The sequence below is a fragment of the Conger conger genome, chromosome 12 (assembly GCF_963514075.1).
Source record: "Conger conger chromosome 12, fConCon1.1, whole genome shotgun sequence".
Classification (NCBI taxonomy): domain Eukaryota; kingdom Metazoa; phylum Chordata; class Actinopteri; order Anguilliformes; family Congridae; genus Conger; species Conger conger.
This window is the reverse complement of record NC_083771.1, coordinates 28,612,106-28,756,284: the sequence shown is the minus strand read 5'-3', so window position 1 is coordinate 28,756,284 and position 144,179 is coordinate 28,612,106. Positions and strand designations below refer to the sequence as shown.

Below are 144,179 nucleotides of genomic sequence, written 5' to 3'. Positions count from 1 at the left end.
TATGGATGATTGCCATACAGTAAATGGAAATTCATTCATCCAATATATAGAACGTAGCATTTGAAAGATATGTTGCAAGATAGAACACATGCAGCAGTTGAATTGAAGAACTCAAACAAAAATGAGTCAAACCACTGAAAGTGTAATTCCTCAAATTTGGGCAGTTGTATTTCTGGAGAAGTCAAATTATACAATTTTGCTTTGGTGTATTTCTGTCACTACCATCTGCTACCGTATTGTATCATCTCGTTTTGCATGATGCTAATTTGTTTATATGAAAGTTATAACAGTATTACAAGAGGAAACAAGCACATTTTCCATTCAGAAAAAAAAAAAAAAAAAAAGTAACAATACAGGTCAGACAATAACCAGTCGAAAACAAAGAAAATTCATTACATTAGAATATGCTGCCATCTTCAATTCCTGTTTGTTTGATTGTTGATTGTTGTACATCAGTATTGTCTTATGCATGTTGACTTAGGAAGTCGAGAACATTCCACTTTCTGGCCCTGAAAAACGTCTTGGTTACTTTAGCAATGTGTTTGGGTTCATTGTCCTGCTGGTCAAGAGCATCTCCCTTCTTTCACCACGCTTCTCTCTTTTCCTCACTTTGGTGACAGTTAATACTCATCTGTCCAAAGGAGGTTGTTCTAGTCTTTTTATGTATTTTTTTAAGCTACTTTAACCTGGCTGAGCTGTTCTTGAGTCTTACAATGAACCCTTTGAGGTTATGCTGGTGCAGTCTCGCTATATTAGTCTAATCCACGCCTACATCCTAGAGAGTGCCTAATCCAGTTGAGAGTTTAAAAGGGATTTTTTCTTCACAATTGAGAGAATTATTTGGCCATCCACTACAGTGGTCTACCAGCTTGTTTGCTATTGCTGAGCTCAGTGGTGCAATGTACCAGAATAGTTTATTTTGACAAACCAGGTGATCTGGCTATGTCTCTGATGGATTTATTCAGATTTTTCCTCCCAGTGATGGACAGCTGTACTGCCATTGATACTTTACTGGCCCTCCTGTGAGGGACAACAGCAACAGACTCCAAATGCAAATTCCACACCTTTCTGAACCTTCTTGTGCATGAACTAATGATGCACCGACACACAGCTGGCCAAGAAACAGCTGAAATTCTGCAATTCCTACATGGTTCATCCTATATCAATCTAAACACCTAGAAATTAAAGCTAACAGTCTGGACTTTAACCTCATATTCAGTGTTTTATTTCAAATCCAATGTACTGGAGCACAGAGCCAAAACAACAAAAAATGTGCTAGTGTCCAGACAGTGCATAAAGAATCCACACAAATCCAAAAAATACTTATATAGCCAGGTACATATAAATAGTCACAAGCACAAGACAGTATAAAGAAACAAGAATGGACTCACAGACATTTACATACACACAAACATACACGCGCCCACGTACACACATAGACACACCACACACACACACACACACACACACACAAACAAGGACACACGCACACACATGCCTCCCCCCCACACACACACATGCACAGACACACACACACACATGCACAGACACACACACACACATGCACAGACACACGCACACACATGCCTCCCCCACACACACACATGCACATGCACAGACACACACACACAGCAGCGAGGCAAGCCCAAGTGAAGGAGTCTGTACCTCTCTTCTCTGCTCTTATTAGCGTTTCATCTTCCCTAGCTGCAGTTTCAGCTCAGAGGCGTGCAGTGTGCTGCTTTCAGCCTGCATACACTACTGCTCTCAGCCTGCATACACTACTGCTCTCAGCCTACATACACTACTGCTCTCAGCCTACATACACTACTGCTCTCAGCCTACATACACTACTGCTCTCAGCCTACATACACTACTGCTCTCAGCCTACATACACTACTGCTCTCAGCCTGCATACACTACTGCTCTCAGCCTGCATACACTACTGCTCTCAGCCTACATACACTACTGCTCTCAGCCTGCATACACTACTGCTCTCAGCCTGCATACACTACTGCTCTCAGCCTGCATACACTACTGCTCTCAGCCTACATACACTACTGCTCTCAGTCTGTATACACTACTGCTCTCAGCCTGCGCACACTGCTCTCTTTATGATCCTTATTATTCCTCAGCTGTCTTCAGTCTGTCACACGTCTTTCCCTGTGACAAGCAAGCAAACATTCTCCTGATGGAGATCTTAGCCAGTCGCTGCCTGCTCACAGTGCTAAAAGATACAGGTGTGTGTGTGTGTGGGATGTGTGTGTGTGTGTGTGTATGTACGTATATGCTGCAATGAATGTGTCTATGTGTGTGTGAGAAATTGTGTGTGTGTGCATGTGAGTGTACGTACCTGCTGCAGTGAATGTGTCTATGCGTGTGTGATTGTGTGTGTGTGTGTGATTGTGTACATACAGACATGCTGGAGTGAATGCGTCTATGTCTGTGTGTGTATGTGTGGTACATATACAGTATGTTCCTTTTCCTTACTATGTGTTTGAGTATGCATGCCTGATGGTGTATTACTACCTACTAAGCCAATTAGTGTGCATAGTATGTGTGTGTATGTGTGTGTGCACATATGCGTGCTTGCAAACCTTTTGTTTATCAAACTATACCGACAGCATGCGGTCTGGCTCGACCTTCACATAAAGGTGAGGTAGAGTACAGACAGACTATTCTCCCATTGCTGTTTTAACTGAACTTGTTATTCTCCCACAACATGCACTTTAACACCTTCAGGGGTGTGGTATCATGAAAGTTTAGACTCAGTTTGATATGAAGTAGCAGATCCACAGCTTCCAGTACCCTCGAAGGAGCTGCATATGATTGGGTCAGCATTGGTCATCATTGGGATTCAAATGTAATCATCTCACATTTGAATCGCATTAAGGATTATGCCACACATGCAACTGCTGCTTTCTTCTTCTGTGGTCACGTGAGCTCAGCTCGGTGCAGCAGGCAAAAGGGGCAGGCTAGCAGCATCTAGTGAGAGAAAAAGACAAGGACACACACTCTGCATGGACCCCCCTGGTGTAGCACACACCAGCAGCCCCCACTGTGTGGGGGGACCACAGAGGGCCTTAGTCTGGCAAAAAAAATACCATGGCTATTTTTTTATTAGGCAAGATTTGATTGTAGATAAATAGACAGGGAGGGAGCCCCTATTGGTTATAAGGTGAATAGTCTCGAATGCCACAATCTGTCTGAGCATGGTCCAGATTCAATAAGACATAAAATTCCTGCACATAAATTCCTGTATGTAGCTTACAAAAAGCATAACTTTTTAACACATTAGATTGAAAAGGATCTTCTGGAAACCAAGTAATTTAGAAACAATGATTGTGTTCTCCTGCTTTCAAATAAATATCAAACACACATACAGCACAGATAGTGAGCGATACAGGGAGAGGAAGAAGGAGAGAGAGAGAGAGAGAGAGAGAGAGAGAGAGAGAGAGAGAGAGAGAGAGAACAGTTCTGAAATACCACACACAAACCATTCCATCCTATACAACTGATAATTTATCTCCATTTACTCATGTAATATTTGATCAGCAATGCTTTAATTACATCCTATTTTTTAAAACTTTCATGGTTAAAAGTTGCAGCTGAATCGTTCATATTGTCAAGTCCCAGAGTGTGAATGCACCCTTTGGTCTGGGACATTTCTTGAATAATTAGTCGTAGTATTGCCCAGGGTGGAGGGGTTATAGTCAGTGTGATAGTTCTCACTCATGTGACAATGCCTGCATCCACAGGACAGGAGCAGAAGCCCAGTGGTTTGAGGCATACTACACCAACACTAAGCATTCGGTTCTGAACCAGCATTTATGGGATATTCTCGATTGATGCCCAAGACAACATTTTCCATGCATGAGGTTTCTTGTGAAAGATGCTACTTTATTTATTTATTTATTTATGTGATTTTCCTGCTGTCTGTCTGTCTGTCTGTCTGTCGGAAAAAAATATTTTAAAAAAATCGATATTATTTGTTGGCCAGTTATGGTGCCCAGTCAAATAAATAAGACAATAGCCTCATGATAATCATATTTTCTTGTCCCTGGGCAGGTAAGAGTTGTGAGATGTACCTCCTGCAGAAGTCCAGATGCTGGTGGACTGTGCCATCATGCATATAGGCTGTACTGGCCAAATATGGGGTCATACTAAACATACTAATGAATGACTGTTTAATCAAATCAAATACAGTAGTTTACTCTTAAACAGTTACATGTTCAGTGTTAAATCAACTCTTACAGACTCTTACAGATTCCGTTTACCAAATAGAATCTGTATGTGTTGATTTAGCTCTGAGTAGTTCCGGAAATATAGGCTACATACTAAAATAACTGTTTTTTTTGTCCCATTTTAAGATTTTAAAAAGACTATAATTCCACATTTGAAAATATGCCAAGGTACATTTTATGATGTATCCACAGTCCCTAACCGGGTCCTGTCTGTGCTCTGAAGGGCTGGGAACCGCTCTAGAGAGTATTCTACACTGAGGCAGTCCTTGTGCGCATATGTTCGCATGGTGCATAGTTCAGTACTCGGCTCAGCCACGCAGCAGTTTCTGACAATTAGTTATGCTGATGCGGGTTACGGGGAGCGCGGATCTGCCTGGAACTCGCAACGCAGCTAATCATTGTTCAACCAGCCTCGCTATTCTTTTTATTTGGAACTTCAGACAACTCGCTCGGCGTTTTTCGCAAGCTTTTGTACAAAACCGACTGATCATTAGCCGGAAAACCGTCCTGCCCGCACGCGTGTGTGTGTGTTAGCCTGCAGCAGAGTGCGTGTTTTTTTTAATGATTTAATAGATGGAGATAATGAGACAGCCTGTGTTTGCGTTTCATAACACGTCGTTGTAATGTTTATTAAACGGCTCTACCTATAGTGCCCGAAAACGTTAGATGAATGACATGACAGTTATCACAAATATGCAAATAAATAGGTTTAAAGAAACGCAGTTCTTAAAGGCCAAATTCGAGCTGTCAGGTTGTCGTTTTAAATGTAAACCACCATGTAACCATAAGGTGTATAGGTCCGCAAAACATCAGTGCTAATTTAGGTTTCCAGGTATTCACATAGGACCCAAAGCCGACGAGGTAAGCCTTGTGCATTTAGAGTTCCGGCAAGTTAAGGGACCAGAAACGCGCAAGCTGCGGAGTTTGCGGGCGTGTCCCATCTTATGACAGATGCCCTTTCAAACGGATTTAAGTCATTTTCTTTCAGGCGCATTTTACTTGTCTATTGCACTCCACCAGGGAAAGTTGCGTAACTGCAAGTGCGTAAATGTTTTTAATTGTGTAATTCTGCTCTAATAATCCGGGATAAATCGAGCAGAGCAGCTGTTTAACCAATGTTTTGTTAAAATAACGGAAGGAAAATAGCAAATGTATAGTTGCAGGTATAGTTATTTCAAAGGAAAGTAATTGTTCTGCTAAATTAAGTCCCTGCATGTAAATATACTGTATATATAAATATATATATATACCTGGAAATACTCACTGTGACCACCAAGACAGCACACTTTACATTATTTTTGTTTTCAGAGCTGTCTCATGGAGTTATTTTATTATTTTATTTTGTATTTACAATAATGTCAGCTATTGGGAACATGTCATGTTAAAATTGAGTTCATATCATATCACAATGAAAATATGCTATTCTGGCTATATTTCTAGCTAAATGATCTGTCTACAATATCCATAACATCCACAAGCAGCTAAATTATCTTGCTATCTTCCATTAGCTACCTAACGCCATCAACATTAGATGTAATTAGTTAGCTAGCTACCATTAACAGCTAATGCATTATCCATTTTATGGTCCCGTTAATTTTCCTAATGCTCACAAACAGGCTCCGCCCAAGTCTTCACTTCAGATCAGAATCACAGCAAATCACCTGTCACCTGCTGTGGTATTATGGCCTTCTGCAAAGCAGCCATTTTACAGCTGATGGTGTTCCTAGAGGGTTAATTGTATGTAAATCATGTAAATCACAGTTCGAAAACCATTACTTTTGACAGATTCTAATTATGATCAAATTTCCAAATTTCAAAAGTGCAGGTGACAGAGATATTAAGAAAGTAATTTTCGCAAGGAGTTGCATTAACTTGTGTACTCCTTAGTTAAACAGATAAGGTCAAAGTTACAGAATAACTCTTTTTTATTCCCAAATCATAATTGATTAATAATTTTGGATTGTAAGATAAATGTACATTAATAATTAGAAATTAATATCACTCATAAAGTACTCTGTGTGAAATAAATAGCTTTCTATTAAAGGCACTGGAAGTTACGCAATGCAGCTACAATCCATTCCCTTTCCCAGCTGTGAGTAAAATGTGTATGGATAAATGTGCAATCAGAGTCAGAATGCAATGATCTTGGTCTAACATAGCACATGCCCCTTCCATTGTGTACCATATAAGCACTTAACTTTAACTTTGACTTCCCCTGCCCCCCTTTCTGATATCCCTACCCCTCTTGTCTAACCCCAAAAAAAAAAGAAAAATGCACTTATGATGATGTTTAGAACAACACTTTATGTATTTTACTAGTTATGGATGTGATGCTTTAACTTGTGGAAGAACCTATGCACTTGTAAATCACTTTGGATTAAAAGCGTCCACCAAATGACTAAAATGTGAAAAAATGTAAATGTAACTTAAATTGTACAGGCCACTTGTAATACAAGTTAAAGGTATACAGTTGACGGCCCGACACTCTGTACCAAGACATTGTATAGCTGTACAATAATTCAAGCCCATTGGTTGAAAATTGCTTCTAATTGCCACAGGCAATGGCGTTTCAACATCAGCGCATTTACAGAGAAAGGGGGGAGATAAATAATGTTGTGGTTTGAAGGTGTTTATTGCTGCTATTCCCCTCTTTACCATTAGAAGTCCGAAATTACCTATTGTACCTTTAACCTGAATGTGTACATTCATCTCAAATATAAATCAGCCCCATACAGTGGACGTATCCTTTCTCTGTCAGCCTTCCCATGTCACTTCTTGTTTTAGTGGAGATGGCAACATTCCAGGATATAGTCCAATTTCCCCACTCTTCCTTCCCCAGCAGATCAATATGCATCATCTTCACATTACATTACATTACAAAGCATTTAGCAGACGCTCTTATCCAGAGCAATGTATAACGAAGTGCAGAACGAACACAGGAACAAGTGTGAAGAGGACCCTAGAGGACAGTATGGTTCCTAGTCCTAGCGTGACCATACAGAAACAATTGAAATCCTCGAAATATACATCAACTTACGAACTAGCACACCACGGCTGGCAGCTAGAACACCCCGAGTACAACAATACAATATATAATACAATACAACAATATCTATATATTGTTGTAATGTAATGTAATCTTCACATGCACCAATCACCAATGAGCAACTATGCTACAGCACATTGCCACCTGCATTTTCCAGACACATCCCTAGTTTCACTGATCAATGTCCCCAAGTCATTATAATCTGAGCTTCGTTATTGCAGTGTGACTGGTTGACTATGCCTTGAAGCCTGATGGGGCTCTCACCAGATCTACAATCCTTCATCCTGGGATTCTGGTTTTTGGTAAGCCGATCCCAGATCTTTAATTAAGCGCAGAAAATACTGCGGATTAAACAGCTCAACCTAGGCACCATAGTCAGAGGCCAATTAAATCAATTCGTGCTCAAAATGTGAGCGCTTCGAATTTTTAATTGGCGTCCGACCCTTGGTAGGTTTTGTATGCATACTCAGCATGCCGTCGGCCGATAACAGACTGCTGTTCTGCGCAACAGTCATAAATTGTGGAAGAGGAAACTACCAAAGTGAGAACCTAAATTTTAAGGAAGAACACCCCTGCCCACACCTATAGGGCATGTTCACCTTTAGTGTGTGAGGACTGCACTGATGGCATCTGCAATATCTGATCTGCCATAGTGACAATATAATCTAACATATAATATAGTCTAACATTTCAAGGTAGGTTAAACATGTTGGTGAAAAAACTTTGTCATCATTATTTTTGAGATATTGCAAACCACTGTAATACAGCTAGCTATCTCAAATAGTTCATGTTAACAGCTAACAGCTACTGTAATGTTGGCTCACAATACTACAGCAGTCGATAACATCTATCAATAAAACTGTGGTATCATATGCTAATTGATAATGAGTTTATCAGTAGGTTATTGACAAGTTTAATAGCAGGAGACTGCCTAGCTTGTGTGGTAATGTTCATGGTTGCAGGGTTAACCAATCACAAAAACTCACCTCACAAGGCAACATGTTAGCTCCTTCAGGGAAAAGAGTTGTATTTCAGTAATGTACACACCCTGGAAAGTTCTTATTTTTAAAACTGACTTTTACTTCAGTATTTTAAAATAAGCTACTGTTTCATCTTAATAAAGTAGTTCCATTCAGTGCATTTTACTTCTAATCAAAACAAATTCTCAACTAAGTAGCAATAGCCTACTTTAGCCCAAGTAAGATGTTGCAGTAACGTTACTCTTTCCGGCATTGTCCCGTTATTTCTGCACTTATTGAGTGATGACTTGTGTGGTAAGAAGCAGGTAACATGCTAGCTCTGATGTCATATCCAGCTTCATGGTTTTACCCAGGAAAGTGGCACATTTTATGCCCTAAGCAAGAGTTTTTATGATTATAAGAAGTGATTGAACAGCTCATAAAGCATAGTGTGAAATATTATCTATGCTTTGCTTGGATATACACTTGGATATACACTTACTGAGCACTTTATTAGGAACATTTTTACTTCATGCAATTATCTAATCAGCCAATTGTGTGGCAGCAGTGCAATGCATACAATCATGTAGGTACGGGTCAGGAGCTTCAGTTAATGTTCACATCAACCCATCAGAATGGGGATCTATGTGATCTAAGTGACTTTGACCATGGAATGAGTGTTGGTGGCAGACAGGTGGTTTGAGTATCTCAGAAGCTGCTTATCTCCTGGGATTTTCACGCACCCTAATCTCTAGAGTTTCCTAAGAATAGTGCAAAAAACAAACAAAAAAATCAGACAGAAACGCCTTGTCAGAGATGTCAGAGGAGAATGGCCAGACTGGTCAAAGCTGACAGGAAGGTGACAGTAATGCAAATAACCATACATTACAACAGTGGTATGCAGAAGAGCATCTCTGGACACCCAACGCATGATAACTCTAGCAGTAGAAGCAGTAGAAGTCTAAAAAATAAGTCTAATGAATACCTAATAAAGTGCTTGGTGAATGTATGCCTGCTTTTGATTCCTAAGGTGTCGTATTATTTTTGGTAATTTAGTTTTAAGTGCTGGAATAAAATATAAAACTCACGTCAGTAAATATATTATGACTTCCTCATGTACTACCCTCAGTTTCTGATATTTAAGATATTATAGACTTATATATCCAGACTCTGTAGCTCGTCTTTACATGTTTTTAAAGTCGTGCGCCCTCCAAGCGCTCAGTAATATCATAAGCATTGGCTAAAGTTTATTTTAAAGTCGGTTTCACGTGAAAAGATGCACAACCGACGCGTCTCTCCAAATAGCCGTGCTGATGTGCTCCGGACATCAATGGTTCATTAATCACCGTGCGCAAATGATAAACTGAAAGTGCCTTTCCCAAAACAGCCAATCAACGTCAGGTTGCCAAGGAAACAACCTCTACCCTTCAGATAGGTATTCATATATATTTATATGCTGTTGTGGATGTTCCCTCTTGTTCCCGGTCAGGTTTGACGGTCGTTTTGAGACAGCGAAAGGGAATTTAAGAAATGCTAGCACCGAATATGGGCACAGAACATCTCTACGCAAACGAGGCACCAGTAGCTAGTCAGCTACGGTTTACATTAATTCGCTTTCATATCTAGAAAGTATTGTCATGAGCGAAGACGTTAGCTAGCCAAGTGGTCTCTGTGCAGCCGTCGGTGACTGCCGAGGGAGAAATACTTATTTAACCGTATGAATTTAAGTAGACAGTTTCAAGACAAGACATTGTATGGTAGGACAATCAACTGTGAGGTAGCTGGCCGGTTTTTACATACAGGAGAACAAAACGGGCACGTTTACTTTAGGCTATGTGAATTTTTAGCCCAAAAGTGCAGTCTAAATTGCTAGCTGGATAGCTAACGTCAGCGAGTGTGCGCTTAAATATATATTTGACGTATGATAAATCCTGCTACCACTCCCCCAGGTTTATGACGCCCACAGTTTGCAATTGCAGATATGAAATGAAAGCGCATTTATGATGCTGTATAACCTGGAGCCGAGGTCATTGGACAAGTTTAGGTGACTAACTTCTATGCTTATGTCCCTGTATAGTGGATTGCGTGGTGAATAATTTTTGCAATGCACCTGCAAGTGGTGATGAATCTCTCTCTCTCTCTCTCTCTCTCTCTCTCTCTCTCTCTCTCTCTCTCTCTCTCTCTCTCTCTCTCTCTCTCTCTCTCTCTCTCTCTCCTTCTCATGCCCTCGCTAAATAGGAATGTCTGTATTAGCAGAAAATGCATTTCTAGACACAAATCATACAGTATTAAAATGGAATATTAATGCAAATTAGTACTCTGCAAACAAATAACTGCAGTGATAATAATAGCAGGAATTATAGTAATGATTTACTCTGTTTTATTATAATAATTACTGCATTTACCAGCTTCTGGGAGCAGATGGGGCTGTAAGTTTTATATTGGGGTTTCAGTGAGTCTCAGTGACACTAAGGCAAATTGTGCTTCGCTCTATGGGACATTGGCATGGTCCGTATGCAATACTAGAAAGTACTTGATCCAGCTATGGTCCACAGGCCAATGTTTCTTGTGCACACAACACACAGCAGTTTATTCCATGAAATTGAAAATGTACTATGCCATCTAGGGATAAATTCATACAATTTATTCGTACAGTCTTCTTAAATGTCAACACTTGCATCTTAATAGATTTTTTAAATAGTTAAAAATTAAATATTATGAATGAATTACTTCACTCAGTTTCACAAGTAGATGGCCCACACGTTTTTGCCCCCACCAATCCAGATATTCTCACCGGAAAATTTATGATGAATATAACATTAATCTTTTAGATTAGAATGAGAATGAGAGCTTCTTCCCTGTGACTCCTCAATTTATCTCGCTATTTCTCTACATATATCTGCCTTGCTGAGATTATGTGTAATCTAATATACAGTGGTTTCAGAAAGCATTTAGACCCCTTCACAATATAATTTTGAATGGATAAAATTTTTTCCCATCAATCTACGCTCAATAACCCACGATGACAAAGTGAAAACATGCCTTTTACTCAAGAGAGGCTTCCGTCTCGACTCTCTACCATAAAGGCCTGATTGATGGAGCCTGCTGAGCTTCTAACAGGTTCCAATTTAATTGGTATAAAGTAAAGGTAAATAGTGTAAAAAGTAAAGGGGTCTGAATACTGTCTGAAGCCACTGTATGTAATATAACATCAATTACATACTTGCGTATCATTTTCATAGAATGAATGAAAATGTGTGTTCTGGCATTACAGGGTATCTGGTACTGACGGTTTACAGCTAAACCATTAGCCATTACTAGCTCAACAGTGTTGATTGATTAGAGGATTGGTGTCTACCGCATTGTTGGGTGGGGAAGGCCTGTGAATTGCAGAATTGTGCACAAGGAACCCGGACAGGGTCTACGGGTAGTTAATGTGTGCAACACATCAGAGTGTCATTCAACCCGTGCTGAGCTGCAGGCTCAAGAGCAAGATGCGGTTATGTTATTTTTATGGACAGTGACCCTAGTGATGACCAGTTCATACAATTTTCATGAAATTTGGGTTTAAGTGCTTAAACGGTGCATGTAAGCATGCACATAATGTAAATAACTGGCCTCATTTGTCAACTGCGAGCCAAACTTTGATCGTAAATCATTTGGAAATGCATTTACACAAACAATGTGAGATTTCTATATGTCAGTTTGTTAGTAAGATCCTAACGGATTTCACAAGTGCTCTAATCTGCGGGTATGCTATTGTGTGGGTAAATGAAAATAAAAAACACAAGTCAATTGAATATTCTAATTGTTCACATCATATCAAAATCACAAGTGGATTCAAATTAAAACGGGTGATGCTTCATTCAGGTAATCCTGGGACACGTTCAATCGGAAAACCGGATTCGGGATTCTTTTTCTCAATTTCAGTTTCTGTTTGCTGCCGAGCAAACTTCCACTGGGTTGATTGGAAGGTGATTTGATTCACCTGCAGCTCAGGGTGTAGGAACTGGCTCTTAATTGGTAATTGAGAGCAGCCTGGTGCATTCCCTTCTTGGCCAATCAGGGTGTGACAACGCCTTTTCTCTTGGGCTAAAGAGAGGCAATAACCCATGAATCTGGTTGATTTTCTGATCCTACCTTCTTGCAATGAGACCTCATGGCAGACACAAAAATCTAAAAACAATTAGAGCGAGAAATTCTGATGCTTTAGGGGGCCAGTTTTGGGAATTCTTTGCTTGCTCTAGTTGCTGTCGATTTTGAGGAATATTTTGCATTACAGTTTTGCCTACATCTGGGCTTTAGGGCCTATTTTCCAAAGCCTATTAGCTAGTCCTAATGATGGCCTTGCCCTGCAGATTGTAGTTTGTTTGAGTTCATTTATTGTTAAAGTATGAAAAACACAATATTCAGATATATATTTTGGGTGGGGAATCAAAGGGAGAAAGGGAAAATATTTCCTTTATTATGAGTGTAGTGTAGTGGTTAAGGTACGTGACTGGGAACCACAAGGTCCTTGGTTCGATCCCCGGTGTAGCCACAATAAGATCTGTGCAGCTGTTGGGCCCTTGAGCAAGGCCCTTAACCCTGCATTGCTCCAGGAGAGGATTGTGTCCTGCTTAGTCTAATCAAATGTATGTCGCTCAGGATAAGAGCATCTGCCAAATGCCATTAATGTAATGACATTTTCCTTCAAATATTTACTTTGCAATAATAAATATTTCATGAATTGACAGTAACAGGGCTGGCATGTTAAGTTTGTCTTCCATTGATCATAAAACAATTAGAGGTATCCCTCTTATTTTTTCCTATTTGCTCAGTCCACTTCCTGAAAGGAAGCTGTTATCATTTCTGGTGAATTATGTAATTCAAAGGAACTGTCCATTATTTGATAGGAAAGTTTTCAGTGAAGTAACAGGGTTGACATAGGAAATGGGAGCACGTCACAATCTTTTTTTATAATAGCAGGTTCGACTCCTAGAGAAGAAAGACACTATATTAGCTAGCAGTTTCTTGACGTTTGATAAGAATTGACAATATCTGGTCACACATCAAGAAGTAATGGGGATAACAAGGCTGGTGACTGGCTATGTATATACACTCTTAAAAAAAGAGAACGAAAGTTTTTTATTTCTTGGAATTTTATTTATTTTTATTTAGTTTCTGCAGTGTATAAGTAGGTATCTGATATTAATTACGTTGTGTGTTCACAGATGCTCTTCTGCATACCACTGTTGTAGTGTGTGGTTATTTGTGTTACTGTCACCTTCCTATCAGCTTTGAACAGTCTGGCCCTTTTTCTCTGACCTCTCTTACAAACAACGTGTTTTTAACTGCAGAACTGCTGCTCACTGGATGTTTTTTTTGGGACCTTTCTCTGCAAACTCTAGAAACTGTTGTGTGTGAAAATCCCAGGAGATCAGCAGTTTCTGAGAAACTCAAACCTCCCTGTCTGGCCCCAACAATCATTTACAGTCACATTTCTTCCCAATTTGACATTTGGCCTAAAAAACTGCTGAACCGCTTGACCATGTGTATGCATTATTTGCTGCAACATGATTGGCTGATTAGATATTTGCATTATCAAACTCATGTTCAGGTCTGTGTATATGCAGTACCAGTCAAAACTCAGTACATCTGCTTGAATCCTAGTCTTTTCATAATTATATTTTAAATTAAACTTATAAACATCTAATATATAATAATATAATATATAATATAATATATGTATATATATAATGCAGTATTATAACACTAGGCTAAATATAAAAGTGTCTTTGTTAGAGTTAACTCGCTTGTTACCCAATTAACCTTTTGTCCCCAGCAGGTGAGGGTCCATGCTTACTATAAATATAGGTAGCATAGGCATAGGTTTGTCATTTCTGAATGTCCAAGTGCTGGCCAAATACACTCTGTTAAGCAAAGATAGTCTGTAATTACATTACGAAATGTAGGTCAATATTTAAGAAAACTTGTAAGAACTTTTGCAAGTGTCTCTAACTACTGTGGCTAAGGTCAAATGTTTTTAAGAAAGTGGCCTTCAAAAGGATAGAATAAGGTCAGGCAGGCCACAGCTGACCTCAAAATCAGAGAACAAGTTCATTGGAGTCACAAGTTAGCAAAACCGTTGATTAAAGGACCCTGAAATACAAACTTAGTTAAACTCACTGCAAAGAAGCCATTGTTAAGACTGCAGAATAGAAGGAATAGACTTGCCTGGGCTGAAAACCACTCAAATAGTGGAAGCTGGTCTTATGGACCATGAGTCCAAACTTGGAGTATTTGGTCCAACCGCTGAGTAATTGTTTTTGACGGTTTTTGGCTTTCCAATACAAATTACATGAGAAGTAAACTGACATACTATGAGTTTTACTTTTTATTGGGAATATGAACACTGAACGATGCGAAATGTAGAATAGCTCTCAGAAATTGGACAGCAAAATTAAAAACCCTAAAGGGTAACCTGCTATATAACATATTGATTAATATTTTTAACTGCAATTGCCAGCTGTGTTAACACACAGGTACAGTCAAAGCCCAAAGTTTCTGGTGCTTTTTGATCCACCCTTACAGAAGTGGGATATACTGAGATATGCTGTGAATATGTAGGGTGATGAGGGTGTCACAGTATACGTATAGTTCCTGTGCGTGTGATTTGCAGAGCGGTATGGGCTCAGATACAGTCTGCCGAGGGTGCTGTTGGACCTGCGGGGCACAGCCACAGCAGGTTGTGGGGTTGATTCCCAGGCTCACCGCTGCTTTGTTCTCACACTGCGTGCGAGTGAACACCAGGCAGCAGGAACAGCTGAGGTCTTGCAGCCACCAGCTGAAGAACAAAACTGCACGTGGCGGGAGGCAGCTGGTCGACTGCCCCCCATCCCAATCCCACCCCCCAGCTCAGACGGCTGCGGTCCAGCTTTCAGCTACACTTGCATGGCCAAACAGGAGTAAAAAACCCTTGGTGTGGTTTTAAAAGCGCACATTTCACCTGCTAAATGACTAATGCTTGCCAGCTTGGGTGTTTTCATGGTATCGATGGGGGTTTGGGTTAAATGTTCACTTTTTTTTCAACCTTATTTCCATTTCTACCCAGTTTTCCCTGTGTGTGTGCATATATTGGTGCAAATGCAGTTTGATTTTGCTTAATTTAAAATAGAAAACCTAAAAATAAAACTCATGAACCACTAGAACCAAAAGTTTTAAATTGTACCTGTTATCGGTCAGCAGCAAATACAGTCTTTGTTTTGACATACCCCTGTCAGTAGCACTGTAAATCTCCATTATGGCTGTGTTGTTATTTTTAATGCCTTTGAGTTGGAGAGCTGCTTTTAGGCTCATAATGGCTAAGTTTAGGATATGGACCAAGATCAGCGATGAGATGTTTTATGAATACAAGCTCTCTATAAAGGGAAGCAGGCTCAGAAAATGGGGCAATGTGTAGTAATGTGTTACAGTTCTTCTTAATGGTGAGTGGCCCCATTCGTACTTTGGAAACTTTTGAATTTTAGTGGAATCTTTCCATTTCCGTATGTGCAACTGTTTTACCTGTTCACTTTTCCAGAATGTTCCATAATCCCTTCTTTGTTAGAGGGAAGCACAGTATGTGCTACAATCTGCCTCAGAAGCACATTTTCAGGGTCTGGAGAGTAGAGAGTATATGGCAGATGATTGTATTATTATAAAAAAATTTTATAAAGGCTGAAAAGGAATTTTGAAAAGTGCCACTTTGGTTCCGAATGTTTTTAAACAGGAATTATTGAAAACAGTAAGTTTTGGCTGTATTTTTAAGAATTTACTCAGATTATGATGGTGCAGTATTCTAAAACTCCAGAACAATTTTGAGCTTTGTTAAAAAAATACTCTACTTTGCATTTTATGCTTTTTGATGCTTTTATACTTGGGCTGGGAGTTTGAGAACAGAGTATACACAGTCTTGAGGACAAAGTACTTTGTAAACTAGTCTGTAAAATGGTGGAGGTCAATAAAGTTTGTGTCCTTTCTTAACCTTATCTATAGAGCATTGGCAGGTATAACAATATGGCACACCTCGCAGCCAGTCATTTCAGTCAATGAAGGTCAATGAAATGGCCATGAAAAGAGGGATGGCAGTAGCTTACATCAGAGCTTTTGGGATGTGGCTAAAGATTTCTACTCGTGTAGAGATGACCAGTTTACATTATGGTGTATGGGGTTGTCTGAAAGTTTTCTTCTGCGAACAGAAACGAGGCAAAGTGAAATAGTCTGGGTGGAAATATACAGTACTGTGCAGGAGTCTTAGGCACCCTAGACTTTATAATATATATATTTATTTTTTTTATTTTAAAAAAGTAACATATTTCTGTAAGCAATTGACTACTTTTTACATAAAAACTTGATCAAGGCTGTCTGAGCTATTGTATTGTTGTACTCGGAGTATTCTAGCTGCCAACCGTGGTATGCTAGTTTGGAAGTTGATGTGTTCTTCAAGGATTCTGATTATATCTGTATGGTCACGCTAGGACTCGGAACCGTACTGTCCTCTCGGGTCCTCTTCACACTTACCTCTGCCTTGTAATGTAATGTTATAATACAATGAGATCAGAAGCAAGGAGCCAACCAAAGAAGAACTGTGGCAAGCTCTATGCTTGGAACAACCTCCCTGCAGATTGTCTTATAGAACTGCAGGACTATCTCAGTGATGCAGTTTTAACGCCGAAGGGTGGTCACAAAAAATATTGATTTGATTCACTTTTGAACTATTCTGCCAAATTACTCAAATGTAATGTAAAATGTATAGTACGTTTATTTAGGACCTTTCATTGAATTATTTTTTAAAGAATCTGATCTGTACTGTGGACTCTCCCCTTGGTCAAAGGCACACAAATAGATGGCAAAAGAAGAAACAAAAGTTTCTTCAAGCTCTTTATTTTCACTTTTTAAAGCCTCTTTTTTGCTGTGTGTGAGCCTTGGTATGTTTGAAAGATTAAGAGTCATCACTTAATGGAATAACATTTTGGGGGTGACATAAACTTTCATACTTCTATTTATTTTAATAGGGAATTCTATTTTCCCATCTCACTCCAATTTGGTCATTGAGAGCCAGGTATAGCCTTTGTTGAGTAAGATGTAACTTTGTGATATCCAACTTTCAAGACCATGCCATATCATGTTTTGTGTTGCTGATATGCTGGTTCCAAGATGCTTTTAAGGGCTTTGAAGGGTGTTTTGTGTGTGCTACTTTAAGTTACATTTTCTTAAAAACAGCCGACATTCAAAATGTGAAACTCTTTTTTTCCACATTTCATTGGCAAGATACACTTGTGATGTGAAAAATTAGTTTCAGAGGTAATGTGAGAACTGATGGGTGATTGAGCACTTACACCTCTGAGCCCAGTCAAGATTTTGAATGTGTATGTGGATCATTGTGCATATATACTACTGTGTTAGTGTATGTATACGTAGCATTGTATGTGGATTTCTTTGTATACGTACTACTGAGCAATGTCTGTGTGCGTGTGTGCATGTGCATGCGTGTGTGTGTGTGTGTGTGTACACTTCACTAGCCCAGCCACTGGCAGCCTGGCAGCCTCTGGCTTGGACTCTGGGCGCTTTGAGCACAAACAGCCCTCATGCACACTGACTGCTGGAAGCCAGACAATTAAAGCAGGGGAGACAGCGCATTTGCATACATATTAAAGTGAGGCCGTTAAAGAGGGGGGGTGGGAGCGTGCACACGCAGCCCTCGCCCATAGATCTTTTTCATCACACATTACCCAAGCCTCCATCTCGCTGGCATAAATCTGCATCCTCTTAACAGTGCAGGGACCCCACAGCCCGTGACAGGCACACACACACACAGACGCATGCGCAAATATTCGCGCATGCGCAAATATTCACACACACACACACTCAGGCGCATGTGCAAATACACACACACAGGCGCATGCGCGAATATTTGTGAATATTTGTGTGAAAATACACAAGTATTTTCACACAAGCGCATGCTCAAATATTGACACATACACGTGCATGCCCCTTCCCACACACACAAAAACATACATACAGGTATATGTGAACAAATTAAGACAAATGCAGCAGAAATGTACCACCCATGTGGACAGATTCAAGCACACACAGAAGTAACAGAGAAACATACATGTACAAAGATGCAAAAATGTATGCATGAACTGTGCGACTATACTGGGCTCACACTGTTGGAGATATACAGTGGTAGTGACTATACTACCTCTCCTTCGTTATTTGAAAACAGTAAAATGTCATGCGATGAAACTGTTTTAATACGAGCGTTCATGAGAAGGGAACTGACACCACGCTTTTCAGAGAGAACAAAATGCAAGTTTCAACAGATAACCTGAAACAGACGGGAGAAATCAGAGCCAGGACACAGACAAACTGCTAAACAATTGGAGTTCTGAGTTTTAAAAAGTATAACAATGAGAACGCATACTGCGCTGCATAATATACTGTGTCCTGACACGATCCCTTGCTATCGTATAAGATTACACTCACAAGGGAGAAAAACCATACACACAGTCACGCATGCACACACACGGACACGCCCCTGGACACGCATACAGAAGAACACACGCACCTGTACACACGCACCTGTACGCACACACTTAAAACACACGCACCTGAACATACGCACGTACCTGGAAACACGCTAAAAACACACACACACACACAAGAACACACTCATGCACCTGGACACACATATACATGCACACAATATATTCTGGGGTTTATGTGACATAGAAAAGGCATAAAAGATGGGAATAATGATGAACTCAAAATATCATGTTCTTTATGAATGTTTATGCAATGATTGCTATACGCTGAGATTTCCAGAAGGTTTTTTTTTTTTTACTCTCCTGGTACCAGGAGCAACCAGGACAGTGCAGCAAGAGGGAGCGAGAGTGAAGGAGAGGCAGAGGAGGCAAGCTCTGCACCACAGAGGAGAGCTGGAGTGAGGGGGGGAGAAATGGATGCTTGCAGGGAGAGTGGTAGAAGAGAAGCCCAGAGAGAGGGAGGGAGAGATGCATCATACAAAACGAGGGGGGAATGCTGGCTTGCTGATCATGTTAAGGCATTGTGTCAGTGCATGGATGAGCCCCATGATACGTGATCAAATCCCTGCCGTGCCAGTCCCGACTGTGGCCAGACGCCCCGCTGGATGATGCGTAATCGCTTGGTTGGGAGGGTTCAGTCGGCCTGGATCCATGTCTCATCGTTCTCCAGCAGTCCCCACTGACTCGCTACAGCTGTGAATGAAGTACCTCTCCCACTCATGTCTGTGCGAGCTGGGCTTGCGGGCTGTGGTGTGATGCAGCTGGTGACATCACACGGTTCGGAGACGGGGCGTGTGCTTGCCTACACTCTCCCCCATTGACACAGGCTGCTGCCTGAACACAGCTGAGAAAATGGGGTGAAAGCGAGGGAGAGAAGGTGAGAGCGTCGCTGGTTTTGATTGTAGGAAATGCTCGACTGTCACAGCCGCCCCCTGACCCCTCCCTCACATCTCACACGGTCCAGCCTGACCTCAGAGAGACCCGGTGAGAGAGGAGAGAGGTGGATGGGAGAGAAGAGCGGGAGGGAGAGAGCTAGGGACTGAGAGAGAGGGATAGGACACCTGGACAGGCTGGCCTGTAGTGTAGTGGTTAAGGCACATGACTATCGGTGGTTCGAATCCCGGTGTAGCCATAATAAGATCCACACAGCCGTTGGGCCCTTGGGCAAGGCCCTTAACCCTGCATTGCTCCAGGGGAGATTGTCTCCTGCTTAGTCTAATCAACTGTACGTCGCTCTGGATAAGAGCGTCTGCCAAATGCCAATAATGTAATGTAATGTAATGGACAGAGAAAGAAGGTGGACAGTAGAGATGAAAGGAGCCTATGCTAGAAGCAGAGGGCATGTGTTTCTGGAATAAATGAGTTTCAGTGTCTCAGCAGAGCGGCACAGGGATGGTTGGAGGGAGAGAGCTCTGCCTGACACCTGCAGCCCACAGGCCTGCAAAGCTTTTAGCAGCAAACTAATCCTGTTCAACTCTCCGCCGGAGGACCTGGAGAGAAGCTCTCCAACGTGACGAGACTGGCAATACTGTGAGAAAAATCAGCACACATACATGCATGTACTCGCACGTATACAGCATACACATGTACACACGCACCTGTATATATACACATGCATGTATGTACACACACACCTGTATAGATACACACATATACAGTAAATGCACATTCATGCATGTACACACACACCTGTATATATGCACATATATGTATGTATACACACACCTGTATAGATACACACACATATACAGTAAATACACATACATGCATGTACACACACACACACACAGCTGTATAGATACACAGACATATACAGTGGGGCAACATGGCTCAGGCAGTAAGAGCAGTCGGAGGGTTGCCGGTTCGATGGGCTGTGTCGAAGTGTCCTTGAGCAAGACACCTAACTCCTAAATGCTCCTGACGAGCTGGTCGGTGCCTTGCATGGCAGCCAATCGCCGTTGGTGTGTGAGTGTGTGTATGAATGGGTGAATGAGAAGCATCAATTGTACAGCGCTTTGGATAAAGGCACTATATAAATGCCAACCACAACCAATTTACCATTTTCAGTAAATACACACACACACCTGTATGCATACCAGGGGACCAGGGATTGACATTCCCCTGAAGCTCACAAACCCCAGTGGTTACCGGAGGTATTTCAGTTTATTACGCTTCTAGCCAGGTGAAATTATACTATTTTGGACATTGCTTTTAAATTCTGAAATTTCTTCACACCGATCTAATCACCCCAGGGACCAATTTGTTTCTAATCTGCACAGAAGAAAATATGAGATTCACATTTGGGTATTCACATTTATAAACAAAATAAGTGTGTGGGTGTCTGTTAATTTCTGAAAGAAGAAATATCTTTAGAGCATCAACAATGGTTAGAAATTTCAATTTCATTTGGTGTTTTCACACAATCAGACTTTGTTTTCAAATATAAATCAAAAAAGGTGTTTCTAAAAGCATTCATCAATTCCACTGTGTTGGCCCAGTTCTGCACCCCATGTGTGCTTTGAGTGTAAATGAAAGGGCGGGTTCCAGCACGTATAAGCCAATCATGTCCTCCTGCCAGTAGAAACAGGCATGGCTGTGTCGGTCACCCAGAACCCACCCCCTGAGCTGGCCAAATGAGGATGGGCTCCCCCGGTTGAGTCTACATCCTCCTAAGGGTTCTTCCCATTTCCCCACTTTGTCAGTTTTTCCTTACCACAGTCAGCTTTTTTGGCAGTTATAGGCTGTGCTTTTTGCAATACTGTCTATTTTGATTTGATTGCATTTTGCTTGATCTACAGCTAGCCCTGACAGTGTGTAGGCTAGAGTATGCATCTGCAGGGAATACCTTTGTTGACCAAGCCCCTAAACCCCCGAGTACATTAATAAACTTAACTTATTTTAACCAATTCTAATCCAGATTCATTCTCTGATTGGAATATTCTCTCTGTAGGCCTTTCTCGTCACCGCTGTAGCCTCTGTCAGTTAATGTGTGGGCAGACTCTTGAATGACATAGTTTAAAAAACATATATTTGCACAACTGCAATTCATCTGCAATTTCAGTTAGTTAACTTGATCAAGTGTAAGATTCATAAACAAAAACAACAGTAAAACAACAATAACATTCAGAAAAAATGTTTTGTTTTCAGAAGACCGGTGAGGTTGTGCGAGAGCAGGGTAAACTGGGGCCGAGTAGGAGCAGTGGATTGTGGGAAGTGGTCTAGCAGGACTAGAAAACAGAGACACCATTCATTCAATTGAGGGGGCGGGGTCACCGCTGCAGGAAGTCTGGAGGCAGTTTCGGCCTGAGCCTCCTGACTACCTGAGGTCCTCCCGAGCACACACTATACACTCCACACGCATACACACACTATACACTCCACATGCATACACACACTATACACTCCACATGCATACACACACTATACACTCCACATGCATACACACACTATACACTTCACATGCATACACACACTATACACTCCACATGCATACACACTATACACTTCACATGCATACACACACTATACACTCCACATGCATACACACACTATACACTTCACATGCATACACACACTATACACTTCACATGCATACACACACTATACACTCCACTCGCATACACACACTATACACTCCACATGCATACACACACTATACACTTCACATGCATACACACACTATACACTTCACATGCATACACACACTATACACTCCACATGCATACACACACTATACACTCCACATGCATACACACACTATACACTTCACATGCATACATACTATACACTCCACATGCATACACACACTATACACTTCACATGCATACACACACTCCACATACACACACACATGCGTAGACTCATATCCTTATATACTCACACATGCATATACTGTACGTCCACATACACAAACTGATGGACACGCAGTACACACACACTGAACATACATAGACACTGCACACACACACATACTGTACACACACATCCATGTACAGTTTGCACATACACTAAAACACATGCATGCATACCTACTCACATGCATGATTACGCCCACACACATGCATACACAAACACACACACACACACACACTCATGTACAGACATGTAAAACATGCTTATGTACATTATAAAATAGAAGATATGAAAACCCAGTGGATGCCTCGACCCTCCAGGACTGGAGTCAGGCACTGCTGTTCTTGGCACCATCTGTGTGTATTGAGAGCCTTTTGCTCCTATTCCACTCAGCTCTCCCTCTCCTCCTTTTCTTACAATAAATACATGAATACGAATGCAATGACAATATCTGAATGCCAATATTGACACCTCATAACAGAGAGTTCAGGAAATAAGAAATGTCTCAGCTTTTGAGCATTTAAAGCCATACATATTCTGAGACCAGAGAATTTAAAAAATCTGCATTTTGCATCACCTCAGTCAAGCTTGTTTTTATTAATGGTATTTTTGGATCCGTAAGTGACTCATTACCAAGCCAAGGTGACAGCTAGCACTGTGGTGATGCGTTCTAGTGATGTCATCAATATTATTTTCATAAGCATGATGCCTACCTCATTACCAGAGCCTGGGAAGCAGCAGAGCTGGCGATGAAGATTGTGCTCCCCTGAGTCAATGCAAGATGCTAAATACTGAGAGCGGAACACAGGGATGCTTAATGGTTGGCATGTAATAAAATGTCAAATCAATTTGGTGTGTTTTTACTAAAGTGCTGGGAATATTGTCAGTACTTGGCTTTACGAGATGATGGAAAGGGTATTATTCATTCATCCTCTCCCCCCCACACCCCACATGACAGAGGCACCACAATCTTCCTCAATCAGTAATTAGCGTGTAACTCAACTGGCCCCTCCTTAGTAATGACCAGCGACATTTAGTGGCCACATGGGGTTATGGCATATGCATTAGCATTATGTGCTATAGGGTCAGACTTCTGTGTGTGTGTGTGCACGTGTGTATGTGTGTGTGTTTGGGAGGATGAAGGGGGGCAGGGGTGTAGGGGTTAGGGGAAAAACCAAATCCGGGTAAATTAAATTACAACTCTTGTCAAGCCAATCATCTCTGTTCAGGCCCAGGTCACCACGGAGACAGAGGAGCATTGTGGGAGAATGCGTCAGTTGGGGCTGGGCTCCAGGGGGGAACAGGGAGACCTTGTGCTGCCTCTGCACAAAGTCCAGGGTTAACAGTAGTTCATATCACCGTTTCGCCTGGAGCGACATTTACAACCACAAAAACAGCATCTGCAAAGACACTCGGCTCCGTGGGGAGTTTAGGAACCCTTCTTAAGACTGCGTCCGACACCTTCCATCGACTGGAAAACGTAGACATTCAGTCTGAATGCACAACAAATACAATATTTATATTACCTTAATGTACACTGTCATGGTGAATAGATGTTTACTGTACACTCTCATCGTGAATATTATTTTATGTTACACACCCGAATACTTCGCTAGTCTCTAGTGCACTCACCCATGGTGAATAGCTCTTTACTGTACTCTCCCATGGTGAATAGCTCCTTCCGGGACTCTCCCATGGTGAATAGTTCTTTACTGTACTCTCCCATGGTGAATAGCTCTTTACTGCACTCTCCCATGGTGAATTGCTCTTTACTGCACTCCCCCATGGTGAATAGCTCTTTACTGTACTCTCCCATGGTGAATATCTCTTTACTGTACTCTTCCATGGTGAATAGTTCTTTACTGTACACTCATATGGTGAATATCTCTTTACTGTTCTCTTCCATGGTGAATAGTTCTTTACTGTACACTCATTTGGTGAATATCTCTTTACTGTACACTCATATGGTAAATGGTAATTGTTTTATGGTACACCCCCATGATGAATACACACACACACACACACACACACTGCAGTCTCAGTGTTTGTCTTTCCTCTGTGTGATGGTGTCCTACTTGATAGTTAATCCTCAAATGATCAGGCCAGATATGGGGCAGTGGAGGGCACAGTAAACTGGCCGTGTGCTAACGCTGTTCCTCTGCCCGCCTCGTTGCTGTTCCTCTGCCCGTCTCGTTGCTGTTCCTCTGCCCGCCTCGTTGCTGTTCCTCTGCCCGTCTCGTTGCTGTTCCTCTGCCCGCCTCGTTGCTGTTCCTCTGCCCGCCTCATTGCTGTTCCTCTCCCCGCCTCATTGCTGTTCCTCTGCCTGCCTCATTGCTGTTCCTCTGCCCGCCTCGTTGCTGTTCCTCTGCTGTAACCGCTCCGGAGCTCCGCCGTTCCGACGCTCAGCGGATGTGGAGAGGAATATTGTGGAATGTTAGGAGTGCGGGCGGAAGGGACTGCAGGGGCGGTTTAACATGCCAGGGGAGGGAAACAGATTCTCACTGTCTGCTTCTCCTCACGGTCAGCGCTACGCCACGCGTGTGCATGTACGTCAGGCGCGTGCATGAACCCCACGCTTGTGCATGTACACCTCAAATGCTCCACTGTGCACACTGCCTCCTTTTCCATCCCCCTTCCTCCCTTTCTCTTTGTCTCTCTCTCTTTCGCTCTCCACTGCGCTCCCTCCCTCGCCCCATGTGCTTCCCATTAAAGGCATGTTTTCTGCATGTCCGGGGGTTCGGTTACACGCAAACATCTGTCTGACACATGCAGGGAGGCCAGGAGTGGGGGTGGGTGGGGGGCCTGTCGATTTAAGGAAGGTGAGGACTCTCCTTCAGACCACACCTGGATGGTGTTCTACAGAGCCCTGCAACCCCCACATTGAAACATTGGAAGTTGGATGCATCCTATGAATATTGATGAAAGAGTGTGATACTATTGGACAGTGCCAGCGGCAATAGACGCTCTGTAATCTTCCGAAAATTCCTGAATATGACTCGGCTATCACAAGCTGGCTAGAGAAAGGAAGTACCGAGGAGAGGAAACACAAGAGTTGACCATCTGGGTTGACTGTGGGGAATCTGCTGTAAGACCAGGCTGCAGTTGTTTACCACGCCTCAACGGCATCAGCGTGAGGCCTCTCCTGCTTTCTACGTATCCCTGACGACTGCCGCTGCTCGTGGCTGGCTCGCTATTGGCCATCGGTGCCACATGGAACCTGAAATAGTAGTTTTTTACTGGTCATTCACCAGAAAAGCCTGCTGCACCTGTCGAGTTCCTAAAATGTAAACTAACTAGAGCTAGCTACTCAGGTTAACAAAACCTGTCTCCAGTACTGTGGCCATATACGTACTGGGTTCATTCGCTGAAAAACACAATACATTAGGTTCTGCATACCCTGTTTAATATGATGCCATGTAGGAAATTCAAGCACGTAAAAAAGAAAAAATAATTTATAATGACCTGAAATCTTACACAACAATCTATATTGGTCTATAGGAAAATCATAATTTTTAAGTACCGTGTGGCTATTTTTCCAATTCAATTTGCCAAAAGGATTTTAAATAATATTTTCTTTTCTTATTCTAATTTCCTTTTTTTATTCTCTCCCTACCGCTTTCCGTTATAAATTTGCATGTTGAGTGTTTAAAGATTAATGCATCAGCCTTTCTCAGCCACGCTCTCCCTCCCTCCCTCCCTCCGTCTCTCTTTCCCTCTCCCTCTCCCTCTCCATTTCACCCATCCAGCCCCCTCACGTATAAATATGTAAATGTGAAGCCTGCTCTCGGTGGCGTACTGAAGTAATTGTATGCATTTTTAACTGGCCAATCGGCTGAGCGATAGGCATAGGTTGTGTCTGTTCCCTTTTTATTTTTAGCTCTGTGCTTCCCCCTCCAGATGCAGAGAAATCACTGGCTGTCGAGTGATTAGAAACAGACCGCTGTGCTCCTCGGAAACCGCACTGCCTCTCCGGTCCCTCTTCTCTCTCTTTTTTCTCTCCTTCTCTCCCTCGTTTTCTTCTTCATCCGTCCGTTCTTTGTTTCTCTCTCTCCTCTCCGGCATTCGTTAATTTTTAGTCCTGTCTGTCCATCTGTCCGTCTGTTTATCTTTTGGAGTCACTGGTTGCCAGTCCTATAGAGGCATTGGGTGGGACAAGGCAGGAAGGGGCGGGGTGGCATGAGAAGTAAATAAAACTAACGTAAAGAGAGGCGCTCATTAAAGGTGTAATTAAAACAATAATTTCACAGCTAACCAGCCATGACCTGACACTGACGGATATGGCCACAATTAGGCCTATTAATCGCAACCTCCATGATCTAGCACAGTTATTGACACCCCACAATGTTATTATGACAAGCCATTCATCTCTGACCACACCAGCTGTGTCCCCAAAAAAGAACTGCGTTCACTAGGGTGCTCTATCAGAGCACGTACTGCGCACTGTCTGTGACTCTCTGGCAAATAAGACTTTACAGCTCGCCCTCCAACCAATCACACACATCCGCTCTCATCCCCGATGAAGTGAAGACTAGATCTACCTCCAGATAAAGAGGAGATACTGTATGCCGTATGTGTTGGATGCACACACACACAAAAACAGGACTTTCTGAGCCAAGTTTTGACTAGCAAAGGTCTTTGTCAGGTACAGCTTTGCAAGTCTTTGCCTCACTGGCTTTTAGCATACACTTATCAGGAGCAGCGTACAATGTAAACACAGGTGTAGAGATCAGGGATCAAAGTGCAGCAGTTCCCCAGAGGGGGAAAGAAGAGTCCCAGGAGCAAGCAAGTGCAAGAACTGCAGACTCAACTGACAGCTTGTCAACCGCTCTGAACATTATGTTATAAACACACCAACAGAAATATCAGACTGAGCATTAAAGTACATCAAATGAAACCACAGGCTCTTAAAAAAAAAGAAGTTATACATAATCGGGTGGGGCAAGGTAAAAGGGTTGAGAAGGATTGAATGGAGAAGCTGTTGGGATTAAAATCTGGAGATGAATTGTGTGTGCGTGTGCGTGTGTGGACATACATTGTGTGTTAACTGATACCCCTTCTGCAGAATAATATTTGCAGAAATATGAGTATTTACAGTTCCTGCCTCGTACCCTTTCTATCGACTCTTGGAGTCATACTTATAGTCGTATGCAAAAATTTGGACACCCCTGTTCAAAAAGCCTTTTGAAATGAATATCTTGGTGAACAGAACATGAGACCCTTTTCCTCATTTTAAAACAAGACTGCTGCTGAGAAGGCTACAAAAATCTTTCAACATTTCAAACTATTTCCACTGTCAGAAACCTTGGAAGATAAATTAAGTCAAGGCAAGGTCTGGAAAACTAGATAGAATGACTGAGACCTGGTGAGAAATGCTCAGAAGAACCCACACATCACTCCAAAAGAGCTGCAAAGTAGCAGGCACATGCCTAGCTGTTCCCAGGACAACAATACAACATACTGTACTTTAAACTACAAAGACCTACATGGCCAGAGATAAGCCTTTCCTACGACCTCAACACAAAATGAAAACATTGGGAAGCCTGAAGCCTTTTGAAACAATGTGCATTGGACTGACGAAACCTTGAACTTGAACTTTTTGGCCACCACCAAGAGGGTCTTTTGGAAAAAAAGGCTGGAGCCTTTGTAGAGAAGAACGCCTGGCCAACTATTCAGCATGGAGGTGGATCCATTATGCCTTAGGGTTGTGTGGCAGCTGGGGGCGCAGGAAATATTGTGCGAATGGAGGCAAGAATGGATTCCAACCAATATTAAGAAATTCCAGAGGCTGATGTTTGAAAGTCTGTCTAGAAGTAGAAGAGAGGTTTGATAATTCTATCAAGACAATGATCCCAAGCATACCTCAAACTCACAGTCCCCAGATTTGAATATCATTGAAAATCTGTGGAGAAAACTCAAACATGCTGCGCGAACGTCATTAAATGTGCATTAACAAAGCCTACAGTTAAAAGAAAGGACAATGTTTAAAATTAAAATAAAAGATTTATCCCGGAAATATGCATTATTATAATCCAATTTTCACCTGTTTTTTTCTTTTTTAATATCATATTTTTATTCCGATTTTCACCAGTTTTCTGAAATGGAAAATAAAACCTGAAAAAATCCTGCATTTTTAAATAAAAAAATAAGCCTCATTCATAGTGGAGCATGAGCAGATTTACCTGACTGTGCAGGTAAGGGGCTCAGAGAGACAGCGACATGCCCTGTCATGCCTCCTCAGCTCAAATACATTCCCACAATGCTGGTCTTTAGTGAGTAGTACTGCAGCACTATCTGTGAGCTCATATTTTGAAAGATGAAATTATTTGGGATAGGGGAAGTGAACCTTTAACCAGTTTTCACATTGGTCAAGCAGACCTCACATACAAACCACCACCATGGTCAGATTCCCTAGAAAACTAGCTCTCTAGATCTGATCACCTAGTCATCCCCAACATCTTATTGGCTTCAGAACTCATTGCATTCTCTATCCTTTGCGATTCCCCATATTGCCACCGTAGAAACAGAATTCAACTGATTTCTTATTTGATATAGTTGCTTATGTAAATGTAAATATTACAATTAATCTATTACTCTGATTTCAGAGCACAACTCTCGACTGCTATTTGTTAGCTGTGGGGTGGAGTTTCTCCTGACCTGAATGGGAGAGCTGAGGACCCTGCTGAAGTAGCTCAAGCTGCTTCACAATATATTCCTCATTACATTTTTACAAAATTGTACATTAAAAGTGTTTTGTTCCACACGGAAGTCAGTGCCATGTCTCTATATCATTAGTATACTTTGTTAATTATTTAAAAAGTAGTATCATAACCATAGCCACAGAAAACGATGAATTTCAAATTACAGTGTGCTAGCTCTGCATACAAAGTCAAATATATTTGTCAGGGTTAATTTAATGTTTTGCCAAATCAAAATACAGTCCTTTTTCTCCATACCATAATTACCTCTATTGTGACTCTGCCCAGATGCATTGATCTCTCGCTTCTGTAGCAATGTAAGGTAACGTTTTTCTTAATGAGTAATCCACAGTCACTGTGTTAAAGCGGAGACAGGTGTGATGACTCCCAGAGAGGAATTTTACTTGGAGAGCGCCGGCTCTCATCTACAATTCTCACGTGCATTCATCGGCTTTGGAACCCTGTCCTCGACACTTTAGAACACCTGTTCACAGCCCACAAGGGTGTGGGATTTTCATTCACAGATTTGCAGCCTTTCCCGTGCTGACAATAGCAGTTTTGGTGGAGATAGATGAGAAAAGTCCCCTGTTCTTAAACCTGGGTAATGAACGTTTAATAAAAAAGGTAAGAGTAAAACAATTACTACTGACCTTTGTTAGACCCCCATCACACTTAATTGGCTCTCTGGGTTTGATTTGGCAGCCAATGATGATTGATGTGTGTGTCCAACCTAATAAAAAGAGTATGAACTTAACCTCAAGGTTTTGTTACTGCAGTACCGGATGACAATGACAATCGGCACGTTTCTGGCACTGAAATAAGAAAGCACAATTGTATGAATATAATTATGGAAAGATCAATATTAAATATGTATGTATCAGCGTGTGTACATGTATTTTGCATTTTTCTGATGCTTATAGAAGAGATAAATCTTTGCTGAAGCTGGCAGGATAGATGATCATTCTTAGGAAGTTTTTGGGAGAAGTGTGAAAGCACTATTCCCCAGGACTTTAATTGCAGAATGAAGTTTTTAATGAACAAGGTGGACACACTCACAGTAAGGTGCTACATTTTCTTAGTTTTGATCATGCCATTTCTGATAAGGATAACTGTAATCTGCATGCATTTCTTCATGCAAAACCAGATCATTTTCAGGATCCAAAATTATTATAGGTAGGTGAGGTGTTTCAATTAAATATTTGTATTATCTTGAAAATGGCTTACTATGGATAAGAAATAGGTTGTACAGTGATTTTATTTTTATTTTTATGATCCCCACATTATAGCAATCTTGAGGATTAGGCCTAATCATTCTTGGTTATCTTGATGCCGTAGATTGGGGGGATATTGTTTGCACATTTTTCCCTGTAGTGTTGAGATTTTGCGGAGACCAAAGGTGTCAACATGTTGATTCTATTACAAGAGATTTTTAGCCAGCTAGTATGATTAATTTGGTATGGTCTCGGCTGTAGCAATACTACCTAGCAATCCAACAGCAAACTCCTAGCCCAGTGATGAGTTGGGAAATCTGTAAATTAATAACATACACATTGTATAAATAGCCTAGTCCACTACAATGTGAGCCACCATGCCTCTGTTCTGTGCTTTTTGGTCACTTCGCTGTACGTGGCTCTGGATAAGAGCGTTTGCTAAATGCTCTGTAATGTAATCGAATGACATGTTGTGTCGTGTATGCCTTTTTAAGCTTCAGGCCTAGCTATTTGGGATTTTGTTCTGCCAGCCTGCAGCCGGGCACTGTCCAACTTTCCTAATAGCCTACCTCATACAACCCAACACATTGGGCTCATTCCAATCTCTTATTTTTCTACGCTTTTTCCTTTTCTTTACTCCTTTTCTTGCCTCTAGCTCCACCCATCAGGAGAGGCTAGAAAAAGATGAAAGAAAAAGAAGAGACAAGAAAATCAAGAAAACATAAATTAGGCAAATGGAATGCCCTTGCTCCTTCAAACGTCAGTTTGAAGCCACATCAGTTACAGACATGGCGAATGGAATGTATAACAACAGTATAACAAGCTTTAACGTATAACAGTATAACAAGCTTAACATATTACATTATAACAAGCTTTAACATTTAACAGTATAACAAGCTTTACCATATAACAGTATAACAAACTTTAACATATATGAAAGTATAACAAGCATAACAGTATAACAAGCTTTAACATATAACAGTATAACAAGCTTTAACGTATATAAAAGTATAACAAGCATAACATATAACAGTATAACAAGCTTTAACGTTTAACAGTATAACAAGCTTTACCATATAACAGTATAACAAGCTTTAACGTATAAGAGTGTAAGCTTTCACTTATTACAGTATAACAAGCTTAACGTATAACAGTATAACAAGCTTTTGCCACTGGGATGAAGAAAAGTATTTCAAATACATCAAGGCCGTTGTGCTCTAAATCTTGTTAAAGTTAAAGAATACACATTTGTGACAACAATTGTCCTTAACTTGGAAACTCAATGAAATTCAAAATATCAGTGTCAGTTTCACCATCCTTCAGAAATATGGACTGAGATTCGCATTCGTTGTCACTTTTTTAATGTGTAACACTTGAATTTACTCATAAGTCAAAGCGAAGGATGAATATTGATTGAATTAAGATACTTGTCAGGATCTAGAGCTCGAAAACTATAGGAAGAAAATGATTTGATATTCATGTGAAGAATTATGGCCTGGAAGAAGGAACCTTTATAGATTATTTTTCATTATAGCCATTCATAGTAAGAGATCTGATACGAGTAAGGCTGTGTGTGTTTGTGTGAACTTCACCATGACTGTGACCATCTGTGACCTTTCCAAATTTTAGGGGAAATCTGGAGGTCGTGTGAAGGGTTATGATGCAGGAACAGAAACCGGAAGAAAGAAATACTGAGAGACTGCAGGCTGTCAAGTCATTCTTTGGTTGAAAGGCCAACAAAGACTAACAGATATAGAAAGGCTTTATTTTTAAGACTCAGCACAGGAAATGATGACATGTATCTTGGCTCAGGAATGCATACAGATGATCACCACATTGGGGGACAAACAGACAACTCTGCAAAATATCCTGTTTGTCATGGGGATGATCGTGATTCATGATGGCTGAATTTAGTTTTATCTTTCCTGATATAGCTGTAATTTCTACATCATCTGTCTGTTGTTCATAGCAAACCAATGCTTAAATACTGGCATCATTCATTAATCAGAATTCCGGGATGTGATCTGCAGTAAAGCCAATCGAAGAAAAATAGCCCACAAAAATGAACACGAAAACAAAAGATGAGAATGAGAAAATATGAATGGTAATCTTTGCAATACCTTGCAATTTCATCATACTCTTCAAAATAAAATTAAAGTGTATATTTACCTAATAATTAATTGCAATATATAGGGTAAGTTACCTTACCTATTAAGAATATCTCATTATTGAGCCCATTTCCATTTCTAGATTTTAGTTAAGAAAAAAAAATGTTTAAGGTCAGGGGAATCATGAGCTCCCTCAAGGACTAATGGCCAAGGGCTCCCATAGAGCTCCCGCAAGGACCAATGGCTACCAGAGAGCTCCCACAGGACCAATGGCCACCAGAGAGCTCCCGCAAGGACCAACGGCTACCAGAGAGCTCCCACAGGACCAATGGCCACCAGAGAGCTCCCACAGGACCAATGGCCACCAGAGAGCTCCCGCAAGGACCAACGGCTACCAGAGAGCTCCCACAGGACCAATGGCCACCAGAGAGCTCCCACAGGACCAATGGCCACCAGAGAGCTCCCGCAAGGACCAACGGCTACCAGAGAGCTCCCACAGGACCAATGGCTACCAGAGAGCTCCCACAGGACCAATGGCTACCAGAGAGCTCCCACAGGACCAATGGCCACCAGAGAGCTCCCTCAAGGACCAATGGCTACCAGAGAGCTCCCACAGGACCAATGGCTACCAGAGAGCTCCCTCAAGGACCAATGGCTACCAGAGAGCTCCCTCAAGGACCAATGGCCACCAGAGAGCTCCCACAAGGATCAATGGCCACCAGAGAGCTCCCACAGGACCAATGGCCACCAGAGAGCTCCCGCAAGGACCAATGGCCAAGAGCCACAAACCTAGTATCTTACTATGCTCAAGTTTGACCACGAAACAATCTTTCCAAAAGACGATGATTCCAAGCACACCACAAAAATCAACCAAGAAAATAGACAAAACATTTTTACAATGGCCATCTCAATCTTGAAAGGATCATTTAAAAATAAAATTGCATAGAGGAATGGTGACTCCCCAAATATGTTCACCAATCTTATATTACATTATAGAGGACCATTCAGTAGTTATTCTTGTGATGGGAGAATGAATATATCTGGGAATAAATGCTTGTGTTTTTCTTAATTTAATGAGGCTCTGTCTCTAGTATTGTTGATTTAAGGCATGAGGAAAGGGTTAGTAAGCAGTTTAACCCTTTGAAGCCTAACACCATTTGTATCAAAAGTACTCCTTTTATTCTCCATTGAATAACTCTTATTCCTAATTGTTGGATTATTTTCTATACTTTTATGCAGGGGAGACTTTCGACTCTCAATCAACTCTCAAATATGTTGAATTGACTGACGGTAAAAGCAGTATCATCAAAAAAGAAAAGTTTTATTTGACCCTTTTTTTGTTCCCTGAGCATATGTTTTTTTATACCAGGGACTGCTGGTATTGGCATGTCCTATGAGCATTGCTATATGATGTGGCTAATCCATGCAACCTATTCTTATTTATTGCAATGAAAGATGATATACCTGAACTGGCACTCTTGATTTTGAAGTGTACATATTCTTTTAGTAAGTGAAAATGATTTATTTCTCATACTGTATAATGGAGCTCACCAACCAAGCCATATACATTGCATTACATTATTTGGCATTTGGCTCACACTCTTATCCAGAGCGACGTACAGTTGATTAGACTAAGCAGGAGACAATCCTCCCCTGGAGCAGTGCAGGGTTAAGGGCCTTGCTCAAGGGTCCAACGGCTGTGTGGATCTTATTGTGGCTAGACCGGGATTAGAACCACCGACCTTGTGTGTCCCAGTCATGTACCTTAACCACTACGCTTACAGGCCTCTCTCAGTACCATCTACCTCTCTCCAGCTGAGCCTCCCCTCATACACACACCCACATCACCCAATGTCAGGGGGCCCTTTGTGCAAATACCAATAAGCAACATGTCTGGATCTGTTGATCTCTTCCTTCTCCTCCACCATCCCTGATCCTCCCTTCCCTTTATCTTTCCCAGCAGCGCGATTCCTCCCTGTTCTCCGTCTGGCCTGTGAAAGTGTCCTCCAGCCCCCAGTTAAGGTACATGACTGGGACCCGCAAGGTCGGTGGTTCGATCCCCGGTGTAGCCACAGTAAGATCCGCACAGCCGTTGGGCCCTTGAGCAAGGCCCTGCATTGCTCCAGGGGAGGATTGTCTTCTGCTTAGTCTAATCATTACATTACAATACATTACATTACATTAATGGCAGATGCTCTTATCCAGAGCGATATACAGTTGATTAGACTAAGCAGGAGACAATCCTTCCCTGGAGCAGTGCAGGGTTAAGGGGACAATCCTCCCCTGGAGCAACTGTAAGTTGCTTTGATAAAAGTCTCAGCCAAATGGGTAATAACATACCCAGGCCTTCCAGAGGGCACCTGAGCACAGCTTACATCCACTACAGTTTCAGCCATGATACATCTTTTAGCACAAATCCCAAGAATCATCCTTCACAGTTTTCTGAAAAGCTACTCTGGATATGATTGCAAGTGAGCTAACATGCTACCCAGCACTGCTTGCAAAAGGTGTGTTTGTTGTGTCTTTAGAAGCTGGGCCTTTAATTCAGTGAGCCAATCATATCTCTAGTCTGGCTGTGTTGTGGCTGGGAATGTGATTGGTGCTGAATCAAAAGTTAAGTCCAGTCCTGAAAGACTAGCACCGCAGGTGTTTGTTTCTGTAATCAGCAGAAAGTGTATTCTTTACACTTGTGACAGTCTGTAAAAGTAGCTATGCTAATAAAATGTTATTTATTAATAACAATGCTGCAGAAACATCCTACATTTTTTGCACAACAGTGCCCACTCATACAGAAACAATTAAATAAGCCCAACACATACGAGATCCAACCACAGCATGTAGGTGGCGTAGGTTGCCTTGGCATGTTGCAGAAAGCCGATCCTTGGACCAGCACTTAGACAGCCATTATCAACAAGACGTGTAGTAATGACACTTTAAAGCTAGATGGAGACACCATTTACGAGAGACACGGGGGCAGTTTCTAACGCCCTTCTATATGACGGAACGCACTCTCTCTCATTTTCAGCACGGGCAGCGGGGGGCCAGTGCGCCGGGAGGCAGCCAAATTTACAGGCGGCGTCAGGTTTTTCTGCTGTCGCATTCACTCACGGCTGCTGACATGTGGAAGGAATACTGCGCCGTCTCATGTGGGCGCCTGTACGCTGGTGTTCTGCGCCAACACGCCAAACAGGTCGCGCCTGGACAGACCTGTTATCGCCTCTCTGGCTCGCTCTCCCTCCCTCTCTCTACACACCTCAGACATACAAGTGCGCTCACCGACACGCACACATTCACACAAGCTCTGTCACTCTGCTTCTCATGAACGCACACAACCACATGTCGTCATATGCACACACATACATACTCCACTTTTTGTTTTTGGAAATTTCCTTTACAATTTTTGATTTTCAAATATTGAACAGCTGACAGGCTCTCTCCATAAGAACACAATAACAGGCTGCATGGGCTAACCCAGCAACTGAAACCCTCCGTCCATGGATGATGCTGTAGCCGATCTTTCTCTTTCTAGAGCAGCAGCCAACCATGCATTGCTTTTTGCTCCGTCCTCTGAAATGGCCAATCATGGGGTGCTAAATTTTAAATAATAGTGCCGCACTTTCAGGTATAACAAGTCAATCATGCCACTCTTTCTGGCCAAACAGCAAACCACACACCTTTCTTACTGGGGAAAAATCACCAGCTACCTCTTCTCTTCTCCACGGGGTGAAAGAGGCCGCTTGTGGGGTGTGGAGCTAATGAGGGAACTGGTGCCTCAGTGGCGATGTGTGGTGGGCCTGGCATTGAGGGCACAAGCAGGGTACGCTGAGACACAGCCAGGGGGCAATTAATCCAACCACCCCTGCTCTTCTCTGAGCCACAGTCAGACCCCCTGCCTGGCTGATCACACAGTCAGAACAAAGGAGCATGGGACATGTCTGGAGAGAGATATGTGGGACACAAAACACAAAAGGGGGCCCCCATGGGGTTCTACTGTAGATTTGATAATTAGTCTCTGCCATGTGGGTGCGTTGGTCTGGGTGCCGGGCAGGGCGAATAGATACTGAGGATAGGTGGGGCGGGGGAGGGGGGGGGGGGTTGCGGGGGTTAGAAATTCAGGAACATGGAAGTTTTTCATCTTCTCTTTCTTTGTTTAATTGAATGTGAAACCCCAGAGTCTCCATGTAGATCAGGGTGCCTACATGGGAGCGCAGCATCAGCGATACTGAGGACCACAGGGACAGGGGAGAGGGAACTTTGAAATGAAGAGATAGGCAGGGAAAAAGTAGAGAGAAGGATAGAGGAAGAGAGAGGGAGAGATAAGGGTATAAGCAGGAGAGAGTGAGAAAGGGAGGGGGAGAGAAGGAAGGAGCGGGACAGATGAGAGGACAGAGAGATGGGGGAGAGAGAGAGAGAGAGAGAGAGAGAGAGAGAGAGAGAGAGAGAGAGAGAGAACAGAGTTGAACAGAAGGATCCAGGGAGGCAGTAATCCTCTGGAGGGCCATGGCACTGCACGGGATGACTCAGCCTGGGTAGAGCTGGGACAGCTTGTGCTGGTCCTTTCAACTCCTTCAGCAAAAACATAACTTTCCTATCTGTACCCCCAGCAACTCAACACCTCCACATCACCTTGCTGCTATCACTGTGGTAGTACAATCCATGACCACTCTATTAGGTAGACCTGTACACCGGCTAGTAAATGCTCATATTTAATCAGCCAATCAGTGTGGCTGCAACAAAATGCATGCAAGCATGCAGACATGGTCAATAGGTTCATCTGTTTTTCAGACCAAATGTCAGAATGGGGAAGAAATGTAATCTTAGTGACTTTGACCGTGGAATGATTGTTGGTGCCAGCCAGGGTGGTTTGAGTCTCTCAGAAATCCTGATATTTTAGAACATTTCTGAACATGCAATGTACCTAACAGACCTAAGTGCTCACTGAGTGTATATGTGATTGCAGTAGAGTAGGGAGAGGAGTCTGGTGTTATATCTATCAAATTCAAAGATTTATCAATAAAACTTGCATTTACTTGTAGAGCCCATGTCCAGCTGTGCACATGTCAAGCAAGGTTTATAGTGCTTCAAAATTACATTTGGTTGCTTCATATTTTTTATTTTGCCCCATAAATTCTTACACATGATGTTGGATATTCGTGTATCTTTTGTTATATTAATTTAATGTAATGTCAGTGGTTCTCAAGATTTATCCTGGGGAACCTGTTGGTTTTTCGTTCCAACCACAATTGCCATCCCAGAATTTTAACAAGCTATCCATTTTTCATATTTCTGCTCTTCATGTTTTGAGGGATTATTTACAATACCTGCTGAAGGCACATTATGTTAGAAAAGCTGTACATGTCAAAAAGTCCCATATTCACATTCTGCTATTTTGCAAAGGATTACATAAAGGGAATGTGAATCAACAGGCTTCTTATTGATGAAAGTATGGAAACATGGCCAAAAACTAAAACTAACCATTTGGTAGAATTCAAAGACAAAGCAAATGATTTTGAGCCAAACCCGCATTGTATAATCAAGTTTATGGTAATATTATAAACAAACTTAACACGTGTTCAACCACTTTAATTAATCAATAATCAGTTGGAACTAAAACTAGCATCCATGGGGTTCCCCTAGGACTGATTTAAAAACCTAAAATTAGCTAAAAATTTCATTTTTATCTTTGTTTAAAACATTGTAATTGTGATTCTTGGACATGTCACAAAATTAGCAGAAATACAGTAGCTTTGGTTAGATATCTGTAATGTTTTCAAGATTACAGATTTCTAGATGACAGCTGTTATAGGGTTATTCATGGAGACAGACATTGCAGATTGCCATTTTTTCTCAATGACCCCTTTCCATTATCCTAGAAACAAAGCACAACTTCTAGAAACAACAGTAGATTCCTCTTTGAACAGTAACATCTAAAGGAGACATCATTTCTCAAATCCCCTTCCCTGGTGTCCTGCTGGTCTCCTATTCTATAGTCTTCTTCTGAAGTCTTGCTTTCCATCTCTTCCCTCTCACTCCCCACTTCAGCTCTTCGGATATCCTTTTCCTTTCCTTTCTTCCTATTTACTCTATTCCTTTAATATTTCCCCACCCATTCCTTCACTCTCCTCCATGCATTCCCCCTCTCCACATCTCACGCTCTCTTTCACTTTCTCCGTGTCTCCTCTCAGCCCCCTCCTCTCTCCCTTGCTCCCTCGCCCCCTCGCTCCCTCTCTCTGCATCTCACGCTCTCTTTCACTTTCTCTGTGTCTCCTCTCAGCCCCCTCCTCTCTCCCTTGCTCCCTCGCCCCCTCGCTCCCTCTCTCTGCGTCTCACGCTCTCTTTCACTTTCTCCGTGTCTCCTCTCAGCCCCCTCCTCGCTCCCTCGTTCCCTCCCTCCCTCCCTCGTTCCCTCCCTCCCTCCCTCTCTCCCTCCCTCGTTCCCTCTCTCTTCACTCTCCTCCGTGCGTTCCTTCTCTCTGCGTCTCAAGCTCTCCTCTCAGCCCTCTCTTCTCTCCCTCCCTCTCTCCCTCGCTCCCTCTCTCCAGGCTCCTTGGCTTGCAGCTGAAGTTGTGGCTGTGCCTGAGCTCCGTGTCTGGGCGTCTGCTCATCAGGCTCTGGGCGGCTCTGAGGGGATGTGAACCCACGGCACGCCGGCGCTGCCGGTGGAGCTCTGCAGCTGCTGCTTCACCGGGCCGCCGAGAGCTGCCGTCGCCATGGAAACGCAGGCCAATCAGAGCGCCAGGGCCGGCGGGGCGGGGATAACCCGGAACATTCTCTCCCCCGCACACCCCCCTTCCTCTCTCCCTCTCCCTCTCTCTCATTCTCTCTCTCTCTCCCTCTCCCTCCCCCTCCCTCTCTCTCTCTCTCACACACACACACATACATGCACGGCATACACATTCGGTGTGAGTGGGGTAATCTCACGCTCACATACTCACGCTTGTTTTTATTATTATTCTGCAAACGCACGCAGGCACGCACGGTGAGGGAGCTGACACGTAAAGCGCACTTAAACTCTCCGTGCCCTCTGATCGCTCACACGCACGTAGGATTCCAACTTCAGACGCAAAAAAGACTACAAGGTCAGTCTTGAAGGCTTGAAGGGTTATCTTCCGAAAAATTTCAATGTTCCAATTACTTGAGGCAAATGAAGGGTAGAACAAGCTATCCAAAAAAAAGCTATTTACTTTGCTGTGACCACAAAGAATAAAATTTATTTAATTGAATATGATTGATATTTCTAATTATTTTTCGGTCTGTGTGGGAAATAGAAACACCTTCCCCCAGGAAACATTTATTTTAAAAAACCACAATGTTCAAAAACTGTTGCCTGACAAATTCATTCATGTTCAGATTTTCAAAAACAAAAATAAGGAGCCCTGTATGATGAACAAGGGCATAGTTAGGAATTCTGGGCCCCCTGAAATACTGCTCTGGGCCCCCCTATCCCCCAGTAAATCCTACTGGAATTTTTGTGGGCCCTCTCCAGCTGTGTGTGGGCCCCTAGAATCGTCACCACCTTTGACTCCTCTAGCGACAGTCCTTATGATCAGTAAACAGGCTACATCTGAAACACCTAGGTTCCCAAGTGGCAGGGAAGACAATGCTCTCAGACACATGATTGTGTGATCAGTCGGATTGAAATAGGGCTACTACATAAGTAGTTTTAGTGCATGTTTTAAGACTGTAAAAAGAGTAGATTTATCACTAAATGAAGTAATTGATCTATAAAAGACTTGTATACTATGGCTCAGGTTGGTGAGCGGAGCTCTTATTGCATGCTACTTCTGGTAAACAAAAATCCTACCCACATAGTGCTGGAGCACTGAACATAAATATTAAACGTTTTTTTTTATAACATAACAAGCGGAACGCTCTTTCCCTTTCTTCTTTTGAGCAGCTAGATTGAGATGAGTTGACCATTCACCATTCCATGGCCGTTATAATGAATGATATAATTATGATTATAATGAATAAATCTATATCTTTGATTACATTTTCTTATTTTCCAAAAGAGGCTCGATGTCACCATCCACCTATAGTCTGAGTGTGGAAGTCCCTATATTATCCTGGGACTGCTGGTGGTGTTGCGCCCACGTATTTCTGTGGGGTCGCATTGTACAGCCTAGTCCTGACGCCTACCTCCGTACCTTGCATGCAAAAGAGCTATGGTTTGGCGAAATGGCTACTACTGTAGCTTCTGTGTTTCTGTTGCTGAATGCATAGATGTTTGGATGTACGGAGCGAGACCTGTCAACATCTCGTAGCACAATAAAAACAGCGCTCCACGCGTTGACAAATAAAGAAACTTTGGGAATATAGCGAACGATTTCAGGTCTCTACTTTTGCGTATCCTCATCCTCAGCTGTTTCAGGGAAGGGGGGTCGGTGCTTTAAATCTAAAGCCTGGTTTCTTGCACTGATTCTTATTTTTGTCGTGAACCGATCCAAGCCGAGGATCCAAGCATATACGGTAGTGAAAGGGTGCTGTGAGCGAGATAGGGAGAGAGAGAACCCTATTTGAACAATGTAGAGATTGTAGAAGAACGAGAGAAACTTGACTGGCAAGAAGCCAACGAAAGTTCACCCACTGACGGTTGAGAAGTATTGCAATGCTGAAAAAATATTTTTTGTTGTCGTGTCCAGCTGCAGAGGAAATGTGGCAAATTACATCTTCATTTACATGGGGAGGATATATTTATGGATTGTAGCAGGCCTAGCGACTGTTTTTATTACATAATGTAAAAAATTTAGTTTTGTATCAACTTTACGAATGTTCTCAGTATCACACAGATTAATTTTAGTCATAAGATAACAAATGTATTATTATCCCTATTATTACAGCATCAATGACAACACCACATTTTTATTGTGTATTTTTCACTGCTAATCTGTGATTTGCCAAAACAGGTAAAATGATTCATCAATGGAGCCTGGCTAATCATCAGGAAGAATGAAATATTTGCAATTTATACCATGGCACTGAAAAATAACCAACCACCTAGGGCAAATATGGCATTGTGATTGGTTGAGACGTGTCACATTATGTTCACATATCTCTGCTAACGAGAACAGATATATTTATTTAAATTATAGTCGGAATTATTAAGAAACTGCGAGGATGAAGACTGCTGGATGACTAACACCGCAGGTAACCATGATAACCAAAAAATGCTAAATCAGGTCACCAGAAAGATTCAAAACTGAATAAGGTCTGGGCCATGTTTCATATAAATTGCTAACTGTGTTAATCGGATTAGTTTGTTGAGAGAAACACAGGATTCTCGGTTTCACAAAGTGAGTTTTCCAAGCCACCAGCTGCCACTGATCTATTGTATATAGACGGGTAACAAATTAAAAGAAAAACCAACAAAGTGTCTTAGTAAGTTGTTTGGCCACCAAAAGCTGCCAGAACAGCTTCAATGCTCCTCGGCATAGATTCTACAAGTCTCTGGAACTCTACTGGAAGAATGGAACACAATTTGTCCAAAAATGTGTTTTGATGATGATGGTGGAGTGCTGTATAGCAATTTGTGTTATTTTGGCCTTGCACTTCAGCACATTCGATCTTAAATAAGACAGTGAATATGAAGTCCCATTTTTGGAGACCAAAAGTAATTGGACAGTTGGCTTCTCAGCTGTTAGGCAGATGTATTCAATCACTTCCATAGTGCAGGTATAAGAACACTTTCAGTATCTAGTCTTGATTCTAGGCTGTTATTGGCGTTTGTCAACATGAGGACCAGAGTTGTCCCAATGACAGTCAAGGAAGTGGTTATGAGGCTCAGAAATAAGGAAAAAACAGTCTAAGACATAAGCCAAACAACATGCTTAACGAAATAAACAGTTTGTAACATCATCAGTCTGCACGTTAACCTCATATCGACTGTTTAATTTCAAATCCAATGTGCTGGAGTACAGAGCCAAAGGAAATTGCACCACTGTCCAAATACTTACAGACCACACTGTAGACCCATTGGCCCATTGGCGTACAATTGGGTTGAGCTCTGGTGAAGGCCATAGTACACTGTATGTTTCATATCATTTTCATACTCATCAAACCATTCATCGACCCCTCGTGCCCTGTGGATGGCAGCATTGTCGTCCTGGTCAAGACCACTGCCATCAGGATATAAACTTTTCATCACAAGATAAAGGTGATCACTCAGAATAACTTTGTATTGATTTGCAGTGACCCTTCCCTCATATGGGACAAGTAGACCCAAACCACACCAGAAGAATGCCCCCCACAGCATAACAAACAAAATCTTTGAGGGGTTTGCAGCCCTACAGTATACGTTTGTAGTTGTCAATGAAGTGTTCTTGCTGACATTCAAGAGTTGCTCTTCTGTTTTTCCTTACATATCACATGAATGCACAAGCACCACGGTCATCAAACGTGTGCTTTCAACTATAATTTCCAACACTATTTACTGATGTCTTTCCCTTGGATCTAAATGCAGATGTCACTTTAGTCACTGTTTAAACATTAGCCAGTTGAGCAGTCTTTGTGACTGTAGCGCATACCTTCTGTGCCCTAGTAATGAACCCTCTTTCAAAGTCACTTAGATCTATTATATCTGTATCCTGTATGTACACACCTTTATTAGGTACACCTTTCTAGTACTGGGCAGGTACTGAAGCTTAGCTGAAGCTGTTATCCAAAGCATCATACAGTCGGCAAGGGCCTGTCCCTCCTGGAGCAATGTGGGGTTAAGGACCTTGCCCAACAGCTGATCATATTGTATCTACATTGGGGCTTGAACCACCAACCTTCCTGGTCCCAGTCAAGCACCTTAGCTACGAGGGTATAGGCTGCCCCCTGACATGATAGTATCATGGTGCAGATTTGTTGGCTGGACATTTGTTGGCTATGAATCTCCTGTTCCCCACATCCCAAAGGTGCGCAATTGGATTGAGATCTAGTGACTGCGGAGGCCATTGGAATACACTGTTATGTTGTTGGAACCAGCTTGAGATGACCAGCAGCCTGAAACATTGATATGAGATGCAGGGGGAATGCATGGATTCATGTTTTTTACACCAAATTCTGAACCTATCATCTACATTTCGCAGCAGAAATTCAGATTTGTCAGACCAGGTGACGATCACTTAGTCACATTTCAGTTTCACAGTTACTGTTGCCTTTCTGTCAGCTTGAACAAGTCTGGCCATTCTCCTTTGACTTCTCTCCTTAACAAGGTGTTTCTGCCCACATAACTGCTGTTCACTGGATGTCTTTTGTTTGCCAATGTCTATCTCTTAAACCACTTTGTCTGGCACCAACAATCATTCCATGGTCACAATCACTTAGATCACGTTTCTCTCCCAATGTGATGTTTGGTCTGAACAACATCTGGACCTTTTGACCATGTCTGCATGCTGTTCTGCATTGAGTTCCTGCCACATGATTGGCTGACTAGATATTACTATTATTATTATTTTGTTATTATTTGTATAGCACTCCCTTGCACTCAAAGCATTTTTACAGAAAGGTCATCCAAAAATATCATCATGCTATAGCAATGGTTGCAACGAGTAGGGGTTTCAAACTATTGATATAATCGTCTGTTGCCATGTCACACTGTCTCGTGGGACCATTAACAGGCATCGTTCTGGGAGGGACTCCCTGCCCCTTTCCCAACCCTTGCAAAGTCAGATGATTACATAATATTTGACACAAGGCGAGAGACCGTTCTGCCAGACACCGCTCCGTTTGCCTGATTCCTACATTCACATTCCACAAGTTTCTTCCCCTCCTCATTGCTTATTCCTCCCGTGTCTGGGCGAACTCGGCAGGGAGATCCCGGGGGAGCGGTGCCGGGCTCTGTGTGATTAGACAGACCTGCTCCTTCACAATGCCAGCGGAATCGCAGCGCTGTAAAGTGAGGGAGGAAAACAGCCAGTCGCGGTAATTTACTTTCTCAGTGCGTGTGTATCGGTGACGATCTCGGGCGCGTAGAGAGCACGTTGCTATAGTCACTGCGTCTTACAGTTTGTGGAATGGCGGAGAGCGAGTTTAGTGTCGTCCACCCTCAAACACATGAATGAGTCTCCCCTTTAGAAATGGACTCTCTTTGTAATCTGCAGTCTGCGATCGTTTCCGCAGGCCTGAGGCTTGGGGAACCCTGGAGTGGGTGGAGCTTCTCTTTGACTGACTGGTTCGGACCAATCATATAAGGTTTTGCTGTGTGTTTTTTTTTTTTTTTTCATGGGAGTTGAGCACGTTGGCAATTCAATAAAGTACATTTCCCTCATATCTATCCTCCGAGGTTCATGAAGCCTGGAACCCATCAGCATGGAGGACATGACAACAGGTTGCTTTCTCTGGTTTCAGAGATTGTATGACATTAGAAGTGACATTATTAATCCCCTTAAAAGAATATATCAAACTCCATTTTGAAGGATATTGGACCTTAAAGGTCGGCTTTGACAGAAAACTGTCACTTCTGAAGTTTAACGGTCGGCCTATTTTCTAAAGCTGCTTGCATGCCCTTCTTGTCAATAGGCTGATGCCTGACCATGGTATTGACGCAAGGGGACATGGCAGGTTTGACAGCTTATGTGTTTTGGAGGGTCCTGTAGAAAGGAAGCCAGAAGCTGTGTTTACCAGACCTTTGAACCTTGTTTTATAGATATATAGAACAGCTGAACAAACTAATAGAAATTAATGAGTGGGTTCTGCTGGGAACACTGTTCCTTCTGTGATGTGACAGCAATTTTGAAATCGCAAGTCCCGGGATCGATAGATTGATCGTTTGGTCATATTCTTCAATTTAAAGAAATTTGATTAAAAACAGATTGATGGAAAGGGCTAGGCATCTGCTAGATGGAAAGTGTGAACATTTTATCTTTAAAGCAATCATATGAAAAATGGATAAATGTGAGTATCTTTGTTTAATACGTGAAAACAAAATGAGATGTTCAACATTGATCATAACTACAGGTGCAAGGTAAAGCCAGAGGAAACAATGAGAAGGAACAGTACCTGCAAACTGCTACTGTGCCAAATTTTGATATTTTATTGTGAAATCACAAATACATTTTTATGACATAGGTCTTCAAAATATGTAATCTGGAATATGAGCAAAATATTTAATGCATGTAAACACATGCAGAATTAATTACTAAATATGATATTTTTTCACATTCTGGTATGCAACATCTGCCAATTAGCAAAAAAAATCAAATGTGCTACGAGCAAAGATGGCAATGATTGGTATACATATGTTATATTAAGTATTGTTATTGTGTACTACAAAAATATTTCTTACATACATTTTTACAATTTTTTAAGTTTTGCCAATGTCTCTTTTCCATCCCATGTAAAATACATGTGTGTAAGTCACTTTGGTTAAAAGCGCCCAAATGACTTAACTGCATCTTATAATTTGTCTGTTGTTTTATGCAGTCATACTGGCACTCTAATTCAAAACCACACTGTCTAATTTAAATAGCAAACAGATGTAAATGTTTGTCTTGTTTATTTAATTAGGAGAATTACATTTTTAAGAAACTCATTTACAAGAAAAACTAAAAGACAGTGCAGCCTTATAGGGGGCAGAAAAGTCAATAAAAAAATCATTAGAACACAAAACAGTTTTGTGTTTCTTGTTTTTTTTTTTGCTTGATCCATTTTAGGCACCCTGAGTAAATACGCAGAATGTTTGCACATCTATAAATAAGCAAGCAAATAAATATAAAGACCAACAAGACTGTGTAAAGGTTTAATTGTAACCCTTTGCATATACATGCAACAGATTTGTTATGGATTTTAAAAGCAAACATTACCAAACAAATATACACAGTGTAGTGTCGCGGCAAAGGTTATGTGTGCTTTATGTCGCACATTTCCCTCTCTTTTCTGTTGCTCAGAACGCCCTGTGAGGCTGCTGAAAAGCCTGAAGAATTGCAGAGTAAATTTACACTGAGCCTAAAACACACACAGCGGGGGCAGCTGGACCTGTTGCGTCAAACAGGTTTCTGTCTATCTGGATGTCTGCGAGATATCAGAGAGATTTCTAATGCCTTATCACCCGAGGCTGCCGTACCAAGATTATGGGTAACGCTTCACAATATGGTTCCATGAACTGGCATGAACTAATGTAGTTGTTAACTAAGTACTGCTGAGAAGTGAATCTGTACTGCTCTGTTAATGTACTTGTACATCATTAATTCCTGTGAACAACTACACTAGTTATTACCAATTCATATTGGAGGGAAAAAGTCAGTTAATGTACTTGTTAATGGCTAACAAATTATAAGTTCACATGGTTTGCTAATGTATAAATATCACTTAACAAATATGTTAGTTGTTAACAAATGCATTAACTAATGAAAAGTCAGATTACCACCAGCTTTTTTCATTGTTTTAGCACTTATTTTATTATCTGTCAATTTGGAACACCAAATCACAGTAGTAGACTTGTGCCAATGTGTGCCTAACGGTCTGTTATGCCTTTTCATGCTTACCCATTTTCTACAATAACCTCAGGCATCAGAAATGTTAGTACCACGTCAGCTGCTGTGCTGAGGTAGGTCTAGGGCTTCAAACCATGTGGCAATCAATGGGCCAAAAATGTAAATCCAAAAACTCAACAGCAACAGTCCCTTCCCAAATATAATGCTACAGTTACCTGCAAACATCAACAGAGCTCAAAAATGCAAATATTAATCAAAAACTATTTCTTCTACTGCCAGAAATTGCCGATTTCCGCTGAAAAACAATTGACACAAAAGAGGCAGATGTTTTCTAGCCATCTAATGCCAGCTTCACAGATCTTCTTTAAGTAAATGGTAAAATGGTAAATGGTTGGCATTTACAGTGCATCCGGAAAGTATTCACAGCGCTTCACATTTTGTTATGTTACAGCCTTTTTCCAAAATGGAATAAATTCATTTTTTTCCTCAAAATTCTACACACAACACCCCATAATGACAACATGAAAGACGTTTTTTTGAAATGTTTGCAAATTGATTAAAAATAAAAAACGAAGAAATCACATGTACATAAGTATTCACAGCCTTTGCTCAATACTTTGTTGATGCACCTTTGGCAGCAATTACAGCCTCATGTCTTTTTGAATATGATGCCACAAGCTTGGTACACCTATCTTTGGGCAGTTTCACCCATTCCTCTTTGCAGCACCTCTCAAGCTCCATCAGGTTGGATAGGGAGCGTCGGTGCACAGCCATTTCCAGATCTCTCCAGAGATGTTCAATCAGATTCAAGTCTGAGCTCTGGCTGGGCCACTCAAGGACATTCACAGAGTTGTCCTGAAGCCACTCCTTTCACACCAAAGAGTTCAATCTTTGTCTCATCAGACCAGAGAATTTTGTTTCTCATGGTCTGAGAGTCCTTCAGGTACCTTTTGGCAAACTCCAGGTAGGCTGCCATGTGCCTTTTACGAAGGAGTGGCTTCCGTCTGGCCACTCTACCATACAGGCCTGATTGGTGGATTGCTGCAGAGATGGTTGTCCTTCTGGAAGGTTCTCCTCTCTCCACAGAGGAACGCTGGAGCTCTGACCGAGTGACCATCGGGTTCTTGGTCACCTCCCTGACTAAGGCCCTTCTCCCCCGATTGCTCAGTTTAGATGGGCGGCCAGAAGAGTCCTGGTGGTTCCAAACTTCTTCCATTTACGGATGATGGAGGCCACTGTGCTCATTGGGACCTTCAAAGCAGCAGAAATTTTTCTGTACCCTTCCCCAGATTTGTGCATCGAGACAATCCTGTCTCAGAGGTCTACAGACAATTCATTTGACTTCTTGCTTGGTTTGTGCTCCGACATGCACTGTCAACTGTGGGACCTTATATAGACAGGTGTGTGCCTTTCCAAATCATGTCCAATCAACTGAATTCACCACAGGTGGACTCCAATTAAGCTGTAGAAACATCTCAAGGTTGATCAGTGGAAACAGGATGCACCTGAGCTCAATTTTGAGTTTCATGGCAAAGGCTGTGAATACTTATGTACATGTGATTTCTTAGTTTTTTATTTTTAATAAATTTGCTAAAATCTCAAAAAAACTTTTCACATCGTCATTATGGGGTATTGTGTGTAGAATTTGGAGGAAAAAAATGAATTTAATCAATTTTGGAATAAGGCTATAACATAACAAAATGTGAAGCGCTGTGAATACTTTCTGGATGCACTGTATATAGCGGCTTTATCCAAAGCATACAATTGATGCTTCTTGTTCACCTATTCACACACACACCAACGGCGATTGGCTGCCATGCAAAGTACCAACTAGCTTGTCAGGAGCATTTAGGGGTTAAGTGTCTTGCTCAGGGACACTTCAACACAGCCTGGGCAGGGGATCAAACCGGCAACCCTCCGACTGCCAGAGAACTGCTCTTACTGCATGAGCCAATGTCACCCCCAATGTTGTGTCCCCAATTGTGTGGGCCAGTCCTGGCTGAGGGGCCAGAGGGCTGGATGTGTGGGCCAGCCCTGGCTTAGAGGGCCGGAGCCTGGACTCTGCCCCTGGTCCCTACGCAGGTGGAATGGCTGTTGCACTCCTGATAGAGCTAATTTCCTAGTTTAGTTGTTCTTCTTTAATCTCACGCTTGTAAGAGGAACTAATGAAAACTGAACTCTTCCTTAGTGCATGGCAGAAACGAAATGGCAATTAATGCCAATTCATATCATCAGCGCACATGTTTATTTTCGGATAAAATAAAACATGGCGTGCAAAAAGGTAATTTGGATGCCTGCTGTCATAGAGTAAATTCTCTTCTGATGAGAGAAACTGCACAAGCTGCTATTATCGTTTGATCCGACAGATTCTTGTGGTGATCCACATGCATGGCATTAACCTTTTAGCTGATGGGTTACCTTAATGAATATGGCACTGATGCTTAAATATTGTCAAGTATATTATACCTGTGATTTCACTGTAAAGAACTACATGCACTGATTTCTGACAAGCACTATAGTAATTAATACCTCCTTGGAATATTTAATTATACCCCTTTCCAACCATTGAGCTGGAACCAGACTTGGTCATTACACTCCTTTCCCCACTGTAGAGCTGAACCAGGCTGGCTCATTATGCCCCTTTCCCACTGTAGAGCTGAACCAGGCTGGCTCATTATACCCCTTTCCCACTGTAGAGCTGAACCAGGCTGGCTCATTATACCCCTTTCCCACTGTAGAGCTGAACCAGGCTGGCTCATTATACCCCTTTCCCGCTGTTGAGCTGGGACCAGGCTGGCTCATTGCATCCCTTCCCCAGTTGTGTACAAAATTTGGGCACCCCTGGTCAAAAGGTTTTTTACAATTAATATCTAAGGGTACAGAAAATGGCCCTGTGGAAAGGTTTAGGAACCCTGTCAGTTAATACTTTGTAACTCCTCCTCAGGCAACTATAACAGCTTGTAAACACTTCCTGTAGCCAGCTAAGTCTTTCAATTCTCGCTTTTGGAATTTTTATTCATTCTTCCTGGCTGAACACCTCTAGTTCAGAAATATTCTTCAGCCTCCTTGCATGTACAACATATTTGAGATCTCTCCACAGATTTTCAATAATATTCAAGTCTGGGGACTGTGGTGGCCATTCCAAAACCTTTCTCCGTCTTTCCTGGAGGTACTTCATTGTTGAGTTCGAGGTATGCTTTGGATCATTGTCTTGCTGGAATACCCAACCTCTCTTCAACTTCAATGTCTGGACTGACCTTTGAACATTAGCCTCTAGAATTTCTTGATATTTGGTGGAATCCATTCATCCTTCCACTCGCACAATATTTCCTGTGCCCCCAGCTGCCACACAACCCCAAAGCATAATGGATCCACCTCTGTGCTTAACAGTTGGCAAGGTGTTCTTTTCTATAAAGGCTTCACCCTTTATTCTCCAAACATACCTTCAGGGTTCAGGCTTCTCAACGTTTTCTTTTGCATACTTCATACGCTTAATTTTGTGTTGTTCTTTCTGGCAACTCTGCCATGTATGTCTTTGTTGTATGAAGTATGTTGCATTGTTGTCCCTTGAATAGCTAGACTTTTGCCTGCTACTTTTTTTTGCAGCTCTTTTGCAGTGATGTGTGGGTTCTTCTGAGAATTTCTCACCAGATCTCAGACCATTCTATCTGAAATCTTTCTTGGTCTTCCAGACCTTGCCTTGACTTCAACAGTTCCATTTATCTTAAAAATATTTCTAACAGTGGAAATAGGTAGTTATAGAGAGTCTTTTGTAGTCTTCTCCTTCTTGGTGGAAATGAACCATCTGAAATCCTTGGATAACTGTTTAGAGGAACCCATTGTTGTTAACTCCAGACATAACAGCCACTACAGTGGGATACTTCAGAAGGCATGGAGTTACTTCAGAATAAAAGGTTCAGCCATGGAATTACACTCACCTGACTCATTGAAGACCTAACGAGTAAATCACCTGGGTCTGGGCCTTAGTAATCATCTTTTTTAAAAGTAACAAAGAATAATCTAACAGGTTCCCAAACTTTTGCACAGGGCCTTTTTCCTTTATTTATAATTTAGAAACAGAATTTTTTTTTTAAATTTGCAGAAAGTTCTCATGTACCATTTAGAGTTCAGGTTTCAATCACAAACAGATTAATTGTAACAGATGTTTAAACCAGGGGTGCCCAAATCCCCAATGCTTGTGCAATGGCTCTGATCGATTTCCCTACTTGAAAATGGTTTGCTTTTCTCCAAAAGACAACTCTCTGGTCTTTATGTTGGTTCATCTTTTCTAACACAAATGCAGTCTTCACAGATAAAACCCAAGGCTAAAACCAAGAGTAGACATTCAGAACTATGCATTGTTTAACCAATCAATCTAACAGGACACATCTGGGCAACAAGAAACACCTGTCACTTGTTCCAATACTTTTTCTCACCTAAAAACTGGGTGGTCTGATACAAAAGGTGATATGTTCTAAGTTGTTTAACCAATCTAGACACAAAATACCAGGAAAATAAAGCTGAAATTTGGATCTGTCATCTCATTCACATCTTTTGACCTCAAACTCAATTGTCAAAAAACAGAGGAATTGACCTTCCTGTTCCAATACTTTTGAAGGGAGCTGTACCGGAAAAGGTAACACAGATTATTTTCCTCCTGGCATAGGTGAATCCTACTGACAAATGCTGTGAAGTCTGGCAGTGTTATACATAGCACACACAGACATGTAGACAATGATAGACACACATACACATACACATACACACACACACACACAATTATTTGCTTTTATGTTTTCACTTTTGCACGATACATGCACACCCTCCCTGTCTCGTGTTGTGCTACAATCTCCACGTTGTTCAAAGAGATAGGATGCTGTACCATACTGTGGGTCTCTCTGGTTTCATTTTTCTCAGTGGTCTGTCAGTCCCAGTTTCTCTGAGTAAATGTCAGTCTTATCTTAATGCTCCAAAGCTGAATTTTATCCTGGGTTCCTCTTCTTTTCTTCATCCATGGAGAAAGCCAGGAAATTTCAAGCCATATCCACCAGGATGAATGACAGTTTCCCATTATATTTTTTCGCTACATCGTTTTAAATGTTTGTACCTATTCTTGAGATAGATAATGTATGTTTTCACCTTTTCTAAAAGATGGGTTTAATAGAATGTGGAAATGTAGTAAATAGAAATAATCCACTGTAAGTTCATATATAATACCCATATACCTATTTATATACTGCTCTTCAAAAACTTTATCAGAGTTTTCTGATTCTTGGGAAGGTTTAGTCCAGTATGCATGTGTAAACATCCCATTTCACATACAATGTAAGTTCCCCCCAGGCCTTTAAGCAATAATTTCATTTTATTCCATAATGTAAATTCTTAATGATATCCAATCTGCCCACATGCAAGTCTATTTATACCAGTTTAATGACATGAAAAATTCCAGAGTTCATGTTCTCCAGAGAATTCATTTTCTACTAACTGTATGTGGCATTTAAAGATAAAAGCCCTTTTCATAAAAAAACAACTTTTAATATCAATGTTTGCTTGTTCACATTGTATGATGCCAGAGAATGTTAAGCTTGCCTAGCATGTGCTTTGAGAAGTTTCTTGGGAGACTTGCAGGCCAAAATGTTTAAATGCTGGGTCATTTATTTTATGCATAACAAAAATCTGTGTCATGTAAGGCACAGGTCTGACAATGCACATCTGCTGGCACAGGTCTGGTGGTGTAGGTCTGGGGGCACAAGTCTGGTGGTGTAGGTCTGGTGGTGTAGGTCTGGTGGTGCAGGTCTGGTGGTGTAGGTCTGGGGGCACAGGTCTGGTGGTGTAGGTCTGGGGTCACAGGTCTGGTGGTGTAGGTCAGGGCCACAGGTCTGGTGGTGTAGGTCTGGTGGTGCAGGTCTGGTGGTGCAGGTCTGGTGGTACAGGTCTGGTGGTGCAGGTCTGGTGGTACAGGTCTGGTGGTGCAGGTCTGGGGGCACAGGTCTGGTGGTGTAGGTCTGGGGGCACAGGTCTGGTGGTGCAGGTCTGGTGGTGTAGGTCTGGGGGCACAGGTATTTATTGTAAAAATATGTTGCAGTAACATTTTCAAAATATGTATTTTATTTTAATTGAATGTCCTTTATATTCATACAAATACTGTATAGAGATCAGGGAAGCAAACATTTAATGTCCTTAAAGAATGCAGGGTCTCAGGAGGTTATATGAGTCACAGAGCATTGTCTTCTCTCTTTATACAGAAGAATACTATCATCACAAACCATTAAAACAGCTGCATGCTCATGACTTGGACCCATTATCAGGGGTAGACTGTTTTTTTTATTTGCACTAGAGCACTGGGTTACCAAGGCGTTGAATGTTTATTTCAAGCGGACAAATTTCTAGAACAACTTTGAAAAAAATTATACTATTCATTGTATTTAGAATTGTCCTGGGTGTGCTTTTCCACAAAAAACATGTAGGCATATGAGTTGCTTTAAAAATGAAATGTATTTGTTAATCATATGAAAACTCTCAAACATTAGATTCAAGTGCTTTTATATAAATACTCATTATAGCATTAAATGCAAAAATATACAATTAATTTTAGGATACGTATAAATGCTTGTTTGTATGTTTTATTTTGTGTTGTGTATTTTGTGCAGGTCTGATGCAATAGGAGTGGTCATTCCAAAGTATGTAAATAAAATACAAGAAATATATAAATATATACAGCTTTAGCATAGATGCCTGCAAGTTATTCTCTGTGCCCTCCTAAATGATGTGGCCTGAATTATTCACTCTTATTTCCTAAAAATAGATTTTTTAAACCTGGTAAAATTCATTTTTAAAAAAGATGCATCTATCAATCACCTCTTCCCGTAGGTGGCAACAGCTTGTGAATCAAAAGAATGAGAAACTAACAGTCTCTCAGCCTTAGTCCATGTGTGGGCCGAGGTTCTGAGCCGAATGTATTCCGTTAGGAAAGGCCTGACACCTTGCCAAACTGCACGTGGCTGACCTGCATTGAAACAGCAGTTCCCGGAGATCAGGGAGAAACAGTGCTGTTACTCTCTTGTGTGAGCCTGAGCATGAGCACAGAAGAAGTTCTCTTAGACAACCCTGGGGGGTGTGAATGAGCCATCTGTGTGGCCCTGCACTCCCCCAGTCCCCCCCCCCTCCCCAAACTGCCAGACGGCGTCTAATGGATACTTACAAAGACATAAATCAACCACTGGAGGCACTAAAGCTGCAGATTCAGTGTGTCAATGTGTACCTGAAACTGTAACTACATGTCTACTGCACACGCACACTGACACAATTGTACACACATACACACATTACATAAACACTAGGTACACATGCATACACACAAATGCACACTTATGTATACACATGACAAGCATGTCCATACACATTACATATACACACATGCACACATTCACAGAACCGTACACATACAGTGGGCTCCAGAATTGGCACCCTTGCAGAAAAAATGCTGTATTTAGTCAACAACACAGATAGCAATTAGACTTCTTTTTTTTACTTATTGGTCTTCTGCTGCTGTAGCCTATCCACTTTGAGGTTTGACACGCTATATGTTCAGAGAAGCTCTTCTGCATTCCACTGTTATAATGTCTGGTCATTTGCATTACTGTCACCTTCCTGTCAGCTTTGACTAGTCTGGCTCTTCCGCTCTGACCCTGCTTATTTGCCCGCAGGACTGCCACTCACGGGATGTTTTTTGTTTTTCACACCATTCTTAGCAAACTCTAGAGACTGTTGTGCATCAAAATCCAAGGAGATCAGCAGTTTCTGAGATACTCAAACCACCCTGTCTGGCACCAACAATCATTCCATGGTCAAAGTCACTTAGATGACATTTCTTCCCCATTCTGACATTTGGTTTGAACAACAGCTGACCCTCCTGACCATGTCTGCATGCTTTCATGCATTTAGTGCTGCCACATGATTGGCTGATTAAATATGTGCATTAATGAGCAGGTGTACCAGCCTACCTAATAAAGTGCTCACTGAGTGTATTTGTGCATATTATTTGTATGTCTTTGTGTTATGTGTAGATTTATGTGTATGATATGTACATTGCATTTGTGTTTTTATATTGTGTATTTGTGAATGTATATACAGTGTTTTTGTAGTGTGTGCATGTATGTGTATATATGTTTGCTTTTGTATAAGTGTGCATATTTATGTGTGTGTATATATTTGTGCCTTTTGTTTGCATGTTGGTGTATTGCATGCGCATGTATGCCTACATGTTTGTATAGACAGACAGAAAGTGATACAGGTCCAGGACCTCTGCAGAGCTTCCTACATGGGTTTCATTTGAAAATACAGAACAAGAATAAGAACTTATTTTAGTTTTTCCCATGAAATTCAAATGAGGCAACATTCTGTTGAATATGTGACTTGTGGAATATTGAAAATATTTCATAGGGATGAATGTGTTCCAGTAACAGGTTTGAGTGAATATTATAGGCCGCAACTAAAATTGCCCATAACCTATAATGAATTACTCGTGAAAAAATAGATTTCAAGCATGAGATATGAAATGGACTCACACAATAATGCAAGAATACGAAGAATTTTAATGGATTTGGTGTATCATGGTAAAGGTTAGATATAGTAGGTAGGTTTAATTAATATTTTAAGCTGTTTATCTAAAACTTACAGGTAGGTTGTTGTATATAGGACACTTAAGTGTAAAAAGTATTTTTCCTTTACATTACATACATATTTGTACATTTAGTATCAGAGGGACACAAAACCCATATACTGTACAGTGTGACAAAGTTTAAAAAGAGAGTAACCATGAAGCTGATATGTTTGTTGAGCTGACAGTTTATAAAGTGCACATGCCATATTCAAATTGCATATAGAGTTATTAGCATTTCTTGCTTTATATGCATTTGGTTGTGGAGAATACCGGCAGATTCATAATTTATTGGTAGTGCTCTCTGTGTGCAATGTCTTGCAATGTACATTCTCAGAAATCCAGTGTGTAAATGTGTTGTTGATTTGAAAAGAACCCAAAAATACATTTTAGGTGTACAGAAGATGTATTAACACCAGTGCTAATTCTTTTCTTTTTTTGGATAATCAGATTGTGACTTTGTTTTGGTACTTCATAAAGCAAAAAAGGCTTTTTTTAAAATTTATTACAAGAGTGGGTAGAAATGAGAGCCATAAGTTCTCTTTTCCTCGAAATTGTTTTTTTCAAGGCACTTCAAAGTTTGTTCTGTTTTGCCCTTCCTGTCGCACTGACCCCACCCCCCCCAGTGGGTGGAGGAAGCCTCCCATGTCAAATGAACACTTCAAAGTACACTCCAGGCACAGGCTGCTGTGCTGAGTCCACCCCGGCAACTGCAGCCTCAGTACAGCCTCTCCTATGTGTCTGTGCTGCTGGACCAGTCAGTACAGCCTCTCCTATGTGTCTGTGCTGCTGGACCAGTCAGTACAGCCTCTCCTATGTGTCTGTGCTGCTGGACCAGTCAGTACAGCCTCTCCTATGTGTCTGTGCTGCTGGACCAGTCAGTACAGCCTCTCCTATGTGTCTGTGCTGCTGGACCAGTCAGTACAGCCTCTCGTATGTGTCTGTGCTGCTGGACCAGTCAGTACAGCCTCTCGTATGTGTCTGTGCTGCTGGACCAGTCAGTACAGCCTCTCCTATGTGTCTGTGCTGCTGGACCAGTCAGTGCAGCCTCTCCTATGTGTCTGTGCTGGAGGGGTCCGACCCCTCCTCTTCTCCATTTACACCAGATACCTTGGCCCCGTCATCTCTGCTCATGGCATCTCATATCATTGTTATGCCGATGACGCCCAACTCTTTCTCTCCTTCCCCCCATCAGACACACAGGTCTCTACCCGTATCTCCGCCTGCCTGAGAGACATCCAGAGCTGGATGGGCAACCACCATCTAAAGCTCAACCCAGGTAAGACGGAGGTAATCTTCATCCCTGCTCTAACCTCTCCCTTCTCCGATTTTTCCATCTCACTAGGGGATACCACAGTGACCTCATCCACTAGTGCAAGAAACCTTGGAGTGGTGATGGACAACAGGCTGTCCTTCTCCGAGAACATAGCTACGGTGACCCGGGCGTGCAGGTTCTTCCTGTACAACATCCGGAGAATCCGACCCTTTCTCACTACCTACTCCTCAGCTCCTTGTTCAAGCAATGGTCCTGTCCCGCCTGGACTATTGCAATTCTCTGCTGGCTGGTCTTCCAGCATCTGCCATCAGACCGCTACAACTGATCCAGAATGCTGCAGCCCGTCTGGTATTCAATATTCCCAGACATTCACATGTCACCCCCCTGCTCAGCAACCTCCACTGGCTGCCTGTTATGGCTTGCATCAAATTTAAAACTTTGGTGCTCGCATACCAGGCAGTTAAGGGATCAGCCCCTGTATATATTCAATCCCTTATCAAGACCCCTCCGTTCATGCCGTCTGGCGCCTCCTCCTCGCCACACCAGCACTTCACGCTCACGACTGCTGTCTGTCCTGGCCCCACGGTGGTGGAATGACCTCCCGGTGGATGTCAGAACAGCAGAGTCTCTGACCTCCATCAAGCGCAGACTGAAGACTCATCTCTTCAGGCTACACCTTTCCCTCCCCAACTCACCACCATGATTAGCCTTAGGCTGTAATGGCACTTATGTATAGATTGTATCGATATTGTTACTTGTATATATTGTTGTTTTTTATTGGCTGTTGTATTGTTGTACTCAGGCTATTCTAGCTGCCAACTGTGGTATGCTAGTTTGGAAGTTGATTGTACTCTTCAAGGGATCTGATTATCTGTATGTTTACACTAGGACACTAGAACTGTACTGTCCTCTCAGGTCCTCTTCGCACTTGTACTTGTGTTTGATTTGCACTTCGTTGTACGTCGCTCTGGATAAGAGCGTTTGCTAAATGCCATGTAATGTAATGTAATGTAATGTAATGGACCAGTCAGTACAGCCTCTTGTATGTGTCTGTGCTGCTGGACCAGTCCTGCAGTGATCCACTCAGTGCTGCACTTTCAGTCAGCAATAGCCATTCACTCATCAACAATGACCAATATCATCAGTCAAATTCAGAACTGAACCCGACTGAATTCACCAATATGTCATCCATAAATTGTGTTAAAATTAAATGTGTAAATGTGCTCAGTCACTTTTTCCAGAAACAGTTAATCAGTTTATTAGCACATGCTAATGTGTATAAGTGTGTCTATTATTATTATTGTTATTATGATTGGGCATGCTGTATGTGTGTCTGTGTATATCTGTGTATAGGTGTGGTGTGTGTGTGTGTGTGTGTGTGAGTGAGAGAGAGAGAGAGAGAGAGAGAGGCGTGTGAGTGTGAGAGTGCATCTGGAGGTGTCGCACACTGCAAGTGACCACTCACCAGCTGGACTGTTTTCTTTAGACAGCTTTTTGCTTTTGTTTCTGAGCCCAAAAATAGAAGGAGGAGAAAGAGAAGTAGGCAGGGGTTTGTGTGTGTGTGTGTGTGTGTGTATACCAGGGGGTCAGTAAAAACCAAAATAAAACTAAAAAAAGAGTAATATTATTATATAAACATGAGGAGTGCACTGAGAGAGGAGTTCTGGGTATGAGGCAGGGGCTAAAAGTAGTCGTGTTGTTCCATTAACCTACATGTTTTAAAAGTAGAGGGGAACCAAAAACCTTACAGTGAATAATAAGCAAAAATAAAATGTAACCAACAATCATGTCTGGTACTGTCCATACTAAGACTAAGTATTAAAATGCCAAACCTTCTGAAAACTAGAGAGGGAGAGGAAGAATGTTGAGGGGAGAGAGGGAGGAAAAACACAGAAATGGCACACCCACACACACATACACGCACACACATACACACACACCAGCACAGACACGCACACACATACACACACCCGCACACATATACACACACACGCACGCACAGACACACAGACACACGCACGCATGCACGCACACAAACACACACATGCACGCGCGCACACACACACTTATACACACATACACACACGCACACAGACACACACACGCACGCGCACACACACAGACACACTTATACACACACACACACATGCATACACACAACCGCACACACACACACACACACACACGCACACAAGCACACACACGCACGCGCACACACACAGACACACTTATACACACACACACATGCATACACACAACCGCACACACACACACACACACACACTGAGCTCTGCTGATGGTCAGGCAGCAGAGACTGCAGTATGCTGCTTCTGATCCAAGCCAGCTGGGGGCACCCAGCCCTCCAGTAACTTTTTTACTTATTTTCTTTCATTTTTAGATTACTATAACTATTAATTATTGTGTATCATTTTCAATAAGACTTACAGCATTTTATTTCTCTGCTCTTTTGCAATATTGTGGATGTCATTGTTACGATTAATGCCTGTGGCCAGTTTGTAACCATAATTTTTTAAAATATATTTTGACACCTATTTATTACATCCATTAAATCCCAAGATGTTTGCTCACTTAAAGAGAGGGCAGAGGAGAAGGGGGAAGAGGAGAGGAGAGGAGGGAGGAGGAGGAGGGTCAGAGAAGAAAGGGGAGAGGAGAAAGGAGGAGAAAGGGAGGAGAGGAGGGGGATAGGGGAAAGGAGGAGGGAGGGGGGAGAGGAGAAAGGGAGGAGGAATAAGGAAGGATGAGAAAGGGACAGGAGAAAGGGGGAGAAGGGGAGGAGGAGAAAGGGGGAGAAAGGGAGGAGAGGAAGGCAAACAGAAAGGGAGGAGAGGAGGGGGAGAGGAGAAAGAGAGGAGAGGAGAAAGGGAGGGGAGGAGAAAAAAGGGAGAACAGAAAGGGAGGAGAGGAGAAAGGCAGAGGAGAAAGGTACAGAAGGGGAGGGGAGGAGAAAGGAGGGAGAACAGAAAGGGAGGAGAGGAGAAAGGCAGAGGAGAAAGGTGGAGAAGGGGAGGGGAGGAGAAAGGAGGGAGAACAGAAAGGGAGGAGAGGAGAAAGGCAGAGGAGAAAGGGGGTGGCTGATGCAGAGAGTGTGAGGCTCCTCTGCGCTATCCTCACAGGCTGAGCCCATGTGGGTCCCATTAGCCTTCATTCCACAGTCTGTTTGTAGGGAAATCTCTCTCTCTTTCTCCAAAGCCCACAGTGTCTCCCCTGATCCGGAAACATCGTTCTGGATTTCTCAGACTTCCGTCTTTACATTCGAGCTTTGCGGAGAAAGAATGCGTTCCATCCCCACGCTGTGTTTTTTCAGACAGGCAAAGTGAAAAGTGCTCAGTGAAATTCAAAAACAGCACTGCAGCAAACACCACATGTAAAACAGTTACTTTTAAAGGGGAATATACACTGGTACACCGAGCAGTAGCTGATGACCAGTTGCACTGAACACACGCGTTGTTGGAATCCAGAACAGCGCTCGGTCGGTTAACATTAATCGGGAGCACGCTATTTTACAGATTCAGTACGCAAGAGTAGCAGCTGGTAACCAGTGCGAACACTATTGCAATCATATGATTTGCAAAAGCAAAGCACTTAAGAATAAACAATATGTCACAAGCAAGAGGCAGAGACATGACTGTTACATAGTCAGATATTTAGTAAACTTGAATCTCTCTAATATTATCAATCTGCCGGGGCAAAAGTCACAGTCTAAGCCACGGATCTGCAATGTCAGATGGGGGGGACCGCAGTGTATGCTGTGTATGCTGGTTTTCCCTATGACAATTCCAATCCCTGAATTTTAACAATCAGTTTTCTTTTCTGCTAATTTTTCTTAATTAGGTGTGTTTCATGTTCATTCAGGGATTATTTACCCTCTCGAGCCACATGCAATTCTGAAATGGCTATGAAGGGCATGAAGAAAAAAAGGCCTATGTTCACACAGATCACACTGAATCAGTATTTGCAGTACCAGCAGTTCTATCTTATCCACCACTACTGATAAAAAAGAAATAATAATAATCATAATAATAATCATAATAATAATAATAATGTGTGCGTGTGCGTGTATGTGTGTGTGTGCGTGTGTGTGTTCTGAAGGAGAAGAAAGACTGTTGGGGAAGGTGTGTTCTGCCGTTTGTGAAATGCTGTGTAACCGGTTGAAGTGACAGCAGCAGGAGGCAGGACGCAGGGCTGGGTGACACCTCCACTGGCTCGGGGAACTCCACTGAGCTCGGCACAGGCCAGAGGGACTTTTACTGAGCAATGTCTCTGAAAGAAGAACTGAGATACGGTTAAACGGCAACAGAAAGAATGAAAACACGCCTCACAAAGGCCAAGTCAGTTTCACAAAACTCATGCGAGCGTACATTGTGGGCACTTTCAAATCAGGGCTAAAGCTGTAATGTATATTTTATTGCGTTCTTGTAAATTGTTAAAGCATGTTTTAAAAAATGCACCAGTTTAAAACATATGATGAGCAGTTCGGTACATTGTTCCAGGTCAAGTGATATCATATCTGTGATGCCTTGCCAATCTCTGTCTTTGCACACATTTGTGAAATCCATGCTCCTCTACCAGCATCTACCAGCTCCTCTACCTGTGTGGTAGAACTGGGTTTCAGCAGAGCAGTTTGCAGCTAGCTGCTGCAATGGCCGAGATGAAGAACCACAAGCACAGGGAAGCGAAACGAGCAGCCAACAGGGCTTGTTCAAGAACCAGTCAACCTTGGAATTGCTTTTCCTCAATGGCGACAGCTAAAGTACACCAAGGGGATGAAGAGCCACGCTGATTGGTGTGTCTTCTGTAGGACCTGTAAATAACTTTACTGCTAGCCTATAGCATAGTGGCTAAGGTATTTGGTCGGGACATGGAAGGTTGATGGTTGAAGCCCCAGAGAAGCTGTAATAAGACCAGAGCAAGGCCCTTAACCCCACATTCCTCCAGGGGGGAGGAGGCCCCTGCTTAGTCAACCATAAGTCTCTTTGGTTAAAAGTGTCAGCTAAAATAATAACTGTAATGTAAGGTAGCTATCCAGCGAGCTATGCTTGCTGTGCTCAGAGATGTGTCTTACCCTCAACAGAGGGGTTGAGGGTGGAGAAGAAGACTTCTCTCACTGTAAACACAGGACCACGGCCAGGCTAAAAATCCTGCATAGTATGCCTTTAAGGGGGAAAGGTTAACAAGTCTTCTGGGATCCAGTTAACAGTCTCTGAGTTATTGCAGCATCTTTGTAGTGATGGTGGCACAAGTAACGGTGTGGAAATTGTCGCTCATCCTCCCCTAAATCAAGTGCAGTAATCTCCAAACTGGCCTTGTGGTCTCCCCAGATACGACGTGTCACCACTGAAACCACTGAAACCTGGGAGAAGAATGTTGTGTTCTCTGGAAGTACGCCTCTCTTCACCGAGGTAAAGGTCAATACCTTGCACGGAGAAGAGAGATCATTTCAGTAATACAGACTGGCACTGGAGACAGGCTTAATTACATAAATCACCTTAATTAAAAAGATTTAATACCTCTAAACATGGTACATTTCCCCATTTGGACAGCTAAGGACACAATCCAAACTTGGGAGTCCATAGTAATCTGTGGTTGAACTGGGTTGGGAGAACAGTCTGATCACCAAGCTGAACACATCTTTCTGTGTCAGAGAACATTCACGTTTTCAATGCTCCCAGGACAACATTCTGCTATTGCAGTTATTTTCAGCCTTTTCATGCCTACTCCCATTTCCATGCTGGAGAAGAGCAGGCAAGCCGTTTGACCTGGGCTCACTCAGTACACGTTGTTCTTACTTCACCTTCTGTGGAATTCAAAATAATAATACAGTTAATTATTCATCCGTTTAGCAGGCACCACTAACACAGTTTAAATGTTGTATATATCATACATTTATTCAGCGAGACATTTCATATTGAAGCTGGGTAAGTCTCTTGATAGAGAATACAGCTGAGATTGGAAACTCTAAGAATCAAGCTCAGTTCCTAAACCCAATCTTCCCATTGCCAATTTCAGTGACTGCCAAAGAAATTACATATAGTATCAATGATAAAAAAAGGATTGAAAACAATTGGCTAATGTCATTACTTGTGTGGTCAGGGCGTATTTTCTATGCGGCAGCTAGACAGGGGGCTCATTCTCCATTCTTTTCCTTGCCTTGCTCCTGACCCGGAAATCAATTGTGGTCCGCCATCTTTAAGGCCATTCCAATCCCTTAAATGTTCCTTCTAGGAGCTAGAAGTTAAGAACTCCCAATCTTTCCATTGAGCGAGGAAACATCAGTGACGTATAAAAGTCTGACGTATAAATGATCGACCTGTGGAGCCATCCATCTGCCACATCTGTAACTGACATGGGTGGCTTTCCATTGAAGCCCAATTTATGTTTTCTTGGTTTCCCCATCTTTACTTATTTTTCTTTCATCTTTTCCTAGCCTCTCCTGATGGGTGGAGCTAGAGGCAATAAAAGGAGAAAAGAAAAGGAAAAAGAGGAGAAAAATAAGGGATTGGAATGAGCCCTAAATCTGTCCTTCAAATCTGCTTAGAAAAGTTAGGGAATAAATATGATTGCAAATAGAGACTTTGTGAATGATTTTCTCTCAGTCTAATAAGCATCATGACAGAATGTGTCAGAGGGGCATGATGGGTAAGTCTGCAGTGTCACAAAGCAATAAGGGAGCAGGCCATTTAACCAGGGGGTTGCAGGTTTATTTCTCTTGCTAGGCACTGCTGTTGCACCCTTGGGAATTTGTACTTTTCCTGACATACAGCCACATAACTGGATAAAGTAGGCTGTGTAAGTCACATTGGATAAGGCGGTATGCAAAGCTAAAACAGGGTGTAAAAATACACACAGCGATGCAGAACACAGGATGGGGAGACTGGCTATATTCTCTGTCACAATTCCACATTGGGGACTTACATACATACCCGCACATGCATACCACACACACAAATGTATGCACACACATACACACATCCGCACACACATACACACATCCACCCACACGCAGACATGCATGCACACCAATCACAGATGTACACCAATCACTCACACACACACATTATTGCTACACACCTATAAGAAAGAATGCCCTATTTTGATGTATGCTTTTTCCATGCCAGAACTGCAATGATAATAATTACTATATTGCATACTATTATTTGTATTGCTGTCTTACTCTACAGCCAGAGGGACATAGGGGGGCGTTGAGAGATTTCACATTCTTGAGTCAAAAAACAAAAACAACATGAAACGCACTAATCGTTGGCATATTTTTAAACTGCAGTCACATACATTATGTTTACAACTTACAACCGTCATTGATGATCACACAGCACAAGACTTAAAATCAGTTCGTCTGGACAGAAAACTCTAGTACAAGCAGTGTGTAATGTCATTTTGAATGGTTATACACAATGCAAATGCAGTGTTCAGAGTGAGAGTGACAGGAGATAGCTGCAGTGTTCTGGGCAAAAGGACCCAAAACACAAGCAGCCATCCGCAAGTCTTCCCCAGCAAATAAAGTGCTCTTTCAGTGAGTGTGGTACCAGTTATTTTTCCTATGTGTGTGCGCATGCGTGTGGTATCTGTATTTTCAGGAGAAAATGTGAATGTGTGTCTGTTACAAGCTGCTACTTTACCACTGGTTTGGTCCCATTAAGAATATGTCTGAACCCATGCTAACCCTGTTTTAATAACTCAGTGTCCAACCACATTCACGTATGTTATATCAATCCTCAATTCATTCCAGGAATTCCACAATCACAGCTGTCTTTCTCAATTAGTGAATGTGTTTGTTCCCAGAGCATTCCCAGAAAATTAATATAAACATTCCAAGTGCCTGAACCAGTTTCCTGGATATCCAGTGAACATTGCAGGAATAGCCTTTAGAATCATTCAGTTCCTGTTTTTCCAGGTTTAGAATACAATTAGAATTATGCACTGTCATTGACATGGTCATTTGATCATAGGTTAGCAATATTAAACTAATCTAGTATTTCAATACTTGCATGTGGAACATACATACAATATTATGGGTATGCACCTTTCGAAATGATAAACATTAGGGCGTGTTATTAATATGTTTGTATGCACAATTGTGAAGTTCTGTGGCTTTGACAGACATTGTTTTGGAAACTGTGTGTGTACGTGTGTGTGCGTATGTGTGCGTGTCCCTCTGGCTAGCAAAGCTGAGAAGCACGATGTGGCATGGTGCAGTTTAAGAAATTGGAATATACTGTAAATATATTACCCTTTTGGAAAATATATATTTCATAACAATGCATTTTGGGGAAAAAAACAACAATCATGTTCTATATTCCCATATACAGTAAGTTTCAGTACATATTATTAGCATAAAATAATTTTTCAATATAGTGCCATATACTGCATTTCTGTAAGGGCGGTGGGGAGAATGTCCAGGCTTGTGGTTGGGCAGTGAGAGAGATGCTGCTGACGGACGGCCGAGATACCAGGGAATAGCTGCATCTTCTCTCTCCATATCCTCCCTCCCTGCCTCCCCTTTTCTCTAACTCTCTCTCTCCCTCTATCTTTTCCTCAATAGATATCTCTCTCCGTCAATGTCTCCCCTTCTCCTCTCTCCCTCTCTGTCTCCTTTTCCACAAATTGTGATTTCAGGTTCAGTTTTGAGCTTCGGTACTGGCATGACATAGGAGGGCTGCCGTACATGTGACAAGAAACGACAAACGGCATGTAATCAGAAAGCTCAACTCTGACAGCTTCCGAATGTGACCTGAAGAAAATACAGCTGTTTGTGGGGATATAGTCAATAGCAGCAATCATGATAACAAGACCAAGACAATTGCTAACAATTGCACTTGGCGTACAAACACACACATGGTTGGGTGTGCTGTACTGTAACTCTTGTAGCTAAAGGCTGGTGTAATATGGGGCTAGATCTGAAAGTGCGAGAAGACATTTTTATTTGTTTAAAAACAGTTGCAGTCGGTTTTCATCCCTTATCTTCAGTGATCACATGACCTGTTTGTATAATCACATGCCTGTATGCTCATGTCATCCAATTGCAATGATGACCCGTCAGTCAGGGTCAAAAATCTTTCTCTCTCCATCTGCCCCTCCCCTTCCTCCATTGGTGTTACTGCTCCTTTAAGAGGCCAGCATGTGCCTTTGTGATAAACACACCTGCACTCTCAGGCATGCAGATACGTCTCAACAGGTCACAGGAAGAGAATGCTCCAGTAGGGCTGGGCTAGAACAAACGCATAACACACAAGCATGCACATCCATATGACATACATACAGTAAGCCTGCACTTACACACACACACACACATACACACACACACACCCGCACTCACACACACACACACTGACACACACACACCCGCACTCACACACACACACTCACACATGCACACACACTCAGTCACAGACACACACACACAGACACACACACACACAAACACTCAAGCACACACTCACACACATACACTCACGTACACACACACCCGCACTCACACATACAGACACACACACACCCACGCACACACACAAACACTCACGCACACACACACACCCACACACATACACACACTCTCATGCACAGACACACACACACTCACGTACATACACACACACACACACACACACAGCACATCTAGACAGCTTGTGCACCCAGCTCTGCTGTGGCAGATTCATGATGTCATATGCACTGCACCATAAACAGGCCTGATGGAGGGCTGGTATTTGTCTAGAAGTAGGAAGTGTCATTTATCCCAGTATTTAAGCTTTTCATCCTCACAAACACTGACCATCACTTCTAAGCCCCTGCGGTGTTGCACCTGGGTTAAGCTATGACTGCCCCTGCTGCACACAAACAATACGCTGCCATTTTGTCATGGGGAAACTATCAGTAAAACTATCAAACACACCTCTGCAAAAGCAGAAATAGGCTCATCGTCTGTCTTACACAACTTCCTGGAGTAAATAATAGCTTTCAAGGTTGTGACATCGCATGAAAAAACTTGTTGTTGGAAAAATTGTTTTACTGTCTCTAATGAAGACGCACTACAGAGTTGCAGAAGTTGCACCAGACCTGAATCCCCAAAATAGCAAGCTACAAAAATTTATCTCAAATCTTAATCATCTGTGTTAGGGCATTATAAAATATGGTTATCGTGGGATTCTGTTTTTGTCCACTTTTGGATTTCCCAGATTTACAGTTTCACTTTTACTAATAATTTAGCTTTTTATAGGTCTGTTTACAAATACAGTATATACAATAAAATGCCAGACAGATAGGTATCTACTGTATATAGCCTACAGAGTATTTACTTTTCTTGGCCAATCTTGCAACTATTTTGAATGCAAATATTAGCTAGAATGTGAGGAGGTGACGTTTTGTTCAGCACGCAATGACATCATTGCATTATTTGATGTCTGGATAAAGGAGGCTGTATGGAGATCCTGAATCAGGGGACCAGACATTGACATTCCCCCAGAAGCTTGCAAACTCCAGTGGTTACCGGAGGTACTGCAGTTTATTAAGTCTCTGGTGCCAAAAAAACAAATTTCTCCATTGAAGTGCTTTCAAAACTATTAATTTACCTTAGTGAAGTTACACTACGTTCTAAAATGTATTCACACTGAACTAATTACGCTGCAGGGACTCTTTTTTTCTGAAAATAAACCTTTTCAGTCCTATTCACCTCTTCACATTTAGGTACCCAGTGTGCGTGCTCTGGTGCAAAAAAAAGCCACAGTCAAACATGGCAGCCTCCATAAACTGGCTTCATGCTCCATTGAGGAGCTCTCACAGGAACCCATGAACGAGTAAATGGAAGCTGTCTCCAGTTCTTATATATTTCAATGGACTATATAGACTATAGGCAGAGGAATATCAGAGGCTGACTTGGGGCAGCCTGTAGCGTAGTAGTTAAGGTACATGACTGGGACCCGCAAAGTCAGTGGTTCGATCTCCGATGTACCCAAAGTAAGATTTGCACAGCCGTTGGGCCCTTGAGCAAGGCCCTTAATCCTGCATTGCTCCTGCTTAGTCTAATCAACAGTACGTTGCTCTGGATAAGAGCATCTGTAATCATGTAATGTAATGTCATGAATTCTAATGCAAGTTCCAAGCGTGAACTTTGGGAAACAAAAAAGCGATTTTTGGCAAATGTTCCAAACACAGCGATGGAAAATGGTTGCAACTAGTTTCATTCACTTTTATGTCACATATGATGCTCGTCTGACCAAAAGACGCTGAGCTGTGTGACTGAAGTTTAAACTGGGACCACGCCTTGTGTTGTGGTAGGTGGAAGGCAGAAAGGAGGCTATGTCTGCTCGTAAGAATGTTCTGTGTGGAAGATAAAACACTGATGATTGCCTCTGGTTTAAACGGGTCATTATACAAAGTAAAAAATAAAAATGCTGCATTGCTTAATTATTCCATATGATTTTGTTTGATTAATTTATAGTTTACACTTTCAAGAGGGAGAGAGTGTATTTGTTTATGCATACCTATTCTCTGTAGAAAACCTCTTTCCGACTTTCGAACACCATGCTTTACGGGAACCAGAAAATACTCGGAGATCCAATTATCTCCATGGAAACGTGTCTCTTGCCAGAAGAGGATGGGGGTTACAGGGGAGGTCAAGGCAAGTGGTTGCCCTGGAAACCGCACACATCGCTCAAGTTCTTGAGCCCGCCCTTTCTCCGCGTGGGGGGGTGGGGGAGGGTTTGGGGGAGGGGGGTGGAGGGCGGCTTTTAATTGGTTGAAATACTGCCGCTGGGCTCGGCTCGACACCTCTGCCTCCTGACAGAACTCCCCGATTTTAAAGGGGAAAAACAGAACCTTCAACCTATTCATCAATTCCAGATTTAGGCGGCCGTCGTATATGAACATTTCTGTCGGTGTAACGTAAACCTCACTTTTGTAGCAGCATTACATATAGACTATTTACAGCAGACATCTAAAGCCGATAATAGCCCGTTACCATTAATTAAACCCAGTTCCGTATGCTCGTTTTTATTGTTGTTGTTGGCATTCTTCTATTATAATTATCATTAGCTATATCATGCTAGAACGTTAATTCTCAAAATCAGCATATATCGTCAGGGAATAGACTGAAACCCAGGTGGTTAGCCAATCTATCTGTTATAGTAGCCAAAATATAGTACAGGCTATTGTTTGTGAAAGTAGCCGATATACCATATAGTTACCTAAGCTAGTTTTAAGCGATTTCTCTCGATGGTGAAACCCTGTTCGTATTGTAACGGTAGGCTATCATTGCTTGGTTTCAGTAGTTTCAAAAGACAACCATACCAACACTGGATGTAGGCTACACCGTTAAATGCGCGCAGTGCGTGATGCATTCCCGTCGTAGCCTACAGTGAAATAAGTGCATTTTTCTTGCAAACGACGTCCCTTGAAAAACATTTGGAGTGACTGATAGAGAATAAAGCTTACCGTTAACGAGAAGAACACCATCACAACAAAAGTAAATAAAAATAGTAAATAATAAAATGATAAAACAAAGAAACAGCCTAGTCTAGCTGATATTTTATTCATTCGAGTGACGCCGACATAGTTATGCTATTTGGCGCATTTAGAGCGAACGCTACAAGTAGCCTGCATGTTAAATAATCAAATAGGCTATTATTGCTGTTCCTGGACGACTACCCCGAGAGAGAATGACATTGACGGTAGTAACTTTACAGCTAACGTCGGCTAACTGTACAACAGTATCCAATGAGCGTCTCATCTTTTGAGTGTGGACTGGAGTTTATTTGTGCCGTTAAAAAGACTTGGGGGGCGGAGGCGGCGACTCTTGGAACCAAGAGTGGGCTATTCACGTTTAAATCGATTACTTTGCCTTTAAGATCTAACGGCATCTGTCTGCCAAACAGTGAAAGCTCCTCCCCAATATTTTACCTACAGGTCCTTGTGCCACCGGGAGAGCCTGTGAGCGTCCCATGCAACGCAAAGATCACCCACAACTGCAATTCCCACAATGCTTTAATAATAGGTAGGTTTCCCGAAAAAAAAAACGGGATTTGTAGTCTTTAGATTTTTAATTTGTTGTCTGACAAATTCAATCCCCGTTCCCCATACTTTTGAATAGAACGGGAACATGTAGGCTACAACAAAAAGGTGCAATTCATATAGCTATCAGGAACGTGCACACGAATGCACGTGTTGGGCTATTCATAAATAAACCTAATACGATAAGTCTAATCACAAAACTCAATGGACTTCTAAAACAGTAATCTGAAAGGTATATGCCTATATATCAACATTTCGCCTAGGCCTATATAAAAAAAGGCCTACATTAATATACAATGAACAAATCAAACTGAAAATTTGAAGTTTTTATTATGGGCAGTTCATAATCTTCTGCATTTCTTTGTGTAGCCTACTGTTTACTATCATAATTGCTTTGTCTAGCCTATTGTTTACTATCATGTTTTCTTTGTAAAACCTATTCTTTCCTATCATGTTCAGTATTCCATTGTAATGGCTGAAGCACAAAGTGAGTAGTACAGGCATATCTATCTATAGGGTGATCTATTGCAAGCTATTGTATTTATATTTCTAAATATGAACTGCAGCACGTTATGTCATTAAAAAGCAAATTATTAAGTAATCCATTCATGCAGACAGTGCTCAGGAAGTATGTGATTTTGTAAACACTACATTTGTGTTTGAATCTAGGCAGTGGCTGTTGTAGTGTTCTTCAACTTCTTAGCTGTTTTCCTGCAAGTGTTCTCCAGCCAACGTTTCCTTTGTGATTTTGTCGTAAAATAACATCTAAATAGCATAATATAGTGAGGAGGGAAAATCAAATAACATATTTCCTTGAAAATAATGAAAAGATCCCAATGACAGGGAACAGAGCACAATGCTACACAACTAGATATCCTATTTATACTTTTAGCCCAAAAAAAGAGAAATTTAACTCAGTTTGTCAGGGACATTCTCCTTTATTTGTTAAAAGTTGTTGTTTTTTCATTCAATGCATTTCTAAAAGTATGTTAATGTACGTCACATTAATTTTATCTTAACTTTATTCTTCATTTTATTTTGGCTTTTCTCACGGTGGAATTTGCAGTAGTAATTAGGTCGCTGTGTCGTCCTTGGTAAGTTTGTGGGAGCCGTAGACCAGCACTCCTGTCCCCTGAAGCTTGTTCTGACAGCCAGTGCCTCGTTTTCACTCTGAATTTGAATCAGGAAACCGACAGAGGCATTGCGTCCTTGGAGTAGGCCTACTCTTAATGCACAGCTGGCCCAGTCGACCAGAGGAGGCGCTCCTTGGTAATCGGGAGGCTGAAATCCCTCAGACTGCTGAGCTTGTCCGTGGTTGGGCCTCGGTGGTGCCAATGTCACTCTAAATCAGGGATGGACAAGTAGGGCCGTATCTGTTTTATTTAATTAGCCCAATCATTTACATGATCTGTCATTTATAGCCACATTCCGTTATATAAACAGCAGCTGATAAATGTTCTTGTCTTGTAGCATTTTATTGTGGTCTAAATTACTAGTGAATCGGTCACGGTGCATATGGCTAATTAGCTGATTGAGCCAGGGTAATTGGTGGCAGTAAAATCCTGCATACACATCGGCCCTCCAGGACTGGAGTTGCCCATCCCTGCTCTAAATACATCCCGTACAAGTTTTCCTTGGTGTTACTCCACAGCGTTACTCCCATTTAAAGACGGCTGCCAACATCCGTATTTTGATAGCAAGCGTTTAGCCAGTTTAGCATGACCTTCGCCTCTTCCCTGACTGGCCCAGTGAGGAACAAGGGCAGGGAGTCGGTGAAAAGGTGTGATTGAAGTGTCTGTGGAGAAGCAATGAGCGCTAACGCCCTCTGGCCCATCCAGCGTTAGGGGGGCTGGCTCCTGACTCCTGTAGCTGGATGCCTCACTCTGGGGGACACATCCAACACTTTCAAACACTTTACTACCTATATTCTCTGCGAAACTTTTACATAGTTCATATTGTAAGAAACATTTTTCAGGACGTTTCTCCATAGTGCTCGTCATGGGGATAATTTCTGGGGGAGGCAAGGGTCACAAAGTCATGACAGGTCATACGGAGGCAGCGTCTTCCCAAGAATTTAGACTAAACGCAGTCTACCGCCGGTGATGTCATCGAGCGTGCCACGGTGTTCTACCCGTCATTCCTAGGCGTCACCGTTACAGTTATTGTTCACCGGTTTGGCAGAAGTTGATCTTATCTGGCGTGACTTACAAGGCCGCTGCGGAGAGATACATACAGTGTGTGTCGTAAACGCTGAGAGAACAGGCGCGTAGGCGCAGAATAACAACTAATACACCACTGATTAAGCGCTGGCCTGAAAGACAGTGCCAAGATATCAGGGTACAGCCAGACTTGTAATATGACTGTACGCATGGTGCTTAAAAATGATCATCGAATGAAGCACAACTGCTCTGTGCATCCTGAGTGGTCGGCACAGAATTTCAGCAGAGATTTTATTTTATTCCATGGAAAATTGTATATGTTTTATAAATCCTTAAAATTGTTATAATAATTGATAAGATTAACAACTTTCCATGAATTCTCCTTAATTGTTACACATTTTAAAAATGTGTTTACCTGAAAGTCTGCCTTTGTGTGCTTGTTTGCTCTTTGTAATTCACAGCAACACTTTAGTAGATTAAAAAATATATATATATATATTTTGTTATATTGGTGATACCGGCCTTGCAAAAAGAAAAAGAAAAAAGAAATAAAAGGCTTACTAGCACAAAGCAATTATTTTAAATAGAAACCATTATTTATTTGGAATTAGCATTAGCATAGTAATTCTGTTAACTCAGCTTACTTACTTTATTCTAAATTCTATTGGTTGTACCTGTCTTGTTGCTACAATCGGGCCATGGCTTTGGCTTCACTAGCGCTTAGTGCTGCTGCAGGTACACTGCATGTCTCCTGCCGAGAGTGCTCTTTACCTGGCCTTTGACAGAGTGTTCTTTACCTGGCCTTTGCCAGTGTCTTCCTCATGTAACTCAGGTTGTTGCCTGGATGTGCATTTGTTAAACCAGTGTCGTACACCATATAATATGTCATGTCAAAACAGGCAGAAGGGCATAAGTAGACCTATTCAACGTATGGTCGGTCTGAGTAGACTTAGAACATCTCTGCCTTCATTGTGTTGCCTGGCTTTACAGTCTTTAATGCACAGAAAATATGAATGACCTCACATTAGCACTAAAAAGCTTGTGGGAAAGGCACAGAGCTTCTCTACCTTTTTTAGGGTGCATTTTGCAGCCCCTTCCTCAACATACATCAGCAGACTTTATGTGAACCAAAGCATTTACACAATGCAGAAACTCTGTTAAAAAACTAAATAACAAATGCGTTGTAAAGCTTTTATAAACAATTATACTCAAATTGAATCATTTGATTGAGCTGTGTTATCACTGTGCCGCTGCTCCTGGCATACCCAGCCACTGCCTCAGAGGGGTGCGGTCTGCGCGGGGCAGGAAGGAGGTGCGACATCAGGGGCACGCTGGTGCACATTGAGACGAGGACCGTCCTGATGATTAAAACTCTCCCTCCGATCCTGCGCCGCTCTGCAGAGCTGCTAGCCGCACTGGTCACTGCCTCGGTCTGGTTTCGGTGGGCTGCATTGCATACTGAGGTCCAGCCTTTAGGCACTCAGAGCCCACAATGGCTTGATTCCATGGTGCCGTATTGTGGTGTGAGCCTTTGCTGTTTGCATAAGCCAGGTGGGTGAAATGCACATTGGTGGTTGCTAAGGTGAGTGCTCCCTCTTCACTGTAAATCTGTAAGTTGTGCTATAAGAAGTGCTATAAATAAAACTATTATAATTATTTTTATGCTGGAAAAAAAATACAATTCTTGTCTTCATGTATTGAAGACTGAGGCTTGAGCAAAGTTATTACATCCACTTCAAGAATAGTACCTGTAATGGCAATGGGAATCAGGCCATACATTTAAAAAAATTGTTAAATGACCCTTGCTATGTGCATCTGGTCTGATATTTTCATTTTTAATTTTTTCAGACAAATTTTCCCTTCCCGCTAAAAAGTCAATTTCTTGGCAGACAAAGGATTGATAAAATTTCAGCGGCAGGACGACTGGCTGACTATGATGCCAGGGCTAAGCGCAGTTCATGGTGAAATTCAGAGAAGAGAGAGGGGCACTATGCCAGCAGTTATCTTTGGCAAGCAGTGTGCCTGCCTCTCAGAAACTATGGGAATACTGAGGATGGTGTGTGTGTGTGAGAGTGTGTGTGTGTGAGAGAGTGTGTGAGAGTGTGTGTGAGTGTGTGTGTGTGTGTGAGTGTGTGTGTGAGAGAGTGTGTGTGAGTGTGTGTGTGCGTGTGAGTGGTTGTTTGTGTGTATTTGTGTGTGAGTGTGAGTGGTTGTTTTTGTGTGTGAGTGTGAATGCGCACACTCATATCAGTGCATGCAAGTGTGCATGTGTGGATGCATGTGTGTGTGGGGGGCAGGGGGAGCATGCATTTGCATGCATGTATGTGTATGTGTGAGTGTGTGTGTGTGTGTGTCCATGCTGGAGTGTACATGCAGTGTGTGTGTGTGTGTGTGTGTGTGTGTGTGTGTGTGTGAAATATATTTACAGTGTTCTGTCTTGAGCCCATCAATTTGAAGAAGTGATTTTGATTTTAGCCCAAGCAGCATTTCAATGGGTGCCAATACTTTTTTTGTTGTTGTGATTCTTTGTTGGAACAAAAGAAAAACACTTTAATAATGATGAAGTTGAAAAAGGCAATTTCTACAATCTGTTAATTGTCATGGAATTTGTTTCTAATTAGTTTCTCATCATTTTCATAAGTCTAGATAGTTATATTTTCCAGGAGGACTTTTGTGGAATTATGCTGTTTGTTATTTGAGCGCACTGAAGAGTTCTGTTTTAATGCATTGAGGGAATGTAAAAGAATTATAGAAAATCCTTAAAATGCATCTCTCCATCCATCTATTCCTCATACAGGACACACACACACACACACACACACACACACACACATTTACACGCACACATCTAGGAGCACAGACACTTGCATGCACAGATACAGATATACACACACACACACACACACACACACACACCCTCGTCCACACATAGACACACACATACCCTCTTCTATACACACACACACACACACACACACACACACACACACACACACACTGGAGCTTATCACAATTCCAGTTTGGTAGCGTCTTACTTACACATGCAGGTATTGATTTGTGTCTTAAGGATGCTCTGTTCCCAGGCATTGTGTTAAGATGCTGCAGCAGTACTCAGTCTGATCTGAGGTAGCGCTACAGGATCCATGCACCATTAGAAATGCTGCATCTGCATGATTCTCCTCTGCCTCGGCTCCAGCTCCAGCACCAGCATGCAAAGGGGAAGAGGGGGCGGAGGCTTCTCTAGAGCCACCTGGCCCATCTCAATGCGCAGATACGCTACGTACAGTGTGCCCTAAAAAGTATGCCAATGGTTCAGTGAAATTAGTTATTTTTGCTATATACTTATAGTATACATGTTATTTTGTTTCCACATTGGATTGCACATCAAAAGATGAATATGACAGAAAAGTACAGACATTCAGCTTTTATTTCATGGCATTTACATGCATAAATGTTTGACAGAAACGGTCACTGACTTTCGGCTGTGTTGAGTTAGGTGTCAGTAGCTGCTCAGGTGTTTCATTCTGCATGGATTGCTCACGCATAAAAGCAGTGAGTGTCTTATCTTGGTTTCAGCCTCTGTTTTCATCTGTTGTATTTGTACTTGGAGTGAGGCATACACCACCATGAAGACCAAGAATGTAACTGGCTGGAAAAAACGAATCTGTAAACAGAGAGAAGAGAAGAATTCAGGAGAAGGACTGCACAGAAACTTGGGTATATTACATTAATTAATGGCATTTGGCAGACCCTCTTATCCAGAGCGACATACAGTTGATTAGACTAAGCAGGAGACAATCCTCCCCTGGAGCGATGTAGGGTTAAGGGCCTTGCTCAAGGGCCCAACGGCTATGCAGATCTTATTGTGTCTAGATCAGTGATTGAACCACCGACCTTGTGGGTCCCAGTGGTGTACTTTAGGCATAGAGGCATTGATGGGTCTTGAAAAGAAAGATGCCACTGGTGGACTTAATAAACAGTACAGGTCAGCAGGAAGACAACTGCAGTTGATGACAGATGAATCCTAAGAGCTGTGAAGAGAAACTTTAAATGGTCAATGACCATTTGTGAAAATAGCGTAAGCCACCATACGCAAGAGGTCTTCAAGAGCAGAGTTATAGAGGCTACACTGCAAGAACCTCTCATCAGCAGCAAAAACTGATAGGCCAGATTAGAATTGACAAAAAAAAACAGAAGATTTCTGGAACAAAGTTTAATGGACAGATGAGACCAAAATAAGCCTTTACCAAAATGATGGAAAGCTGAAAGTGTGGAGAAAGGAGGTAACAGCCTGTGATCCAAAGCATGCCACCTTATCTGTGAAATATGGAGGAGGTAGTGTCATGGTTTGAGCCTGTATGGTTTCTTCAGGACCAGGCTCACTCGTGAGTAATGGAGGATGGTGGCAAAAGGATGAATTTGGAAGTGTAGAGACAGATTGTCTCTGGTTATGTACAAAGAAATTAATCCAACGTGATTGGCCAGCACTTCATCCAGCAGCAAGACAATGGGCCTCATGCAAGAACATTTTTGTATTCTTGTTTTAAATGTCTCTTGCTTTTTTGTATGAAGGGCTCGTATGAGTGTGCCATCTCTTCTTAAATGAGCATGCATGCATGAGAATTAGCATATTGACGCCTGAAAAATGCCATATAAGGCGAGGCATGTCCTGACAATTCATTCATAAAAATGGCATCGAAACCCCAAGATATTTTTCTTCTAAATTCCTTCCAAGAGAAGATTGTAAATACAAGAAAATTGCTGAATGTGCCAAGTTCTCTTAAATCACTCCTTTCAGTGAATTAAGAACAAATCTGTTCGTATGAGTGGTTCTTGCATGAGGCCCAATGATACCAAAACAATGATAGTTTTGGCCTTCAACATAATAATGGCCATTTCTGTAAAATTTGAAAACTTATATATACTGTATACATGTAAATACCATGAAATAAAAGCTGATGGTATTTACATTTGTCTAGTGGTAATCTTTTGATCTCAAATCCAAATGCCTTAGGTATACAGCAATAACTAATTTCACATTTTGTAGGCCACTGTACGTACAGTATTAGAGTGTTTATTCCAGCTTGATTTGAATGTGTTTTAGCAGCATTAGACCCATGACAAGAGAGGTGCCTAGACTTGTCCACTGTGCAATATAATAAAGAAAAGTTGGTGTTATTGCCAGGTGTGAGAGGAATGGCCAAGGAATGGCTGTACTGCCATGTTTGAGAGACATGGACACAGAAACCACTGCGTTCAGGATGCATGGTTAAAGGATCATTTTGCTTCCGTGTGTGACAAGACCATTTTACCACTGCACGAGCCATGGATAACCCTTCAGACACTGTGCACTGTTTTCAAAGAAACATCCATTTTCCATTCTCTTTTCAAAACAAAATCTTCTTTCATACGAATGCACAGTTAGCTGAATGCTTCCCTGGAATTCCAAAGGGATCCGCATCAGTGGCTTCAAATTACACTGACAGCTTAGGAATTAAGACATTTCATGTGCATAATTTACCCAGGTCTGATCACACCATATTAAAATTATTTTACCCAGATCATAAAGGTTTAGCATCCCCAATATGAGCTAATTACACATTTTCTTATTTTTGCAGCTTGAATATTACAAGACCATATTAAAAATACAAACTTCAGCACTCCAAAGTAGATGTGGAGTCTATTAAAGTGTTCACCACAAGCATTAACAATTTACAATATAGTCACTTGGCAGTAGCTTTCACCCAAAGCAACTTAGAAAATATGCCATTTAACATGGTAATGGAGCACAACAGCCCAGCCTGAATCTACCCATACTAGTTAGCATATAGTATTTTTTAGTTTTATACAGTATACACACACACACACGTAAGTACACCTAAAGCACAGATGAGTGTGTGCCCACAGAAAATAGCAAACAGTAGACATATAAACATACACACACACACACACACACACACACAATTATTGGCACCCTTGATGAAGGTTGATAAACAATATAGATGAGCAACATTGTATACAATAATATATATATAGTTTTAATACAATTGCTTATTCTGCAAGACAATGATACTCAGCATCAACCAATCGTACACTTTTGAAATCAATTCAGTTAGCAGATTTGCATGCAATCAAAAATAGTGGTTTGCATTGAAGAGGATAGTCCATAAGTGGAGTGAGGATGGAGGAATGGTCACAGACCCCCAAATGTTCACTAGTCCAACTGAACACGATAGACCACTCAGTGTTATCCATGCAAAAAGTGGTTGCAAAAAGTGGGGTGCCAATCATTTAGAAATCATTCTGGGTGATGCAATTGTTGGAAAAAATATTTAGCCATTGCAAATATATCAGTATGATAAATTAATACTTCGATGTTCTCATACTTTTGGAAGACAACATTGATGGTAAAGAGTGATCATCATTGTGCCAAGTTAATGCACTTATTCCCTGCATAGAGGGATACGTTTCATGATGACCACACCCCTGTCCATGCAGCATGAATAGTGGACCTGGCGGTTTAAGGAGCATAACAAAACTGATGTTATCCATATGTCTTCTGGTAAAAGAGTGGGGTTACTATTCATCCTGCATCCTGCAGAACCCCAGGCACTATGCTACAGTGCATACAGGCCATATAAGTATTACAGTGGGGGGCCAATACCCTTTTAAATGACTATACTCCGGGGTTTACATTTCTTTGTTCTCTTCCTGTATTTGATGTATATGGTATCTGACAATATATGCTGAATGAGTGAGAACAAGATATTAATTTTAAATTCAGCAGAAACACTATTTGAACAGGGTCGTCTAAAAGTGTGCTAAATACATATTGTTGGTATGTGGCCTGGCTGTACCCATCTGCTCGTGTGCAAACGGATCAATAAATCCTGTCTGGTGGACCGCGGCTCCAGTCTTGGGAAACAAAAATAACTGTACTCAGCATCACCAGCTGCGCAGTTTGATCTCAGAGCAAGGTGCTCACAACTTAGCCCTTTCTCACCAAATCCCCACCAGACTGCTCAGAGCTGTAGTCTGAGAAAATGGGTAGTTTATGCATTTAAGTCATCACCCCCAACAGCCAGATCTGGAGTTTCAGAAGGAGAAAAAGCGTAGTTTTGGAGATGAACCAGAAGCCAGGTCACTCATTGGATCAAAACCAATTCCCATGCATATGATGTGCCTCAATGTTCCCATCCTCTGAGAAGGACCAGATAGTCACAGACTTGTTACCCACAATTCACTTCTTGAACTGTAAGTGTCAGCCTTATCAGTCTTGCCAGTCTTTCCACCACACAATAGAGTCCAAGTTGCCGTCAGCCAACCTTGGCTCCAGCATGGCGATTCTACACCTGTACACAGCTACAGGGCCTAGCCTGCACCCTTGATGTACGCCTAACTGCAAAGCTACTGAAACTGACTTTTTAGATGCATCACATCACCCTGTCTGTACAGTGCCGTTAGCTACTTATCCTCTTTGGTCCATATGACCAGGAACTATGGAGCAGGAATACAAATGTAGCCCAATAACCTAGACAGTTATGAACCCAGCTTACTTACTGTTCCACTTCTTGTGAAATGAGAACCATAACCCAGACTTCAGACATTATTATCAGGTCAGAGTAGAGCAGCTCCTTCTTCAAAGGAGAGTTGGAACACGTAACGTTTTGCTGTCAAGACAACATCGATGAGCAACTCAGTTGTTTTAAAAATATTTTTGCAGTTACCTCTGGTCATATGCACAGGTTATTCTCATGGGCTCTGGGTTCATTTCACGGGGTGAACTCTCTTGTATATTCTCTTATCTTAAGGGATATCTTATTTTTAACCTTCCATGGACAGTTAGATTGACAGATACACAGAAAATACACTTTGAGTATTACTGCCACTTCTGGTATAGGTAACTTGATCAACAGATTCAAACAGCTTCAGCAAATACATAATAGTAATAATAATAATAATTATATAATATTATATAATAATATATTATTTATTATTATTATTATTATTATTATTATTATTATTATTATTTCTGCAGGGCAGGCACTTGTGCTTAAACTCAAAATAAGGTTTAAGAAAACAGTGATATCAAGGGCTGTACAGCTCAGAATCAGTGTTTTTGGCCTTCCATCACTGTGCTTTGCAGGGACAGTCTGATTATTTTAAACATCACAAGAGTAGCTTCATGCACTTGATCCTCTCCCACTGCCTCATTAAACACTGAAAAAAGAAAATGTAAAAGTAGCCATACCATTATTCCCCCGATCCTTCTTGGTCCAGTTCAGACAGTGACAATTGTGGTCGGTGTAATTCACGGTGATACCATTATCGGCAGTTACCACAAAGCATCTGACATTCTTTCAACAATGGCAACTTTTTTCTCCTTTTGCCACAAATGTTCACTTAAGTTAACGTAATCCAGACAGTTTCGCGGAAATGCTGAAAAATAGAATTCTAGATTTGCCAACTTTTTTTTAGATGCAGTTCACTATTTCATCCGTGGACCTGGTAATCAACACGCCAAAGATTTACATCCAGAAAAACAGCCCCTTAACCGTTTCATTGTTATTATTGAATGCATGCACTCATGGATCTCTCTGTGATCTTAACATTTTGACATTTTTAGACCTTTTGTTCTAAAAAGGCATGCACTCCATAGTAAACACGTGCACTCATGTGGACTTACTGGAGTGTGTGTGCGTGTATGGGGAGTAAGAGTGGCATTCTCACAATCAGAAGCTCAGACATTATTTGTTTGTTTTTGCTGAGCAGCATTTATGCATTCACTTTCATGCTTTGCAACATAAATCCCAATGTATGAATAGTAAAAAAATAAGCCATTCTCACATAAAGTCAACTGCCAGTTTTTCCATCTATAAAATTTGGTAGAGTATGGTGTGATCCTTTTCATGGAAGTGGTATGGACAGCATTCTGATTACTGCTTGGTGCAATTTCATCTTTTGCCAAAAACACAGGAGCCATTAGTCCACACACCCAAAGCTCCTGCACAGACAAATTATGATATATGCATTAAAACACATTTTTCTTATTAAAAGCAAGAATTCCATTATACATTTATTTATGTATAAAATCCTGAAAACAAGACTTTGTGGCAATGGTATCACAAGAAACAAATATTTGACCTACAACATTAAAAACAATATTCAATTCTATACCCTATATTGAATATCTAAAAAAAATTTTTTAAGGAATATTCTTTTTGAATTCTAATTTTGAATGGATCATCTCAATTGACTTTTTTTTTTTTTTTTTTTCTCCATCAATAAAAAATAAATAAATAAAAAGTTTCTGTATTGATAGATCAGCCCCCTGCCCATCACCTCTTTTTTAAAGGTTTGGGGGAGGGGGCGGAAAATATAAACTTTGTTTAAAAATATTGCTGACTTCAGACACTAACTTCCTCTTAGAATTTATAAATTGTTGTTATCATTACGTACAAATGGTTTTATTTCTTTAGCGGACTTTCATTACGTTTTCACAGTTATTTTCACTTTTGTCAACTGACCGAGCGCTCTACAGCTCAATGCGTCTCGTGAGAACATTCCAGTTTGGTAAAGTCAGTTTGATATTTGAATAGCATAGAAGAACCGCCTTTCTTTGATTGGCCAAAAACTCCAACTATAGGTGGGGCATTCACATCAGTCATGGAGATACTCTGGCTTTCATTTGTGGAAAAGGTAGTGGGTGGGAACCTCTTCGTCATATAAATACTTTGGCGAGGCATTTCAAGCAAATGATTGCCTGCCCGCATACAAAGGGGAGAGGAAGCCGTGTTCAATGTTTCTCCGCAAACGACTCAAGCCTTCGCCCCCGAACGAAATATCATTATTTCCACTTTAAAAAATCCCGTTTTCTTCACCAGATAAGTGGGTAAAAGAAAACGTTTCGACCATGATAAACATGATGGACTGTGCGGTGGACGCACAGAGCCTGATCTCCATTTCTCTACGGAAAATCCACAACTCCAGAACGCAGAGAGGAGGCATCAAGCTTCACAAAAACCTCCTGGTCTCCTACGTCCTGAGGAACGCCAGGCAAGTCTATATGAACGAGAAGTACGCGGAGATTTACCGGATGCAACAGTACGAGGAGGTAATGACCGTTTGTAATGAAATTCAGGAGCTGAACCCTCTCGATTTGGCTGAGGACTGCGTGGAGCAGAGCGACGAGTGCTGCGGCGAGCCGGCGAGCCTCTGCGGTGCACTACTGCCCGCCAGCCTAACGACAGTGCAGCCAGCGCATATCCAAACACCTACTCCCTGCTCTGCGCCTTTATCTCTCCAAAGCGAGGAGATCTGCAAGGAACCTGATTCTTCATTCTACCGGAGCTGTTGCGCAGAAGCTTACCCTGTGTCGAATTGTGACTTTTCATCAAGTAACAACATGTACTGTAACAAAACGACGGTGCTGGATTTGGACACGCACGTAGTGACTACAGTTGAGAACGGATATCTCCACCAGGACTGCTGCGCGCCGCTCCAACAGTGTTGTCAAGGCGCACAAAATCCTGCCAAGAAGCGCAAGGTTGACTTTGGGTATTATGTGTCCGAACCAGAGGAGGTACTGGATTTTACGCCATGTAAAAGGGTAAGGATGGAAGAATGTACGTACTCGGAGCAGTTTGACAATTCGAACATTTCCAACCTGATCTCGATCTTCGGGAATGGGTTTACGGGGCTAGTGAGCAAGCAGGCGGACTTTGAGCAAGCCTTAAACGGACAGTTCTGTAGCAAACAAGCACTGGCGAGCCTCGGAGCATGGACTAGAGCGATTGTGGCTTTTTGACTCTGTGGTAAATTAGACCATTTATTAAATTGTACAGTTTAAAAATAAATGTACTTTATTTTTTCTAAAAAGCTATTTAAACATTGGGCGGGTTGTGTTCGCTGTTTCATTTAAACTGGGAGGGGGAGAATGGTTCTACCACATGTGATGTGTCGAAAATGTCGACATAACATATACACATTTTAAATTGTTGTGGATTTTTAACGAACTTGATTTCGTTGCCTTAAACCCAACACATTCTGCTAGCCATTGCTACAAACATTTGAAGTGATCGAATGTCTTGCTCGCGGACTTTCCCCCTCATTTTCTCGTTTCTATATTTTGGACAGTTGTCTCAAACACTCCAAATGAATCACATCATCATATGTACACATTTCGGACCATACCAAAACTGGGTTAACCCTTTATGATGTTCTGTGCGCGTTTGCGTTAAACTGTTTGTTACACTATGGAACCAATGTAGGGAACTGCATAAACACGGCTGAGTTTTCAGATATCTCCTAGTCAATTTGGAATTTACTTGGAGCTACTTGAGCACAAAAAAAGATTGGTTGAGACGGGCATCTACAGGGGGGTCATCTTCACATGTCTGACACATGGCTTAAACCCACAGCATCCTGTAGTGAGTGAACTTTTCTGGAAGCTGTGGTCAAGGTATGCAATTTGATTAGTGTTATACTTTCAGTCAGTACATTGACTGGGGGAGGTCTGGGCTTCAAAATCAAGTATTGATGGGTCCCTCAGCCCAGTGTGTCAGTCTTGTGGCCGTTTTTGATTGAATGAATTGACTACAACTCCCAGGATGCACAAAGTAATTAGACCACCCTGGTTAAATGACAATTTGTTCTGTGCATTGGCCACGTTTCTCCCCACCCAATGAAATCTCTTGTGCAAGTTATTGCTCAGGCCCACAACATAACTCCATAATGCAAACTTGATTTTGTGAAATCTTAACATTTTGACATCTTTAGACCTTTTGTTCTAAAAAGGCAAATGTATAATTTAGCCATAAGTTCTCCCCCCACATATGCACTATGTGTACTGATGTTTTTGGGCGTTCTCACTTTTTTTTTTTTTCTTCTTTTTTTTTTGCCATTGTACTTTTGTGTATATTAAATTGTATATCACCGGGTAAAACTGTTTTAGAAATATTTGTTAAAATTTATAATCTTAATAAAAAAATCGACAATTCACCTCCTTGGCTATCTTCCTTTCTCCATTGGGGTCTTTGGTTCAGGCACCTGTGTGTACAAACATGGTCAACTGTACAAACTGAAATGTTCAAGTCCATGTTCTAAGAAATGCTACATTTAGGTGATCACAAGCCAATTAAAATCACTCAAGTTTGTTCCAGTTGTAGGAGTGATGGCTTGTGCTTTGGTGAAATGATTGGATTTTAAGTGCCATCTACATACAAGTGTGTAAAACAGTAATGATAATGATGGATTGGGGACAGGGGGCAGAATCCTAGTCAAACTGAACTTTTAAAAGTCCTTACACAAATTCATCCACGTGTCTTGGGCACTATGGTGGTTCAGTGACTGTATACTGGACCCAAACATTTAAGAATGCTCTTATGTTGTAATAAGATAGAGCTATATGTTATATATAGATATAACAAAGGAGTCCATGTTGCTGCACAAATGGTGTCATCATGGGATGAAGACAGTCTTCATGTGTCTGTCACATTGTTAGAATGTGCAGGACCACAAGATCAGAAAACCTTTGTTTCCCAGACAGATAACCAGCAGATATATACTGGACACTTAGAAATGCTTAACATGTACTTGGAAGGAATGGCCTATATACCAAGACACCACTTTTGATGGTAAGCTGACCGACAATATTAAGATTGTTTTGGTGGTTCAAGAAATGCACAACATTCTAGTTTCAGTCTGGGCATATAGTCTTAAAGAGATTTTCTTTTTACAGAAAATGCACAGTACTTTACTGGGTTTGTGTGAACGCTGCGTTTCGATTGCGCGCGATTGAACTCCAAGCGCACGATTGTTTGTGTACCTCGCTCGCGCTTTGCTTTCTGGGCATTTTCGCCCGTCTGGCGGTTTGTTATCTCCGCTGCATGCCACTTGGTGGTGTTCTTCAAAATCAATGAATGAAAGTATTAGAGAGCGCGTACAGCAGCCCCTCCGGCTGACCTCGGCGCCGCTGCTCCCTACAAACCCCCCCCCCCCCACCCCTTCCTCCACGCTGTACTATTTATTCCGCCTTGGAACCTCTCGTGAGAGAGAGAGAGAGAGAGAGAGAGAGAGAGAGAGAGAGAGAGAGAGATATTCAACTATGCACCAAACAAATCAGCCAACTTTGCTTAAGGTTTGGTCGGTCGACGCTTGAAGGAGGATTCGTTCATTTCTTTGCTTGCAGTGTAGCCTACGCATATTTGCCATAGCCACAACTCAGTGACAGGCAAGCCTTTTAGCTGTATAAACACGTATTTTGGTGAAATGGCTCGAGTATTTTTCACTGTTCGACGACACTTTATTATTATTATTTTTTATAGCTTGCACTGTAGACTAATCAGCAATATATATAGGCGTATATTTTCTACAAAATGGGCGTTGGACTTTTTAAAATACATTTTCGTACTGTCCTCCTCTTCAATGTCCACTTGGCTCAGATGATCGTTTGGTATTTTAACCATGGATACAGTTGTACTTATCCGTGGATGATTTCTAATAGCGCAATTACAGCATTCTATTTTAATCAAACACAAGAATGTTCCCGATTTCTCGGCTTGAGAAACACTACGTGGACACGACGAGTGATGTAGAACGAGCTCCTTCCTGTGGCAATAGTTAGGTATTGCACCTTTCCGCCATGATTTGTTCTCCGGAAAATGTGATTTGGACGCGACTCTTGTTACAGCCCGCCTTTTAAAAAGCCATTCAGAACTTTAAACATGGGTTACAAATAATTCTCAAAATGCTCGTTTCCCCTAAAATATAGGAGTAGGCAGAGCCTGACTTACCAATATGAATGATACAATTATTAATAATAATAATAATAATAATGATAAATTGTTGATAACTGAACTCCCGGGCAATAGGACTAAATGAATGGAAGCAATTCCCTGCTCGAGAATAGACGGCAAACACAAGCTAGTGTTGACTGTTGTTGACTGGTCGATTTCTGCATGCACTCCCAACATACTGTTACAGACAAGACATGGTCAATAACAACAAGATAGCCTTTCCCTTAGTTTTTCCCTCAAGTTTATTAAGCCTTTTTTATCCAAATAATGCAAATAATGAAAGTCTTCCAGACTAATTGTGCTCAGTAATTACCCTGATGGAGGGTAAATGAGTTATCAGGACAAAAGCTAGTTAATTGGACTACCTCTTCTGTAAGCCTCAGGGTTGGCCTAAGCCATTTTCTTCAGAAAATATACATTTGTCTATAATAACTTTGCCAACTTCCAGAAGTAAACACATTTTATACAAATACATTTTTTTAATGATTCTTTCATTTATTCAATGAAAAAAGTTATGTCCTATATTTTCATATCAGTCTTTCACATCACTGTGGAGAAATTTTAGCACACTTTTTTTTTTGTGGGAACTGCTTTAATTCAGACAAATTAGTAGGTTTTCAAGCCTGGACTGCTTGTTTCAGGTTTTGCCACAGCATTGCTATTGGGTTCAAGTAGAGATTTTGACCAGGCCACTTGAAAGACATTTATAGGGCTCTGGGCCTCCACCAAACCACAGTGAGAGCCATTATCTCCCAATGGAGAATACTTGGAACGGTGGTGATTCTTCCCAGGAGTGGGAAAAGATTCACATTACATTACACGTCATTTGGCTGACGCATTTATCCAAAGTGACTTACAGTTGATTAGACTAAGCAGGAGACAATCCTCCCCAGGAGCAGTGCAGGGTTGCTGGCAAAATGTCTCCAAGGGTGCAGCAACAAGACGTCCAGGAGGTCACAGAAAAACACCTGGTTGATTCCCGAACCTTTTGCAATAATGTTCTACAGACAGTGAAAAGTGGAACCTTTTGGAAGACACCGGTCCCATTATTGTCCGCTGTAAAGCAAATACAGCGTTTCACAGTACGGACCTCACACCAACAGTCAAACATGGAGATGCTTCCCTGCCATGGGACCAGGGTGAGTGCCTTTATTGAAGGAACCATGACTCCTGCTCTGTTAATGATGAAGGAGAATGGTCATCGGTCTGTGAGCTGAAGCTGAAGTGCTGTTGGGCCTCATGCAAGAACATATTCTTATGTGCCACATCGGATTCTGTGAAAGCACCTAAGCTCAGACAACTCTCAGAAAAGAAGATGTCCATTATAAGCAGTAGCGGCTGGTATAAATGGGCTAACAGGGCTATGCCCTCCCTATCTTTTGAAGAAATAATTGGGAAAATGTTTTTTTAAAATGACCCTTGTGTAGGTCTCGTTGAAAGAATTGAAGTGGTTTAATTTGAATAATGGGGAAACCGAGAACAACATCACCTTCTAATTCTCATAAGAAAAACATAAGGTATATGACCAACATTTGAGCTACAGGGCTAGTTTCTCAGCCCCCTATCAGTATATTACAGTGTCAAGTGTATAACGTACTTTACGTAGTGACGCCCCCTCGATTTGTTTTTCAGCCCGTTACAGTGAAAAGGTCTGTGTGAAACGCCCCTTCACAGTGAAAGTGTGTGAGTAGTGGCAAATTAATTAAATGGTAGGCACAAATAAGGTGGACTATATACTTCGCTAATCATCTGTTTTCTAAGATGCATTTGGAGGAAAAACTGTAAATAAAGAGTTGGAGACAAAACAATGTGCAGCTTAGACAACAGGACAAACAACAAAATGGTAGACACGGCATGGACTCAGCAAGGCTTTACAGATTAGAACATTTGGAAGCACGGAAATGGTGTCAATCTGTCAACGCTGGGTAAAGCTAACATAGCTTGTCAGCATGACTTAGGTAGCTAATCGCAACTCTGTGCAGAGACATAAAAACGCACTCACTGTCCAGAATTGTGGATTGCATTAAATTTTGTGGAGGACACAAATTTTCTCTGCAATGAGTTGGATGAACCACATCATTACACTAGGGCATGTTTCGAGACAGAGTCCTCTTTTTTTATTTTAGAGAACTAGCCAATCACTTGTCTAACACATTAAGTCACACATCAGAAACAAGTCAAAATGAGATGCTTGAATGTATTTTCACCGTTTATGGAAAATAATTTGCTTATGAAATATCAAAGGCAACACTTGTGGCTGTGCAAACAAATGTTGAAACAACAGACATGACTCGCGTTAGCCAGTGTGTAATTGTGCTTAGGCAGCCTACATTACTGACGGTTCAGTTATGGTGATTTTTCTTTCATGCACCTACTACAGCAAGGCTTGGTTTCAGTTTTATTGCTCTAACAGGATAGGGGCCTATATTGTATTCCTGTAGCTCCACTGTAGTACATGGCACTAACACTGCCACAGTTATGGATTCAATTCCCACTCACTGATGCCGGCCATACTGAAAAATGTATGAGCTCATGGTATTTGTAAGGTGCTTTGGATGAAAGCTTTCGTCAAATGGCGTATATATTTGAATGGCATATTTTCAAATGCAATGGTGGAACGTGAGCTATTGATAGGCATTAAGACTTTTAGTTTTTAGCCCTCCCATCCAGTATCACCACCAGCTGCCACTGGTTATAATACAGTATATACGGTACTGTAGGTGGGTTCTGTCGGACAGATGGCCAATGGGATTAAGAAGAAGAGACATCTATCACTTAGTCTGTACCTGATCGGGTAGACTGCGGTTCATTGGTTTTTGGCAAACCATAATATGTTTGCATGAACTTTCACTTATTCCTTGATTCATATTTGATCTGCAATTCCTAGTTTGAAAGTTCTGCACTAGAAGCCTCTCCATAGGAAATTAATGGTATGTGTGTTTACATGATGAGCACAACAGGTTGGGACCACTTGCAATTGTTGTTCTGACCCAAGAAAAAATGTGAAATAAGAAAAAGTTGGTGAATGCAAATCTGTTCGTTCAAGTGGTTCTTGCATGAGGCCCATTGGTCCCAAAACACAAAGTCCACATCTGAATGGCTGAGAACAAAATTAAAGTTTTGGTGCGGTCGAGTCAAAGTCCTCACTTGAATCCAATAGAGATGCTGTGGCAGAACCTGAAACCAGCACTTCATGCTCAAAAACCTACCAATCTGTCTGAATTAAAGTAGTCCTGCAAAGAAGAGTGGGCTACAATTCTTCCACAGCAATGTGAAAGACTGATAATCAAATTATAGGAAGCCTTTGGTTGCAATTATCGCTGCTAAAGGTGGTGCAACCAGTTCAATTACTTTTTCACAGGGGTCATATTTTGGTGTTGTTAACATTTTTAATTCAATAAAATAGTCATTAAAAAAAATGTATTTTTTAAAACATTTGTGTTTACTCGGGTTCCCTTCGTCTAATATTACATTTTGTCCGAAGATCTGAAACCATTCAGTGTGACAAACATGCAATAGAGGAAATCAGGAAGGGGGGCAAATACTTTTTCATGTTACACTTCAAAACCTGATCAAGTGAGGGAATTTATTGTAGCCTCCATATTCTATAGATCCACCAGATACTCAGCACCCTACTATTTAAGAGTTAAAGCTGACCATAGACAATATTTTGGCAGTTGACATTCTGTGTGCTGTAATATAGCTCGGTGCCCAAAACCTTGCCGAACCTGGAACCTCCAGTATTTAACGAGCAGAGGATGAAGCGCATTAGCTGGCAAGTCAAAAACATCGAGAGAAGAGAACGATGAGCGAAGCATCGATGAGACACAGGCGACACAAGATACACACCATTACATCAAGCATCCAAATGAATCTTTCAAGGAGGCTAACAATCATTAGACTTGTACTGTGCTCAGATGCTTGCATTTTCTCAATGACAGCCCACGGATATGCCCGGTTCTTGGGCCTGATATGTCACATTCACCACCCGGAAGACTCAAGACACAAAAATAATCGGAATTTTACTAATATTGTCTAAACAATATTTTGCTTTCAGATTTTCAGCTACTCAATTTAGCTAGGCCATGATTTTTCTCAGCAACTGTTTATCATTTCATATATTTTTGCAGTCCATTTGATGAAAAAATGGCAATACTAAATGAAAGACAAACAGTTTTTACTTTCACCAATAAAAGCCTGCATGCAAAATGCATCTTTGAAGCTTTACAGGAAAGTAAGGGACCGAGGGAATCACGCTTCAAATACCGGGTGACATGGGAGAACGCGTAAGTCACAAACACCCTACCTCCCCATTTCTCAAAGTGCATTTTATGCGTGCAATACACTAGTTGTAGTCACCAGAAAACGTGAGACAAATGGAAACAGCACAACACCAGCGGTTTTTTTTCCTTCTCCATTACAATGCGTTCATCTAGCATGGCCTTTCCTTCCGAGTCTCTGCCTCACAGAGGGATTGCTGTACATGTATATCTAACTCAATAAATAGACACACAGGTATACATATGCATACGATACTGGAGTTTTCCTGCCACTGCCCGACTTCCTCTACCACACACACATCAAACATAAAAAATGTCTGGGTGGATTTGGGTACAAATTTCAAAAGGAATAATAATAATAATAATAATAATAATAATAATAAAAAGGTAAGGCTGCTGAATTGTATCTTCATAAGTCATACATGGCTGTAAAGAGCAGTATAAGCACCATATAGAGGGGCTTTCACGCGTTTTTGCATGCTTCACAATGTAAATCAGCACTGGTGAAACATCTAAAACACCGCAATGTGTAAGGTCCCACTGCCAGAATTTCATTTCCACTGTCCGAAATACAACCAGTGAAGTACAATGTAGACACAATGGATTTTATTTCAATCGCCCCAAACTTTACCGATCATCATTAACAAGTGCACTGTCAAGCATGTAAAAAGGCATAAGGAATGCCTGTATATGGCCATTATGCCTCTCTTATGTATTGTAAAGGTGTAGTCAATAAAGAGCACACACCCCCCCCCCCCCCCCCAAAAAAAAACATAAAAAGTTCATAAATAGACGGGAGTGGCCGTGGCATTTGGAAGCTGTAAGTGGTGAAGGGGTCTTCTAAATGAAGGGGGTCAGTACCCTGGGGCGGGGTATGGGGGTCTCTTCTCTCAGGGCTTTACGGGCTGAATGGAGAGCAGGCTGCCAAACTTGAAGTGCTGAATGACGGGGAACTTCTCCAGGCACTGCAGAGAGGACAGAAAGCAGATGACACTGAGGGCGGTTCCACACAGGAATTCTGGGAAACGTAGTTCAGAGGAAAAACACTTTAATATGTTGAAAAATGACTTAGGGATAATATGGGCTTGCTCTGTACGCGTGTACATTCAGCACACTTATAAGGAGGGCACCTGCGCTCAATGTGTCTCTAAGTTTAAATAAAGGAGAATGAAATAAATGCTTGTAGAGAGACAACTACAATGAGTGTAAACTGATCTGAACTGCCTGCCTGAACTGAGTCACTGAGGAATCAGTCATTGAGGAATCAAACAAGTACAACAAACTACTGCTGCTGACAGAGAGAGGGAGAGGTAGATTGGGGGGGGGGGGGGCAACAGACTCATTAATTACTGTGTGTGTGTGTGTGTGTGTGTGTGTGTGTGTGAGAGAGAGAGAGAGAGAGAAAGAGAGAGAGTTGTAGTGTGTGTGTGACCAGCTCTCTCTGTTCTTTCCCGTAATCCTCTGACTGGACACACACTGTCTGAGACTCCAACACTCCAGCTGTGCTTTCAGATCACAGACCAGCCATGCCTAGTTATTACACCAGTGCAAATGCAAGCTGAATCCCTCTATTCCCACACTGCACAAACACCAGTCACTCATTATGAAACACAGGAGACACTGCTCACACACTAGTTTCACATTATGAAACACAGGACATACACTGCTAAAACACTGTTCACACATTGCTCTCACATTAAGACACACACTGCTAAAACACTGTACACACACTGCTCTCACATTAAGACACACACTGCTAAAATTCTGTACACACACTCCTCTCACATTAAGGCACATACTTGGAAAACACAGGACAGGTAATCAGAATGTCTATGGTTAAGCACAGATACATATTCTAACAAAATTTTAAAAACTGGGTGAAGGTTCAAGTGGCTGATGTTGCAAATATGGTTAGTTTGAGTGGCTGATGTTGCAAATATGGTTAGTTTGAGTGGCTGATGTTGCAAATATGGTTAGTTTAAGTGTCTGATGGTGAAAATCTGGCATGTAATTGTACGCTTCTTATGGAAGGCCAGGGAAAAAATGGGATGGTTGTCACAAGAAGCCAGGCATACATGCTGGAGGCTGGTTCTGGATACTGGGTGTAGTTTCCTGTACTCACCTCTGCCTTGTACATTCGGATGAGTCCCTGGTTGACCTTGGACCAGGTGTGCACGGCGCTGATGTTCCACAGCTGGTTTGAATGCTCGGCAAACGGGCCAGTCTTCATCTGCACAAAATCAGCAGAAACAACCGGTCTGAACCAGACGGAACTGGACATGTTCATGCGACATTTTGCGTGTCACGCATTAAAAAGTAACCCTCCAATCTAAAGGACCAGCCCCTTTGTTCTTTAGTGACATCATACTTTGCATCATCAGTGTTGGTTAGTAATATTAGTTATTTGTTTATATGTTACCTTAAAAAAATTAAGACTCTGAGATTGCCGTATCACACATTTCACACTTAAAATCCATCACAAAACAGCCTGGAAATGATGGCTGTGATGTTTCGCTAATCCGCTGACCCCAGGTAAGCCAGGAGACCAGTGTTCAGTGGAGGGGGGTGAGGCTTGGGGAGAATGGCCTGGGAGCAGTTTGGATGTGAGGCCCCTCTGGCCCACACTGGGGGGTTAAAACCCCCCACTTGGAGAAGTAGGGGGAAGTGACTCAGACAAGCATGTGATGAAGGAAGTGACTCATGTGAACAACACACAACCTCCCTCAAAACCTAGTGAGAGAGGGAGAGGGAGAGAGAGAGAAAGAGAGACACACACATGCAGAGGAGAAAGAGAGAAGGAAAACGAGAGGTGGAGAGTGGGAGAAAGGGGGGGTGGAGAGTGGCTGGGTGAATGAAGGAGGTCCAGACTGAGTGAATGAGAGGAGACACAGAGGAAAGAGAGGAAATCCAGTCTGCGTCTGACTTCCCGCCCCCCCCTCCCTCCCCCTGCATCTCCGGTTTCCCCTGACCCCCCACCCCCCACCCTGGGAACCAAGTCACAGACGCCCTGAAGCACAGCTGCTGCTTCCTCCTCTGTCTGCCTGGGAGGAAGAGGATGTCACAACTTCCCCCCCCCCCCCCCCCCCAACTGTCAAATCTGTGCAAACTCATTTCAACCTTCAATACTTCAGCAAGACATTAGCCAGTGCGCTAACTAGCCATAGCTAAAATAGCCGAAGAGGGTAGAGGTAGATTGCCATTTTTCCACTACCTGGCAAATGTTAGCTAAACTAGTACTTGGCTATGCTAACAAGCAGAAAAATTATTTTTTGGCTAAATAGAAAGAAATTTGACCTCGTTTATGAATGTTAAGTTCACTTCCTGAATGCTAGAGTCACCTTTTAAAATGTATTACAAATCTCATGAAATGTCTTGTTGTTGAACTTGATGATAAGGCTAGCAGCCAAAACCAGGCTTGGTTTTTCGAAGCTCATTTCCTGGTCTTGTTGAGAGACATTGCTCACCTGCACCAGTACAGCTGGTTGCAGTACAGATCCCTCTCATGTAAGCTCCATTGATAACGATAAGGTAAAAATTTCCCACAGAAAATGTCAATACAGACATTTAGCGGACAAATCAGGAGCAATTTGCATCACTGATGAGTCACTATTTCACACGCTTAGTGAAGGAGCTGCACTCTGCAAACTTCATGCCCATATAAGGGCTTCCTGTTTCCCCACTGTGCAGCCTCTGGCTCCAAAGCGCCCAAAAACGTCACTTCCACAGTTTCAAAACGCTGTTCACAAGCCCGTGGATGTCAGCGGGTGACAGGCCCTCGGTTCACATGTTTTCTGCAGTCGATGTGCTCACCTCATTAATGAACTTGATGCACTCGAGGAACATGAAGTCCACGTGGTGTTCGTTCACCAGCTTCTCTTCCACAAAGTGCCGGGGCTCCAGGGTGGAGTGATCTGTAGCCAGGAGAACAAGCAGTTACAGCAGGTCCCCACTAGTCACATTCATCACAAACACACACACACACTTCCCACAGCAGAAAAGCAGGCTTTACTCAGCTCATACCACACTTTGGCCAGGGTTCCTCCCAGGAAATGAGCCTGGTTGGACATGCAAGCGTTAAAACTGTCAGGTTGGCGTTCAGCTTTTTTTGGGGGGGCAGATGAAGCCACCAATGGGATTGTGAAGACACAGTGGAGAGTCGCAGAGCTTCTTTTGGTAAGGGCAATGCTAACTTACGTGCAGTACCAGGGTGTCTGTCAGGTAACACACTTCCTATGAGCAGATAACAGCTTCTGGATGATATAGCTGTAGCTTCATATATACTGAGAGCTGCACTGCATGCGTTCTATAGTTTGTGTATTCAAGTAAGTTTACCAGTGTCCCCCTCCCCATTCCACTTGTAACAGAGGCATTTTGGGCCATTTGTTCGGCCTGGGATGGAGAGACGGAACGGGGGAAAAGGGAGGAGGGGGTTACCTATGAGCTGGGAGCTGCCCCAGATGAAAGGTAAGAACTGGAAGTCGTCGAGGCCCCAGACCCCCTGGCTCCCCGCTGGCTCCATCCGGTACGTCTTCTGCAGCTTCCGCATCACTATCAGATACCTGTTCACCACAGCCACAACACACAAACCCTCACCACGGTTATAAAGCTGCTCACCACAACACACACACCCACACCCACATCACTGTCAGGTACCTGCTCACCACAGCCACAACACACAAACCCTGATCACGGTTATAAAGCTGCTCACCACAACACACACACCCACATCACTGTCAGGTACCTGCTCACCACAGCCACAACACACAAACACACACCCTCATCACTATCAGATACCTGCTCACCACAGCCACAACACACAAACCCTCATCACGGTTATAAACCTGCTCACCACAACACACACACCCACCCACACTCACATCACTGTCAGGTACCCGCTCACCACAGCCACAACACACAAACCCTCATCACAGTTATAAACCTGCTCACCACAGCCACAATACACAAACATACACCCTCATCACTGTTAGAAACTTGCTCACCACAGCCACAACACACAAACCCTCATCACTGTTAGAAACCTGCTCACCACAGCCACAACACACAAACATACACCCTCATCACTGTTAGAAACTTGCTCACCACAGCCACAACACACAAACCCTCATCACGGTTATAAACCTGCTCACCACAACACACACACCCACCCACACTCACATCACTGTCAGGTACCTGCTCACCACAGCCACAACACACAAACCTTCATCACAGTTATAAACCTGCTCACCACAGCCACAATACACAAACATACACCCTCATCACTGTTAGAAACTTGCTCACCACAGCCACAACACACAAACCCTCATCACTGTCAGAAACCTGCTCACCACAGCCACAACACACAAACACACACCCTCATCACTATCAGATACCTGCTCACCACAGCCACAACACACAAACCCACATCACTATCAGGTACCTGCTCACCACAACACACACACACACACACACACACACATCACTGTCAGGTATCTGCTCACCACAGCCACAATACAAAAACACACACCCACATCACTATCAGGTACCTGCTCACCACAGCCAATATACTCAGTGAGAGCGTGAGCGTACCTGTCGAACACCTTGAACACGATGGCGAGCTGGTCTTCCACTCGGAGAGCCCCGATCTTACACAGACAGCACAGGAAGGCAGCGAACGCAGCTTCATGGCCTGCATGGTGCAGAGCCGTGTTAGTGCGCTGTTTATAGACACAGGCATACACACACAATGCCATTTAATATGAAGAGTCCCTCCATGACATTCCGCTGCCTAAACCACATGACATAGATGAGGGATCAGCAACTTGTGGCCCTCTCGGGCTGAGAACTATTGGTTTCCCACCTTCCCTTTACCAGGGAGCCCGGTGTGAAGACAATCTGGCCAATCAGTAGCACTAATTACCGAGGAGAAAAGAAAACCAGGGCTGGATTTGGATTATTGGGCCGGAGTTGATGATCCCTGACATAGAGCCACTTCTGCAATGGACTCTGGTTAGTGTCACAATAGAGCCTTCTAGTGGACACTTGACAAACATGCAAGACCCAACTATAAATTCCTTCATCTCACTACATTGCAGTCTCAACAGCTCCCTCTAGTGGAGGCTTCTCAACAAATAAATGAGTCCTGGTGCAGTAGTTACCTGTGCCGTAGTCTATCCTGGTGGAGTTCCCCACTGACTCTTTCAGATACACGGCGATCTCTGGCGCAGCCGCACTGGAGTCTGCGGAGATGACTGCAGCCACCAGGGCCTCTGCCTCCTACACACACACACACACACACACACACACACACACACACACACACACACACAGTTTTAACTTTGACTGGCCCCTGTGGAGATACGGACCACAGCAGGAAGAGGGATGGGATGTACCTGGTCCAGCTTGGCATACCACGTCCTGTAGGCCTTGTTCCCGAATCGGGAGGGCTGGTCCACGGGCGGGGTCTCGTCAATCCAGCGGTCCAGTGTGTCCAGCAGTGAGATGAGCTTCTCTACAGTCTGCCAGGAGAGAGATGGGATGTGAGGGGGGGTGCCCAAGTTCCTACACAAACATGTTGACCACTAACCAACCTATCATCGGCACCTTCATCATTTCATTACACATTAGTCTGGCCCACTTAGCCAGCGTCAGCCCTGGAGTTTATATGTACAGTGGTAGAAAGTTTACACACCTTTTCAAAATGTTCACCTTTCATTTCATTACAGCCTTAAATAAAAAGAAACCCCATTAAGTCTGACTTCTCCTACCGTACTGTGTACATAATATGTATGCAATGATTACATATTATGAAGTGGGGAAACAAATTCTAAAAATAGCTAATTGGACCCCAGCTGTGCCCAATCATAATGATGGTAAAACCATAATATGGTTATAATATCATTAAATCATCTGTTTCTGTGGGGCTTCCTCTGCTGGGAAGTGCGTTACATAATAAAGAATAAACCATCTATAAGTACCAAAGAGCTTTCAAGAGATATAAGAGAGATATAACATCTTAGATATAGATTAAAATATGCCTCAGAGATAAGACCATCATTAAGAAGAGGAATGCATGTGTCTGTGCGCCTGTCTGTGGTGCACAGTGTAATTTCTGGATGAGGAAAGTGAGCCTTAGTGAGTTACATTAGCTCCTTGCCAAAAGACCAAAGCGGAATATCACACAATGCACTTCCTACTGACATCATCTTTCCTGACAGGTGTGACTGCTGCAATACACACTCACTGAGCACTTTATTACTTTATTGCTCTCAAAACAGCCTCAATTCTTTGTGGCAGATTGTACATGATGTTGAAAACATTCCTTTGAGATTCTGTTCCATGTTGACATGCAATTTCTGCAGATTTGTCAGCTGCGAATCTCCTGTTCTACTCATGAACTCATGTTCATGAAACCGGTTTGAGATGACTTTTGCTTTGTGACATGGTGCATTATCATGCTGGAAGTAGCGATTATAAGATGGGTACATTGTGGCCATGAAGGGATGCAAATAGGCTGTGACATTCAAGTGATGATTGATTGGTATAAGCGTGTGTGCCAAGAAAAAATTCCCAACACCATTACACCACTGCCACCAGTCTAGACTGTTGACACAAGGCAGGTTTGGCCCATGGATTCGTCCTGATGGCGCCAAAATCTAACCCTACCCTAACCCTTCTGTATGCCTCAGCAGAAATCGAGATTCATCAGACCACTACATTTACATTACATTACAGGCATTTGGCAGACGCTCTTATCCAAAGCAACGTACAGTTGATTAGATTACAGGAGACAATCCTCCCCTGGAGCAATGCAGGGTTAAGAGCCTTGCTCAAGGGCCCAAAGGCTGTGCAAGACCGGGGATCAAACCACCGACTTTGCGGGTCCCAGTCCCAGTCATATACCTTAACCGCTACGCCTGCGGGAGATGATATTAACCACTACGCTACAGACTAGACTAGTTTTCCCCAGTCTAACAACAAGGTTTTAGCAGGTAGGTCATCGTGACTGGGTAAGGACGTTTTTCACGACGGCAGAGTGAGGGAACGCAGAGCCACGGCCATACCTCGGACACAGAGTATTCACAGGTCAGCTTCTTCCCCTTCACCCCCTCGTTCAGCGTCAGGACGAACCCCATGTAATCCGCATAGGCCTGGGAAGAGGCAGGAAGAATTACATTACAAGTTATTTAGCCGATGCTTTCATCCAAAGCGACTTACAGTTGATAAGACTAAGCAAGGGACAATCCACCCTGGAGCAATGTGGGGTTGGGGACCTTGCTCAAGGGCCCAACAGTATCATAACGATAACCCATCCCCTGTGCGGATCTCATTGTGGCTACACCGGGGATTGAACCACCAGCCTTGTGGGTCCCAGTCATGTACCTTAACCACTACGCTACAGGCTGCCCCCAAGGAATAAAGAACACTGACTCTTATCAAATGCTAACGTGTATTTTTTGCATTAAGCTTAACAAAATGGTGTATGTAAGGAGCATCTTCTGATATACCCCCCCCCCCCCAGCACTTTTCTTTCATTTTCTTTTGTTGTGCAAGACTCCAATGTTCCATTTGTTGTTATTGACTGAAAGCTAGCGGGCTTTATCAATGGAAACTAGCCTGTGGCTGAATTTAAACAGCACAAGAGACCATGAATTTTTAAAAGTGTGCAGTGTCTACTCGACTGATGAGAAAACGATTAGACAAACAAACAACAGTCTCCAGGCAACGCCATATACAGTGGGTCCGAAAGTCTGAGACCACATTGAAAATCTGGGATGTAATGTTCATGTAATCCTGGAAATAAACTAAAGTTTTAGGATTTTGAGAATTTTTAAAGAAATTAAAGTTACTTCAAAGCATTTACAAGAACTACTTCTTCTATCGCCTGACCTCAATCCCATTGAAGACTGACAAAAGCCAAGCATTCAGTAGCATCAAATACTAAGAAATACTGAAATTCACATACATTTTACAAAAATTCAATGCATCACTCAAACTGTAATGCTGATAATATAATTTGTATTGAAAAAGTTTGTATTAAATTAGAAGAAAAAAAAAAAAAAAAAAAAATATATATATATATAAGCATTTTCACTAGTGGACTTTTGGACCCCACTGTATATCTCACCAACAACCCAGGAACAGGACTTTACAATGGGGATGGGTACCACCCCATGATGCTATGGGTGAGAAATTACCCTCTATTATTCAGAAACATCTTTTGGTGTGGCCTTGGTTGAGAGTGGTGGATTTCATACCAAAGTAGTTTCATTTCACGTAACTCGATTTATTGACTTTGCAAAGATCCTTATGCAGAGTTACTATCACACAACTATCTCTACCCACTTATACAGATATTTACTGTAGCACTTTGGGTCTTGCTCAAGAGTCCAATAGTATTTCAACATGCAACCTAGTTATAAGCCCAGACCTCCAACCATTACACTACACAATATCTGCAACTGATTGTGAAAGTCTCTTTGGAACAATGTGAGCATGTGAAAATGATATTACAAATAATAACATAAACTGTAAGGGTCGAGCACCTGTGAACGTTTCCATTTGCCCATGTCTTGCACCATACTGATCTCTTTCTTGGGCAGCATGAAGTTGAAAGTGACAGGGAGGGGTGGATTGTCATCTTCAGGAGAGGAGCCTGAGGAAAACGGAAAATTGGATCTTTGAACACACATTTTGCTCGGAGAACAGAAAACGTCTGAGTCACATCAGTCATAGGTGGTGCCCAATGCCCAGGAAGAGACAGCCCAGTGAAAGCTCAAAGTACTAAAATCATCATACTCTGTAGTGATCTGTTCTGAAAAACACAATAAATTAAATGCACTTCCTCGGGGGTGAAAAAACAAACTCCATGAAGGATGAATTATACATGACCTTTATTTATTATTCCGACGATGTTTACAACCTGCTCCAGAAGGCGCATGGAGAGATAGGTCAGTTTCATACCGTAAACCCTGCTTGAATGTTAAAAGCTGCACAATGAGGAAAAATAGTAGATAGCTACTGGCTCTTCATCTGACTTACTTGTCGGTATTAGAGAGGCAGTGTGAACATGAACAACAACAGGAAAAAACACCTTAGGCTTACATCTGTTCGTCATGAGTTAGACTCAAGCTATTTTATATCAATAGCATACAGCTCACAGTTGCCCAACCCATCCAGGCTACAACAGTACAAAAAGATACCTAGAACAAAAATACAAAATAGATACCTAGTTCACACTTTTAATATCAAGCTTTTAATGTCAAGCAAGCAACCTTTGCTAGCTAGCTAACATGAGATTTCCCAAATAAACTAACATTAACCTCCGTAACATTACAGATTGCGTAATCTGTTTTAACGTTACGTTGTTTTTAAACCAGACGGCGTGGATTAAGTTATCCCGCAAACTTCTTACATTTCCATAGCGGTACTCTAATATGACAGCTAACGTTAATTTAGCTGATTACGGCAATTAGCTATAGCTGGTCTTGGAAAAGTCTGCTACTGGGCTAATTTTCTAGCTACACAAGGGAAAAGGTTTGTACCGTTATTGGCCTAAATCCTAACTCCTATGTAACTATGAATACATAGCTAGCTAATGTTAATATCGCTAGCTAGCCAAGTCATCTAGCGACTGCGGCTAAAAACCGGTCACTCCAGTTAGCAATCTATCCATATCTCGCTTGTTAAATGATCTGCTAACCAAATTTAGCTAGTTCTGAGAACTATCGTACGAATGGACCAGACACTTTTTAATTTCAGTAAATACACTTGTACTCATGTGATATCCATCCAAGAACGAACCGCGTCCGTTACCTGACTGCTGTTCTGTCTCCGCCATGGTTATCGTGACCAGAGAGGCGTGTATTCACAACATCACCTTTCAACTTCAACCCTCTGCACCACGATCCGTGGGTTCAGTGGGTCGGGGATGCGTTACACAGTCACAATCGGAGCGTTTTGTTCATTTTGTTTCATATAAATTATGATATGGGGATTTGTTGCCGCGCACGTTATTTAGTCTGTATACTACATGCATGGCTCCTGCATTTTCTATTTTAATGATCTTGTGTTAACGTAACCAATCCGCTTAAGATATCCATCGGTGAATGATTCTGTGCAATTCTGCTGCAGAATTGACCAGCACAACTTTTACCACATGCAATAACAGCAATGTACGATGAATCGTTAAATTGTAGCTATATTATTTGTGAGTATACTTATAGACATAATCATAATCTTTAAAGTTTAATTTGGCTCAAATACTTTTGACACCGATGATTAGATGATCTAGCAGCCTATCCTTCTCCCGTTTCGCCCTAAATGAAAATGGGTGTGTTTTGGCAGGTTTTGACTTCAGATAAGAGCAATTTGTTTAATTTACAGTTATTTTGACAGCAGGTGTGGCTATGGGGTGGACACTTCCTTGTGTCAGGTTAGCCGTTACTTAACTGAAGAAAATAAACCAGCTACTGCGCGTGTCTTAGGTTGAGGACAGAAGAAAATAGTTTTTACATTATTTCAGATAGATACACTAACGTTAGCTTAACCCACAGAGGTTCAATTCGGACTACGGATAAATTACAATTTATCATCGGTTCTCTAAATAATTTGTTTACGGCAAACTAAATATATTGCACGCTACACGTTACGGAGAGTAATGCAGTTGTAGGGTCGATCCATTCTTGAAAAATATCGGAAGGCAAGCTAGATAGCTAACTTAGCCACTCGAATGTTTTGCGTTAGAGTCGTCAAAACGGGTTTGTAGTCGATCTTGTTGGGACACATGTAAATTTGCAACAGTGCCATTTGGGTTTGTTTGGAAAGGCTGAAGCAGGCTATTCATTGGCACGTCGACAAATGTAATCATTCGGACTGGACAACAAAGGCCAACTCATGTAGCTATTATTATTTACCTTGAGTTCAGGCCTGTTTTGTGGGCGTTTCTGTGAAATCCAGGATGTTGGGACTCCTGGCCAGGACGATGATGGTGAGTTGCCGTTCCTGTCGGCTATATCAACAAGCTTCTCTGTCGAGCTCCATAACCTGCTACGGGTAACGTCAATTCGGTTATCTGATCCACGGACGCATGCTAACGTTAATGTGTTTGCGAAATTAGTTAACCTTATTGAAAATGCCGTCTTCAGAATTATTTGGAATTTGTTCTCAAGGCCTTCTTTACGTCTACGCGTCAGTACAACACAGTAGCTATATAAGCTAGCTAACGGTAGTCAAATGTTGCCATAACAATACTGAATACAATATTCAAGTCGGTGGTTGTATCGTAGACTTGATAAATCGACTGTTCTCCCGTTCAAAGCAGTCGATGTGAAGATCACTTGATCTCTGTACCATTTGGATGGACTTGTGGTAGCGGAAGATTTGACTACACATACACAACATAAGAGAACAAAAACTGGCTGTATCTGCTTTTACTGCGGTTGCTCAAAAACGAAGTTCTGAGCCAACATGCAGCAGGACTATTGGTTAGAACCATAGACTGTAGAAAGAATATGGGCCAAGTGACTTTTATATCATTCACTCTACAGTCTGGTTAGAACACAAGTTAGGGAACTCAGTCACGAGTTGATTAAAGTCCCACGTATAACGGAGGTACTTCAATGCCGCATTTGTGTTTTAAAGGGAAGTAGCCTATAACTATTTATAACTAATTATGTCTAATTCACTTTTTGGCTTATATAATTCTATTTAATTTCATATTCTTTCGCTGCCTGATCATGGTCGTATGGTGTCTCTCACCTGCATGCCAGGCTAAGACATGTCTGGTGAAGCCGTCCACCTTGGTGAAGCCGGTGTCGGTGACGAAGATCCCCGGCCGTTACTTGGCCCACCAAGAAGGCCTGCCCAAGCTGCCGGTGCCGCCCCTGAGGCAGACATGCGAGCGCTACCTGGCCATGCTGGAGCCCATCATTAGCGAGGCTGAGATAAGCCACACCCGCCAGCTGATGGCAGAGTTCCTGCGTTCGGGGGGCGTGGGAGAGAGGCTGCAGAAGGGTCTTGAGCGCCGTGCCCGCAAGACGGAGAACTGGGTAATGTCAGCTCCTGCGATTCTTCCATCTTCTCTTTTTCTTTTTCTAGGGCCATTGAAATCTTTTCCTTGATCACGCCTCCATTATGAATTTCAGAATATAGCCTAATATTCTGAATATAATTTACCCGATGGGAAAGTTCTGTGAAGCAGGATGGCTGTGTGCATTCTGATTCCCCTCAGTAAATGTTCCTGTTCTATAAATAATTATATAGTTATTTTAGAATTCTAAAAACTAAAAAGTCACAGAAAAAAAAAAAAGCTCAAAGAATGATTAAAAGCAACTTTATTTGTTATAGCAGTTTGGAGTTTTTTTAATTAATTGAGTTGCAGGTTTTTAATTAATTTGGTAGTAAGATGGGTGTTTTTTTAAATCTCATGCACTGTTTGCAATTGTGTTGGAATAATAGGCAAAAAAATGATGTAATGATTGTTTTTATTATTTCAGGGTAGGTTTAATGGGTGGATGTTGGACATGGTAATTCTTTACTGTATGGCACATTTTATAATCTGTACTAACTCCTTCCTGCAGTCAAAGTTCACTGCTGTCCTAACTGCCAGTTGAGCTTGAATTTGCACAAGCATTGTTTCATAATAACTCATTTGCTTATTTTTTAGCGACAAGCTTAATTTCACTTACAAATTGACCATGATGTTGTTCTAAATTAAGTCTTAATTAATTTGTATGTGTATTTCTCTTAAATATTGGTCTGTTTTTTCAGCTATGTTAAGCCTGGTTTCTGGCAAGTAATTTTGTGATATGTTGCTCCAAGATAAATATGTTTTTGTGCCAGGTGAAGACTTGGACTCTAGCAGCGTATTCCTTACTTAAGAAGAAAATTGCTATTGTTGCTGCAACTTAAAGATTGCTTGAATAAGTAGATATAGACGCTTTTGCTCTTCGTTCCGGGAGCTTTCGGACTGGTGGCTCCAAACGGCCTACCTGGACTTTCGGATGCCCGTGGTGGTCCACTCGAGCCCTGGAGTGGTTCTCCCTCGCCTGGAGTTCCATGATCGACAGGGGCAGATCAGGTGAGCTCCAGGCCCAGGATTGACATCACTGCTCAACACACATGCGCAGCAGCCGCAACGTCATTATTATGGCTCGCATCAAATTCAAAACATTGGTGCTAGCCTTCCAAGCAGTTAAAGGGTCTTCCCCAGCTGAAGACACACCTCTTCAAGCAGCACCTCTCCCCATCCCTCCCTACCTCCCTGTGAACCTTAATTGTTGTCTCTGTGACTTGCTTTGTGTATCTGTATTTTTAGTTGGCTAGGTAAGCAGTGTTTGGATAGTTAACTTTGGTCACTTTTGCTCTGTTTGTTTGTTCAAAAAAAAAAAAAAAAAAAAAAAAAAAATGTCCCTTGTCCTTATCTTTGTTGTACAGGTAGCAGTTGAAATTGTACTCCCTCTAGGGTCTTTCAGCGAACTTATCCCTGGTTATGGGTATGCACTTTGTTGTACGTCGCTCTGGATAAGAGCGTCTGCCAAATGCCAATAATGTAATGTAATGTAATGTATTATCAGCAGGCAGCGCAAACTCCAGTGCCTGCTGGTTTCTGGGATTATTTCTACGCTTAAGTAATGAAGTAATTGGCTAAACATGTTTTCAAGGACTTCATTGGCTGCTGATTAAAAGGAAACCACAAAAACCAGTATACACAGCATGCCTCCTGGACTACAGTGTGAAACCATTGGTTTAGACTCATTTGGCCCACTTGTAGCTCCTAAAGTGTCTGCCTGCACGCCTTGAGATTTTTTATATTGATGGGAAATGTGAAAATTTTCACACAATGAGAACTTTTTTTTCTTTTGTAAGAACTATCTGGCCCGTTGCCTGTTTTTGGGCATCTTTGCTGTGGAATACAGAGAGACAGGGCTACGGGCTTTGCTACCATTGTCAGCCATTTTACTACCAGAGTGATTCCTGTTTTTTATTGATGCAAATTCCTGCTTTTTATAGATGTTGAACTGGGCGGTAACCTAGAGTACTGTAAATGTTTGATTGATTGTTGATTTTCATGAAGATACTGGCTTGATGGAAGCTTTGAGTCAACTCATTCAACTATACAAAAAAAAACAAAAAAACATTTAATTAGAATGTATATCCTCTAACCAGGCCCCTGAAACAGATATTGTGTGCTTCCACCCTTCAGTGTGAGGTCTCCTGTAGAGCTACTGTGCCCTGTACTATTAGAGAATTCATATAGACTTTAACACAGGCCTTTCTCTCTTCACACTATTGACACCACAGTGTCTGGAGTCACTATTGAACAGCTTTGCACATTGCCCTGTAGACAAACAGACTGCATTGTCTCACCCACTCCAGCACAGCGGTGTTTGCTGTGTCATTGTGCGTGTGTGCGTGTGCGTGTGCGTTTGCGTGTGCGTGTGGGTGGGTGCCAGAGACACTGCCTGTGTGGATTTCCAAACAAATTGAAGTCAGATGTGCAGATTTGTCACACTACATTTAAGCTGTCATGCCTTCAATAGTTAAATAGCTCAGGAAAAGTGGCAGCATATAATAAATATGTATGCTATGGATTTGCAAAAAAATAAAAAACATTTTAGGTATTTTTTACATTACTGGCAAAAACGTTGTGTTTTGGTACGTGTGCACCATGCCAGGACACACGGTTTGACCCAGTCTGTGTTTAATTTTCCTACTTTAATGCCTGTTAATGACCGGTGCTGTAATTCTGTTCTGGAACCTTTTTTTTTTTTTTTAAAGATATGCTGCAAAACTGATCGCAGGGGTCCTGGACTTCAAAACCATGATTGACAAGTGAGTGACATTACATCCTTTGATTTTGTTCTGTGCCTGAAAACTGTTGGGTTTTTTGTCTTCCAATTCAAGTCGCTTGAAATAAAGTGCTGTTCTTTTTGAACCTGTGTAGTGAGACGTTACCTGTGGAGTACCTGGGAGGGAAGCCCCTCTGTATGAACCAGTACTACCAGGTTCTGTCCTCCTGCCGTATCCCTGGGCCCAAGAAAGACACGGTGGTCAACCATGCCCTGGGAAAGAGACCACCCAGCCACATTACTGTGGTGCACAACTTTCAGGTACAGCAGGTGTCCTGTATGCTACCTTGCCATGCCCAAACACTGTGATTATGGTCTTTATGACCTGGTATCAAATCTTGACCATGCTAAACTGTGTTAATTTCTCTCTCTCGCTCACTCGCTCTAGTTCTTTCTGCTGGATGTGTATAACAGTGATGGCACACCTCTGACAATAGACCAGCTCTACATGCAGCTGGAGAAGATCTGGAACTCCTCCCTCCAGACCAACAAGGAGCCAATCGGAATCCTCACCTCCCAGCACCGAAACACCTGGGGGAAAGCTTACAACACCCTCATTAAGGGTAAGGGTTGCGACAGAGTGAGTGAGTGTGACTGCAACAACTTCACTAAAGGTGAGGAGCAGTTAAAGGTGATTGGATGGGGCTCCAACCATTAAGGGTAGGGAGGAGGAGCTAGCAACCTCATTATGGATGAGAGGGTGTGGTCACAAAAATGTGGGTGGACAGAGAATGCATTTGAGATTCAATGCATGCTTGTAACATGCAGTTAGCCACTTCCGGGATTTTTATCCTTTCTTGCTTTGCGTTCTTGGTTTTGAAACGATACGGGCCGTTAAGTATGATGTCACACTAGTTCACAAGATTTGGCAAGTGCGCCTGTATCCAGGTCAACACGGCCTTGCATGGCCGCCAATCGCTGTTGGTGCGTGAGTATGTGTATGAATGGGTGAATGAGAAGCATCATTTGTACACCGCTTTGGATAAAGGCGCTATATAAAATTCCAACCTTGAGAAACAGCCCATACTCGGTTGTTTAGTGTGTTTTTAGTTTGTGTGTAACGTGCTGGGGTTTCGTGCGGTGCCCTCTCAGATAAGGTGAACAAGGAGTCTGTGCGGGCCATCCAGAAGAGCATCATCACCGTGTGCCTGGATGCGCCCATGCCGCGGGTGTCGGACGAGCTCTACCGGAGCCGCGCCGCCATCCAGATGCTGCACGGCGGGGGCAGCCGCTGGAACAGCGGGAACCGCTGGTTCGACAAGACCCTGCAGGTGGGCAAGGCTGAGGACATGCAGTAGCACTGTGCCTGATTTCGTCCTGTTAAGCTTTTGGGAAATTAAGCAAGTCTTTTCTGGTGCTTCAGTTTGGATGTTTTGTTTGTAGGTCAAATAGGTGTGATGTTTTGTTCATACCTCCTGGTTTTGTTCTTTTTGCTTTTTTTTTTGTACCCAGTTCATTATTGGAGAAGACGGGTCATGTGGCCTTATCTATGAGCATGCCCCTGCTGAAGGCCCACCTATTGTGTCATTGGTGGACCATGTGGTCGAATACACGTAAGGGACTAAGTTTTTATTATTTAATGTGTTTTATGTGTTATGGCTTTCTGTTCCACGAATGCATTCATCATTTATTATTCTATGTCATATTTTGCCCTAACTTGCAAGTCACTTGGTACAATGTTTTATAACCATTATTGTTGTTACAGCATTGCACGTTTAATATATTGTAAATATAATTGGGGCGTTTCAATTGGGGAGGAAATAGGAAATGGGTTTAATAATATTGGCGCAGACACAAACAGACGTTCTCTCCATGTCTCCCAAACAGGAAGAAGTCGGAGATGGTGCGCTCCCCCATGGTGCCCCTGTCCATGCCACAGAAGCTGCGCTTTAACATCACCCCTGAGATCAAGAAGGACATCGAGAAGGCCAAGCAAAACATGAATATGTGAGCAAGGCTTAATGGGCCTCAACCTAGAAGTACACAGCTTGCATGATCTTTATTTGAGCAATATGGCCCGAAAGCATGAATACAGCTTTGAATCGCTCCTAACAACGCCCCAGTAGCCATCACAGTATCACGATACAGTGCTAGCTCTCGTGCCATATTGCTTTTGTAAAGTGGTTACAACCTATAGAAACAATTGATGACCATATAATATATACAAAAAGGTTAGTCTGACTGGGTTATGCTTTGAGTGTTACTGGTTTACTAACTGTATCAGATTTCTAATCACTTTAGAAGTTGGTCTCAGCCAATCGGCATTCAGGATTGAAAAGACCCGTTTTATAATAAATAAAAAAATTTCACCCTGCCTTCTTCTGCTAACAGAATGGTGAATGATCTGGATTTGAAAGCCTTTGTGTTTTCCAACTTTGGGAAAAACTTCCCCAAGTCGCAGAAGATGAGCCCCGATGCCTTCATCCAGATGGCTCTGCAGCTGGCCTATTTCAGGTACACTGGCCGGAGGGACTCGTCTCCTAACATTAGTAATGTAAAGTAATTTAGCCAAGTTTTCAGACAGTACAGTACAATTGAGTATGAGTAGTGTACTCCAGTGTTTCCCTGACAGTCCATAGCATGCATATGGACACAATGACTCCGATGACAAAACAGTGAAATAAAGCTGTGGCCTATATTGTATTGAAAAAAATTTTTTCCTCAACATTACTATCAGCTGAAGGTTCATGTTTTGCCATATTCATGTTCTGACCTGAAATGTGCATAAACTGTTCCACTCATTTACTTTCACTTGTGCTGTATGTTGTAAACTTGTTCATGGTGTAGGCAAAATGTCATAGATAATGGCACATTTTCACTATTATTGTACTGAAGTGACATTAATTAAGTCTGTAAACAAACAACTGTTTACTCCAATATGAAATACAGTAAATCCTCAAATTGTGTCCGGGATTCTATTTGAAGCCGGGCTCGGATAATAGCCGGGGGCGTGGCCGCTTCGGACAAATAAAGGCCGGCCCCCAAATACAAGCCGGGGTAATATTGCCTACCAGTAGGGCTATCAGTCCATGAGCACTAGAAGACATTGTTCCGATTTAACTCAATGAAATAAAAGAGCTCTTCTTAATATTTTATATTGTTGGTTGGTTTAATACTGTTGCCAATGAAAAGTCGTTGTCCTACACCATGGGTCTCCAACACGTTGCTCTCAAGCTACCAGTCGCTTGCCGCCCCCTTCCAAGTAGCTTGCCAAAGGCTGAAGCAGTATACATTTAAACACAATTGTTGCATTCCAGCCTACGAATTTAATAAAAAGTAAATCAGGCAAAATAAAAAATTCACTCAATTTAGGCTACTTGGCTACGAAATAAGGTTTCCATGTATTTACAGCACAGCGCACGTTCAATGAATGAATGAAAGCAGCTGCCCTGGCTCGCAATAAACAGACGGGTGGAAATCCCGACACTCAACTACATAAAACTTAAGTGAACCATCAAATACCCCCCAGATTTCAGTGCCCATCAGTCCCAACATTTAGCAATAGAATCCCAACAGTCCAAAAGTAAATTAAATCCCAAACCAAAGCGAAAATCTTTTGATAGCCTACCGGTATGCTGCTCCAAACGAAACGCATGTCTCAATAAAACGCACTTTAGGAAAAAAAGATCCTTAACTTGCTGTTATCTACGCTAATTTGTTATTGTTCATGAAGGCGTGTCTGGCAAGTTATTTTATGGATTCTGGACTTGCATGAGATTTATTGTGTTTGAGAATATTTGCAATAAACTAAGTCTGTTAAGACTGACACTATGACTTACCAAACGGTGTTTCCTGATTAGCCTACACTAATTGATTTCTGAAAGGTTACAGGAAGTGTTGAACAGTGTTGGCCCACTTGAAGTGTAGCCTTTTACTTTATTTCTAAGAATAAAATTCTACACCAGAAGCCTAATAAGAAATAAAGGCCTGCCTCAAATACAAGCCTGCCCCAAATAAAGGCCTGTGCTTTGTGCAGCCTAAGTAAATAAAAGACCCCGGACACAATTTGAGGATTTACGGTACTTGTGTACTAGCACAAGTAGAATGGTTTATAGTGTCTATTTATTCAAAAATTAATGTTCATGTTTCTTTAGATAAAATAGAATATGCATCAATAGATTGTGCCTTTGTGGCATTTATGACTTATTTAAATGACTTATTTAAACTGAACGCACACACGCAGGACGTACCAGGCCTGCTGCTCCACGTACGAGAGCGCGTCTCTGCGGATGTTCCGGCTCGGCCGCACCGACACCATCCGCTCCGCCTCTAGCAGCTCGCTGCGCTTCACTCAGGCCATGGACGACCCCTCCACACAGGTCAGCCCCTCCCCAGGCCGCTCTGGAGCAGAACATGCACCCCTTTGGTTATAGGGCCAGACTAATGGTAAATGGTAAATGGTTGGCATTTATATAGCGCCTTTATCCAAAGCGCTGTACAATTGATGCTTCTCATTCACCCATTCATACACCAACGGCGATTGGCTGCCATGCAAGGTACCGACCAGCTCGTCAGGAGCAAATGGGGGTTAGGTGTCTTGCTCAGGGACACTTCGACACAGCCCCAGCGGGGGATCGAACCAGCAACCCTCCGACTGCCAGACGACTGCTCTTACTGCCTGAGCCATGTCGCCCCCTAGCCTAACCTTCATGTGCGTTCAACAAGGCAAATGTTGACTCATGCTTAATGTTCACAAACCTTATTCTGTTAGCAAATAACATTGGGTACAAGTGATGCTAGGTTTGTTGTTTTTGTTCTGTACCCTGGACAGAACACAGAGAAGGTTGCATTGTTGCGCGAGGCGGTACAAGCCCACAGAGCCTACACAGACATGGTGAGTGTGTTCATCTATGCGGCTGTAAGCAGGGTGGGGTGGAGGGTGAATGGTCCTTCATTGATTTTGCCGGGCTGTTGGTCATCCAGGCGATCCGTGGCCAGGCCATCGACCGGCACCTCCTGGGGCTGAGGAAGCAGGCCATTGAGGACCTGACTTCCATGCCCGAGATCTTCATGGACACGGCCTATGCTGTCGCCATGCATTACAACCTCTCCACCAGTCAGGTATGTCAGCGCCTCCTCATTCTGCATTATATACAGAATATAATGAGACTGCTCTACAGTCGAAAAGGGGTATTATGTGTCTGGTCTGCTGTGGAAATGTGGGTATTGTAGTCCTTTGAACCCTGTCACTGATGCATGGGGTAGGGAGTTGCAGTGGCACTGATGAGTCAAAGAACATCAACAAATGCACCCCCTTATGTATGGTGAGTATTGGGGGAGGGGGAGGTGGATGACGATGACGACAATGAAAATAAAGTTCTATGTTTGGGGGCCCCACCCTCACTTCACACCTCTCCAGGTTCCGGCTAAGACGGACTGCGTGATGTGCTTTGGTCCAGTGGTTCCGGACGGGTACGGTGTGTGCTACAACCCCATGGAGGAACACATCAACTTTTCTGTGTCGGCGTTCAACAGCTGCGAGGAGACTGATGCCGCCAAGCTGGCTCAGGCCCTGCAGGGGGCGCTGCTGGACATGAGGGAGCTCCTGGAGCAGACGCCCCAGGCCAAGCTATGAGGGGGAGGAGATGGATGTTCTTCTGGAAGGTGGACTCCTTCATTCCCTGAGGGGGTTAATCTGGGGAGCACAAGCCTTCGGCCAGCCTAAGAAAAATAAATCTGATTAAAAAATATATATATATATCTATGTATATGTATATGTGTGTGTGTGCGTAATGTATTGCACTTTTGACAATACCTACTGTATAGTTGGAACAGTTGGGTGGAACTTAGACAGGGGCCATTTTTGGGTGATGGATTTTGGACATGTGAATTAAGTTAATTGAAGTTAAGTAATTACCAAGAGAGAAACCATTGAGTTGATGAAACCAAATGCTGCATCTGATCACCTTGGTGACTGCCAACTGCCAACTCGGAACTCTGTTTGAGTGTCTCAGCACCCACCTTTGATACTGTGCAAAAACTCCATTTGGACAGTGCCTACCACAAAGTCAGACCTGATTCGAGACTTCCGGTCAGATTTTGCGGTTTCACATTTTAACTGTATTTGAAAATACAATTTTACTAAATTAAAAATAACTTTCAGAAATGAAGTCATAAGAACAATTGAAAAGAATACCAAAAGAAAATGGCAGTCAAATTATTCATATTTTTATTTTTTTCTTTGCTTACAATGGTTTTGCTCATTTTCTCACAAGGCCAGTGATTCTCTGATTTACTTGTTTTTTTTCACCCAATAGCCCAATTGATCCTGTGAATGCTGGGTGACAAAATGTGATTGTAGAGAGTATTCATATTTCAAGGAAGGAATGTGTGTATATTTGATGATAGACATTTTCAAAATGTATGATAAGTTTATATGTAATCGGAAAAGTGGACTTAAACAGGATTGTTCTTAAGTGTTAATCCACAACTCTGTTGTCTTTTTTATTTTATTTTTATTTTTAAGATCGACAATTTTAAACAATCAATATTTTTAATCTATTTGATCATTCCATTGGTTTGTAACCGGATTTCCCCTTCTTATTTCTGAGGGTTTAAGATGAAGGAAGTCTAAAGTTCTGGGTCTTCCTGATATAGCATGAGATTTAGGTCTCAAGTAATATGCTTTTGCTTTTTACAAAAACTGATTTGCTGCTAATTATGTGGAGTTCTCTGTTTCGCTCACAGGAATAGGCTATTCTGAAAACTAGCCTTTTTCTAAACGATGTTTGTATATGCTTCTTCAGGTTACATTTTTGTGTGTGTGTGTGTGTGTGTGTGTGTGTGATTTATTTAGAGAGCTATATGTAATGTTGAAAAACACTTAATTTTTCCACACAAATTAAATCCACAAATTTCATCTAGCTGCCTGTAATAAAGAATACTCACTTCTACATTTACTGTATACAGAATCACATTAAATGTTATTCCATGGAATTCATTTTTCCCTTGAAAAATGCCTATGCCTCACAAAGAAATAAAATAATTGGTGTATGTCAATGTGTCAATCACATAATACTCTGAAGCGTTGTCATAAATATCAGGGTTCTTGTAATCCTGATATCTTATTTTGGGGAAGGATCTTTATGTTCATATTCTAATATGTTGAAATAATGCTCTGTGAAAATGTTGCACATTTCTGGGTATAAATTATTCAACATCCATTCTCTGTGGAGAACATACATTCCCAGTTAGTCATTCGGCAGGAGCTCTTAAGAGAGTGCCGTAATAAGAGCACAGTGAAAGCTTTGAACTGACAGTAGTATTCAGCAGATATGCATCTGACATGACATGACTTGCAAGAGGGAGCTTGAAGATATAGGGTTGGTTTCACAGACACAGATTAAGCTTAGTCCAGGACAACATTGGAATGGAGGAACTCTTTGAGTTTAGTCTTGGACTAGGCTTAATCTGTGTCCTTGAAACTGATCCTATATCGGGTAATAATGGTAAATTTAGCCTATCACTATGGTTTTCCTCTTCATATTTGCAAGCTTGGTTTTTACTGTCACTGCTCTTGATGGTGTTGAAACAAATCCCCCTGTGAAACTGGATCTGTGGTCTTCTGGTATTCCATATAATGAGAAGTAATCATCATCGTACAACTGCTGTGTGTGTGTCCTTTGTTTTTATTTAGAAAATGTGTCTTGGCTTAAAACGGAACTTAGAAGTAGTTTATCCTCCAAATATGTTGTTAATCACTAGATTGTTTTAATCACTTTGTTTTTCACTTCAGCCATGCAAAACACAACCTGATTTCACTAATGGACTCACTTCCTGAATCAAGGAGGTAAAATAATTGCCAAAATCTGGTGGTGAACTGCATGCAGGACCTGGAGTTGAGTAGCACTGGCTGATCACTTTGAAATAATATTTGTAGTATTAACGTAACCAATCCGCTTAAGATGTCCATCGGTGAATGATTCTGCGCAATTCTGCTGCAGAATTGGTCAGCACAACTTTTACCACATGCAATAACAGCAATGTACGATAAATCCTTAAATGGTAGCTATATTATTTGTGAGTATACTTACAGACATAATCACATCTTTAAAGTTTAATTTGGCTCAAATACTTTTGACACCGATGATTAGATGATCTAGCAGCCTATCCTTCTCCCGTTTCAGCCTAAATGAAAATGGGTGTGTTTTGGCAGGTTTCAGATAAGAGCAATTTGTTTAATTTACAGTTATTCTGACAGCAGGTGTGGCTATGGGGTGAACACTTCCTTGTGTCAGGTTAGCCGTTACTTAACTGAAGAAAATAAACCAGCTACTGTGCGTGTCTTTAGGTTGAGGACAAGAATTTTTTTTTTACATTATTTGAGATAGATGCACTAACGTTAGCTTAACCAACAGAGGTTCAATTCGGACTACGGATAAATTACAATTTATCATCGGTTCTCTAAATAATTTGTTTACGGCAAAATAAATATATACGTTACGGAGAGTAATGCCGTGTATGGTCGATTGACAGCACATCCATTTGTAGCCCTCATTAGATTCACCTACTTAGTTTTCCCCTGGTATTGATCTCTGTGTGGCTGGTGGCCTCTGGAACTGCCAGTCCGCCGTCCAGAAAGCAGACTTCATATCTGCCTATGCCTCCCACCTCAACCTTGACTTTCTTGCTTTAACTGAAACGTGGCTCTCACCAGAGAACACGGCCACCCCGGCTGCCTTTTCCTCTGCCTTCTCTTTTTCCCACACACCCAGATCCTCTGGCAGAGGAGGTGGCACAGGTCTCCTAATCTCATCCTCATGGAGATCTAGTATCTTCTCCTCATCCCTCTCCTTCTCCTCTTTTGAATTTCATGCGGTTTCTGTTACTTTGCCGTGCAAACTGTTTATTATTGTTGTTGTTTATCGCCCCCGGGTCCTCTGGGGAACTTCTTGGATGAGATGGACATCCTCCTCAGCTCCTCACCAGTCAATGACACCCCCCTGGTCCTCCTGGGTGACTTCAACCTCAACTCAGAGTCCACCCAGTCTACCTTTCTCTCCCTCCTCTCTTCTTTTTTTGACCTTACCCTCACTCTTTCCCCTCCCACCCACAAAGCAGGCAACCTTCTTGACCTCATCTTCACAAGGAGCTGCACAACAACCAACCTCTCTGTAACACCACTCCATATATCTGACCACTCCTTCATCTCTTTCTCTCTTCCTCTCTCCTCTTACACCCATCCATCTCTCCCACCATCCACTGTCACCTGTCGACGGAACCTACGCCACCTGTCTTCCTCCACCCTCTCATCTACAATCCTCTCCTCTCTACCATCCGCGGAGTCTTTCTCTCGACTGTCTCCCGATGATGCGGCTACTACTCTCATGTCCTCCCTCTCATCTTCCTTTGACTCTCTGTGTCCCCTCACCACCAAACTAGCTCGGGCCTCCCCCGCCAGTCCTTGGCTTTCTGATGCTCTACGAGCTGTCCGAACCGAACTGCGGGCGGCGGAGAGAAAATGGAAAAGGTCCTGTCTCCCCAGTGATATAGCTTCCTTCCATGCCCTCTTATCATCTTTCCATTCCTCTGTCTCTCTAGCTAAATCTTCCTTCTTTCACTCGAAAATTAACGCGGCCGCCTCTAATCCCCGCAAACTGTTTTCACCCTTACACTGTGACTCTTGATAACGGCCTCACCCTGGCTCCGCAAGTATCCTCCACTGCCAGAACCTGCAGGTTCTTTCTGTATAATATACGCCGTATCCGTCATCTCCTGACTGAGAAAGCCACCCAGCTCCTAGTCCAGGCGCTCGTCATTTCCCGCCTGGATTACTGCAACTCCCTCCTAGCTGGTCTCCCAGCGTGTGCCATCAAGCCCCTCCAGCTGGTCCAGAATGCTGCAGCCCGCCTGATCACCAGTCAGCCCAGGTCGGCTCATGTCACCCCGCTTCTCATTGGCCTCCACTGGCTTCCTATTGCCGCACGCATCCGTTTCAAGACCCTAGTGTTGGCATTTCAGGCTGCTAAGGGGACTGCCCCACCTTACATACAATCCTTGATCACTCCCTACTCCCCAGCTAGACCACTCCGGTCTGCCAGCTCTGGTCGCCTTATGGTTCCCTCTCTACGTGCACCTGGCGGTCGAGCTGCACGTTCACGCCTGTTTTCCGTTCTGGTTCCTCAGTGGTGGAATGACTTGCCTACCACTGTCAGAACAGCAGAATCCCTCCCCCTATTTCGACGCAGACTCAAAACCCACCTTTTCAAACTCTACCTTAGTCCTCCCTCCTGATTTCCCCTGCCCCTCCTTTCTGATATCCCTATCCTTGTCAAAAAAAAAAAAAATGCACTTATGATGACTACTATGTTTAGAACAGCATTTCATGTGTATTTTGCTAGTTTCTGGATGTGATGCTTTGACTTATGGTAGAACCTATGCACTTGTAAGTCATTTTGGATTAAAAGCGTCTGCCAAATGACTAAAATGTAAATGTAAATGTAGATACCCCTTGAGTGAATCCAGTGAGAGATATTATCAACTTTAATTGATACTAGTGCTTACCCATTACATTACATTACATTACATTACATTATTGGCATTTGGCAGACGCTCTTATCCAGAGCGACGTACAACAAAGTGCATACCCATAACCAGGGATAAGTTCGCTGAAAGACCCTAGAGGTAAGTACAATTTCAACTGCTACTTGTACAACAAAGATAAGGGCAAGGGCCAATTTTTTTTTTTTTTTTTTTTTTTTTGAACAAACAAACAAACAGAGCAAAAGTCACCAAAGTTAACTATCCAAACACTGCTTACCTAGCCAACTAAAATACTGATACACAAGTCACAGAGACAACAATTAAGGTTCACAGGGAGGTAGGGAGGGATGGGGAGAGGTGCTGTTTGAAGAGGTGTGTCTTCAGCTTGCGCTTGAAGGTGGGGAGGGATTCTATAGTTCTGACCTCAACGGGGAGTTCGTTCCACCACCGTGGAGCCAGAACAGACAGTAGTCGTGAGCGTGAGGTGGAGGTTCTGAGAGGGGGAGGTGCCAAGCGGCCTGTGGAGGCTGAACGAAGAGGTCTGGCAGGGGTGTAGGGTCTGATGATTTTTTGCAGATAAGCTGGGGAAGACCCTTTAACTGCTTGGAAGGCTAGCACCAATGTTTTGAATTTGATGCGAGCCATGACAGGCAGCCAGTGGAGGGAAGTAAGCAGGGGGGTGACGTGTGAGTATTTGGGAAGGTTGAAGACCAGACGAGCTGCTGCATTCTGGATGAGTTGGAGGGGTCTGATGGCAGACGCTGGGAGGCCAGCCAAGAGGGAATTGCAGTAGTCCAGGCGGGACAGAACCATCGCTTGGACCAGGAGCTGGGTCGAGTAGGGGGTGAGAAAGGGGCGGATTCTCCGTATGTTGTATAGGAAGAACCTGCAAGACCGGGTCACCGCCGCAATGTTCTCGGAAAGGGACAGTCTGCTGTCCATCACCACGCCGAGGTTCCTTGCACTGGGTGACGGCGTGAGTGTGGTATCCCCGAGGGAAATGGAGAGATCCAGATGGGGAGAGCATGTCTGGTAAACACAGAGTTACATAAAGTGGCGAGCCAGCCAGGAGGGTTGCGATAGGTAGTTTTAAATCACCGACCCACATAACACAGAAATTAACTTTATTAGCTTCTACTGTAACTAGGCTACTAGCTAAAGAGATGGATATATGTGAGCATTATGCTGTTAATGGGCAAAACTCCCTCTATGTCACGGGTATAGAGGACATTTACACTGATGAAGAGTTAGAGGAGGTTTTCTTAGCTAATGGGACGATTTCTCGAGTCGTCAGAATCCCAAATGAGCATGATCCGCTGCAGGGTAGAGCCCTAATAGAGTACAAGTCTGACAAGTCCATTGCCAAGATTGACCCTGACACCATAGGTCACATACCAAGCCCAAATGATCCAAGTGTAAAGTGGCATGTAAGGACCATGCATCAAGAGCAGATAGGAAGACTGTTAGCCCTCCGCTACTTGGATGAGCTCAAGGTTGTCGCGGGAGATAGTAGAGCCTGTTTCCTGGAAATGCTAAAGGCTGAACTGCAAGGTGTCGAAGGTGCTCAGTGATCCGTGTGTGACAGTTGAACCTGCTAACCCCGTTAACATTGATGAAACCGTCCTGAACCCCCCACACGTCCAAAAGTTGGTCGTTGAACATGTTATTCGCAGTCAGCCAACAACATTGCATTCTCCCTATTCCCGTCTCCGCACATTCTCTGCACTCCAAGACCCAACGGAGAGGTGGACTATGAAACCTGGCGCACTCAGGTCGACCTCCTAATAAGTGATCCTTCTTTGTCTGACTCTCAGAAGGTGAGAAAGATTCTCAAAAGCTTACTTACCCCTGCAACAGATGTTGTAAAACCCATTATTATTAAGCACTACTGCAATCCTCCTGTACGAATCTTAGATAAGATACCCCTTGAGTGAATCCAGTGAGAGATATTATAAACTTTACTTGATACTAGTGCTTACCCATGTCTGGTAAACACAGAGTTACACATTCTTGAAAAATATCGGAAGGCAAGCTAGATAGCTAACTTAGCCACTCGTTTTCCGTTACAGAGTCGTCAAAACGGGTTTGTAGTCTTGTTGGGACACGTAAATTTGCAACAGTGCCATTTGGGTTTGTTTGGAAAGGCTGAAGCAGGCTATTCATTGGCACGTCGACAAATTTAATCATTCGGACTGGACAACAGTCCAACTCGTAGCTATTATTATTTACCTTGAGTTCAGGCCTGTTTTGTGGGCGTTTCTGTGAAATCCAGGATGTTAGGACTCCTGGCCAGGACGATGATGGTGAGTTGCCGTGCCTGTCGGCTATATTAACAAGTTTCTCTGTCGAGCTCCATAACCTGCTACGGGTGACGTCAATTCGGTTATCTGATCCACGGACGCATGCTAACGTTAATGTGTTTGCGAAATTAGTTAACCTTATTGAAAATGCAGTCTTCAGAATTGTTTGGAATTTGTTCTCAAGGCCTTCTTCTACGTCTACGCGTCAGTACAACACAGTAGCTATATAAGCTAGCTAACGGTAGTCAAATGTTGCCGTAACAATACTGAATACAATATTCAAGTCTGGTTGAATCATAGACTTGATAAATCGACTGTTCTCCCGTTCAAAGCAGTCAATGTGAAGATCACTTGATCTCTGTACCATTTGGATGGACTTGTGGTAGCGGAAGATTTGACGACACACACAGCCAGTTTTTGTTCTCTTATGTTGTTATCTGTTTTTACTGCGGTTGCTCAAAAACGAAGTTGTGAGCCAACATGCAGCAGGACTATTATTGGTTAGAACCATAGACTGTAGAAAGAATATGGGCCAAGTGACTTTTATGTCATTCACTCTACAGTCTGGTTAGAACACAAGTTAGGGAACTCAGTGTCACGAGTTGATTAAAGTCCCACGTATAACGGAGGTACTTCAATGCCACATTTGTGATTGGAAGGGAAGTAGCCTAGATCGGTCGCTGTTATTGCATGTTACAGGTTGCTGATGTCTTGGTGGAAAATTAATGTGTCATCATTACCTACAATATTGTTTTATTTTTTTGAGTAGTTAATTATGTCTGTGGGGCGCATCTAATTCACTTTTTGGCTTATATAATTCTATTTAATTTCATATTCTTTCGCTGCCTGATCATGGTCGTATGGTGTCTCTCACCTGCATGCCATGTATTGGCAGGCTAAGACATGTCTGGTGAAGCCGTCCACCTTGGTGAAGCCGGTGTCGGTGACGAAGATCCCCGGCCGTTACTTGGTCCACCAAGAAGGCCTGCCCAAGCTGCCGGTGCCGCCCCTGAGGCAGACATGCGAGCGCTACCTGGCCATGCTGGAGCCCATCATTAGCGAGGCGGAGATGAGCCACACCCGCCAGCTGATGGCAGAGTTCCAGCGTTCGGGGGGCGTGGGAGAGAGGCTGCAGAAGGGTCTTGAGTGCCGTGCCCGCAAGACGGAGAACTGGGTAATGTCACATACGTACCAAATTGTCAGCTCTTGCGTTTCTTCCATCTTCTCTTTTTCTTAGGGCCATTGAAATCTTTTCATTGATCACGCCTCAATTATGAATTTCAGAATATAGATAAAATTGGAGTGTTTCGGCATCAATCAGAGACCTCATTTAATATAATGATTGAAGTGTTAAGGATATCTAGTTTGTAGTGGTGGGTCTGTGTAAAACCACATTTACCCGATGGGAAAGTTCTGTGAAGCAAGATGGCTGTGTGCATTCTGATACACCTCAGTAAATGTTCCTGTTCTATAAATAATTATATAGTTATTTTAGAATTCTAAAAACTAAAAAGTCACAGAAATAAAATAATAAGCTCAAAGAATTATTAAAAGCAACTTTATTTGTTATAGCAGTTTGGAGTTTTTAAATTAATTCAGTTGCAGGTTTTTAATTAATTTGGTAGTAAGGTGGGTGTTTTTTTAATCTCATGCACTGTTTGCAATTGTGTTGGAATAATAGGCAAAAAAAACTGATACAATGATTGTTTTTATTATTTCAGGGTAGGTTTAATGGGTGGATGTTGGACATGGTAATTCTTTACTGTATGGCACATTTTATAATCTGTACTAACTCCTTCCTGCAGTCAAAGTTCACTGCTGTCCTAACTGCCAGTTGAGCTTGAATTTGCACAAGCATTGTTTCATAATGACTCATTTGCTTATTTTTTAGGGACAAGCTTAATTTCACTTACAAATTGACCGCGATGTTGTTCTAAATGAAGTCTTAATTTGGCTGTATGTGTATTTCTTTTAAATATTGGTCTGTTTTTTCAGCTATGTTAAGCCTGGTTTCTGGCAAGTCTTGATGCTTTTTTTTGTGATATGTTGCTCCAAGATAAATATGTTTTTGTGCCAGGTGAAGACTTGGACTCTAGCAGCGTATTCCTTACTTAAGAAGAAAATTGCTATTGTTGCTGCAACTTAAAGATTGCTTGAATAAGTAGATATAGACCCTTTTGCTCTTCGTTCCGGGAGCTTTCGGACTGGTGGCTCCAAACGGCCTACCTGGACTCTCGGATGCCCGTGGTGGTCCACTTGAGCCCTGGAGTGGTTTTCCCTCGCCTGGAGTTCCATGATCGACAGGGGCAGATCAGGTGAGCTCCAGGCCCAGGATTGACATCACTGCTCAACACACATGCACAGCAGCCTCAACTTCATTATTATCAGCAGGCATCGCAAGCTCCAGTGCCTGCTGGTTTCTGGGATTGTTTCTACGCTTAAGTAATGAAGTAATTAGCTAAACAGGTTTTCAAGGACTTCATTGGCTGCTGATTAAAAGGAAACCACAAAAACCAGTAGACACAGCATGCCTCCTGGACTACAGTGTGAAACCATTGGTTTAGACTAATTTGGCCCACTTGTAGCTCCTAAAGTGTCTGCCTGCACGCCTTGAGATATTTGTTATATTGATGGGAAATGTGAAAAATCTTTTTTTTTTCTTTTTTTAAGAACTATCTGGCCCGTTGCCTGTTTTTGGGCATCTTTGCTGTGGAATACAGAGAGACAGGGCTACGGGCTTTGCTACCATTGTCAGCCATTTTACTACCAGAGTGATTCCTGTTTTTTATTGATGCAAATTCCTGCTTTTTATAGATGCTGAACTGGGCGGTAACCTAGAGTACTGTAAATGTTTGATTGATTGTTGATTTTCATGAGGATACTGGCTTGACGGAAGCTTTGAGTCAACTCATTCAACTATACAAAAAAAACAAAAAAACATTTAATTAGAATGTATATCCTCTAACCAGGCCCCTGAAACAGATATTGTGTGCTTCCACCCTTCAGTGTGAGTTCTCCTGTAGAGCTACTGTGCCCTGTACTATTAGAGAATTCATATAGACTTTAACACAGGCCTTTCTCTCTTCACACTATTGACACCATAGTATCTGGAGACATCATTGAACAGCTTTCCACATTGCCCTGTAGACAAACAGACTGCATTGTCTCACCCACTCCAGCACTCCAGCACAGCGGTGTTTGCTGTGTCATTGTGCGTGTGCGTGTGTGGGTGTGTGTGGGTGCCAGAGACACTGCCTGTGTGGATTTCCAAACATAAATTGAAGTCAGATGTGCAGATTTGTCACATTACATTTAAGCTGTCATGCCTTCAATAGTTAAATAGCTCAGGAAAAGTGGCAGCATATAATAAATATGTATGCTATGGATTTGCAAAAAAAGAAAAAACATTTTAGGTATTTTTTACATTACTGCCAAAAACGTTGTGTTTTGGTACGTGTGCACCATGCCAGGACACACGGTTTGACCCAGTCTGTGTTTAATTTTCCTACTTTAATGCCTGTTAATGACCGGTGCTGTAATTCTGTTCTGGAACCTTTTTTTTTTTTTTTTTTTTTTTTTTAAAGATATGCTGCAAAACTGATCGCAGGGGTCCTGGACTTCAAAACCATGATTGACAAGTGAGTGACATTACATCCTTTGATTTTGTTCTGTGCCTGAAAACTGTTGGGTTTTTTGTCTTCCAATTCAAGTCGCTTGAAATAAAGTGCTGTTCTTTTTGAACCTGTGTAGTGAGACGTTACCTGTGGAGTACCTGGGAGGGAAGCCCCTCTGTATGAACCAGTACTACCAGGTTCTGTCCTCCTGCCGTATCCCTGGGCCCAAGAAAGACACGGTGGTCAACCATGCCCTGGGAAAGAGACCACCCAGCCACATTACTGTGGTGCACAACTTTCAGGTACAGCAGGTGTCCTGTATGCTACCTTGCCATGCCCAAACACTGTGATTATGGTCTCCATGACCTGGTATCAAATCTTGACCATGCTAAACTGAGTTCATTTCTCTCTCTCGCTCGCTCGCTCTAGTTCTTTGTGCTGGATGTGTATAACAGTGATGGCACACCTCTGACAATAGACCAGCTCTACATGCAGCTGGAGAAGATCTGGAACTCCTCCCTCCAGACCAACAAGGAGCCAATCGGAATCCTCACTTCCCAGCACCGAAACACCTGGGAGAAAGCTTACAACACCCTCATTAAGGGTAAGGGTTGCGACAGAGTGAGTGAGTGTGACTGCAACAACTTCACTAAAGGTGAGGAGCAGTTAAAGGTGATTGGATGGGGCTCCAACCATTAAGGGTAGGGAGGAGGAGCTAGCAACCTCATTATGGATGAGAGGGTGTGGCCACAAAAATGTGGGTGGACAGAGAATGCATTTGAGATGCATTTGAGGTTTCGTGCGGTGCCCTCTCAGATAAGGTGAACAAGGAGTCTGTGCGGGCCATCCAGAAGAGCATCATCACCGTGTGCCTGGATGCGCCCATGCCGCGGGTGTCGGACGAGCTCTACCGGAGCCGCACCGCCATCCAGATGCTGCACGGCGGGGGCAGCAGCTGGAACAGCGGGAACCGCTGGTTCGACAAGACCCTGCAAGTGGGCAAGGCTGAGGACATGCAGTAGCACTGTGCCTGATTTCGTCCTGTTAAGCTTTTGGGAAATTAAGCAAGTCTTTTCTGGTGCTTCAGTTTGGATGTTTTGTTTGTAGGTCTGATAGGTGTGATGTTTTGTTCATACCTCCTGGTTTTGTTCTTTTTGCTTTTTTTTTTGTACCCAGTTCATTATTGGAGAAGACGGGTCATGTGGCCTTATCTATGAGCATGCCCCTGCTGAAGGCCCACCTATTGTGTCATTGGTGGACCATGTGGTCGAATACACGTAAGGGACTAAGTTTTTATTATTTTATGTGTTTTATGTGTGATGGCTTTCTGTTCCACGAATGCATTCATCATGAATTTTTTTTGCCCTAACTTGCAAGTCACTTGTTCACAATGTTTTATAACCATTATTGTTGTTACATCATAGTACATTTAATATATTGTAAATATAATTAGGCCGTTTCAATTGGGAGAAAATAGGAAATAGGTTTAATAATATTGGCGCAGACACAAACAGACGTTCTCTCCATGTCTCCCAAACAGGAAGAAGTCGGAGATGGTGCGCTCCCCCATGGTGCCCCTGTCCATGCCACAGAAGCTGCGCTTTAACATCACCCCTGAGATCAAGAAGGACATCGAGAAGGCCAAGCAAAACATGAATATGTGAGCAAGGCTTAATGGGCCTCAACCTAGAAGTACACAGCTTGCATGATCTTTATTTGAGCAATATGGCACGAAAGCATGAATACAGCTTTGAATTATTCCTAACAACCCCCCAGTAGCCATCACTGTTGGGTTGTTAGGAACAATTAGAAACATATAGAAACAATTGTTGACAATATAATATATACAAAAAGGTTCGTCAGTAATGGTTTATACTTTGAATGTCACTGGTTTACAAACTGTATCGGATTTCTAATCACTCAAGAAGTTGGTCTCAGCCAATCAGCATTCAGGATTGAAAAGACCTGTTTTATAATAAATAACAAAATTTCACCCTGCCTTCTTCTGCTAACAGAATGGTGAATGATCTGGATTATAAGGTCTTTGTGTTTTCCAACTTTGGGAAAAACTTCCCCAAGTCGCAGAAGATGAGCCCCGATGCCTTCATCCAGATGGCTCTGCAGCTGGCCTATTTCAGGTACACTGGCCGGAGGGACTCGTCTCCTCACATTAGTAATGTAATGTAATTTAGCCAAGTTTTCAGATGCTTACCACACAATTGAATATGGGTAATGTACTCCAGTGTTTCCCTGACAGTCCATAGAACGCACATGGACACAATGACTCCGATGACAAAACAAATAAATAAAGCTGTGGCCTATATTGTATTGAAAAACATTTTTGGCACGTACATTGGAGAATCACCTGAGGGTGATCAGCAGTAATAAACTTTAATGAATCACCTGTGTGTGCCCGTGCAACATTGAGTTGTGCCATAAAGCTGAGAGCCCTTGAGAAACCCAAGCACCGCTGCTGGACAGAATCCAATGGGAAACACTGTAGACATTTAAACTTGTTCATGGTGTAGGCAAAATGTCATCGATAATGGCACATTTTCACCATTATTGTACTGAAGTGACATTAATTAAGTCTGTAAACAAACAACTGTTTACTCCAATATGAAAAACTTGTGTTGTCTAGCACAAGTAGAAAAATGAATGTTCATGTTTCTTTAGATAAAATAGAATATGCATCAATAGATTGTGCCTTTGTGGCATTTATGACTTATTTAAATGATTTATTTAAACTGAACGCGCGCACACGCGCACAGGACGTACCAGGCCTGCTGCTCCACGTCCGAGACCGCGTCTCTGCGGTTGTTCCGGCTCGGCCGCACCGACACCATCCGCTCTGCCTCCAGCAGCTCGCTGCGCTTCACTCAGGCCATGGACGACCCCTCCACACAGGTCAGCCCCTCCCCAGGCCGCTCTGGAGCAGAACATGCACCCCTTTGGTTATAGGGCCAGACTAACCTCATGTGCGTTCCACAAGGCAAATGTTGGCTCATGCTTAATGTTCACAAACCTTATTCTGTTAGCAAATAACATTGGGTACAAGTGATGCTAGGTTTGTTGTTTTTGTTCTGTACCCTGGACAGAACACAGAGAAGGTGGCATTGTTGCGCAAGGCGGTACAAGCCCACAGAGCCTACACAGACATGGTGAGTGTGTTCATCTATGCGGCTGTAAGCAGGGCGGGGTGGAGGGGGAATGGTCCTTCATTGATTTTGCCGGGCTGTTGGTCATCCAGGCGATCCGTGGCCAGGCCATCGACCAGCACCTCCTGGGGCTGAGGAAGCAGGCCATTGAGGACCTGACCTCCATGCCCGAGATCTTCATGGACACGGCCTATGCTGTCGCCAGGCATTACAACCTCTCCACCAGTCAGGTATGTCAGCGCCTCCTCATTCTGCGTTATATACAGAATATAATGAGACTGTTCTACTGTGGAAAAGGGGTATTATGTGTCAGGTCTGCTGTGGAAATGTGGGTATTGTAGTCCTTTGAACCCTGTCACTGATGCATGGGGTAGGGAGTTGCAGTGGCACTGATGAGTCAAAGAACATCAACAAATAATGTACACCCCCTTATGTATGGTGAGTATTGGGGGAGGGGGATGACGGCGACGACAGTGAAAATACAGTTCTATGTTTGGGGGCTCCATGCCTCTCCAGGTTCCAGCTAAGACGGACTGCATGATGTGCTCTGGTCCAGCGGTTCCGGACGGGTACGGTGTGTACTACAACCCCATGGAGGAACACATCAACTTTTCTGTGTCGGCGTTCAACAGCTGCAAGGAGACTGATGCCGCCAAGCTGGCTCAGGCCCTGCAGGGGGCGCTGCTGGACATGAGGGAGCTCCTGGAGCAGACGCCCCAGGCCAAGCTGTGAGGGGGAGGAGATGGATGTACCAGGCCTGCTTCTCCACGTACTCCGTGGAACTTAGACAGGGGCCAGATCAAGAACAAAAAATTATTTCTAAAATCTATTTGATCATTCAATTGGTTTGTTACCAGATTTCCCCTTCTTATTTCTGAGGGTTTAAGATGAAGGAAGTCTAAAGTTCTGGGTCTTCCTGATATAGCATGAGATTTAGGTCTCAAGTAATATGCTGTTGCTTTTTACAAAAACTGATTTACTGCTAATTCTGCGGAGTTCTCGGTTTCGCTCACAGGAATAGACTATTCTGAAAGCCTTTTTCTAAATGATGTTTGTATATGCTTCTTCATGTTTAATTTTTTTGTTTCCACACAAATTAAATCCACAAATTTAATCTAGCTGCCTGTAATCAAGAATACTCACTTCTACATTTACTGTATACAGAATCACATTAGATGTTATTCCATGGATTTCATTTTTCCCTTGAAAAATGCCTCTCAAAGAAATAAAATAATTGGTGTATGTCAATGTGTCAATCACATAATACTCTGAAGCATTGTCATAAATATCAGGGCTCTTGTAATCCTGATATCTTATTTTGGGGAAGCATCTTTATGTTCGTATTCAATATGTGGAAATAATGCTCTGTGAAAATGTTGCACATTTCAGTGTATAAATGATTCAACATCCATTCTCTGTGGAGTACTTACATTCCCAGTTAGTCATTCAGCGGGAGCTCTTATAGAGAGCGCCGTAATAAGAGCATAGTGAACGCTTTGAAGAAAGACAAGAGATGGTACCAAGTTATCCAACTGTCCCAACTGACAGTAGTATTCAGCAGATATGCATCTGACATGACATGACTTGCAAGAGGGAGCTTGAAGATATAGGGTTGGTTTCACAGACACAGATTAAGCTTAGTCCAGGACAACATTGGAATGGAGGAACTCTTTGAGTTTAGTCTTGGACTAGGCTTAATCTGTGTCCTTGAAACTGATCCTATATTGGGTAATAATGGTAAAGTTAGCCTATCACTATGGCTTCCTTTGCAAGCTTGGTTTTTACTGCCACTGCTCTTGATGGTGTTGAAACAAATCCCCCAGTGAAACTGGATCTGTGGTCTTCTGGTATTCCATATAATGAGAAGTAATCATCATCGTACAACTGCTGTGTGTGTGTGTGTGTGTGTGTGTGTGTGTGTGTGTGTGTGTGTGTGTGTGTGTGTGTGTGTGTGTGTGTGTGTGTGTGTGTGTGTGTGTGTGTGTGTGTGTGTGTGTGTGTGTGTGTGTCGTTTGTTTTTACTTAGAAAATGTGTCTTGCCTTAAAACAGATTTTATGTGATTCTGGACAAACTTAGTAGTTTAGTTTATCCTCCAAATATGTTTTTAATCACTAGATTGTTTTAATCACTTTGTTTTTCACTTCAGCCATGCAAAACACAACCTGATTTCACTAATGGACTCACTTCCTGAATCAAGGAGGTAAAATAATTGGCAAAAAAAAAAAAAAATGGTGGTGAACTGCATGGCCGGAGCAGGACCTGGAGTTGAGTAGCACTGGCCACTTTGAAATAATATTTTCATGAACATTTTCTTAAATTAAAGACCGTGCTTATGGAAAGCAAGGTGTTCTATCCCTGAGCTAGATTTTATGCAGTTGGACACAAACATTTTTATGACATAACATTTTTTTGTCATACAACTACATGGAATGCAGTGGAACTGGAACATTTCATTGCAGTTATAGACAGCCCTGACCAGTTCAGCTGATACATTTGGCCCAATGGGATGCTTGCTGCAAAGCAATTTGCGAAGCAAGTGTTATTTCTTCATATACTTTATATGGCGGGAAAGATACGATTATGTATTTCCTGTACGTATGACTAAAAAATGTGTTCACAATGTGCTTTTCAAATTAAAGATTTAATATTAATATTGAAGTTTTATTTTGCCTTCAAAACACATTCCTCGTTCAATTTCATTGGTGAGCTAAAATGTTTTGCTCTCACCGCACAGACATGCGCAGTATAGGCTTACATCCGGAGTTTCACTACCGTTCAAAGCTTCGATTGGCCGAGGTCGTGCTTAGAGGGCGTGCTTTCCTGTCTTACTTACGGAAGTTAGGCTGGGGATATCGTTTAAACCTAAACATGGCGACCGACAAAAGATGGATGTTTACTTGTGTTTTGGTCATTTTTATATTCATTACAGAAAGCTACTGCAGGCTACACCATCTCGTACTTAAGGTATGGTAAGACTAGCTAGGATAGTGGTTATTCTTACAAAATGAGCTTGTCGGCCTCGGTAGATATGATTTGTGATATTTGCAGCTAACTAGCTAGCTACGCTTTTTTAGCCACTCAGGGTATCCCACTGTTTGATGCAGCTGCTTGAACCGTGGTTTCGCTTCGATAGGTAGCTAGCGAGATATAAAAGTCTGACATTATGATTTTGTGTGTACCGTGGGGCGTATGTGCCTCTCAAAATCATATCTTAATGTTAGACATCCTCATGCCAGTAATTAATGTGAAATGAAGGTGACTTGCTAGTCAGCTCGGTAGCTGGTATAACGTTTCATTAATTCAGTGAACTAGAACAGCTATTTGTTATTTTAAACTCCCAACAAATTATGTAATGTTTTTATCAAACTATCGACTATCGTCTCACGTTAAGATTTCACAAATGTCCATCCCAAGCGAAATTTATTTCTAATTGTAAGTTATTGTATGACATGTACAGGGAGACTGATGGTTAACTTAGCAGGCGTTGGCTAAAGCGGTGTTGTGCAGAAGCCGTGTATTAATAGGATGACTAACAGGTGAGCAAAGTACTTACTAGCTGGTTATTAAGAGATTCTGGTTAATCTGAGGGTTGTGCATTGACAAATACTAATTTGGGAAGTTAGTGCTGCAACCACCGAGCATGGAAACGCATGGATGGTAGTTAAAAATAGATGGTCGTTTTCCTGTCCGGGAGGGATTTCTTGTCAGATAATTCACATGTACCTACCCAATGCACTATACCTAGGTCCGTTCAAAACAGCTCCATAAAGAATTGCGCTGAAAGGAGGCTTACTTATGCTGTATGGAAATAAACTTATTTTTTGGTCAGTTGGAAAGTCGTTTTGTAAACTGCGGCCATTTCTCCCAGGATGACGTCCGACGGAAGGTGCATTTGAACACCTTCGGGTTCTACAAGGATGGTTACATGGCCGTGAATATGAGTCGGCTGTCCCTGAGTGACAGTCCTGGAAATATCGACAGCTCTACGGTAAAATCAGTCCCGTACTCGCACACAAAATGGATTGGAAATTAGCCCCTGTTGGTCTTCCCTAGTGTATTAACCTAGTTACTAACTCACATTCTAGTTGATCTATATTGACAAAAACATGGTGCACATTAATATATGGTTGTGAACTAGAAATGTTAAGTTTTCTGAAAGGTTTTTGCATTAACTGCATACTGTCGTGCCATATGTGTTTGTGTGGGGGAGTGAATTCGTAAGAGCAGATCTATTGTTTCTTTTAAAGATTGGATTCAGTCTTGATAGGACCAGCAGTAATGGATTCTCAACCTATTTGGTGAGTACTGATCTAACTAGCTATTGCATCAGCCCTTTAAAATCAAACTTTGCTCATACCAAGTATGGCCAGATTCCTTGGAATTTTATTCCCTAATACAGTATTCCTCTGAACCCCATAACGTCATTTTCAATTCCCCTCTTAATAACCGCTATACATTTTTGTTTTATTTATTTGGTGGGTTGAGTGACTCTACAGAAATGAGCTGACCGGACAGATGCCATTTTTTTGAAGGTTGCTGTGGTTTAATACGCGTTTCTGTGCCGTAGGATGAAGAGATTGACTACTGCATTCTAAAGAAGCTGCCCAGCAGTGACGTGGCTGTTGCCCTGCTGCTAATCGACTTCCGTAACAATGTGTGAGTCTCTTCAAAGCGTTGGGTGTGGCCTACGGATTAAGAAACAGATTTTGTTGCAAGAACAGATTGTTCTTCCCACCGATTCTGTACTTGGCTCCTGTGTTAAGCCTGTCGTCTGCGTCAGTAAGACATGATGTTTTGGTTGATAATATAAGTTTCCATGGCTGTATTCCTGATAGTGTTACTGTATTGTCCTTGATCGCATCCACTTAGTTACATTTCATAATGAATCATTGGCGTGTTTTGTCTTTCCCTTTACCTATTAAGATTATGGTGTTGAACATCTTGTGGGTCTATAGGGTATGTGCTATTGCTCATTACTTTCTCTGCACCTTCGTGTTAGCACTGTCACTGGCCTACGTTCAGTTCATCCACTGCAGAATCTTACTTTTTCTGCAGCCATAGTTGGCATCTGGCTGCACTGTCGGTCTGTTTGAACACAACCACAGCTACTTCTCCTGGAACTCTTATTCCACTTTCACCCTGCACCTACTGAAATGATGTGTGTGTGTGTGCTGTGAATGCAGAGTGAGGATGAAAACCTCAGCTGAGGAGAACCTTTTCCCCAACATCCTTTCGGGCTTGACCAAGCCCCTCCAGGGCCCCCTGGACACAAAGGGCAAGGGTCCGCAGACGGGGGACGAGAACAAACCGGGATCTGTAACCGAACCTAAACCTGAACCCGAAACCAAACCTCAGCCCACGGCCAAAGCAAAAGGTACACAATCCTCCCTTTTCCTGCAGGTGGGTCCCTCTTCACTGATGTTGGTAGATGGTCTTATCTTTGTGTGAGTGCAGACGCCACTATAAAAGCAGGCGCTCTTATCTAAAGTGGCTTGCATGGCTTGTGGTGTACAGTTTAATAAGTCCACTTTATTGCTAAATGGTCTCTCTTAGATGAGATTTTTCAGCTTGCAGTGTCTGCCTGCCCAGGGTCCTAATACTGTACCTTTTTCCCTTTCACAGATGCAGCTGGAAGTAAATCCAAACGAGATGCTTCCGAGGCGAGTATCTGTGAATCTGTCACTGTGCTTGTTGGTCTGTGAGGCAGAATTTTTCACTCTTGTTTCGGTGTTTTTTTTCACAGGCAAGTAAGTCTGAGGTGTCTTACCCTCTGCAGAATAGGGATGGAGTCTACTCCTTCCAGGTGAGCTGCGGGAACACTTTGCATCTTTATAAAGTCGATTTTATTAAGATTTATAAATGATGATAATAATAATTGTTGTTGTTATTATTATTATTATTATTATTATTATTATCATCATTAGCTGTAGTTGTAGTTGTGACTGGAGTAGTATGTATAATGTGGAGTAGTTATTTGTATAATGCATTTCATAGAAGCCTGTCTTTCCTGTCACAGTTTTACTTTAACGTCAGCACGGATGACCAGCAGGGCCTCTACAACCTGTACTTTCACAACTGCTACAGCAAGGAGCCTCCGACCAGCGCAATGCTCCGCTTCAGCATCGAAGTAAGCTCCCGCCCAACGCTTCCAGTTTCACGCTTCCTGTATTGACAGGTTGAGAGGGGTTTTGTCTGAATCGCTGGCAGTTTTCCCAATGGGCACATCTGAGCACTACATCTGAAAACTCATGCCTGAACTATGTAGTCCCATGTGTAATGACCTTACTGTGTAGTACCCCTGACCAGTACCCATATATACGCTATCGGCTGCATATAAGGAAAATAGGTGGATGCTTAATAAATGATAATGACTAGATTTCACTGCATTGTGGAAAATTTTATATATATATATTTACAGTTAGTGCAAGACATGCAAGCTGAAATAATTTGTATCTTTGCCCTTATGTTGGCAAATGGCGCAAAACCCTTTCTAATCTTGAGAGTATTTATTTCAACTTATCCCATGCTCTGGGTGAATACTCAACTCTGATTGGATGCTAGGTGGTGATTAAATTTATGTTTGGCAGGTAGTCCAGGTCGAGCCTAATCACTGGTCTAAATTAATATGCTGCCTGCAGTTTGCTACAAGGAGAGACCAAAAGACAGCAGTGTGTTATGAGTTAAACGGGTTTTAAAACTATTTACATTTAGAAATTGTTAAATGGCATCCGATTCTCCTCTTGATAGTATTTATTTCAGTATAGTCCATTTCCATAAGCATATGCTTGGCATTGCGCACAGCCATATGTGCAAGTATGGAGTCAGCCGGCATGCCCTCGAACCCAGCCAGCATGCCCTCGAGAACCCAGCCAGCACGCCCCCGAGAACCCGGACACTGTGCCAGAACATGAGTGTCCTGCCCGTCTGTTTCCCCCCTCCAAGGAGAGGAAGCTATAACTTGTCTAGCAGTGCAAGGCTGTGTCGGTTTGGCTGTGGCTACACACCACGTGTTTGTGTGCAGCAGTTGCGATATTACTGTGCCTTGTATGCGCTTCAATCGCATGCCTTTCAGTGTTATGCGTACGGCATGTCGTGTCTGGAGCGGGTGTCGCGTGCAGACCGGCTGGCAGAATGTGACCGTTGTTCTAGTTTCAGTGTAGAAGTTTGGTAGCTGCTTCCGTTTTTAAAGTGGGAAAAAATCACCGACTAACTGTAGCGCTAGTGTAACCTTGGAGGTTGATGAAATCCAGTTATTGTAAATCCACTTAATGTAAACGGCTTAATTGAATACCCTAATCTGAGTATAACAATAGTGACATTATTGTGTGCATGTAAGCCTACTGATTTATAGTAGAAAAAATGACGTGTGGAAATGTCTGGTCCAGTCTGGCTCTAAATTGACAGGCTGTTGTAGACATGGGAGAGGTGTTGAGTTTGGGGTTGAATTTCAGATCAACATCGAGGAGAAGAACCCAGACAGCTTCCTGTCGGCCGGGGAGATCCCGCTGCCCAAGCTGTACATCATCATGTCCGTCTTCTTCTTCCTCATCGGCACGATCTGGGTACACGTCCTCCGCACGCACAGGTCAGCCCCGGGGCATTGTGGGATTGGGCGTTACTCATTTACACACTGCTTTAGCGTTTCTTTTGTATGTCACTGCTATCCAAATGGTCTGTTCTAAATGGCTTTCATCCTGAGTATGCGTTTCTTTTCCTGTGCTTCCGAATTGGCTCGGAGTTATGCTTTTAAATTGTTTTGTTATGCATTCTCCAATGCTGATTTTGAGGGACGGACGGATGTGTTTTGATGCGTTTTATCTTTTGGTGCCTGAACCCTGTTTTACAACAGTAGACCCACTTAAAGGTGTTGCACTGCATTTTCTCTGGGTGTTCTTTACCACAAACGCCGGGAACAAAATACGTGAATAAGCACAGGACGGTTATCCACGTTCTACCCTATAATGTTCTGGCCTCAGTTGACCGATGGGCTACAGACACAGTTTGATCAAAGCTTTATTTATTTATCAAAGCTCTATTCTAGAGATAATGAAACTATGAAGTGCTGTGATTACAAAGCATTAAAATGGCTGAATGTTAATGTCCACCGTGGTCTTGCTTTGACGTTACCCAGGGTATTTAGATTAAAATAATTTGCGCTGGTCCACTGGGCTACTGAGTCAATGAATATGGTAGCCAAAATGTATTTCACGCACACGCACACAATATTTCGCTGATCGCGGGTTGGGCATTTTTGTTCCTGTGTACTGAGTGCATTTTGTTTTTATCAGAATATCTGCATTTCTGAAGTATTTATGTTTTGAAGTTGTCAGTCACTTTTATATGTAGTGACTGAAGGCATGATGTTTTTATTTTCCTTTGCATTCATCCTGAATTGAGAATACTGTATGAAATATGATGTGTCTTCTGCTGAGGCAAGATTTTTCTTTAATTACTGTCCTCAGTCACAGTGAATGCCTGCTTTACCCCAGAGCTCCAGTAGAGGGCGGCAGATGCCCAGTGATTTTCGCAGTACACCTGTGGCTGTTTTTAGATGGGACTCCCTTACATAGCCTGTGCGGTTGTGTCTGACGTTGCTCTGATCTCCTCCCTGTTCCACAGAGCTGACGTGTATAAGATCCACTGGCTTATGGCCGCTCTTCCCTTCACCAAGTCTCTGTCCCTGGTGTTCCACGCTGTGAGTATGGCCTCTTTCCTCACCCTTAACTATCTAAATAGCACACTGTGACCTGTAGCACTGTTTATCCTGTGAGAGTGCGCTCATCTCCCCCCCCCTTCTTTTTACTGTGAGCTGTTTCTGTGTTCCAGATTGACTACTACTACATATCCAATCAGGGCTTTCCCATAGAGGGCTGGGCCGTGGTGTATTACATCACCCACCTGTGAGTCCGCCTCTCTGTGGCCTGTGACCTTCTGCACTCGAGTGCAGGGGTCTCCAAGTCCGGTCCTGGAGGGCTGCAGCATCTGCATGTTTTGTTCTGGTTTTCTTTTACTTGGTACAAACCTGCAGACCCTGTGTCTCTCCAGGACCAGGGCTGGACACCCCTGCTTTAGACTGATACTTGCACATAATCCTGAATAGAACACTGGAACCATAAATAAGGTATTGTTATGTTTTCAGCCTGAAGGGGGCGCTGCTGTTCATCACCATCGCCCTGATCGGGACAGGGTGGGCCTTCGTCAAGCACATCCTGTCCGACAAGGACAAGAAGATCTTCATGATCGTCATTCCCCTGCAGGTGAGCCCATCGGTCGCTGAGTCTCCCTGTCTGCCCGCTCGTCTCCGTGGTTACCTGTCGCCGAGTACCCCCGTCAACCCGTTCTTCTCCATGGTTACCCGCTTGCCCCTCTGTCCGCAGGTCCTGGCCAACGTGGCCTACATCATCATCGAGTCTACGGAGGAGGGCACCACCGAGTACGGGCTCTGGAAGGAGGTGCTGTTCCTGGTGGACCTCCTCTGCTGTGGAGCCATCCTGTTCCCTGTGGTCTGGTGGGTACTTCTGCACTGCAGTAATATGCCAGTATAGCAGCGCATTCCTCTCCGGAATAAAATGCCTCGTCACCTCGTAGAAAGGGCTGCTGATCCCAGGACACATCTGATGAAATTAACATTAAAGAGTAGCACAGTTCTGTAAAGTTTGTTGATGGTCCGTTGTGGAAATATGCAAAGCCGTTACTGTTCTTTGAACAATTATCCATGAACAATTATCACTATACAATTTTCAACAAATAGTCTGACCAGTAATGAACAGTGATTTTAACAAAAGACTGCAAATATCTCCCTGGCAGTGCATAAGGAATGTAGTGACTGTGTAAAGCAGATGCGGGTCAATTTAGCTCAGATCCCCCGGTCCCTGTTCTCCCTGCAGGTCCATCAGACACCTGCAGGAGGCCTCTGCTACAGATGGGAAAGGTAAGTCCTGCGTCCGGCTCTGATGTGGAGTCCTGGTCTGGCATTCGCTCTGCTTGTCTCTCACATACACGCTGCGTTTTAGTTTTCTTGACAACCATGTATCCTTCAGAGAAGTACATACATTACATAGTTTGTTTTAATTAACCAGTTAAGGTAGTGCCCCCCCCCCGCAAGTAAGAATTTGACCCCTATGACACCTGTGCCCTGCCGTCCCTGCAGGGAGGGCTTAATCCCCTCTTCCCATGCAGTAATAGAGCCACGCGGGCTAACAGCGTGACCTTAGCCTAACTCTGATGAAGGCTCTTACTGCAGACTCGGGGGTAGTTGTTGTGGAGGGATATAGGGTGCTATCTATGAGCACCTTCTGCCAAGCCTGTAAATGGACTGTCCAGGGGTCTGAAAGTAAAAGTCGGGCCCAGCTCATTCCACTAATTAGTTCTGCCTCCTGGCTGAATTATTGTGCTAATTGGCGAATCCAGGTGACCAGAACAAAATACTGGGGAGGACTTTTACTTTATTCACCTGGACTGCTACCTCTGGTTCTCAGACGTAGAGCATTAGATTCTTGTTTCTCCAGACATGCTCTTAGTGTGTTCCTGTATCTTACATTAATTACATTAATTACATTAATGGCGTCTTATCCAGAGCGACTTACAGTTGATTAGACTAAGCAGGAGACAATCCTCCCCTGGAGCAATGCAGGGTTAAGGGCCTTGCTCAAGGGCCCAGCGGCTGTGCGGATCTTATTGTGGCTACACCAGGGATCGAACCACCGACCTTGCGGGTCCCAGTCATGCACCTTAACCACTACGCCACAGGCTATTGCCTTTGTTTCTTCTCTTCCAGCATAATTCTCTTTCTGACTTAATACAGAATTTTGAGGCTAATGGCCTGAAATCGAAGTTCATTATGTTCATGTAATGCCTGATTAAATGGTTGTTTTATTTTATTCAAAGCATCAGTATTCCATCATAATAATTGGTAGTTAGAACATTCTGTGAAATGTGCAATTTAACTTGTCTTTTGTTGTGTTTGTGTCCAGTTGGCTCACTAAATATACATTGCATTAAGCTATTAATTTCTGGTACATGTAGTTACCATGGTTATTGGCACTCTGTGGTATTCTCCACTGTGAGCTAAGTTTCCTTGGTTAAAAGTGTCTGTAACGTGAATAGGTGTAAATATAACCCATATTGCTTTGTTTCAGTCAGGGGTGTTTTTGAACCAGGAGCCTGAACAGGGATGGGTCTGATGCGCACATACAGTACACGCACACACACACACACACACACGTGTCGTGTTATTTTACCGATTGTAAGAATGGGAAATTAAATTACCCCCAGGCATCATAGCATAACAGTTACAGGCGCTGCACAGCATGTGTGGAAAGGGTACGCAAGCAACCGGATTCATGAAAAAGGATGTGTTGCTACAGCAAAACCCCTCTACAGCTTATGTGCAGTTGCTTCTAGTTTGATTCATTCAAGAAAGAGCCTATTCTTTTAATGAACAGGCCCCATAGTGCATGTGTGTTTTCCTTGACAGAACAAGTTTCTGCAACTTGTAATAAATGAACGGGTGGTCTGTAGCGTAGTGGTTAAGATGCTTGACTGGGACCTGCAAGGTCGGTGGTTCGATCCCCGGTGTAGCCACAATAAGATCTGCACAGCCGTTGGGCCCTTGACCAAGGCCCTTAACCCTGCATTGCTCCAGGAGAGGACTGTCTCCTGCTTAGTCTAATCAACTGTACGTCGTTCTGGATAAGAGCATCTGCCAAATGCCATTAATGCATTGAGCATTGACCTTTTGTCTTTCTCTAGCAGCCATTAACCTGGCTCAACTCAAGCTCTTCAGACACTACTATGTGATGGTAAGAGGCGTCCTCCCACCCACCCACCCACACACACACACACACACACACACACACACACACACCCACAGCCTTAAATGTCACATGCTTGGCTGTGGGCCTTTGTTGCTTCATTCTTTGGATTTCACCTCTCGCTGTCTTAATTCCCCCAGCCCCCGTCTCACAGACTGTGTGAGGAACAGCATTTTCCCCTTCGCCTACACGACAGCACCTATGCCACATTAACCCCCCCGCCGCACCTTCTTGTGCCTGTGCAGGGTGTGAAGTTATACAGGGCCTTACTCTGTGCCTGTCCTGAGAGTCCCATCTATGGCCGCTATGAGCATGGCTGCTCTGGGGCCTGCAGAAGCAAGATGACTGAGCGTGTTTAACCCTCTCTCTCCCTCTCCCCCACCCCCCTTCTTTTCTTCCTTCAGATTGTGTGCTATATATATTTCACCCGCATCATTGCTATCCTGATAAAGTTCATTGTTCCCTTCCAGTGGAAGTGGCTCTACCAGGTAAGAGCAAATTGTTCGGTTTATCGTTGAGTTGATTGACTGATTAATTGATGTATAAATCTGATAATCTACAGATGCGTAAATAGTTTTCTTATGGTTGCCTTGCTGATGGCTGTGGTGGTGATGTGTTCTATTATGTGTTAAGCTCTTGGATGAGGTTGGTTGGTTGGTTTTTTGTTTGGCAGCGTAATAGATGTGTTGATACATAAATAAATAAATTGACCTTTCCACAAGTCCTGCCCTCTTAGCGACTGTTGCTATGTACAACAAAAGATGGATTCAGCTAGCGGCATTCACTTGAATGAGTGACCACAAGTTCCAGATGTTTTTTTTGGAAGTGCAATCACTGAAGCTGTCTTAAAAAAGTAGTTTGGCTTGATGCAGTTGTAAGTAATGCATAAAGGGGAAAAGCTCAGACTGGAAATATAGAAAAATGATTATGCACCTTTTTAACCGGGGTACAGTAAATCCTCAAATTGTGTCCGGGATTCTATTTGAAGCCGGGCCTCGGATAATAGCCGGGGGCGTGGCCGATTCGGGCAAATAAAGGCCGGCCCCCAAATAGAAGGGGTAATATTGCCTACCAGTAGGGCTATCAGTCCATGAGCACTAGAAGACATTGTTTCGATTTAACTCAATGAAATAAGAGCTCTTCTTAATATTTTATATTGTTGGTTGGTTTAATACTGTTGCCAATGAAAAGTCGTTGTCCTACAATATGGGTCTCCAACACGTAGCTCTCAAGCTACCAGTCGCTTGCCGCCCACTTCTGAGTAGCTTGCCAAAGGCTGAAGCAGAATACATTTAAACACAATTGTTGCCGCAAGGCAATAAAAAGTAAATCAGGGAAAATAAAAAATTAACTCAATTTAGGCTACTTGGCTACGCAATAAGGTTTCTATGTATTTACAGCACAGCGCACGTTCAATGAATGAATGAAAGCGGCTGCCTTGGCTCGCAATAAACAGACGGGTTGAAATCTCTTTCAACTACATAAAACTTAACAGTGAACCATCAAATGCCCCCCAGGTTTCAGTGCCCATCAGTCCCAATATTTATCAATAGAATCAAACAGTCCAAAAGTAAATTAAATCCCAAACCAAGGCGAAAATCTTTTGATAGCCTACCGGTATGCTGCTCCAAACGAAACGCATGTCTCACAATAAAACGCACTTCAGGAAAAAAAAGATCCTTAACTTGCTGTTATCTACGCTAAGTTGTTATTGTTCATGAAGGCATGTCTGGCAAGTTGTTATTTAATGGATTCTGGACTTGCATGTGATTTATTGTGTTTGAGAATATTTGCAATAAACTAAGTCTGTTAAGACTGACACTATGACTTACCAAACGGTGTTCCTGATTAGCCTACACTAATTGATTTCTGAACGGTTACAGGAAGTGTTGAACAGTGTTGGGCCACTTGAAGTGTAGCCTTTTACTTTATTTCTAAGAATAAAATTCTACAACAGAAGCCTAATAAGAAATAAAGGCCTGCCTCGAATACAAGCCTGCCCCAAATAAAGGCCTGTGCTTTGTGCAGCCTAAGTAAATAAAAGACCCCGCCACAATTTGAGGATTTACGGTAAGTAAGTTTGTTTTATGGTGTGCCATCTTACTCGAACATCCAAAGAGTTGAGAAAGATATCATTCGGTGTTCCATTGAAGTCCTGGAAAATATTAACTGCCAGGAATAAAAAATAAAAAAAACTATGGCAAGGTTTGCAAAAAAAAAAAAAAAAAATAGCCCAAAAGGTGTTTGCTGATGTTAGCTTTGCTCCTGCAGCTAGTTTGACCTTGAGCTATGCCCCATTTACGATACACTGTAGGGAGATCGATAATGCATGTAGCACATAATTATGTGCAATATCTACCTATTCTGGTAGCTATTTTACTTACCGTCTTATCCATTCCATCTTTTCTTATTTTAGTGTATTATTTCTTATTGTTTTATTAGCTTTTCCGTTCACATACACAAGAACATTCACAGGCTAACTTTATGCACTTCATTATCAGCTATCAACTGCTCATCCGCTGTACTGATAATTGTGCATTTGACATTCAGACTTTCAGGATAGCTTATCTGTTTTGCAAGTTCCCTAACAACACCTCCGGAAGAAGATTTGTAACTTGTAGCTGAAGTTTCCACCATCAGCTGCAGCGATGCAACAAAAGCACACATCGGGGGAAGTTGTACTTGGTAACTGTATCTCAGCCGGGATTGGTTGACTCCGGTGTCGGAGTCAATTGTTTCCAGTTACCAGATGGGTTTACTTCATTTGTTAGGGTGGTTGATGTCGTGTTGTAATGATTGGTCGCTTTCAGCTTGTTGGTGAGTTAGACTGATATACTGATTGGTTGTTTTCAGCTTTTGGATGAGTTGGCCACGCTCGCATTCTTCTTCCTGACGGGACACAAGTTCCGGCCCGCCTCCTACAACCCGTACCTGCTCCTGTCCGTGGAGGACGACGAGGACCTGGAGATGGAAGATGTGTAAGGGTCTGGAGGAGCGGGCTTACCCGCAGGGCACACCTGTCAATCAAATGAGTCGGCTAGCTTTATTTAGAGTTGTTATTTAAGAACACTCGACAGAACACTCGCGCTGAAGGTGAAGGGTCACAGAGTGCTGTAAAGCAGCTGGCCTCTTGGTCTCTGTTAGTTTTCCCATCCCATTCTATATGCTTTGAGGGCCTGTGCAAACAAGTTAATAAAGGTTATTAAGAGCAGTCAATACTGTAGCATTTAATATTTATGACATTTCTCTTTACACATAGTTAAGGAGGGAAAATATTCTCTATCTGTTTTTGTCCTCTTTCTCTCCATCTCAGCCTCTCCTTGTTTTTCTTTCTCCCTCCCTCTCCCTCTCCCTCCCATCTCTCTCTCTCCCTCTCCCTCCCATCTCTCTCTCTCTCTCTCTCTCTCTCTCTCTCTCTCTCTCTCTCTGTCTCTCTCTCTCTCTCTCTCTCTCTCTCTCTCTCTTCCCCCCCCTCAGCAGTTACCATCTTTAGTCTCAGCTCTTCCAGAAATAACCTGTTACTGACACTGTGTTCTTGTTGTCACCCCCCCTCCCCATTGTAACGGGCAGAATCAGGCTGCTTCTCGCTCCTCTGTTTGTCTCTTTTCATTGGCTACCGAGCTGTTCCTCCCTGAGCTGACCTTATTCACATTAATCAGACCGTGCTATTCTGGTTCATTTATGTGAGCTTATTCTGCTGAGTCGGTACCATATTTTTTTTGCTAATTACCGTATATATATTTTTTTTTTAAGTGGTGGGAACTGCTCATAAACTTAGCAGGTCACGTGCACACTGTCTCGCTCTCTCTCTTCTGTCTTTCTGTCTGTCTTTCTCTCTACCGTGCACGCACAGGTGGGCGGATGGATACACACACGCATGCAGTCACTCCTGCAGACACACGCTCTCATACTAATGGGTTCGGGCACACGTTCTGTGCGGTCGATGTGCGGTCGACACTCTTGTCGGTCTACTTGCGTTCGAGCTGACCGGCGCTCTCTCTCCTCTCGTGTCCCACAGAGTGACCACGTCGGTGGGCGTGACGGAGGGGGTGAAGAAGGTGAAGAAGGTCTCAAACGGGCCTTCAGGCGAGCGACAGACCGTGGCGTGAGGTAGCGGGACCCCTCTGGACTGAACTTCAACAGCCACAAATACATTTTTCAGCTGGGGGCTTCACATACGCCGAGACCGCTTATCCAGTGCTAACCCCCCCCCCCCCCCACACACACACACACACGCATACACCGGTACCCCCACCCCAGAAGAAAGTAGCTGGGTCATCTTCCTGATGTCTGTATGGCCGCATATATGTACACAAGGACCTCCTTCCTTTCTCGGGTTTTCTTCCGTAATTTATTAAAATGCTTGGTTTTTAGAAGAGCAGTTGGACTGGACTGTTTTTTTGGGGTTTTTTTCCCATATAAATGTATTTCAGATTCTCTCCGGATTGGTTAACCACCATGCATCTCTTCTATTTCCAGATACACTCCAGTAACCAATAAGAATGCAATCGGACACTTTATCTTTTAGCTCCGGCCTTGCTGCCAATGCTTCATCTGAAACTGCCATCAACTTTCTATGCGAAAAGTCAATGCACTGGAGACTTCATTTTAAATTACTACTATTGGTGTAATGTCAAAAAAGAAAAAGCGTGACTCATTTGTTCCCTGCTGGCTGGTCTCTGTAGTTGACAGTGTTTTTGGCACCGGCAGCTGCTGCTGCGCTAAGTGTCAGGAGCCGCGACCCTGAGCTAGACGACCTCCTGGAACCAGACATGGCAGCGTTTCAGGGACACGCCCAACTACTCTCAAACTGGAGGAATGCTGGTACTAACGACCGTGTGGTCAAATTGTGAATACGAATCAGCCTGCTGAGAAATGCAGCGATTCAAGCGCGCTGTTGATTTGAGTAAAACTGGGTCTGCTGTTTGGCTGGTCCATCGTGCTGACCTTTGACCTACCTACGGCATGGGAGCTTTGATGGTGTGCGGGTCCCCTCTTGTGGCAGACGGTCATATTGCAAATAAAAGATTACCTTGTGCGTGCATGTGACGGTACAAAGCAAAATCATAATCCCTATTTAACTGAAATTAGTTATTTACAATGGTGTTCTGCCAGTCTCTGGTATGGGATTTCTTGTGTTTAGTGTCCTCTGTTTAGTTTTTTTTTTTTTTTTTTTTAAACCTTGTTCTACCTTATTTTTCTTTAGTTTATTATTTTAAGGCTTGCATTTGTAAATAACAATGCTTTTGTTTTGTTGATTTAAAAATAAATGCTGCAACGAACATTGAAATGTGTAAATTGTAAAGAGACGCGCCGTGATCTTGTGAATGTTTGGACTTCATAAAGAAGACTTGTGGAAACCACCATTGTAGGTGTCAGTGATTCATCAAATGTGTGAGTGTGAGTGTGAGTGTGGCAGCAGTCGTCTCTTTACCATGTATTTGCTGAAAAGGGGCTTCTGGGTGGGTCATCTTTATGAGGCTGTGTTCTAGAGCAGGGGTGTCGAACTGAATTCCCGGGGGGCCGCAGTGTCTGCAGGTTTCCTTTCAATCAGCTGCACATGAAGCCCTTGAGAACAAGGTGTGTGGATACTTTAACCAATCAATGACTTGAATTAACCACAGGTGCCCAGAACACCCCAAACACCTGTAGACGCTGCGGCCCTCCAGGACTGGAGTTTGACGCCCTGGTCTTGAGTACGGATGGGCCTCGCTCCAGTTTCATATTCGGCCTGTGCTGGTGTGGACTGTGGCCAGGGTGAGGCCTCTAGGACGGGGGCAGGCAGCCCTGGTCCTGGGGCGCCAGTGACGTTTCTAGTTTCTGCTCTGCTTGAGCTGAGTTACCTGCCCTTGAGAACCAGAAGGAGGAGAGTACATGCTTGTCTGTGTTCTCCTAAATTGTTCGCTAATGCTGTGGCAGCAGCTGCTTGTATATTCATGAATATGAATACAGTACAGTTAGACATTCCAGATTGGGGTGAAAAGGCATTTTGAAAATGAACGTCAACATGTCAGGTTGATGAGACCAGTCTGTCCCGTACTTGGTGACCAATACACAATTCCTGTCAGCCTCAGCTTAATTTATAGCATTATGTTGCTAGTTTAGTTTTTATTTTCATACATTTCAAGTTTAATTTCATACACTGTAAAGATAACGGTCCAGAATTATGTATATGTTATAGGATAGGATAGAATAAGATCTGCCAATATATTGTGAATGGTTTGTAAATTTGTTAAAATGTTTTGATGTGTTTGGCATTTTTGGTGAATCCTGAAATCCCAGCAGTAACCCGTGGCTTGCTTTATGGTTCTTCTGTAAGTATTTCTGTTTTTCTGGAACAATGCGTTTCAATTATCGAAATGATGTGTGGTTTCTCCGCGGCCAGATGTGCTGGTAAGGGAGGTGTTCTGGCTTCCATATGGCAGTGCTGAAATAAAGCCAGAATGCTTATGTAAGCCCGTCACGGTAACCAGCAAAACACATTACCTCCATATTGCAGGAACTGAGTGTGACAATGCATGAATGTAGAATTATGTGTCTTTTTTTGGGGGGGGGTGTACTACTCTTAAGCACTGGGTAGATTAACGGAATGCTACTCATACTTCTCTGCCTATATGGATACATGTGTACATAATTTCAGGACTTGATGCATGAACCA

General features: G+C 42.5%; 5 protein-coding genes across 11 annotated transcripts; 4 read left to right on the top strand and 1 right to left on the bottom strand.

Moving 5' to 3' along the window:
• The first annotated feature begins 81,998 nt into the window (after nucleotides 1–81,998).
• On the top strand, nucleotides 81,999–84,229 carry ier5l (immediate early response 5-like). Its single transcript, XM_061263620.1, has one exon. It carries the CDS (start codon nucleotides 82,143–82,145, stop codon nucleotides 83,034–83,036), a length of 894 nt encoding a protein of 297 aa, XP_061119604.1. The 5' UTR covers nucleotides 81,999–82,142; the 3' UTR covers nucleotides 83,037–84,229.
• Nucleotides 84,230–86,249: 2,020 nt separating this feature from the next.
• On the bottom strand, nucleotides 86,250–103,216 carry ptpa (protein phosphatase 2 phosphatase activator). 3 transcript variants are annotated; one of them, XM_061261996.1, is made up of 10 exons: nucleotides 103,062–103,216; nucleotides 99,848–99,957; nucleotides 98,366–98,452; nucleotides 96,695–96,820; nucleotides 96,461–96,578; nucleotides 95,892–95,991; nucleotides 94,740–94,864; nucleotides 94,116–94,216; nucleotides 92,428–92,535; nucleotides 86,250–91,270 (listed from the first exon to the last, which is right to left on the bottom strand). In XM_061261996.1, exons 2-10 carry the CDS (start codon nucleotides 99,905–99,907, stop codon nucleotides 91,196–91,198), a joined length of 900 nt encoding a protein of 299 aa, XP_061117980.1. In that variant the 5' UTR covers nucleotides 99,908–99,957; nucleotides 103,062–103,216; the 3' UTR covers nucleotides 86,250–91,195. The 3 variants fall into 3 exon arrangements, with proteins under 3 accessions (XP_061117980.1, XP_061117979.1, XP_061117978.1); XM_061261995.1 differs by lacking the exon at nucleotides 103,062–103,216 and adding an exon at nucleotides 102,218–102,350; XM_061261994.1 differs by lacking the exon at nucleotides 103,062–103,216 and adding an exon at nucleotides 101,118–101,266.
• LOC133141437 (carnitine O-acetyltransferase-like) lies at nucleotides 101,313–113,152 on the top strand. 2 transcript variants are annotated; one of them, XM_061261992.1, is made up of 14 exons: nucleotides 101,313–102,291; nucleotides 103,073–103,351; nucleotides 104,264–104,382; nucleotides 106,083–106,136; nucleotides 106,249–106,414; nucleotides 106,542–106,716; nucleotides 107,246–107,424; nucleotides 107,606–107,706; nucleotides 107,981–108,100; nucleotides 108,485–108,607; nucleotides 110,337–110,472; nucleotides 110,925–110,987; nucleotides 111,077–111,214; nucleotides 111,513–113,152. In XM_061261992.1, the coding sequence occupies exons 1-14, from the start codon at nucleotides 102,262–102,264 to the stop codon at nucleotides 111,726–111,728; spliced, it is 1,899 nt and encodes a 632-aa protein (XP_061117976.1). In that variant the 5' UTR covers nucleotides 101,313–102,261; the 3' UTR covers nucleotides 111,729–113,152. The 2 variants fall into 2 exon arrangements, with proteins under 2 accessions (XP_061117976.1, XP_061117977.1); XM_061261993.1 differs by lacking the exon at nucleotides 101,313–102,291 and having other exon boundaries at nucleotides 103,213–103,351; nucleotides 104,145–104,382.
• A 5,693-nt stretch (nucleotides 113,153–118,845) lies between these two features.
• On the top strand, nucleotides 118,846–126,939 carry LOC133142275 (carnitine O-acetyltransferase-like). Of its 2 annotated transcripts, none has more exons than XM_061263397.1 (14): nucleotides 118,846–118,938; nucleotides 119,831–120,109; nucleotides 121,132–121,250; nucleotides 122,520–122,573; nucleotides 122,686–122,851; nucleotides 122,979–123,153; nucleotides 123,366–123,544; nucleotides 123,726–123,826; nucleotides 124,090–124,209; nucleotides 124,565–124,687; nucleotides 125,321–125,456; nucleotides 125,648–125,710; nucleotides 125,800–125,937; nucleotides 126,224–126,939. In XM_061263397.1, exons 1-14 carry the CDS (start codon nucleotides 118,909–118,911, stop codon nucleotides 126,437–126,439), a joined length of 1,899 nt encoding a protein of 632 aa, XP_061119381.1. In that variant the 5' UTR covers nucleotides 118,846–118,908; the 3' UTR covers nucleotides 126,440–126,939. The 2 variants fall into 2 exon arrangements, with proteins under 2 accessions (XP_061119381.1, XP_061119380.1); XM_061263396.1 differs by lacking the exon at nucleotides 118,846–118,938 and adding an exon at nucleotides 119,004–119,139.
• Nucleotides 126,940–128,527: 1,588 nt separating this feature from the next.
• Nucleotides 128,528–142,881, top strand: gpr107 (G protein-coupled receptor 107). Of its 3 annotated transcripts, none has more exons than XM_061263562.1 (19): nucleotides 128,528–128,672; nucleotides 129,577–129,696; nucleotides 129,956–130,006; nucleotides 130,276–130,364; nucleotides 130,892–131,082; nucleotides 131,331–131,368; nucleotides 131,452–131,511; nucleotides 131,725–131,835; nucleotides 133,160–133,293; nucleotides 134,328–134,403; nucleotides 134,535–134,608; nucleotides 134,848–134,965; nucleotides 135,086–135,216; nucleotides 135,596–135,639; nucleotides 137,460–137,509; nucleotides 137,926–138,009; nucleotides 140,375–140,499; nucleotides 141,540–141,631; nucleotides 142,232–142,881. In XM_061263562.1, exons 1-18 carry the CDS (start codon nucleotides 128,577–128,579, stop codon nucleotides 141,628–141,630), a joined length of 1,683 nt encoding a protein of 560 aa, XP_061119546.1. In that variant the 5' UTR covers nucleotides 128,528–128,576; the 3' UTR covers nucleotide 141,631; nucleotides 142,232–142,881. The 3 variants fall into 3 exon arrangements, with proteins under 3 accessions (XP_061119546.1, XP_061119545.1, XP_061119547.1); XM_061263561.1 differs by having other exon boundaries at nucleotides 142,001–142,881; XM_061263563.1 differs by having other exon boundaries at nucleotides 137,463–137,509; nucleotides 141,540–142,881.
• Nucleotides 142,882–144,179: the final 1,298 nt, after the last annotated feature.

What these genes read in the sequence shown, in the direction of transcription:
- ier5l (XM_061263620.1), top strand. Translation starts at nt 82,143, where the DNA reads ATGATAAACATGATGGACTGTGCGGTGGACGCACAGAGCCTGATCTCC.
- ptpa (XM_061261994.1), bottom strand. Translation starts at nt 101,142, where the DNA reads ATGGCGGAGACAGAACAGCAGTCAG. An exon ending in GGAGACAGAACAGCAGTCAG is followed by an intron (nt 99,958 to 101,117) that starts GTAACGGACGCG and finishes CGTTTTCCTCAG; the next exon opens with GCTCCTCTCCTGAAGATGAC. An exon ending in CAGGATAGACTACGGCACAG is followed by an intron (nt 95,992 to 96,460) that starts GTAACTACTGCA and finishes TGCACCATGCAG; the next exon opens with GCCATGAAGCTGCGTTCGCT.
- LOC133141437 (XM_061261992.1), top strand. Translation starts at nt 102,262, where the DNA reads ATGTTGGGACTCCTGGCCAGGACGATGATG. An exon ending in CTGCAGCTGGCCTATTTCAG is followed by an intron (nt 108,608 to 110,336) that starts GTACACTGGCCG and finishes GCACACACGCAG; the next exon opens with GACGTACCAGGCCTGCTGCT. An exon ending in ACAACCTCTCCACCAGTCAG is followed by an intron (nt 111,215 to 111,512) that starts GTATGTCAGCGC and finishes ACACCTCTCCAG; the next exon opens with GTTCCGGCTAAGACGGACTG.
- LOC133142275 (XM_061263396.1), top strand. Translation starts at nt 119,083, where the DNA reads ATGCAGTCTTCAGAATTGTTTGGAATTTGTTCTCAAGGCCTTCTTCTA. An exon ending in TTCAAAACCATGATTGACAA is followed by an intron (nt 122,574 to 122,685) that starts GTGAGTGACATT and finishes GAACCTGTGTAG; the next exon opens with TGAGACGTTACCTGTGGAGT. An exon ending in TGGACGACCCCTCCACACAG is followed by an intron (nt 125,457 to 125,647) that starts GTCAGCCCCTCC and finishes TACCCTGGACAG; the next exon opens with AACACAGAGAAGGTGGCATT.
- gpr107 (XM_061263562.1), top strand. Translation starts at nt 128,577, where the DNA reads ATGGCGACCGACAAAAGATGGATGTTTACTTGTGTTTTGGTCATTTTT. An exon ending in ATGGATTCTCAACCTATTTG is followed by an intron (nt 130,007 to 130,275) that starts GTGAGTACTGAT and finishes TCTGTGCCGTAG; the next exon opens with GATGAAGAGATTGACTACTG. An exon ending in ATCCTGTTCCCTGTGGTCTG is followed by an intron (nt 135,217 to 135,595) that starts GTGGGTACTTCT and finishes TTCTCCCTGCAG; the next exon opens with GTCCATCAGACACCTGCAGG.